Consider the following 121,896-nt stretch of genomic DNA (forward strand, 5'->3'; position numbering starts at 1 on the left):
AAATTTACTTTTATAGCCAATTAATTATTAATATAATAAAATTATTCAATTAAAAATTAACGAAAAATATTTTCATCAATCTTTGGTATGTTAGGTAACTTCCGTTAAAAGGATTTACAAAAATTCATTTATTTGTGTCAAATTATGGTGTCCATACATGAGTGTGGTATGATCCTGAAACAAACATTTTGAAAAAGTGGTTTTTACCCAAAAGTGAGACCCAACTTCTTGCACTTACCCTAGTAAAGACTTGTAAGTTGTGGAAGATAGATAAGTGTGCATGAAAAATCTAAAAACCTTCTTAGAGGTTTAGAGGCCCTTATGACCATGAACATCCAAGAGAAGGAGAAAAGTATTTCAAGATTAATTTGTGGTTTGATAAGGTTGATGAGGTGTCCCATTTTGAGGCTAGAGATTAGGTGTGTCTAATGTCTTTTGGGATTAGGATCTTCCAAGAACTAGAGAAGGATTTTTATAGGTTGAAAGGCTCTATAAGGGCTTCTATTGTTGAGGGGTTGGGATCTTATCTTATCTTAGCAGGTTTTACCACTTCATCATAAAAGTGACCTTCCTTAGGACACCCAATTGTATGTAAACAAGCACTATTACAAAGACACAATAAACATAGCATCCAATAATATCATTACAAAGAAGTATTTGGAGGTCCGCTGATATCTTATCATTAATATCCTATTCAATTTTGAGCTGCAAATTAACTCCTACATTTGCTAGTTTGTTCACCACATGGTTTCCCCCATGATACAGATGAGAGATATTGTCAAACACTTGCAACAATCATGATAAAACCACAAAAATGTTTGCTTGCAATTTTTTTTTTTTTAAATCTAAGTAGTTAGGAGATATATTTTCAAACACTTGCAAAAATCATAATAAGACTATGAAGTGCACATATATAATAAAAAAACTATGGAAAATATTTATATTTGAACTCTTTTCATTATAAAATTTAAGCATAAACTATAATGCTAAGAACTATGGATAAAATGATACTTGTTAAAAAACATAAATCCTAAAGGTGGCTTATGAATTCTTTTACCTTGTGAACAAAATGTTGTGAAATATTTTTTAGCTCATCCTTACATTGTTGATTTCTGTAGAAACTTTTCTACTCATTTTTGCACATTGATAGAAAATTCAACATGAGTTGAATGTTTCATAAGAAGAACTTGTAAGATTTTGGCTTAGGCCAAAATTCACCCAAGAACTAAAGAACTCAACACAAGCACACAGTAGACCAAAATAGACAGAGTATGATCAAAATGATAATATTCATTCAATAACTAGATGAGAGTACACTAGGAGTGCCTGAATATAAAGGCCTCAGGAGAGCTTCTAGAATGCATAGAAGTTATCATCATGATATGTCATACAGTAAGGCACATGTCCACCAGATATGGATTATCCTCCATTAAGCATGAGATTAAGTGCAATGATGTGAGGATAAGCCTACAATGGTGTAGCACACAAATCAGTGGTGTAGACAACATGTGCTAAATGAGGAGTGTGGATAGCTATGTTGTCAACATGACAACTCAATGAATGATGCATACTCCTATGTTGTAGACACCATGTTCATATTTAGAGTTGTGTAACTCAATGAGGGTACACAAACTCCTAAGTGTCTCACCTAAAATAATAATAAAATAATGCAAAATAATTAAATAATGCATTAACCTAAGTAAAACTTAAGTAAGTGTAATAAGTAAATACTTATTTACACCAACACCCCCCCTTAAGTGCAACTTAGGGGAATGCCCTTAAGCTCATGAAATCTAGAATGCATTGCAAGATGGGTCCTGGCTACTAGGCCATGTAAGGTACCCATGTACATAATGATATGCAATCTCCCATAAAGTTGGGAAAGAGGGAAAACCTCATGGGAAAAACCCTCCCCCAAAAAGAGAGATAAAGGAGGATGCATGGATGGATGGAGTAATCAAGACCCCCCTATTACGACATACATCCAGTATATACATAAGAGAATGATGAGAAGAGGAAGAGAGACACGATAGCCCCCCCCTCCCCAAAGAAGAATGCCAAATAGTGACTGCTTTGATGAAGAAGCTGATCCACAACTACATAATAGTGTTCCTCCCCTTAGGAAGAAAAAATCCAAGGGTACAAATGAGATGCTTTCACTGTGTGTGGAAAGAATCCAATGGATGAGTGATGTCTTTGAAACTTGCTCAACTAGCTGAAGAACCTATCCCAAAGAATTGTCTGTCTCTGCAACTAATGAAGAATCCTATTGTAACTACTGATCATAAGTATCCACACTCACTTCAACCTGGGAGGATTGATCATGTAGAGAATGAACAAGAGAGTCTGGAACCCTTGTGACAATTGAAGAAGGTAATTCTACATCAAGAAGAAGAGGAAAATCATGAAGATTGTCCCCCAAATATGTAACTAAATCTGTATTTGGAAGACTAGATGTACCTTGTTGTTTTGGACCTATCACTGTGGCGATGTATGCATGTGGACTGAAGTGATGAAGTGACCTCTCATTGTATCTATCGATAGAACCCCACATGTCTGAATATGTTGAAGCACTATCACTGAAATCACTATCAATATCAACACTGTAAGATGTGTGAAGAGGAGTAGAGGAAAAGCTTGGTGAACTTTCCTCAAAATGTACATCCTTCTCCAGAAATAGCTGATGTGTCTCTGGATCTAGAAGTCTATATGCCTTCACACCTTCTTCATAACCAATGAAGGTACAAGTTTGAGATGACTGTGCCTTGCATCCCTTGGAAGATCTCTTTGCCCATGTAGGACAACCGAAGACTCTGAAGTGTGTCACAATAGGTTTTCTGTCGTACCATGCCTCAAAAGGATTTTTTCCATCTAAGGCTAGATGAGAAGAACGATTAAGAATGTGAGTGGGACTTGAGATTTCTTTGACTTCTAATGATGGATTGAGAGACTTGGCATGAATCATGCAACTTGCCATAGATTTGAGAGTTCGGATCCTCAAAGCTACAACATTTTTCTTATGTGGACTGAATGCTAAAGGATTTTGGAGATCAATGCCCTCATGTCTACAAAAGTCCTTAAGTCTTCTATTCACATCCATGTTTCCATTATCCATGTGGAGTACTTTGATGGCCTTTCTGTATTTTCATTCTACATGAGCCTTTAAGGCTAGAAACTTGTCCAACACTTCATTCTTGTTATGTAGAAAGTAGACCCAAGTGAACCTTGAAAAGTCATCAACAAAAGTGAGTATGTAGCGACCTTGTCTGAATGCAAAAGGATCTACTAATACCATGTGAACCATCTGACGAACACCAGTTTCTCTTGAAGACTTCCCTCTTTGTAACTTCCCCTCTAGATGCATATCCACTAAATCTATTGAACATTCGCCCTTATAAAAGTTGATTTGAGGTAGACCTTTCACCATGTGGTATGTGCAAAGTTGCTAAAGATAGTGGTAGTCAAGATGACTGTCATGCCCAAACTACGAGGGAAAAAACACACACAATTTTTTTTTTAAGTTAATAATAAGAGTGCTCAAAGTTTGATAAGATTAAATTACATTTCAAGAAAGGATTCACTACATTACAACTTAAGTTACATATCTTGAGAAGGAATAATCGATTAAACTGAAGCTCTCATTATTAAAAAAATATTAACATTTATTTTGTTTCATATTAATCTTATAACAAAAGATTTAAATTTCCACTATAACATTATAATTAAAGATAGATTTAACATTTATTACATAACATCTTTTATCTCATATAAAGTTAACATTATAAGAAAGAAATTTTAATCAAGTTCAACTAGATCAAGTTCAAATACAAATCTCATAAACCATTATCGATTTACAATTTAATCGATATTGAAAATTCGCTAAGAAAAACAATTAGCTAGGATTGAAACATATTATATATATAATTTATTAACTTAAAATATTTCGACTACTCTAACACAATAACTAACTATCAAAATCCTACTAAAAAAAAAATCAATTAACAACTAACTAAATCTAAATTTGATCTAATCATAAGCAGAATAAGTGACTAAATTTTAAATAAGACTTAACTTTAAAACTTAATTAAAATTAAGACTAACTAACTAAAGCATAAAACTATCTAACTACCCTTTAGATTAAACTAAATAATATTAAAAACAAGCTAAAATAACTTAATGTAAAATTAACTACATTAACATTACAAAACTATATATTACATTAATATAAATTGAAAATAAACTAACTTAATTCTAAAACTAACTAAATAAAAAAAATGTTAATAACCTACACTACTAAAATATAATAAATCTGAAACAAAGCTTAGACAAATAGCAAAATTAATAACACTTAAAAAAAACTATAACTAAACTATACTTTAAACTAACCTAACAAAATAACATATAAAGCTAACACTAAAATCTAACATACAACATACTAACTTACCTACTAATAAGCACCTCACCCAAACTAACCCTACCTTGACCTCCCCTACACCCCCTACACCCTATGCCAAGTGGCGTGTCAGGGGGGCCTCTTTCCAATGGCTGCGCGCACTGCCCAAAGGCCTGCGCATACAGACCTACCCCCTTCCCCATATCTCACACAGGAAGTCACGTAGAGGGGAAAGGTGGAATGAAGTGGGGGAAAAGAATTAGAGGTTTACTATGAAAACAAAACTCATCTCCAAACTAGACACTCAGCACTTTGGAAAAGAATTTGACCACTGCCCAATGCTGAGATAGTGACAGGGTGACGTCACCCTCCTAAACAATAATAACTTTACTTAAAAAAAAATTTGCTAAAACCTTTTTTAAAAGCATTTCAAATCTGACGTCTACCAAGGGGGAGGAAAAAGCATTGATGACATAAAGTTTTGTGGGTAGCACAAATAGATATTTATTTTTCAATTGATTTAATCAAAATATATTATTCTTTCTCTTTGTTTTGTCTTATTTATTTATTTTAATCAAAAGCATAATTAAAAGAATCTTTAAAGATTCTCTGTCTTCAAAAGCAAAATTTTAATTTCCTCATACAAAATCCAGAGGATAGAATTGCCTAGGAGATGCCCTCTTTTTTTCTAAGTCATTTTGTTTTTGGCTAAGTGTAGATTTTCTTTTGCAAAAATTTCTAAGTGTGAATTTTCTTTTTTAACATATCTATTTGTTTTAAGAGGTTCTAAAATCTTAATATCAATATATACATATCTTCTTTAAAAAAAAATGGAGAATACATATTAATCTATTTATCCGTTATTCTACTTGTAAAAATTTTGCTTAATTAATCCATCATTATAACATCTTATTTTAAAAATTTTGATAGAATCACATGATAAACAATATTACTCAACCATCATTTTTATTGGGAAACCTGATTCAAAAGCTCAGTCGAGAAAGAATCAATAAGAAAACTCAGCTTCGTTGCCAATCCAACAAAGTTTGAAATACCAATTTACATAGGATATCAATCCCAAAATTTCAACAATATAATTGAATTTTCTTCATGACCCTCATCAAGGGATTTATAATGTTTTCTGCAACTCATTATTCGAACCATGGATGGAATAGAATTGTGATCAAGTAACAACAAGCATGACCAAGAACAATTTAACCATGCATATTCACATGAGGTTATCACTATAAGATTCACAATGAATCAACACTAGGGAAAGGTGGATTCTTCCAACTAGGAGAAGTCAAGCACAACACCAACAGATGCCCAATCAGGGCTATAAACCAAGAACTTTCGTTCTTCCATTTAAACATACCATAATTGTACAAGGTTTTTGCTGACAAGTAGGGGCCCATAACATCCTACCCTTTCTCCCTCTTCTCATCCTGATAAGAGACTCTACACTGGTTGGAGTTCGACTAAACAGACCTTTCCAAAATTGGTCACTTCTGCCCTATCCAAGGGTGAGTAATACCAAAACACCCATGCAAGAAAATCTCAAAAATTTCAAACATAAACATGAAAAGAAAACCTCCAAAATAACATGGTTCTCAAATCTTCCCAACATACCCACAAACATACAAACATTGAAACAACAACAAGGTAGCATAAGCATGAAACAACAATAAAATCTGAATAAGGGAGATGAGAAATCCAACCTTCACAAAGAGGTAATGGCAATGAACAAGTTTGAGTAGAGTTTCTTTCTCCTTGCTTCAACCTTCAAGAACTCCTCTCTAAATGTAGAGATTGGGTAACAACCTCAACTAGTCTAATGAAGGTCTCTAAATAAGCCTCCAACTCAACCACCCAAAAGGAGCAATAACTACTTCCACCCACTAGCAATTCTAGAAACTCCTAACTCAACCTACACTATGGTTAAACCCTAAGTGGAGATGAGGTGAGGTAACTCAACATAACCATGGTCAATTTTCGCACAAAGGCAAAAAGAGACTTTTTGAGTGACCTCAAAAGTCAATAAAAGGGGCTTAGGGGTTGGAAAAGACCCCTAACCCATACCCATACCCTTTGGGTATAATCATTTCATGTTTTGAAGCCTTAGGAATAGGTTTAGAGCCAAACAAAGGCTAGGAAATAATTTGGACCAAACTAACAACTCTAAAATGCAGATAAGCACTAAGCCAGATTAAGGGTGACTAAACTCGATTAAGAACCAAATTAGCAAAATAACACTAACTTAAACCAACTTGGGTCCAAGGTTAAACAACTAACCCTAATCAGTGCACTTAAGAACATAAACAATTTACGAGTGTCAAGCGACACTAAAAGAACATACTTACGAACATTAACATTTACTGATCACATAAGGATACATACATACATCTCACAATACAATACTTGAATTACGAACAACAAGGTTTCCAAAATTAACACATAGAGATCAGTTCTATTCCTCCATCGGTTTCCTCAACTAAAATATCTGCACACTCATTGCACACATCGGTAGTCCCAAAAATCACATGTACATATATACGTATTTGAAATTCACATAATTTGAAACATACATAAATCAGGGTTTCTTTCATCTTACAAAATTCTTAATCATAAAGATTCCAAAATCAATGTGTTAATCCTACATTTTACTTAATTCATCAACATACATATACATAAAGCATTAAATGACGGACATCAACTATCTGAAAATAATATCACACAACATGAAATAATATGATATGTTCGAGTATCTAATAATGTCTTGACATCTCGAGTCGTGAGTATCAAAAAGATAAAGTAACAACTAAGGCCATGAAGGGTCGGGGAGAGGCCTCACATCCTCCCCCACTAGGCATGAACTTCCTCCCAAAGTTCACCAAAAGATAAGGGTATCAAGATTGCATACGTGTTGCATCCTCCCAAGAAATCATGAACTCATCATAACATTCCCGCTAGACCCTAACTTGGTCCAGTTCTCGACCTCAAGGAGCTAGGGTCTGTCGAGCAATAATATGGATAGTCTCTAGCACTAACTGGCTGACCAAATCCACCTATAGCCTTAATATCTATAGCTTGATGCCCTATCTAGTGGTTGTCAACCGTTGTAAAAAATCTGTGGGACCTGCCCATGTCTCCAACTGTCGGCTCTAAAAAAGCCCCTCTCTAACCACTGGATGACTGTCCCTGTAAACACTCTCTAGCTATGTGACCCATGCCACCACAAGTGTAGCATGGTCCTTGGGCATAAGATCATTGTGATCCTGGCTGATGTGGGCCTCCTGACCTACTAGACCCACTGTATCCACTCTTGGAAGACTGCTGAGTCTGCACTGCCTGAGACTGTGGGGTATGTACTTTCTGATCCTACTGTAACTGCCACTGCCTGGGCTCGGAGCCCTGGTAACCCTGTGAGAGTTCCTACTACTGCTGTTGAGACTGTTGGCCTTTAGAGGACCTTGGTGTATAGTTCTGATTCCCTTTCCAAGGGGGTTTTTGTCGGGTAGAGTTTTGGTTCTGAGACCGATCTCGTGATTCCTGTCTACGCCAAGTATCCTCTACCACTAGTGCTATCTCCACTACCTATCTAAAGGTGGTAGGGAAGGCCATCCGAACTAGACCCTGAATTGAGAAATTCAAACCCATGATAAAATGATGTACCCATAGTTTCTCGTCCTTCATGTATTCCACATAAGGAAGGAGCTCAAGAAACCTACTCTCATACTATGCCACTGTAAGACCTCTCTGATAAAGAGAATGGAACTCCTCTATCTGTTTCTGTCAGAAATACTCTGACAAGTACCTCTCTCAAAATCTTTCTAGGAATGATTCCCATGTGAGGGTATCCATCCTCACTCCACCTATGATCTCCTCCTGATGCCACCAATTGGAGGAATCCCCTCTCAACTGATGAACTACTAGGCATGCCTTTAGATTACTCCCATAGGGTCATAATCCAAAGCACCGATGTAGGCTCTTCAACCATGCCTCTGCTACTGTTCCCTTAGTGGAACTCGTAAATAATGGTGGCCCAAGTCGAATCAATTCCCTGATATCATCTCCTACATGTCTAGGAGGTCTGTCAAGTGGGGGTCTTCTCTAGTGTATTAATTCACCTTCATGCTCATCTTGCCCCTCTAACTATCTCGGTGGGGGACTCCTAGTCCTCTCTCTGCCTCTAGGCCCACCTCCTCCGAGTCCCTCTGCTTCCACTACTGGGATCTGCTGAACTGGCTGAACTATAGGTACTACTCTCTGTTGAACTACACCAATCAAAGTCTAGAGTGCATCTATAATGTCCTTGTTTGGGTTCGGTGGTGGTGGAGGTGGAGGTGGTGGTGGTGGAGGTGGTCCATCCCCTTGTCTCGCTCTACCACCTCTCACCCTGTGGCCTCTGCCTCGTGGGTTGCTTCGAGTAACAGGAAGCATCCTACACAATTTAATATTTCATTTTAAGTTTTAGAAGCGTAAGGGTTTAAGGTTCCTAGTATTGAAACATGGGCTCTGATACCAAAATTTCATGCCCAAACTACGAGGGCAAAAACACACACAATTTTTTTTTAAAGTTAATAATAAGAGTACTCAAAGTTTGATAAGGTTAAATTACATTTCAAGAAAGGATTCACTACATTACAACTTAAGTTACATATCTTGCGAAGGAATAATCGATTAAACTAAAGCTCTCGTTATTAAAAAAAAATCGACATTTATTTCGTTTCATATTAATCTTAAAAAAAAAGATTTAAATTTCCACTATAACATTATAATTAAAGATAGATTTAACATTTATTACATAACATCTTTTATCTCATATAAAGTTAACATTATAAGAAAGAAATTTTAATCAAGTTCAACTAGATCAAGTTCAAATACAAATCTCATAAACCATTATCGATTTACAATTTAATCGATATTGAAAAGTCACTAAGAAAAACAATTAGCTAGGATTGAAACATATTATATATATATATATATAATTTATTAACTTAAAATATTTCGACTACTCTAACACAATAACTAACTATCAAAACCCTACTAAAAAAAAATCAATTAACAACTAACTAAATCTAAATTTGATCTAATCATAAGCAAAATAAGTGACTAAATTTTAAATAAGACTTAACTTTAAAACTTAATTAAAATTAAGACTAACTAACTAAAGCATAAAACTATCTAACTACCCTTTAGATTAAACTAAATAATATTAAAAACAAGCTAAAATAACTTAATGTAAAATTAACTACATTAACATTACAAAACTATATATTACATTAATATAAATTGAAAATAAACTAACTTAATTCTAAAACTAACTAAATAAAAAAAATGTTAATAACCTACACTACTAAAATATAATAAATCTGAAACAAAGCTTAGACAAATAGCAAAATTAATAACACTTAAAAAAAACTATAACTAAACTATACTTTAAACTAACCTAACAAAATAACATATAAAGCTAACACTAAAATCTAACATACAACATACTAACTTACCTACTAATAAGCACCTAACCCAAACTAACCCTACCTTAACCTCCCCTACACCCCCTACACCCTATGCCAAGTGGCGTGTCAGGGGGGCCCTCTTTCCAATGGCCACGTGTGCTACCCAAAGGCCTACACACGTAGACCTACCCCCTTCCCCATATCTCATGCAGGAAGTCACGTAGAGGGGAAAGGTGGAATGAAGTGGGGGAGAAGAATTAGAGGTTTACTATGAAAACAAAACTCATCTCCAAACTAGACACTTAGCACTTTGGCAAAGAATTCGACCACTGCCCAATGCTGAGATAGTGACAGGGTGACGTCACCCTCCTAAACAATAATGAATTTGCTTAAAACAAAATTTGCTAAAACCTTTTTTAAAAGCATTTCAAATCTGACGTCTACCAAGGGGGAGGAAAAAGCATTGATGACATAAAGTTTTGTGGGTAGCACAAATAGATCTTTATTTTTAAATTGGTTTAATCAAAATATATTATTCTTTCTCTTTGTTTTGTCTTATTTATTTATTTTAATCAAAAGCATAATTAAAAGAATCTTTAAAGGTTCTCTGTCTTCAAAAGCAAAATTGTATTTCCTCATACAAAATCCAGAGGATAGAATTGCCTAGGAGATGCCCTCTTTTTTTCTAAGTCATTTTGTTTTTGGCTAAGTGTAGATTTTCTTTTGCAAAAATTTCTAAGTGTGAATTTTCTTTTTTAACATATCTATTTGTTTTAAGAGGTTCTAAAATCTTAATATCAATATATACATATCTTCTTTTTAAAAAAAAATGGAGAATACATATTAATCTATTTATCCATTATTCTACTTGTAAAAATTTTGCTTAATTAATCCATCATTATAACATCTTATTAAAAAAAATTCGATAGAATCACATGATAAACAATATTACTCAACCATCATTTTTATTGGGAAACCTGATTCAAGCTCAGCCAGGAAAGAATTAGGAAGAAAACCCGGCTTCGTTGCCAATCCAACAAAGTTTGAAATACCAATTTATATAGGATATCAATCCCAAAATTTCAACAATATAATTGAATTTTCTTCATGACCCTCATCAAGGGATTTATAATGTTTTCTACAACTCATTATTTGAACCATGGATGGAATAGAATTCTAATCAGGTAACAACAAGAATGACCAAGAACAATTTAACCATGCATATTCACACGAGGTTATCACTATAAGATTCACAATGAATCAACACTAGGGAAAGGTGGATTCTTCCAACCAGGAGAAGTCAAGCACAACACCAACAGATGCCCAATCGGGGCTTTAAACCAAGAACTTATGTTCTTCCATTTCAACATACCATGATCGTACAAGGTTTGTGCTGATAGGTAGGGGCCCATAACACCCTACCCTTTCTCCCTCTTCTCATCCTGATAAGAGACTCTACACTGGTTGGAGTCCGACTAAATAGACCTTTCCCAAAATTGGTCACTTCTGCCCTATCCAAGGGTGAGTAATACCAAAACACCCATGCAAGAAAATCTCAAAAATTTCAAACATAAACATGAAAAGAAAACCTCCAAAATAATATGGTTCTCAAATCTTCCCAACATACCCACAAACATACAAACATTGAAACAACAACAAGGTAGCATAAGCATGAAACAACAATAAAATCTAAACAAGGGAGATGAGAAATCCAACCTTCACAAAGAGGTAATGGAAATGAACAAGTTTGAGTAGAGTTTCCTTCTCCTTGCTTCAACCTTCAAGAACTCCTCTCTAAATGTAGAGATTGGGTAACAACCTCAACTAGTCTAATGAAGGTCTCTAAATAAGCCTCCAACTCAACCACCCAAAAGGAGCAATAACTACTTCCACCCACTAGCAATTCTAGAAACTCCTAACTCAACCTACACTATGGTTAAACCCTAAGTGGAGATGGGGTGAGGTAACTCAAGATAACCATGGTCAATTTTTGCACAAAGGCAAAAAGAGACTTTTTAAGTGACCTCAAAAGTCAATAAAAGGGGCTTAGGGGTTGGAAAAGACCCCTAACACATACCCATACCCTTTGGGTATAATTAATTCATGTTTTTAAGCCTTAGGAATAGGTTTAGAGCCAAACAAAGGCTAGGAAATAATTTGGACCAAACTAACAACTCTAAAATGCAGATAAGCACTAAGCTAGATTAAAGGTGACTAAACTCGATTAAGAACCAAATTAGCAAACTAACACTAACTTAAACCAACTTGGGTCCAAGGTTAAACAACTAACCCCAATCAGTGCACTAAAGAACATAAAAAATTTACAAGTGTTAAGAGACACTAAAAGAACATAGTTACGAACATTAACATTTACTGATCACATAAGGATACATACATACATCTCACAATACAATACTTGAATTACGAACAACAAGGTTTCCAAAATTAACACATAGAGATCAGTTTTGTTCCTCCGTCGATTTCCTCGACTAAAATATCTACACACTCATTGCACACATCAGTAGTCCCATAAATCACATGTACATATATACGTATCAGAAATTCACACAAATTGAAACATACATAAATCAGGGTTTCTTTCATCCTACAAAATTCTTAATCATAAAGATTCCAAAATCAATGTGTTAATCCTACATTTTACTTAATTCATGTGAACATACATATACATAAAGCATTAAATGATGGACATCAACTATCTAAAAATAACATCACACAACATGAAATAATAAGATATGTTCGAGTATCTAATAATGTCTCGACATCTCGATTCGTGAGTATCAAAAAGATAAAGTAACAACTAAGGCCACGAAGGGTCAGGGCAAGGCCTCACAATGACCATAATGCTCATGCCATAATTGCATGCTTGAATTGGATTGAGATAACAAGGCCTTTGAAGAAGACTTGGGTACAAAATGAGAGAAAGAGTACAACCTCTTGTGATCATTCACTTTCCCCACTACAACCAAGGAATCATTTTTAAGACTGTGCACCTAAACTGAGTCTAGAAGGAACTCAACTCTATGTCCATCTCCAAGGTGAGTGATTTGGTAGATTGAAAGGATATTTGAACTTAGGTTTGGAACATAGAAAACCTCTTGAAACTCTCCATTTTCCATCTCCATGTTTCCTTTTCCTTCAACTTCAATTTTGCTATCATTTCCCCTGAAGGTGTGTGGTACCTTTGAGTGATTCAATGAAGAAAAATCCTCATTTGAAGAACCCATATGATATGAGGCACCTGAGTCAAATATCCATTCCTTTGAAGAGTTTGAATTAGCCATGAGTTCTTGCCCTTTGCCCTTGGAATTTGAAGATGACCCTTTATCCTTATAAGCATTAGGCAATGGAACATTATGTTTCTTCATGATGTTAGTCAACTCATCAATATTTTTAAGATAACACTCATGCTCTTCATGACCTAATTTCTTACAATAAGCACACTTCTTCTTCTCCTTATTATTGTCCCCTTTCTTTTTCAAGTTTGAGGACTTGCCTTGTTGATTGGATTGTGGTGTTGCCTTTTTTGCATCCTCAAATTTATCCTTCTTCCACTTTTTCTTACCCTTTCCTTTGTTTGAAGATTGTGCAACTAAATTTTGAGAACCTTCATTGGCCACCAGTGCTTTAGACAAAGGTGATTTGAGAATCCCCATTGATTTCAACTTCTTTTCTTCATCATCCAACAATTTAGCATATTCATCAAAAGTTACTTTCTTGTAGGTAGACCCTAAGGTAGTCTTTGAGGTGTTAAAAGAAGATACAAATGTGAAATATTCAGATGGCAGCTTGTTATGGATGAGATAGATCAGTCTATCATCTTTGATAGAACTCCCATAATCAGTAAGCTTTGTCCTTAGTTCATTCACCTTGATGATGAAATCCTAGATTGAGTCATATGACTCAGGATCTAAGGATACAAGCTCATCTTCTATTTTGAACACATCCTTTTTAGACACTTTACCATAAAGGATTTCGAGGGTATCCCAAGCTTCCTTGGATGTAGTACATTTCTTGATTTAATACATGATCTTATCATCTACCCCCAAACATATATCACCTAGGACTTCCCTATCAATGGCTACCCAATCTAAAATTTCACTTGTTGATACATTATAACCTACTGGTTTAGAAAGAGTACCATCTACATATTGTGAAACTGCATTATGCATTAAGTGATACAACATTTTGATTGACCACGAAGCATAGTTATGAGGAGTTAATTTAGGAAACTTGAAGTTGCCCATAATGCAAAAAATGAAAGAAATATGCTGAAAAGAGAGAACAAAACACCAAGAACATCCCCCCTTTTCACTAAATCAAGAAACCCCCCCAAAATAGATGCTTTGGGCACTTTATCAGTTGCGATTACAATGGGCCACTAGCCAATTTTGGCCTTTGTGGACTTCTAATTTTTCTTGTTACAACTTCTTAATGGAGTAAAAATCTAAAACTTTACAATGTGCTACAATTCTAAAGCATTACAAAGTAAAGAAAGGCCCTATCCCTGAAAGTGACACTTTTGTCCACACAACACTATAATCTGATGCCAGATCTAGAAAGTAAACAAAAAAATATGCACTTTCAAAAAAATAGAAGCTATTTTTGACTCCATATGTGCCCATACGGAGCGTTTGAATTTGTAAAATGCAAGATTATCCAAGTACAATTGCCAAAAAATGTAAATTATGAACAATCCGCGAACCAAAACTAGAAAATAGTTGCACTATTAAAAAATTTAGAAAATTCTACCCAATTTCAAAAAAAATTGCACCTGATTTGGAGTCCGGATGTCTAAGTTATGGCCTCTTGAATTCAAACTAAAAAATTGAAAATGAATTTGGAGAGGGGGTTGCATTAGCGAATCAAGGGATTAAATTTTGTGGTCATAATGCCATCGCAGTAGTAATAATTCCTCCTAAAATGACATCCAAATAGGTGTCAAATTTAGGATAGAAAATTGATGACATCAGCATCCCTTTGGCCCACTAGATGACATGGCAGCTTGTCTGGAAAAATTGTATTGGACAAAATTGTATGGAAAATTTAGATGTGTTTCATTGACGGGGCACTGACTAGACTGTTGTCTTGGCTTGCTATGTCAACTATCGATATGGAAAATTGACTGTGTCAACAGGTATACTGATGTGTGTGATGATTGGACAATACATGGTGGCAGGTGATTCGTTGCGGACGTCTGCACAAGTGAATGAATAGTCACCATGTGGAGAGGTCTATGAGCAAGCAGGGCGGATAGCTAGCTATGTGGAATTGGTCCACATGATGCCAGATTTTGTATTGGGCTTATCAGAATTCTCTTCGATTAGTCCCACATGTGTGGTGACTACAGTCTGTGCATTGTATAAAAAGAATGCCACAAACTTTTTAAACAAATAACTCTGCCCTGAGATGGGTGTGGTTGACAGGTTCAAGAAGTGAAGCCAAAAATTGTTGCCACCGATAGGATGCTCTACCAAATTTAGTTGAGGCCAAATTTGGTAGGTTTTCATGGATTTAGCAGGAGGTACAGCCCTCAGATTTAAACCCTGCAAAAATAATATATCCACCAAATTTGCAGGCCAGAGGTTGGTAGCCTGGTTCTGCCAAAAAATTTGTTTGACCACAAAAATAATTTTGAAAAATACCTAAAAAATGGTAGAGAAAAAATAATAATAATAATTTAGATCTGAAAATTCAATAAGATAGATCCGAAAATGACCATACCCGAATTGCAAATTGGGGCCTCCGGGTTTCGATTTGCAAAAAAAATTTGCCTCACGATCAACTTTCACCCAATATAGGAAAATTTATAGTTAATCTTCACCAAATCAATGCTCTGGACACAACGGTGGTTAGAATTGGCTCTAGATGCTCCCAATTTCTATGGATCCTCTGAATTTGTGTCGAGGTGCTGAAGCATGAATGGTCTCGAATGGCTACGTGATGAGAATCCTTCTTGGCTTTGATACCATGTAAGAATTTGGCTTAGGCTAGAATTCACCCAAGAACTAAAGAACTCAACACAAGTACACAGTAGACCAAAATAGACAGAGTATGATCAGAATGATGATATTCATTCAATAACTGGATGAGATTACAATAGGAGTGCCTGAATATAAAGGCCTCATGAGAGCTTCTAGAATGCATAGAAGACAGCATCATGATATGTAATACAACTAGGCACATGTCCACAAGATATGGGTTATCCTCCATTAAGCACGGGATTAAGTGCAATGATGTGAGGATAAGCCTACAATGGTGTAGCATGCAAATCAATGGTGTAGACAACATGTGCTAAATGAGGAGTGCGGATAACCGTGTTGTCAACATGACAACTCATTGAATGATGCATACTCTTGTGTTGTAGACACCATGTGCATAATTAGAGTTGCATGACTCAATGAGAGTACACAAACTCCTAAGTGTCTCACCTAAAATAATAATTAAATAATGCAAAATAATTAAATAATGCATTAACCTAAGTAAAACTTAAGTAAGTGTAATAAGTAAATACTTATTTACACCAACAGAACTGATAAAAAAATCAATTAAAGAAGTGCTCAGAAAACTCATGTTTGATATCACTGCATGATAAGAAGAGCCACATTTTCTTAGGCAAATTTATGAAACATGACAATAGCACATCTTAAACTAAATGGACAAACCATCAACATCTTATAGAGAAACTAGCAGTTAGCAAGTCACATGCATTTTCCACAAGTCTATAATGATACAAGATGATGAAGGATATTTTTTGTTTGGAATGTAACTATTCTATAACTTTAATTGTTGGAAATGACATCATTAAGCCCTTGAAATTTTTAACTTTCAAAAGTTAAGAAATAAAAGGGATAGGAAAATGCAATAATTTTTTTATCTTAATCAAAGAAAAATGGAACGAGATGGGAGATTTCTAGATGGAACACAACTATTTCTAATCATCTAGCACAATTTTCCTCTTCTCTACTCAATGAAGAGTGACAAGTCCATAGATATTCATACAATTCCATGAGAAATGCCCCAATACCTTATTCCATTCCATTAGAACATCAATGTAAAAATGGTATAAAATGAAACTTCGAACACACAAGCTATTAGAATATCCAAAATCATTAGGACATGTATGACAAAATTCATGGCCCCCAAGGATAGGATAGATTAATATAACTTTTTTCATTAGGGTTTTAGTTCATATTAAACATTGATGGAAAAAAATATTGACTAATACAATCCATGGAATATTTTTTCAACCAAGATGTTTGTTAATGAATAGAATGGACCATAGGAATCATGCATGCACATTAAAAGATCCACATGGCATCCATAGACCTCCCTCCTTAGGGCCCATTGTACACTTTATTTCTTGTTATGCCTATTGAAATGGATAATTCCTTAACAAAATAATTACAAACTTCATAAAATTTTGAAACCAATAAGTAGTATCTTCTTTTTGAACAAAATGGGGGGACTAGAGTAATAGTTATATTTCTCCAGATTTTATCATACCTCTAACAGAAGAGATTTAAAAATAAATCACCTCTCTTCTTATAACCCCTATATTTTACAACTGCTCCAAGAGCATATACACTAATCTTCCAACACAGAAAGGTCACATTTCTACAACATAACACTTCTAAATTAGTACTAAGAAAATAGATATCAGACTAATAGATACATTGAATCAACCACAATGGATAGATTGTTATGAGTAGTAGAACAAACAACTATGAGGGAATCTCCACCACATTCAACCTAAAATGTGAAAAAGTGGGAGGCTCTCAGTTCATAGATTAATGACTTGTGGTAGTGGAGATGATGTCTCTTTTGGAATTAAAGACTAAAGCCCTTCCAAAATTTTATAGAATTAGATACACAGTTGGTAACAAGACAAGCCATCTAGTATAAAAGAAAATTAAAGATTTTCATTTATTTTATTTGGTAATTAGAACAAAGAATAGCTGATAGATATTTTCCATACGTCACAATCATTATCATATCACGAAATGATAGGATTGTATTTCACAATCATGTATTCATGTCAATAGTCCTAATATCCACCATCAATCTATTTACTTATTTCACCTAGTGGTCCTCAGTAAAGGAACACATATCAACCTAACTTAAAATATAATGAAACAATTCAAACACAATAAGTATCAAGCCAATATTGTTGCTACGATGATAGGTTAAAAGATGCATGGTCTTGTACTTATTAAGTATTCATATATATGAACAATTAAACATTTATACTTGGACTTCAATGCCAATAAATGCATAAGAAATGGAAGATTAGATTGTGAAGCTTGTAGAAGATATTGCAAGATTATTTATCTTTGATTATCGGTGATGGAATTACACATCATAGAACACCTTCCTAATGTGCATATTGATCTTGCCAAGAGCAAAAATAGATATTTCAAAACATAGTTGAAAAAATTTAACTTGGCAACAACTCAACAAACCCAAATTTTAAGGATTTGGGTAAACACATTAAAGCATATATTAGTAAAAATGTTAAGCATATTATTGATTTCCATCTTATATGAGTCAAAATTGAGTTTGACAAATATCATGAGGTCCAAAAAATGAGTTCATAATGTCAATGATTCCTTATCTAAAGAGATTTTGGAAAATTAGAATGCCTAAGTTAGCACAGTCAAAATTTATATCCCAAGCAAGTTCATTATTTGATGAGTGATCCCAATAATTAATGGCAATTTGGTAATGGAGACCTTGATGGGATTGAAATGTAGTGCCCCTGATAGGATTTTAGGGATAAAGTCCTTGGCAAGGTCAAGGGGCAACACCTCTCACTGTCATTAGTGGGATCAAGAGGCAGTTCCCTTGTCACGATACCAGGTGGGGTTGAGGGCTCAAAACCTCATGAAAAAGCCCAAATTCAAGCCTTTCAAACCACATAAATTTTCATCACCAATTTCCATGTCACTATTGAGGAATATAAACATTTTTTAAGTTTGTTAAGCCAATCAAAAATTTATAATCTAACTATAGGCCCAAATTTAGTTTCAATAAATTTAATAATTTATGCATGTTAGAAATCCATAAATAGCTATTAGCATTACATGCATCAAAAGAAAATTTTCAGGAGATTATTAACTATATTACAGAAATGAGAAAACAACTTTCATGATCAACCATGTTCAAGAAATGAGGAAATAGTATCTCTAGTAAAATAAAATCTTGAGTACCATATATCAACAATTCAAAGAACTGAGAAAATGAGAAATAACCACCTTACCTTGTAGGACTCTAAGTAGAACTCACTTGAGAAAATGAAGGAAATGTTCGTAAATAAGATGGTGAATTAAGACTATCAAAAAAGACTTTAAATATTAATAAAGATAAAATGAATCATGTACAAATCACATTGTCATGACAAAGTAGCTCACATGTGCATTGTATTGCCAATTTTATCTATAATTTGGTGGCATTGAACTATATGGGCTTGATGGGGAATATCTTTGACTACTTTGAGAATATGTTGGTGAAGTCAAAGTGTTCTTTGTAGAGGCTAGATTATAACTCCAAAATATGAGAAAAATAGATGTACACCTACCATTTCAAAAAAAAAAAAAAATTCATAAATAAGGTCAATGATAGCATAAACTCAAACAAGAGAATTGTATTTTTCTTGAATATTTACATATCATATATCACCTCTCCCATTTGACTTTTGTAAGTCATCCCGATGGATACAACCTTGTTGATCTCTCCTTGAGAAGGGATAATGATTGTGACCATGAGTGGTCTACATCCTTGAGGTGATTGGATTTATGTTATTGTATTATTTACTTTGTTTATGCTTATAGCTGATTTCTAAGATTATGATGTGATTTATGGTTCACTGAGGTTTTTGCAAGTGGTTACCAGGATCGATGTGGTATCCTGATGTTGTTATGTGATTACCCTAAGATGTGTGCAGAGATTGCACTGTGTACTATTATCGTGCTACACTAGACTAGGTTCCTATAGCAATGGTTGGTCATGTTTATGACTATGTTTACTTATGTGTTTTAAGTGTCTTTTCATGTTGTGTAATCAACCATTATTAAATGCTTAAATAATTAGAAAAGGATTGTCCATGTTGGATTCATTGGTTTTGTGTTGCATATATTTACCTTGCTATGTTTTACATTTGAGATGACCTGAGGGTCAGATGTTATACTTTGACTTTAATATCGTAGATGTTAGACTACTATGATGCTGAGTTGATCATATTGCATGATGATGCCATTTTGACATGATAGTGTGTTTTATGATGATATTTAGTTATCTAGTAGTTGGACATATCCTTGATTATGTTATGTGATGGATTTAATGCTATGGTTATTTACTTCATTCTTGCTTCTTTATGCTATATGTGAATGTGAGTGATGTAAATGGACTATTTTTGTATAATTGAATAAATGGTTAAATTAGTCATTTAATACATTTATTGCTTCATCTATGTTATTATATGCAATCGCACTTGATCGTGTTGTCTAGTGTGCAAGATTTATATCCCTAACACTGGCACATGGAGTTAGTGATTTAGCCATTCATATTAAACATATTATTTTGGTAATTATTAAATCCAAACTCATTTGCATTATGTGATTAGACCAGTGAGCGTGTCTATGCATTTAGAGGTTTGCATCGTCACAAAAGTGGTTAAGGAAATTTTTGTGTTTTGGGTTTACGAGATTTAAATTTTATTGAATTTAATTTTTGGTAGCTTTGCCATAGATGAATTCCTATTACTAGGAATAACCTATTTTTGTTTGGGTCAATTCTAGGTTTAACTAGGTTGGTTGGTTATTTTTCCTAATCAATTATTCACTCGAAAAGTGAATAGGTATTGAAAAAGGAATTTAATTCCTCAGTTCTCACTTTTGAATTAGAAAGTTTGAGAGTAAAATCCAAAATCCTCTGCATGAGGATTTACTATTTTGTTCCTTGTGGGAGCTATGGCCATGGGATCATCACGAGGTTAATCTCATTGGATCTAGCTCGAGAAGACCTTGGATTGCTGCGATTTTTGGCTACTTCTGCAAGGTTTTTATTTTATGCTTCAAATTCCTATTTTGCCCCTTTTGGCTATGAGGTAGGGCTCTCCCAATTTTTTTTTTTTTTCTCCATTTTAGCTTCTAGTTTTGGTATCTATTTATTAGGAGGCTGAGAACTAGTGTTTCCCTCTGTTTCTATATGCTAGCTCTACCCGATTGGGCGGGTGTGAGCATTTCCCTATTTTTCAGGATGAGGGTTTGGGATTTCATGTCATTATGCTGGCCATTTTTGCACACAATGTCCAAAACTCAAATTTTATTTTATTTTTGGGGTTTTTGTGCCCAAAGAGAAAATGGGTTTTAATTTTGAAGTTTTCTAGTTTTTGGGGGTTTTACCTTGTTTTGCATGCCACGCTATTTTCTCAAGTTTTCTTGGCGTGATGTTGGTCATGGACATGGATCATCCATAGGTTGTCACTCATACCATTATTACACTTTTATTTTTGCATTGGGATGCATGCTACATTCATACTCCTAACATTTGTGTTCGATTGAGTGATTTTATACTTGGTGTTACTTTTTCTTTTGGACATTTGTTATTATTTTGTGGACACTAGGATTCATGTAGAATCCATACTCCCAGATTGAGACCAGTTGAGTGAGTTCATGATGTTTGGTCTTATTGCATCATTGGGATTTTTGTAGAATCCATACTCTTGAATTGAGGCCATTTGAGTGAGTTCATGATGTATGGTTTTATTGTTCTTTGGGATTTATGTAGAATTCATCCTCCTGAGTTATTTTTGGTTGAGTGATTTTTTCTTGTGTTATCATCTAGTCCTTGTGTTATGATCTTCATGATAGTGGTGTGCCACACATGAGTATGTGTGTGTACATTTGTCAAGTGACTTGCGAGGCTCGATCTTCCATGGTACTTTTAGAAGTTATGATCATTAGGGTTGGGTTGAGAATATGCATGCCTACAGGCACTCATCATTAGATGAACATGGGTAGGGTAGGGTATCATATGGACGGGGCTTCTATCTCCCATCCTAGTGACCTTGTCCCATTGAGTTGGTAGAGGAAGTTTTAATCAAGTGATAACTAAAGAAAATGTGTGAGTGGTAATAAAACTTAAGATAATAAAATGTGTGTGTGGGGCCCTCTGTTGAGGAGTTGAAATTCATGATCTGAGCTTGGGCTTTTCAATGCCAAGTGACTCTCCATGATGTTAGCCCCTACTTAGTAGCCCATTGAGTGTCTGACCAGGACCTATAATTTATGCATTTGTCTTTGTCTTAGTTTCATTCATCATACTATCTGGCGTGAGTGTTAGCCATGGAAGTTGTACTTTATGTTTGTTTGTGGTTGGATCATTATCTCAATCAGCATGGTGGGAGTAGACCTACAAGTTCCACATGGTTCAGAGGCTTAGCTACCTATACCATTGCTAGGGACTAGTGTACAAAGATGGTCTTTCATCCTAGTGTGAACGTTGTTGGGTGTTTTCACTTGATACTTCAGGTTTTAGTATGCTTTCTTGTGATTTATGCTTTCATTTGAATGCTTGGATATCATGTTTAGATTATGCTAGTTTATTTGATGAATTCCTATATTATGATGTTTAGCATATGATTAGATGATGTGAATTATTTCATTGATGTATCTATTTTTGTGGTTTAGCATGTTAGATTTCTTACTCGTATGATGTTTAGCATATGATAGATGATGTGGTTGATTTATTGGATTATCTTATGCTTTACTTCTAGCATGTTAGATTTCCTTATTCTTATGTTGTAGCATGTTGTTGTAGTGACGTCCTCATAAGATAGCTCTGACAATTGGGTCAGTGGTTTGGGATGTTATGTGTGGGGATGGCTATGACCCATGATGCTCTGATGACCTTATTGAAATTTGGGAGGAACCGCATACTTATTTTGGTTGTTTAGTTATTGAGATTTTATTTCTGTACATTACGATGTTGCTTATGTACACTACAATTTTGCTTTCAGTACATTCTTTACTGCTATGGTTTAGATGGATAGATGTTCCTCTTTCTTGTTTCATGGCATCTTATTTTTTATGCACTTGAGTGTTCATTCCTCGATCTATGTGGATCTGGTACTCCACAGTGTGGAGGTGCAAAACTCTATTTTTTCTCTTTATTTTATCCTTGGAGCATTTTATGTGTTTCCTAGGCGACCATGTGTCAACAGGGGTGATACTATAAAGTGTTGCATGCCCAAAGGAGTTTTATCGTGCGATACTAGAAATTATTGCACCTCTTAGGAAGAAATATCGTGCAAGAAAGTATCACACCCCTTTTTAAAGAAGTGTCATACAATACTAGTAAAGTATCGCATGCCCTCTTGAGATGTGTCACCCAAACCATAAAAGTGTCACACCCCTTCTTGAGAAAGGTTGCACAATACTAGAAAGTATTATACATTGTTAATTTAAAGTATCACATGATTTTTGTAAAATCCTATCCAGGCAGACAAAAAGCACTTTTTAGTTTGATTCAAACTTTTTGGGAAGTGTTTCAGCTACTCTCTTAGGTGTTCTTCAATCCTTTGGCATTGTGTTTTGAATTTAGGATGCATTGATTCAAATTTGGTTGTGTGTCTTCAGTAATTTGTCATTTTTGTTTGGTAGTGGCATTTGGAGACTCGTTGGTTGCTCGGATTGTTGATGGTCTTTCATTGTGATCTTTGTGATCCCTATATGATGTTGTCATGTGCATTCATACTTGTAAAAAAAGGAAAATATCTTGGCTTGAATTGAATCCTTGTTCCAAGGATCTTTGAGCAGGGCATTACATATCAAATATTCTCCAATAATTTTGTATTGCAGTAGATAAAACTATGAGCTGGGACAAAAAGTATTTGTAATATACGAATTTTTTGAGAACCTCATTGGAAGAATAAAATAGGAACCAATATCAACCTTACAATTCCTCTACACCAAAATAATTGGTAACATCAATTTCACCTAGTGTCAAAGTCAAATATTTTTCCATAAAGTATTACACTATTTAACTTTAAATTTGGTTGTAATTAGGAAGTAAAGTTTAAAATAGAAAGGTCTAGTTGAGTTTGGACACTACAAAAAGAATATGTTCATAGTTTTGTGAATGCTTAGGAAGCTTAATTTATTACAATGTGTATGTTCAAATGAATCTAAAGTTGGGGAAAATAATTGAACTAAATTACACCTAATAAAAATCATTGAACTAAAGTTTACCTAATTGAAAAATATGATTATAGATCTAGGTTTATATATATAATGTTTATTTCTCCCATATATGAATATTATCATGAGCCATTCCAATTACTAATATATAGTAAACCAATTAACATTTAATTCATGTTAAAGGATAGGAAAAATAAATAATACAAAGAAAAAAATTCTTTTGAAAGTATTAACAAAAGACTCTTCTCTCCTCCATTTATGACAGTTGTACCATCCTTCCTCATTCAAAAGATATTCCATTTATATAGTGAGAGCGTTGAAAAAATCAATAACTTTTATCAACTTTAAGAGAGCTAAAAGTGGTCATACAACATGAAATAAAGAACCAAATATTGCATTTGTGGAAACATTGTGATTTTACTGTAGAATTGCAAACAACTACAGTCAAAGAAATTAAATGATAACAACATAGAGGAACAAAAATAAGAACTCTATTTTCAAATAGAGAATGCTCTGTTTTGGAGCAAAAAGCATGTCTTTTTATTATAGCATCTCTATATATTATTTTTATGATTAAATTTTTTTTTGTTGTTGTTTTTAAATCTACACTTGGAATTGGAGTTGTGGTTGTATAAAAAATTTATGTTTTCTTGTGTGAAATTTGTTTCCTTGGATCAAGTGGAATAAGTGTTTCTTATACAGAATTAAAGAAGTCTATCTCAAGAAGAAAACTAGAAGCACTCCTAGGGATTTTATAATATTGAAATTAGTTAAATCAGAGGAGAAACTCAAACAAGAGATCCACATTTTTTTTGAAGATTTACAAATAAATTAGTACCCAAGAATTCTATGCATTCTTCTACTATTTAAGAGATACAATATAGTGGTATTATTGTAGGTAAATCTATATGAGTATAGAACAAAAGGTAATCATAGTATATGAAAGGGGAAATTTAAAATAACAGATTATAATTGATAAGATCTAGAATAAGAAAACCCTAGATTTTGAAAACACCTAATCTATTAGTAAAAAAATATTAAACCAAGGAGAAGTAGCAGATTTACCTTCTACACATCATTGGGTCTATGTTTGAGTAGGAAAATTGTAAGGAACCATGCTATTTACACCACAACTTAAATATGGTACTTTTTTATTCAATCTCTTCAACCCAACTCTCCTACCATTTAAGTTGTTTGGGCATGATTTTTTGTGTAGGTGCAATTTGCATCATCCACATCAAAGAAAGTTATGAATCTAATGTCATTGTGGTTGATATGTTTCCATAATATGTTGTCCCTACTTTTATTTCCATAGAAATAAGAAAAATGACCACCATTGTGTCTATTTGATAGTATCTATCTTATCAAAATAATTAAAATTGAAAAAATAAATCTACATACCATATTATAGGAATTTTTCATCCAAAAGGTATTTTGATATGGTTTTATTTCCATTGAATGGTCTTTCTATTGATGATCTATCTTCTATTGGCAAGGACCTAGAATAACTTAAACTAGTGATGCAGTCAAGCCATATCATCCTCGGAATGGGGGCTTCCAGGTGAGGCTAAGTATAGTTTGAATTTTTATATTTCCTAGCCATATTATAGTTGCCTCCAATGGTATTTCCATTTCATATCATATAAAATGTATTCCTTTCCACACAATAGTTATTTGCCTTCTTGAGATCAACATATGTATTCATTCCTGCATGTCTAGCTAGAGCTAAGTTTGCACAGACTAGCTTGTGGGATGAATGTTTGATTACTTTCATAGGTTTTGGATAGATATTTCTAAAACTCTCCATGGCCATATTCTTGCATCGATGATTTTACTTTCCTACTCCCTTCCTAGAATGGTTTTTCCGTATCACTCCTTTCTGGGGGAAAAAACTTTCTCACTTCAACTTTTTTTTGCTAACTTATAACTATGTTTTTAAAGACTAAAAAAATAAAATAGAATTTTTTTGATAAATAAAAAGTAAAAGAAAAGAACACTTTTAGACAATAACAAATTATTGTCTCAAGAAATTTTCTTTAAACAACTTATCTTGTAGTAGTGTGATGAATGGCCTCCTACATATAATGATCCAATACTGATGAAGAATCCACGTAGGACTTGTTAGATATGAGAAATTTCTAAGCAATTTGTATACAATGAATCTATGAAAAATATTAACCTCGTACCCTTAATGTTCATCACACAATATGATGACGCTATGCTAATGTGCTATTTGTGCGAACATAAATATATATCGAGGTTAGAAAAATGGTAATTGCAAAAGTTTTTTGCATTATCCTTATTTGTCTATACCATCTAAAAATAATATTACATTATTGTTTGCACTATGCTTGTTATATATTTTTATTGGAACAAACATATCAGCGAATACAAAATTGAAATCAACATCTTCCAAACTTAGTGAAAAACATAAAATGGAAACGATGGATAGGAATTTTCAAAATGTGAAGGTTTGTCATAGTATAGGACTAAAGAGAACTCTACATTCATTAAATCTTCTTTGGCCATCAAAACATCACTCTTCTAATACTGAGGTGTGTAGAGGAACATAGAGTGTAGGCATTGCATCCTATAAGTAACAAAGACATGGGATCCAATGAAGATAACATTGAAGGAATAAATTGGTATTAAACATAATTTATTAAATTATATGGTATTTAAATATTGTTTAAAATATATTTTTCCACCAAAAGAAGTAGAGGGTATGAAGGTAGATGCAATATAAGTGGAAGGAAGTATGGAGTCTACCCAGGATTATGCGCAAAGATGAAAATTGATATTCATACTTATATAATCAATTTTGTTATAACATCAGCAATTAAAAGTTGTGTATAACACTACCAAGAATGAAGGGGTCACCAATACTTATGGGCACCATTTTAATCAATAGAGTACTTATACGATTTACCACAATTATTGGTTGTCAACATATACAATCAAATAATAAGTGAAAAGTAATGGCAAAAATATCATCATATGCACCTATCCACCTTAAAGGGAGGAAATTATTGGAGGCATGACACAATAAACTCTAAAAGGAGAATATGGAGTGCATAATATGAGAACTAATTTAATATTGGAACTCGATAACTAAGGATCCAATGTCCTTATAAAATGGTGATGCAATTAATTAGAAATACAAAGCTTCAGCCTTATTATTACTAATGAAGTGGGAAGACTAACATCATTTCCTTTATTACATAGGAAACTACTCAGCACAAGGTTTCTAATATAAACCATAATGTATTAATTCTAATGTTATATAAGCATCATGTGAATCATTTAGAACATATACAAATTCTTTAGCCAAAGGTGGTTCAAATGTAGAAGCTCCTTTAATGGTGTAGAGTATCAAGTGTTTCTTTAGGAAGATCAAGGACATTCTAGCAAAGACAAGATATTATAGTGACAGTATTTGGCTTAAAGCCAACATCTAATAATGAGTTAACAAAGAGAACTCATAAACTTGCAAGATTTGGCTAGGTTCAATCATTAGTCTATAAAAGATAACCATGTTGGTATCTCTGACTATTATTTTCTATTAGTGTCAAACACTTAGTCATTTATAGGGGAGAGTTAGATAGTCATCACTAAGACGATGCTATTCTATATAGGTCAATTCATGTACATAATTAAGTATGTACCAAGATCTATAGGAGCCAAGTAAATGTATGGTCACCGAGTATTTTATATACAAGCCAAACTCAAACATTGACCGTGTATTTTAAGGCATACAAGTGTCAAGTTCCATGGTATGTGTCAAGCACAATGAAAATTGAGAAACAACAATGTCAAGTATCATAAAATAGTAAAGGCCAAGAAATGTAGACTTTACATGAAAATTAGGAATGGAAAAAATCTTGAGGTAAATCATTTTCAAGCTAACATGGAAGAAATATTTAATATTTGTAGAGGTTTTTATAGAGATTTTAACATGTTAATGATGTGGATTATAAATACCTATATTTTGTGATCAATTATTTAGATGGAGAGACTAATTATGGAAGCATCTAGAAAACTCTTTAGATAGAGAAGATCTTAACCTAGATCATATGGAAAGAGATGAGATGAGAAGAGAAGAGTGTGTATATAAACAAGGAGTAACATATGAATATTGAAGTGAAAGATTGAGATTCGATCATAAGTTAGTGAAATTATTATGTTATTTTTTAACAAAGAAAGTAACCTAATCAGAGAAATGAAGGGGAAGAAAAGTATTATCAGATCAGAGGAAATGATTAGTTAGCAAGGAGAAGACTTGAAATTAGCTTATAGATCATACCTAGAGTCAGGTACTGAATCAGCTCTAACCAACTTGAATTAGAGTAAATCTCTTAATAGAGTGGTCTTAACAGATCTTTTGTAAATATCCTAATAGAGTCCTTACTTTATTGTAAGTGTTAAATCCTCTAACAAGGTGAGACCTTGCAGTCTCAAACATTTTTAATAGGAAAAACCCCTCACAAGGTAGTGTATATGAGCAATGTTAGCATGCTAATAGAAACCAAATTTAAATAAAGCTTCTACAAACTAAACAAAATTCATAAAATTCAAGATAGACTAAGATGAGCTCTCAATTGAGAATATGAGCCATTAATGGGCTCTCTCAATAAGAAGCTCTCTTGTTTGGTGGCTTTGTCTAAATAGATAGGATGTATGCTCAAGCTTATGCTTCAAAAAGGGCTTCAAATGGAGTTGGAATTTGGGTGTGAGTGTATGGTTTTGATGTAAAATGGCTTCTCAAAATGGCATTATGACTTTACTTCATGGATTGTGTTATTTTGCAAAGGGGAAGGATCCAATTTATAGGCAAGAGGCTTGAGGGATTGAGGGCTAAGATGCAAGGATGGGAAAGAGCTTATGGAGGGCTGAGATTGCATGAGAGGAGAGCACATGGATTGTGCTTCCTTATAGCCAGTCAAGGAGTGACACATGTCACATGGTGAGAGGATGGAGGAAAGGGGAAGGATGAGTCAACAAAGGAGGCTCAAGGGATAAAATCTTCATAAAGACCCTCATAATGACTTGTAAGAGCAATAAAAGGGTTTGTAAGAGTCATTTATGACCTAGTGGACTTCATAAAGTTTTATGGTTGAGATATTTTGAGGGTGATGAGAGAAAATTCGACTTGGACTTGATTAGGAAGGTTTTAAGCTTGTTTAGGCTTGTGCAAATGATTAGAAGATGGATTAGGATGGTTTAGGATTAGCTTAGGGATAGGCAAGTGGATGGCATTCAATGAGGGTGGGTGAAGGAGGAGATATTTGTTAACTTTGGCTTGGGTTAGGAAGTTTTAACCCATGTTTAGGGAATGTGACAAGGTTAGGAAGGGATTAGGATTAGGTTTAAAGACATCTTCTAGAAGAGTCTAGACTTTGGATGAGGATAAAGACTTTCTAGAATAGTCTAGAATTTCCTAGGATGAGGATGAAGACTTTCTAGAAGAGTCTAGAACCTCTTAGGATAAGATTTTATGAAATAAATAAAGTTTTATTTATTTCAAGGGTTTGGGTTGAGGAGATATTTATTAAAATATTTTTAATAAACATGAGGATTAATATTTAATCTTGATTAAATATTTTGAGTTGGGGTTAGGGGTAGGAAATGATGAGATTAGCCTTTAATCGAAATTAAAGAAGGATTAGAAGATTTTGGAAGAGGTTATTGGTCATAAGGAAATTGGCCAAGTTTTGGGCAAAAAATAAATTTTTTATTTATTTTAGGATTTTTGGTCAATTTACTAATTAAATAATTAATAAATAAGGAAATAATGTTTAAATAAGATTTAAACATTTTTGGGAGGGATTCCTTAATTAAATATTTTTAATTAAGATGAAGGGATTTAATGGCATAAAAATTAATTAATTAATAAATGATGATGTCATCAGGACTTTTTCAGAAAATAAAAATACTTTATTTTCTAAAGGTTTTTTAGGTGTCTACATTTTGCCCCTCTTTGATGTGATGCTGCAAGTGGCATGGCATCAAAGATAAGAAAATAAGATGCCCAAGGCTAGAGCAGAAGAGGAGAGAATGGACTGCAAGTTGCCCCCTCAAGAAGGCGGTGGGGAGAGAAAGCGAGGCTCAATGGCTTCTTGAAAAGTATAAGAATCTCGGATGAGCAAGGAAACTCAGATTGGCAAAGAGAAGGGGCTGAATTAGCTCAAACTCTCACTATGAGAGAATGATAAAGGAGAATCAGATGCACAAGAGGAAGCAAGCTTAAGACTTTAGGGAAGGTGGAGGATGAAGGAGCAGAGCACTATAAAAAGGAATCCAGGATAGGGAGATGGATGAGGGGATTATAAAGCTGATGCAACAAGATTTCAAAGAGTCAGATTGGTGGAAGATGGGTTTCAGAGATCCCTAGGACTAGGATTGTGGATCTCGAAAGATGAGGCTTGGTGGATTTATTTGGATTGGTGGATCCCTAAGACTAGGATTGTGGATCCCTAAAGCTAAGAGTGATGAGTGATTCAAAGAGATACTGATGCATAAGCTGGGGTAGGAGAGATGGATGCTAGATATGGATGGGGGATAATGGAGATGAAGGAAAACCATTGAAGCTTTTTGAGCGGGGGGATACTTCAAAGAGAAGTACCACCATGTAGTTGAGCACTAGATTTGCTATAGGACTATTGGTTAATTGCCAAGGTTACCAAGAACATCAAGGCCTGTTCACCAACTGTCCAGAGGATTGACAAACTAACTCAAAACAAACACGCAAGGATTGCCCCAACATCACACATGAATCCCAGAGGAAGCAGTGTGGAAATGACACTGGGTAACCCACAAGCAAAAAAGAAAACAAGCAAAAGACATGATCAAGACCTTACGCTCTGATTGCCCCATTCACAGTATACCATGATATGGAAGATCGTGGAAACCTTGAGGAGGGAACAAGGAGATTGCTTGGAAAAGATATTTCAAGACCCAATAGGGAAGAGTCCAAATCAAAAGAAAGCGAAAATCCAAAAGAGAACCAGTTGCCAATGAGATGGGTAGGATGAGGTACTAACAGACCAAGATCAGACATGAGGAAAGCTATATCCTGCAAGGACCTATCAGAGAGCACCTAAGCTGGTGGATTTGGATGAGTGATGCGTTTGGCAAGCTGAACTAAGAAAGATAACACTTTGGTGATAGGAAATCTAGCTAAAGGATGAATTGGAATAGCTAACCAAGAGTTGTGCGATGTGTGCAAGATGTTGATCAAGGATGAACTGACACGAACGTTGGATAGATACAATGGTACTAAGCTAAAGAGGATGTACAAGCTGACAAACCAAGATATTTACAAGCTGAAGCTGACCAAGATATGGTACAAGCTAACAGACCAATGATAGGTATGATACAGATGGATAAAAAGCTCAGGATGAGAGGATAGCGGGATGGTTCGATGTTGTGCAAGATGTGAAAGCTAAGGGTGGGGTGATAGCGAAAGATATGGATTTGGCAGGATGCATCCAATGATGATGAGAGATTTTGTGACCAAGGATAGCTAGAGGAGCAGGATGAGATGGCTAGATAGGATGGTAGATAGCTAAGATTATGATGGATATAAAGAGATAACATTAGGTTTTCATGAGGATAGCCTAGAGCTAGATACCAATGACAAGGGAGGATGGACAAGACAAGATCTCCAAGGAATATAGTGCCCCCAATCAGAAGATAACATGTGGAAGGAGGTCTTATGATGGATGTGATAGGATTAAAGCTAGGATGGAAAAAGCTGAAGGGGCTAGGGAGATGGATGATAGCTGGGATGGTTGGCTGAAGCTACAGGAGATAAGTGGATGGTGTGAGATGGAAGATGGAGGGTGGAGGATAGGTGGATAGATTGGAAGATGGAGTTGGATGTCAAGAGATGACCAAAAGTATGAGGGTGATAGGCTAAGCTGGGGATGGCAGGATTACGCATGACGCTTGTTTGCCAAGTTTTCATCATGGTACTTGTCCAAGGCGCTTGAATTGCCAAGTTTTCACCAGTGGATGCTTTATTTTTCTTTTCTTTTTTAACTTTTTGACTTTGGACTTAGCTGGAATGATTTTGGCTTTCTTCAGCTATTTTTTTTTTTTGGGATTTTTCACTGGCTGTTGGAATGTTCAATTTTTTTGCTAGCTGTTGGTACACCGGATGTGTGATTTATGCAATAGATTGGATTAGATGGGATTGATGGTAGGAGATGGAGGGATGAAAAGGTTGGAAAGGAGCATGAGATGGGGATGCTTGCAAGAGCAACATTGGCACATGTTGGAATGGGTGTGAAAAGAGCATACGGGGGATAGATGGTAGATGCGGGCATGATGGAGGATTTGTGGAAGCATGCTTGGGGATATAGGCACCCAAGATGGAGTTAGGAGATGGGGGACATGAGTCACTAGATGGGGGATTAGCAATGGTGGATGCCATTATGCATTGGGTTTCAACTTTTTTCTTGGGGATCCACATGGTTTTGGATTTTCTTTTCATAGGCTTTTGCATTGTTTTGCATTCTTTGATTGGATTTTGCCTTTTTGGAGTATGTCTTTTAGAATAGACATATGATTGCCTAGGATGTGGATTTTTAGCTTTATGCATTTTGAAGTTGGCATTTACATTATTGTGGTAAGCTTTGGGAAGATGGTTAGGAGAAGCTTTGTGAGATGGAGAAGATATGAAAGAGCATGTAGGGGGATGATGATGGATGATGTGCCCTGATATGTGCCTTTGTTGATCTTGCATAGAAATGGATGGAATAGGATTTTTATGATGGCTGATAGGAGGATGGAGGATGGAAGATTTTGGGACATAGGGACCCAAAATGGATTTAGCGGATGAAGGGGGGATATGGTAGGTTGTTTTGGGTTGCAAAGATGGTGGAGGGGGGATGACATAAGATTTCTTGAAGGAGTGATGGGAGGCTAGCATGGTGGGCTTGGAGATAGGCTTGGTTTGGGGGTGTGGTGTACCAACACCTTTAGATGGTGAGCCTTTGGATACATATCCAAGACCATGAAATCCTAGATTTTTTTGTGCAATAATAGGCTCTCTGATTCCTTGCTCTTGTGGTCCTAAACCTTGACCTTGATAATGCCATCGATTGAGCATTTGAACAAGCTGAGGAAACTTTTTGCTTGCAAAAAATGGTAGAAGTGATTTATTAGGTGTATTGCAATGGGGAGATACTGTTCTTAATTCTTCTGCTGAGAGAGGGCCACCATGGATGAATGTAAGTGAACCAAGAGGGTAGATTATAGATGGTGGAATAGCTTGGATAGGTGGTAAGATGGAAGCATGGAGTGGGGGAGATGGAAGGATAGGATCTTGATGTAGCTGGTGGGATGACAAGATATCTTGTAGTGGAGGAGATATGGTTTGAGGTTTTGGAGATGGAGGAGATGGTGACTGCACTATGGATGGAAGACATGGTACGATGATATCTTCATTTATGCTTTGGGGGATGTCAACATGCTTTTGGGTAGGATCTTGATAGGATTGGTTTGGAGTGGATGGTGCGATAGGAGGTGAAGGGATGGATTCTTCAAAGGCAGCGGATGGATAGATGGAGGATTCAGTAGTGGAGATGGGTGAGTAGAAGATGGATGCATAAGGGTCATTACGAGAGATTTGGGAAATGCTTGGAGGCGATGTGGATAGGATTTGGAGGGATTTGATAGGTGGTGGGATTTTGATGCTTGTGGGAAGTGAAAGGATTTTAAGCAATTTGATGGATGGTATGGGGATGATAGCTATGGGAGATGGAGGTGATATTATAAATGGGGAAGCTTCATCACTGACTACTTCACATGGTTGGATTAGATGACATGGCTTATCGACTGTTGGAGGCAAATTTTCTTGTATTTCCTCTAGGAGATTCCTTAGAGACTCGTGTGTCGAAGGTGGAGGTGGATTGACAGGAATAGCTAGTGTGATGGGGGTGGAAGATTGGAAGCTTGGTTGATGGGGTGATGGAGGGGAAGCTGGAATATCGGATGTCATGACTAGATAGTTTGGAATAACTCTTGGATTTTGGGGGATGCTTGGGGGAATGTTTCTAAGGCTTTCAATATACCCATCATAGTCAACAATATTTTCATCATCATTGGAATAGGAGGTGGCGGGAGCAAGGACAATGCGACCAAACACATCATGATAGGATTGGTACTTCATGCTTTGATGATGAGTTTGATGGGGATGGGGTCTTGCATATGGATGAACACGAAAGCTCATGGTTGGATTTGGATGAAGCACAGATTTTGGATTGGCTGATGAAAGATTTCCTAGGGAGAGTCAAAGCTGTATGACAGACCTAAGGAGGATTGGCTGGAGATTTTTGGCTTTCTTGTGGGTGGAAGACTTCAAGGGTATGCTATCAAAAAGTGAGAGTTTTGCTTTCCTATGTGTAGGATTCGTGGTGATTGTGTCAACTTAAGGATAGACTAATGATCCTATGGGCATGACACAAGATTGACCACTTGTGGATCCCAACCTTTAGCTCAAGGTGATGAGGGATACAAGTGACAAAGCTGGATTACCCTAGACAATGCTATGTCAAAGGGATAACCTTGGTGAGATTGGTTGATTGGTAGGATTGATTGGATAGCAAAATCTAGCAAAGTGACAACAACTCTTTAAAGGCTTGGGTGATTTTGGATTGGGTTGCTAGCTGGCTGGGGGGATGATTTGGAGAGACTTTGGATTTGGGATTGTTCGAAAGCAAGGAACTAGATAGATTTGGTTGCAGCGGGGGTGCTTGGATGATTTTTTGATAAGGCAGTGACTACGCTAAGTATGCCTTGAGCTGGGAGATTTCTACTTTTTTGGGATTTCGACCAAAATTGGCAAACATTCATTCAAAAGCTATGAACAAACAGGCAGACAAAATTTTGGAGCAAGCACGTCAAACACACCAACATCCTAGGAAGCTTTCTACAAGGATGAAATTTGGTTTAGCTAGGGAGTCCTCGATATACGCAAGGTATGTGAGGCCCAAATTCGTAGATGAAACCAAAAAGATATCACACAGCCGAGAGGAGCGGTAACCCACTTCTCCTCTTTCACTTCTCAAGGGTATAAAGTTCCTTGAAGCTTAGCCCGAGTGACAAAATCTTGATTCCAAGAGAGGTGTCTTTCGATTCACCTCCTGATTTTTATACTCCGCCGGAACACTGGAGTTGAGGTCGTCCCAAGGGGTGATGAAATCCCCAAGCAGGCCTCCTAAAAATCTAAGACAAGATTTTGGATCCTAATCTTATGCACCCAAGATGGCCTCGAAAGACGACAAGGGGAGAGAAGACTTGGATGATCTTGGGCTAAAAAACACGCTTGTTCTTTTACCAACTGACGCTTAAGTTTTCTGATCTAGACTTTGCAAGCACTCATTTTTAAGATACAATGTTTATTCCAACTTGAAGTTTTAACAAAAGTAAAATCGATCGAAGAATGAATACAAGAAGAAGAGTTAGGGTCAACAAAAAAGTAAACCCGCGCGCCCGGAGGCCCTCCACATCAAGTATCGATTAATTTTTCTTTAAGGCATTCAAGATTGAGTGTGAGTTTATTTTAAGCCCAAAACAAAGGTGTGTGAGATTCAATTTCAAGCGCGCACCCGGAGGCCCTCCACGTCAATAGTTGTTCAATTTTAGTACCCAAATGAAGTGTGATCGATTTAATCTAGATTTTTGGTCATTTAAGAATTTTGATAAAGTTAAAGCAAATGTTCAAAGACCAAGTGAGTGAGTTAGATTGTGGAACATTTAACACCTTTTTCAAGTAGACCCATCCCCATGAATGGCGCTGAGATTGCAACCAATGGTTAATATTTGATGGGTGATTAGAAAAGAGGTGAGTCCAAGGAACTACTCAAATTAATTTTTGCAAATTTGTGTTTAACTTAACGAAGTTTCTTAAATGTCCAAAAATCAAACTTTGCCTAAATTGCATGTGGAAAAGAGATTTGTTTTGTTCAATTTTAAAAGTTCCAAATGAAGTGTTTGATATTGCAATGGTTAATTGATCCTTGGAATTTAAGATTGGATTTGTTATTTCAATCATGCATTCAAGGAAAATTTGATTTTAATCCATAGCATTCAAGAGTGTGTTTAGCAACATGCATTCAAAGACAAGTGATTAAACATTCAAATTTTTTCCTTTGAGCATTCAAGATTGAGATTGTGTGTGTTGTTTTAAGAACTTTGAAGTGCTTTGTTTTAACCTTAGATCATTCAAGATTGTTTTTGGACTCAAAAATGAAAATGACTCTTTGGACTTTGCTTTTCATTCAAGATTTTGTGTTCTAGTTTGCATGTTTTAAGCCCAAAAATGATATTCCTAGATTGTTTTGATGCATGAAAAACCTAAGAAACATTCAAGATTTTGCAACAAAACATTTGTTTGGAACAAATAACAAAAATTTTAGGACAATTTTTGGCAACCATTTAGGACTCTTAGTTTTCATGAGATTTTTAAAAGAACTTTAAAATATTTGCAAATGAGGCTCATTTTATCCTTGATTGATGCTTTGAGTTTGATTTAGATTTTAGTGTGCACTTAGTGTTGATTTTGAACCTTTTGAAATGGAAACTTGAAGTTCTTTTTAAATTCCCAAAAATGAAGTGTTCCTAACTTTGCATGAATGCATCTAAAACCTTGATGTTGCAAGGATGCAAATGATTAGATTGGTTTAGTTTCACTTGTTAAAAGATTTTTTGTTTTTTGCAAATTTTTAATTTTTCAATGGATTTAAGTATGATTTGGGGGTTCATTTTAAGCACTAAAAAGAAGTGTGTATGATTTTGCTTCCTTAAAAAAAAAAAATGGCCAAGATCTCCCACAAGAAGAAGAAGAAGAAGTAGATGGAATAAGAAGAATATAGACAAGAAGAGGAAGAAGAATTTCAAGTTCTTTGTCCACCTATAAGCTTGAAAAATCTGCAAACACTATGAGATAGATTATGAGTTCCTTTGTCTTCTTCATGCTCATGTGGACCTACAAAACCAATTTATACAATCCTACCAATCACAAAAACAAGAAAAATTAGCCAAAATCAGCAAATAACATACAAAACTTTGACTAAAAAAGCTAATGAAGATGACCCATGCGGGGTCCCACCGGGCGTGCCAAAATGTATATGAGAAATGTTAGCATGCTAATAGAAACCAAATTTAAATAAAGCTTCTACAAACTAAACAAAATTCATAAAATTCAAGATAGACTAAGATGAGCTCTCAATTGAGAATATGAGCCATTAATGGGCTCTCTCAATAAGAAGCTCTCTTGTTGAGTGGCTTTGTCTAAATAGATAGGATGTATGCTCAAGCTTATGCTTCAAAAAGGGCTTCAAATGGAGTTGGAATTTGGGTGTGAGTGTATGGTTTTGATGTAAAATGGCTTCTCAAAATAGCATTATGACTTTACTTCATGGATTGTGCTATTTTGCAAAGGGGAAGGATCCAATTTATAGGCAAGAGGCTTGAGGGATTGAGGGCTAAGATGCAAGGATGGGAAAGAGCTTATGGAGGGCTCAGATTGCATGAGAGGAGAGCACATGGATTGTGCTTCCTTATAGCCAGTCAAGGAGTGACACATGTCACATGGTGAGAGGATGGAGGAAAGGAGAAGGATGAGAGCAAATTCGACTTGGACTTGATTAGAAAGGTTTTAAGCTTGTTTAGGCTTGTGCAAATGATTAGAGGATGGATTAGGATGGTTTAGGATTAGCTTAGGGATAGGCAAGTGGATGGCATTCAATGAGGGTGGGTGAAGGAGGAGATATTTGTTAACTTTGGCTTGGGTTAGGAAGTTTTAACCCATGTTTAGGGAATGTGACAAGGTTAGGAAGGGATTAGGATTAGGTTTAAAGACATCTTCTAGAAGAGTCTAGACTTTGGATGAGGATAAAGACTTTCTAGAATAGTCTAGAATTTCCTAGGATGAGGATGAAGACTTTCTAGAAGAGTCTAGAACCTCTTAGGATAAGATTTTATGAAATAAATAAAGTTTTATTTATTTCAAGGGTTTGGGTTGAGGAGATATTTATTAAAATATTTTTAATAAACATGAGGATTAATATTTAATCTTGATTAAATATTTTGAGTTGGGGTTAGGGGTAGGAAATGATGAGATTAGCCTTTAATCGAAATTAAAGAAGGATTAGAAGATTTTGGAAGAGGTTATTGGTCATAAGGAAATTGGCCAAGTTTTGGGCAAAAAATAAATTTTTTATTTATTTTAGGATTTTTGGTCAATTTACTAATTAAATAATTAATAAATAAGGAAATAATGTTTAAATAAGATTTAAACATTTTTGGGAGGGATTCCTTAATTAAATATTTTTAATAAAGATAAAGGGATTTAATGGAATAAAAATTAATTAATTAATAAATGATGATGTCATCAGGACTTTTTCAGAAAATAAAAATACTTTATTTTCTAAAGGTTTTTTAGGTGTCTACAGGTAGATCATATTTTATGGTTAAATATTGTAACCCTAACAATTTAACTTTATTACTGTAGTTGTGAAGATTTGTGGGTGTCATCCCCACCCTAGTTTTACCTTCATCTTGGAGGGTTTATAAGTAACCAATATTTTGTTAAGTGTTAAATTTTCATGCATGTGATAAATCAGACTTACATGTTACGACAAGTTTATTATTACAAGTTTTACATGCATAAGTTAACTGGTGAATGTGTGAATGAATTGGTGAAAGTAAACATGCTTAAAATTATGATTCACCACCCCACCTCCTCTCAGTATCTTGTTATCCTATTTATACTTTTATCAATCAACAATTGGTATCAGATCATCAGTTCTCTGAGAGAAGCTTAATCACTTAAAGATTATATCTTGGAGATGGAGGCTTTTAAACTAGACAAGGTTATTGGCAATCGAGTGATTGACATCCAACTTATACTACAAAAACTTGAGAAATCAAGACAAGATCTAAAGAAATCCTTGAAAAGAAGGAAGGAATTGGCTATCTAGGATAAACAATTTTCCTATGAAGAAGTTGAGACTGAAGGACTGTTTGAATCAATCAATCCAAATGACAAAGCATCTGTAGATCTACTTCAAAAGACCAAACTCTTGAACAAAAAAATAAGAGGACTAAAAAGAGAACGTGAAATTTAATCAATAAGATTATGTGAAGTAACTAAACAAATGAAGAAAGATGAAGAAGATAGGACTATGGGTAAGGAAGGCAAAAGAGTAATGGCTACCAGAGATGAAGAAAGAATATCAGATGTATAGAATCTCACAAGCACACAACTAGACATAATGAATCAAATGATTCTTTCTAATTAGGAATTAAATCACAAAGATGTGGAAATTGCAAAACTCAAATTAGAGAAGGACATACTAAAGAATGAACTAAAACTGAGAAAGAATCTATTGAGAGATTCAACAAACCTAAAGAGGCAACAAAGTACTTTGAAGAACTTATGAAGTCATCTAGTAGTACTGATCAATCAAATCATTCATGCACTAAGCAAGGAGAATCATCTAGGAATGGAGAGCTGAGGAATCCAAAGTCAAAGGACAAACCAACATGTTATCATTGTAGAAAACTTGGTCATATTACAAAAAATTGTTGAAGAAAACATGGTATGCAAAATCCTAAGCCTAAGTTTACTTGTTACTATTTTTATTGCAAGAAGCAAGGACATCAAATACGTGAGTGTAGGTCAAGAATGAGGAATGCATCTACTACACCTAGACTAAAAGGACATTGTTATAACTGTCAAAAGTATGGGCATAGAGCATATGAATGTAGATCTTAGACAAAAACTTACTAGAAAAATCAAAGGAAGAGATATGCACCTAACAATGCATGTTCTAAATGTCACAAGTTTGGACATCTAAGAAAGAATTACAAGACTCAAGTACATTCAAAAAATCAAACAAAAGACAAAGGAAAAAAAAAATAGACATTGAGAAAATTAAGAAAGAGATGAATCAAAAATGGAAAAAGAAAACAAAAGATGGAAATAGTGGAGAAAATGGAGCTAAGGTCACCCAATCCAATGGAGAAGGTGATCATGTCATCTCAAACTAAGCAACCAAGGTATGTATGGAACTCTATATTTAATTGATATATCATATATCAATTCCTTACATGAAATGTGTCAAAGTTTATATCTGCATATATAAAGATGCATAAGAATAGATTGATGAAAGGTTTCCAAATGTTAGTAAAATTTTCTATATTGATTGAGCATTATAACATAGACTAAGCACTTCATAAGTAAAATGGTAGAGACCGAGTGATAGGAAGAGGCCAAGTTATAAAGAAAAGACCTAGTTCAAAGGCACCAAAGTCAATCGAGATAGCTGGCTTCCACATACCTAAATATAGAGCATTAATGGAGACCCTATAAATCGATCAAAAGAAGGTATATATCAAATTTTGGAGACATTATCTCACATCTTGCGTAAAATTTCAAGAGCACAAAGCGATTTGGATGAGAATCCTAAACAAGTGAAGATCTAAACTGTGTCGAGTAATTCAGAAGAGGAAGAAAAGAATTCAATCCTAAGAGAGAGTATGGAAGCTTCATCTACCACTAGAATGAGCCAAGATCTTAGTATAATTCAATTGGTGAAGAGTGACGCATGTCCTCCAGCAAAGTTTCATATTATTCTAGAAACTTCAATGAAAGGAGATTCAATGGGTGTGTTATCCTCAATACTGCCCAAATTTATTATGATCCATGATGTTAGGAGATTTTATATGTCTAAGATTAGAGAAGTGGGAGACTATAAGATCAGAGAAGCATATGAGAAGTTATGCAATGAAGGAATCCTAAAGGGTTAATTTAAATTTTTTGACAGAAAAGGGTTAAGTTCTCCTGACCTAGAATTTTTGAAGAATTTCAAGATTGAATGGATTAAAATTGCTTTGAGAAGAATCCATGATATAAAGTATTGGTTATAGAATGGACCCATGGAAATCAAGAAGAAGATGATTCATAGAGTCACAGGCTATCTAACCCTAGAAAAGAAGAAACCATGTGATGCCTGAGTTGAGAAGAAGTCAAGGAAAATGTCAGTGTTGACTAGAATGGATGAGGTTTGTCTATTAAAAACATTTTTGATCCACTAATAGAATTTTTTGTGAGAGTTATAGTTCACAAATTTTATCAGTCAAGCAGATTGAACAATGTGTTATGTATGGTAGTGGATCAAGCATGGAAGATAGTGATGAAAGATCATGAATATGATATTGTCAAGATAAAAAGATTGCAAGTAGTAGAGAATCTATCATTTATAAGAAAAGAAAAGAATTCAATATCTAAGTTTGGATCTCTCATTGTATGTATTTTCTTTTATATCTATAAGTATTTTCCTAGTGTTGGTGATGTTGTTTGGGAATGGAATAAACTAGTGACTAGACAGATAAACGAATACATTACTCAATTAGGAGAAAATTTTGAGAATGTCATGGATGCTTACTTTGAGGAATTTAAGAAAAGAATGAAAATGAGGATGAGGATACTTGAAGACTTTCTAACAAGGTATTATAATGACATGTTTTATTGTAGATACACACAACACATTTGTGCAGGTAGTTGAAATGTCCCTTTTCTGATTTTTTTATGATATTTCCAACCTTTAATCAGATCTTTAAGATCAAATAACTAATATCACAAAGATCCTCCAAATTTCTCAAGAAACCCCAAATCGGGTATGCCAGAAATTGTGCCAAAAGCTTCACAGCTTCACCTATTATTAATAAATCTGAAAGTGGACATTTTTACAGATTTTTCAGCAGAATAACAGCCTACAAAATGATATTTCTAGATCTATATAGCCTTTACACAACAGCTCACAAATGTAGGACAAAAACTATGCTCATCGGGCTCCCGAAATTAACACAAAAATGCCCGAAAACACCACAAAAACACTAATAAACTATCTCAAAAGTTTAATCACGTCCCAATACATATATTCAGATCTATTTTAACAGCTTAAAGTCTGAAATACAGCAGCAACCAAAACTGATATGAAATGCTCAACTGAAAACACCAAACTCATGCAAAAAACACACCCAAAAACCCACAAATCTACACTATTCAGCACAAAGGCAAACTCTGTATGAGCATGCACATGGAATGGCTTCAAACTCCCATCCTTAGCCTTCCTATAAACCTACAAACTCCCATTCTTGGGTCTCCCTAGAAACCTGCAAACTCCCGTTCTTGGGCCTCCTTCTCCACAGGTTTGGCAACCTCTGAAGAATAACAAAGAATGAGCAAAAAATCAAGTTCTATAATCTGCCCAAAATGCCTCCAAACCCCTTAAAAGAGGGCATAACTGTAACTCACATCCAAGAGAGGTTAATGAAACATATTTTAACAATAATTTTCATTTATTAGTCCAATGGTTTCCAAAGATTAACCCCCTTTTTCTGAAACTTCACTTTCTTGGGCCTGCCTGCCTTAGCAAAGATTATTATTTTTTATTTATGTGAAAAGGGGACATGACAAGTCCTCCCCTCCCAAAAATTGCTTGTCCTCAAGAAATGGCTGAACAATAAACCAATCAATCCACCTGGATCCCAAATGTAGTCATGAACTATACTACTACCAATTAACACAAGCTCCTGCAATATCCTCTGCAATATGACCAAGAGGAATCCATAATCAAACTGACAATTATAGCTCAACCAAACTCCAAAATTACCACCATCATAGTCAAAAACCCATGAGAAACAAACTCTTAAAATATCAGAACCCAAGTAAAGTGGACAAATCAAACTGCCAACACCGTAAATACCATCAACGCATCCCACTAGCCTATACGAAATGCACAATCCAACTCTGGAACAATGGTGAATGCTCTTGAATGAAACTGTACCAAGTATGGAGAATCCACACACTGTACAACTCCTGCAGTCAACACAACTTTGCAAATCACTGGCCACTATCTCATAACCATAACTACCATGCACCCCTGATGGTGAAAAGCCATCACAAGATAAATAGCAAGAATTGGAACCCAAACCAAATCTTCCTGCCATCAACTCCTCAACACAAGGATCAAATGCTAACTAATGTACATACCTTGCAATATAATGTTGATAAAAAAAACCAACCTTAGTCAACAACTCACCATGAACAAGTGATACAACCCACTGTGACTGATCACCAGCTAAGTCAGGAGATGTCATAGCCAAAGGAGTAGAATCAATAACAACACCCACTGAAGCATCACTCTGAAACTCCTGCTCTAAGTCATGTATTATCAAGTTGTCAACTGTAGAACCTATCGCCATGTCATGCCCATCACAACTCTCATCTTGAGGCATCAAATTGTCCCATAACTGATGATAAGCACTAGGAACCAAAGTACATCTCTGTATCATTATCTCATCAACATGGTCATCAAAGGTAAATTGATGAGCATACCTCATAGTGTAATGCCGATAGAATGCACCAATCTCAGTCAGTGGCTTAGACTGTAATCTAGATGAAACTAACTCCAATTGATCATTAACCATGTTGGAACTAACTACTACCTCCGAAGATATCACCAAGGGAGTAGTGTTACTAGTAGGAACCATGCCAACTGCTGACTCACCAACATCACACATGATCTTTGATACATCTCTAGTCTCTGTGCCATCAATACTAGAGGCCACCACTATGTCAGGCATACAACAATCTGCTACAACACCCAACTCAACTGAACCTAACTCTAGTGGGAATGAACCTGATATTTCAATGTTAGTATCAAGAATGGATGCATCCCCATCTCCACTGTCTCTGACAATCTCGGCCATGGACATCCTCGGATCACCAAAAACCACAGCTTGTGACTGTATAGAATCAAGTGAAGAATGTAGTCGCTCTAACTCCATGGTCACCTTAGCCAAATGAAACTGTGACTCCTTGAAAGCCAATTATGTACTCTCAAGAATCTCAGAAGTCACCTCAAGCTGCTCAGTAAGCTCACTCACCTCATCTTCCTTGGCCAACAATGCATCATATGATGTACTGCCCCACTTCATAAGATAATCTCTGTCGGCTACCAATTGCATATAATCCTATCTCAGAATCTGGATAGCCTCCCATAAAGAGTGGAACTTTGTCAAGGAAAGATAACTGCCTCCCTGCTCATCACTAGTAGGAGAACCCCATCCATAAACTACTAACAACTGACGAACAGCATCGAAATGCTGGCAAGTGATAGCAATGTCTTGGTCACTAACTCTCAACTGATTAGACACATGATGGCACTGGCTTGACTGTCTCCTACAAACCTCCTCTGATGCACTGTCTAAAGGAGTATCCTCAAAGTTACTAGTCTCTAGAGTATTACCATCCATATCCTGTGAATCAAATCTAAAACTCATATCAACATACGGAGTATCAAAAACATTAGCATTGCTTTCCAACTCCTCTATACCCAAGGAAACTAAGTCTTCAAAATTTCCCACTGCATCCTCCTGGATGTCATCAATGCCAATATGATCCTGGGACTCATCTATACACACTACCAAATATGAAATATCATCAACACATTCTAGCAAGTATGGCCGAATGGATATATGAAAAAAGCCCAACATCGGTGTATAAAAACTAATACCAACATTGGACAAGCTGCTAGCACAAGAAAAGACAACACCGTGCAATCTGCTAATCAAATCCATGATAGCACCCAAACAAACACTGCTACCAAAAAGTGTTAAAGATCTCATGTCAACTGAATCCCAAATGCCAATATAACAATCTTGAGTCCATATCTGTAAACTAGAATCAGCTGCTAACTCAAGCAAAATCCTCACTTGAGTAATATGACCAATACCAACTAACTCCACATACCTATCATGATGAGATAATGAAGTCAAAATACTATCTTCACTCACCTTCAGCTGGCGGGATAAATCATGTGAAGTACTACCTGCCTCAACCTCATGTGATGAAGCATCTAACTGTGCCTGGTACTCTTTCTCAGCAAAGTCATGAATGCTCAATGTTTGCTCATCTCTACCAGGTATCTCACCATCCTGCACAACAACATCCTCATAATCATCATCTGAACCCACTACACTGTAGTCACTGCCTGTTGTAACTATACCATCTTGAATACCTGTGGCATCACCCTTTGACAACCTGTAAACAATTGTCTCAATTTGAGTATCAAGTTGACCGTTACTATCAATCTGTGTAATATCCTTTCCCACCACCTCCTATGGCAGAGTAGAATCTGAGACCTCTACCTAGCTATCAGCTAGTTTCTCAAACTCCTCATGCAAGTTCTTGGGAATTGTGTCATCTATCCTGTGAGAAAATCTGCCAAATAGAAATCTAGTCAACTTATCCACCTTAGCTAGGTCAGATAACATGTCATTCATTATACGGTGGTGCTCAACCAACTGTTTAGACATGTCATGGCTTATTTTCATAAGTTTATCTCGAATGTCTAAATAACCATCCTTTCTACTGTTTTGACTCTAGCTATCAATTGTCCAAGATCGTGTCCTCTGAGACTCTGTACTATACCTGTCCATTCTGGATAAAGTAGAGTGTAACCCCAATAGGATATAACTTCTTCAAACACCAAGAACTAACATGCAAATGATTAGAAGTAGCATGAAACCATAGATTTGGACATGCAACTAATTAGAAGCAACATGCAACCACCAAATTATGACATGCAAGATCTGGGTAGTTGTCAAAACTGACATGCAAGATCTGGGTAGTTGTCAAAACTAACATGCAAGATCTGGGTAGTTGTCAAAACTAACATGCAAACTTCTACAACCACCAAATTCACCAAGAACTAACATGAAAATGATTAGAAGTAGCATTCAACCATAGATTTTGACATGCAACTGATTAGAAGCAACATCTAACCACCAAATTATGACATGCAAGATCTGGGTAGTTGTCAAAATTGACATGCAAACTTCTACAACCACCAAATTCACCAAAAACTAACATGAAAATGATTAGAAGTAGCATGAAACCATATATTTGGACATGCAACTGATTAGAAGCAACATGCAACCACCAAATTATGACATGCAAGATCTGGGTAGTTGTCAAAATTGACATGCAAGATCTGGGTACTTGTCAAAACTGAAATGCAAACTTCTACAACCACCAAATTCACCAAGAACTAACATGAAAATTATTAGAAGTAGAATGAAACCATAAATTTTGACATGCATCTGATTAGAAGCAACATGCAATCATAAATTATGACATGCAAGATTTGGCTAGTTCTCAAAACTGAAATGCAAGATCTGGGTAGTTGTCAAAACTGACCTGCAAACTTCTACAAACCCTCAGGCTGGCAAGATCATGGCTCTGATACCACTGAAATTTCCCTTTTGTGATTTTTTTATGATATTTCCAACCTTTAATCAGATCTTTAAGATCAAATAACTAATATCACAAAGATCCTCCAAATTTCTCAAGAAACCCCAAATCGGGTATGCCAGAAATTGTGCCAAAAGCTTCACAGCTTCACCTATTATTAATAAATCTGAAAGTGGACATTTTTACAGATTTTTCAGCAGCATAACAGCCTACAAAATGACATTTCTAGATCTATATAGCCTTTACACAATAGCTCACAAATGTAGGACAAAAACTATGCTCATCGGGCTCCCGAAATTAACACAAAAATGCCCGGAAACACCACAAAAACACTAATAAACTATCTCAAAAGTTTAATCATGTCCCAATACATATATTCAGCTCTATTTTAACAGCTTAAAGTCTGAAATACAGCAGCAACCAAAACTGATATGAAATGCTCAACTGAAAACACCAAACTCATGCAAAAAACACACCCAAAAACCCACAAATCTACACTATTCAGCACAAAGGCAAACTCTGTATGAGCATGCACATGGAATGGCTTCAAAATCCCATCCTTAGCCTTCCTAGAAACCTGCAAACTCCCATTCTTGGGTCTCCTTCTCCACAGGTTTGGCAGCCTCTGAAGAATAACAAAGAATGAGCAAAAATCAAGTTCTATAATCTGCCCAAAATGCCTCCAAACCCCTTAAAAGAGAGCATAACTATAACTCATGTCCGAAAGAGGTTAATGAAACATATTTTAATAATAATTTTCATTTATTATTCCAACGGTTTCCAAAGATTAACCCCCTTTTTCTGAAACTTCACTTTCTTGGGCCTGCCTGCCTTAGCAAAAATTATTATTTTTTATTTATTTGAAAAGGGGACATGACAGTAGTGAAGCTGAGGAAGGCTTGGCTACAAAGTTTTTATTATGAAATTGATAGTGATTTAGTGAGTGTAAACATTGTTGCACTACTGAGAGAAGAAATAGACACTAAGAGTGAATCTTTTGGAAAATATGAGGAAGCTAAGGCTAGAATAATTGTAAATATCAAGATAGTTTCTAAGGAGAAGAAAAGGAAAAGAATGATTGAAGACCTAGAGGCAAAATTGAATACCATAGGGAATGGAAAAGAACCATTGCAAATAATACAAGGTCTTGGAGAGGATGAAGAAAAAGAAAGCAGTAGTGAGGAAGAGGAACAAGAAAAAGGTGACAAGGGAAAAGACCTATTTGTTGTCACTCCATCAAGAAAGATGGCTCAAGGAATTGAGAAGAATCCAATAGTGACACCCCTCTCTCCTTGACCACCAAATAAACCAAGAACTAAGGTAGTTGCTAGTGTCAAGAAGACTGTAAAGCAGAGAGTAGCAGAGACTACTGAGCCCAATGCTTGTAAACCCAAGAGAAGGAGATTGGTTAGAGGACCACCCAAAGTGAAATCTAAGTCTATTGAAGAGGTATGTGCAAATCTAAGAAGATATTTAGGATTCTCTAGGTTTAGCTTTGTAAAATATGATACACTAGATAATATTGACAGAACCATAATTGAGGAGGCTATGATGGATATGATTTCTAATCATAAGCTAGCCCCTAGTGAAATTGAGAAGAATATACCTAAATATTTATATGATAGACTAGACAAAAGTTTACACCGGGCAGAAGAAGAAGAGAAAAGATAAGAACTAACAGCTTAGTCAAAGTAATGCCTAATCTACCCTAGGATCAACAGGAAACATTTTTGGTAAAGTATAGGAGCAAATTTGTTCCTAAGTATAGAATTCTTTTTATTTTACAAAATAAAATGGAAGTTGTAGCATAGCAAGATGAATTGGTTTGGAAAAGCATTTTTGGATTATCAACCAAGGGCACAGATACAAAGAAAGAAAATTATAATTGTAAACATTGAAGATGATTACAGTAGTGGAGAAATTTTAGGTGTGCCAAGTTCACAAGGAAGCATGTCACCAACATATGTCAACACCCCTAACACTCTAAAGGTTGGGCAATCAAGGATCATGATACAGAGGCAAAAACTAAGGTGCAAAACAAAAGTTTAGATAGTCAAACTATTTCAGAACCTCATATTGAGGAAACTAAAGAAATAAGTAGAGTTGAACCGAGTGCGACCATTGTTATCTCAAGTACTAAAATACTAGCATGACCAAGTGGTGATACTCCCCCACCCACTCCCAAAGTAGTGTCGGGCAGTAGTACTCCTTCACCAAGTAGAAGCAAAAAATCAATAAAGGACAAGTCACTAGATATTGAAGTCAGTCTAGATGAAATAATTGAGATGCCACAATTATACTTGGAAAATCTCACCTTGGAACAAATAATTTTTTTACAAGAGATTTTGGTGGAAAAGAAATGACAAGAAGAGTTAAGGAGAGAGCATAAGAAAAAGTAGGTACTTTATGATGTGAAAAATATTTTTGTTGATTCTTTTGATAGTCAATTTTTTGATGAAGAGGCCCCAATCATTACCCAACTTGTAAATATTGTTGAACAAGTCAATGTTGGTAATATGGAATCAAACGAGAAATTGATGGATTGGTCAACTACAAGATTCAAGAATAATATTGTGGACAAAGTTTCCATAATCATTGTAGAGTAGAAAGTGCAATTGCAAGATTGAATACATGTTATGACAAAACTTATACAGAAGGTACAATATTTTTTTAGACATGCCAAGATTCAAAAATGATATTCAGGCACAAATAAATAAACCAAATTCAAGTTGAGATGAAGAGATGAAATAATATTCTTTCACAATCAACAGGACCTAATATTGATCATTACAATAATTTACTGAATGCTCAAGGCACATTGGTCAAGCTTTAGATAGCTGACAGCAACATGAGATCTAAATTGATCTCTATTGAAGCAATGTTGGTACCTCATTTGGAGATCATGCAAAGGGAGATGCAATTAGCCTAGGATCTTATCAAAGAAGATCACAATATTTAAGTAGTTGACAGCTTAATTGATTTAGTTGCAAGATTACAATTGCATAATCACATTTTGGAGGCAGCAATAACCACATGGGATCATGCATTGTCCATGATCACTCGATTTCATAAGACATTTATTGATAAATATGGTTTTCTTCCACCTCTTCAACCCCAACAGTCATGATATCAGTGTTCAAAAACAAGGGGGAAATGGATTTGTTAAAGGGGGAAATGATTGTGTGATATTGCTATTAGGATTTAACTATTTCAATTTGTTATCATATTCAATTTACATTGTTTATTCATTATTCATTTTTGGCATAAGTCATAAGACATAGGGGGAGAGCATATATCAGATTGTATTTGTAACAACGTAAATATGACAAAGTCTTTTTTCCACTAATTTCAAAGGGTGAGATTGTTGGTATCTCTAACTATTTTTGTCTATTAGTGTCAAACACTTAGTCATTTATAAGGTAGAGTCAAATGATCATCATTAAGACTACACTACTCTATATAAGCCAAGTCATGTACATAAGAAAGTATGTATCGAGCTCTATACGAGCCAAGTAAATGTATGGTCACTGAGTATTTTCTATACAAGATGAGTTCAAACATTGATCAAGCAATTTCAAGAATACAAGTCTCGAGTTACATAGTATGTTCTGAGCACAATATAGACTGAGAAACAACAATATCAAGTATTAGAAAATAGTAAAGGTTGACTAATGCAAAGTTTACATGAAAGTCGGGAATGGAACAAATTTTTAGGTAAATTGCTTTCAATCTGACATGGAAGAAATATTTAATATTTTTAGAGATTTTTATGCATTAATGATGTCGATTACATATCTCTATGTTTTGTGCGCAATGATTCAGATGGAGAGGCTAATTATGGAAGCATCTAGAAAAATCTTTACGAAACTCTTTAAATAGAGAAGATCTTAACCTAGATCATATGGATGGAGGTGAGATGAGAGGAGAAGAGTTTGTATGTGAGCAAGGAGTAACATGCAAATAGTGAAGTGAAAGATCACTCAATACTTTCAAAAGAGTTTCTTTCTTTGATCAGATTAGAAGTCAATAAAAGTATATTGTTATCTCTTAACAGAGAAAGTGACCTAATCAAAGCATTGAAGGGGAAGAAAAGTATTATCAGGTTAGAGGAAAAGATCAGTTAGCAAGGAGAAGACTCAAAATCATCTTACAAAGAATACCAAGAGAGAGGTATTGAATCAGTTCTAACCAACTTGAATCAGGGTAAATCTCTTAACAAAATGGTCTTAACAAATCTTTTGTAAATCTCTTAACATTTATTGTAAGTGTTAAATCCTATAACAAGGTGAGACCTAGCAATCTCAAACATTTTTAATAGGGAAGACTTGTCACAAGGTAGATCATATTTTATGATCAAACATTGTAACCCTAATAGGTTAACTTTATTACTGAAGTAGTGAAGATTTGTGGGTGTCATCACCACCCCAGTTTTACCTTCATCTTGGAGGGTTTCTAGGTAACAAATATTTTGTTATGTGTTAAATTTTCTTGCATGTGATAGATCAAATTTACATGCTACAGCAAGTTTATTATTATAATTTTTACATGCATAAGTTAACTGGTAAATGTGTGAATGAATTGGTAAAAAGTAAAAGTGCTTAAGATTCAAATTCACACTCCCCTCCCCCCAGTATCTTGTTATCTTGTTTATACTTCCATCAATCAACAAATCGAGTATATTCTATCTAAGTTGATCAATATATGTTGATATCCTTATTAAATATGTCATTCTAGAAATATCATACTGAGGTGATATCTCTTCATATACTTGAGAGCATAATGTGTTCTATAAAAATCATCCCTAGGTATGAGGGGGTGTTATTGTAGCTTTAGTTGGATTGATTCAATCATGAGATACATTATTGATGGTAAATCATCATTTAGATAAATATTCTTTTATACACACACACGCACACACACACACACACACACACACACACATATAGTTATTTATATTATTGTTAATATATTGTTATTATCTAATGATAATTAATCATCCCTTCATGAGGCATGTCTCCTCTCATATTTATAAGTCTTCAAATCTGCATTTGGAACACACAAATAACAATGGCATTGTTATTACATTTGTAGAAATAATCCATGTTGCCCAACAATTTTTAGGGCCTCTTTACACATTTAAATGAGCATTTTTTGAAAAATGCACTATGATAGGACCCCTCTCACTTCAAAGTGTTGCATTGTATGATTTTTTCCTTCATGTGGCTAAGGTTTCACAATGTGCAAGTCCTTCCTTTTAGGTATAGCTTCAAAGTGACTTGTCTTGGCAAGATCATTGTTAGCAAAATCTCAATATTTTATTAAGAGAAGAGATGTTACTCTAAATGCTTTTTGGGATAAGTTTCAAGTAATTTTTTAAATTAAATTAAATTAAATTTTATTAACAAATATTTTATTCTATTTTTAGTGTTATTCTTTGCTAATTTTCTATAAATATTTTATAATTATTAATAAAAGATTTAGGATTATATATAAAAAAATTTAAATTTAAATTTTCTATCTTATTTCTTGATGTTTTCCATCTAGAATATTTCTTTAAGCCTTTTTTCATTATTTCCATAGAATCTTACAGTCTAATATAGTTAGATTCTTAAGTCTATTAACTAAGAAAGCTTTAAAGTGTATTTCCTTCTATAGTTTTAAGAGTTGAATGGACTAAATCTCTATGAAATAATGATTTTTTATAATTAATTCATAGGTTTTCTCATGCTTGCAATCTTTCTCATAAAATTATGTTGATATAGAATTTCCAAATTAGATTAATATTACACTTTCTTCGTGTAATTTACTAGACATGATATTTCTTAGTTTTATTGTTTTACTTATTTATTTCCTTTATTGATTCAATAAATAGTTGACTATGTGAGGTATTGGAATATTGTTGAATTCCTATCTAATATATGAAGTCAGCTATATTGTGAAGATTAGGTTCTTATTTATAATTGAAGGTCCTAAAATTTATGACTTATGTCCCACGTTTAACTATGCCACTTTAGATTTATTCATTTTTTATTACCTTCATATTCATTCTGATGCCAAAGTATTTTTCTTTGTACTTTTTATCCTTTTCATTGTGTTGGAACATTAAAATTTTGAAAAAAATTAGTGTTCGTCACCAAATCCAGGAAGTATAATTTCTCTATTAAATCATATGCTCTCATAGATTCAATTCTAGATACATATGCTATGTGGTCAATTCCTAGGTATGTGTTCCCCAAAATCAGAATAGTTCAGGTATGCACTAGATTGAGCTCTGATTTCTTTACATTGAGAATATATATTATAATTTTTAATTCTAAGTGCTCTTATTATCATTTATTACCTAATATAAGTCATTTCTATAGCATTTATTTTACAAAATATAAGTGTTTAATTTATTACTAATATGTTAAAGAAAAATTGCTCTGTTACATCCCAATTTTTCACCTAGTTTGAAATATAACACTAAGGTTCACATGAAGTCAATTAGCAGTTTAATTTGATATAGTCTAGCAAAATGGTAAGATAGTTAGTCGTTATGATTTCAAGTTAAGATGACATGTTAGTTGATCGTTAATCGCAAATTCAGGGAATTAAGATGAAAGGTTAACTATTATGATTATTTATGATTATATAATTTATAATTTAATTATAGAGAAAATTCTTGCAGGGAGCATGTCGAAGGGGTGGAAGCATTGTCAGAAAAGAATTAGGCAGGGTATCTCCATCACTGGGCAGACAGATAGAGTACCTAGCGACTTGGAACAGAATATATCTATGGAATCGCATGAGTTATTCTAATAAATAGTTTAATTATAATGATTGAGTTTTTTAATAAATATTTTAATAATTTTTTATAAATATTCATTTAAATATAACCATGATCACCATTATCATTTAATAATTTAAAATTTGTATTTTATAATAATGTTTGGATTATAATAATTATATTATTATAATCTTTGAATTTTAATTTTCTATTTCTATTCTCTTCTTTATTATTCTTGCTTTCAACCGATTATTGTTTGGCATGTTTAATAATATTTATGTTTTTTAAATTCATTTAGACTTTGGAAAATTTGAAATGAATCTTGTAACTATAGGAAGACATAGAGGCATGCTTATTCTTATTTATTTATTTAATAGTTTTCCTTATTTTTTGTCGGCATCCATTCTTTCTCCTACGGCAATCATACTCCTTTTGGTAATCAAATTTCTTGTGTAAGAGATCCTTTTTGAATTGCAATTTTTTCCTGACTTCATACTATGTTGCATCATCTAAGTGAGTCTCTGTGTCGGTTGGCGGATTATCTCTAGATGCAAGGCTCATTATCAAATTTTTGGGCAAATTCATGTAGAGATATCGAAGCGTTTCCTTGAGAATAACATAACAAATATTTAATATGAAAGTTTTTCCTTTTCCTTGTTAAGATTGTCATCATCTTAGTAGAACCAGCTGTCTACCATCATTGATTTTGTTATGCATTATTTTATCCATATAAGTCTGACATTTTTGTTTTAATTATGTGTTCATATCGTTGATTGACCCTAAACTGTCTCAAATGATGAATGGAAAAGCTATGAAGTTTAGAGTTTAAATTTTTCTATTAGGAATGAATAAGAAATTGTAAAAAAATCCAACATTCTGGAATCATTACAACCATAGACTAAATCATATTGGTTGGTAATAGATTTCGAGTTAATGGAGACTACTCTTTATCATAGATGTTTCTTAATTCTTAAGAGTGTATCAAACCGTGTATACAAGAAATTGAAAAGCAATGAAAGCTGTGAGCAATTAAATTTAGTTTAGGAATCTACTAGGCAGAGATGTCAGTATGTGGTGAAGAAGTTGTAAAGTATCTTTGTGATCTTTAATCTGAATACACCTGAGAATCATCGGCATGGAGGCCTGAATAGGGTGAGGAGGTGAAAAGGTTGACATCAGTATTCATATAGTGATACATAAAATATTTCTATAGCTTTTGCATGATTCACTCAGTTAGAATGTTGTCAATTTTGAGATCTTTAAAGAACATAGTCACAAAATGTGAAATAATAATTGTATGTAATCTTCTTGAATAAATGATAAGTCGTCTATTCTGAGGATTCTGGATACTTGGGACTCACCCAGCTGTGTAGCCGAGAAGATGGGTGACGAGTTGTGAGAAAGGAATCATCATTAATATGAAGCAGTATCAGTTGTGACATTTCAATATTTATCATTTAATATGAAATAATTAATAGCTCATGCATATTCCTATTATGATGATCTCCTACTGCCAAGTTGTATGGCATGTTTATATCTTGAAGTTCAGTGGATGGTAAGATGTTCCCCTGTCAATTCCGGGTAGGGAGGGCCTTTCTCGTTAGAGATCGTGTGGGAATAAGATTTGGTTCAAGGTTGGGTGTTTAAGCCCCTAACAATGTTTCATCTCTCTCAAGATGTCAGATATGCATTAGACAGAGATAATCTATGCATTGAACTGTTATCGAAAATAGGTATTATCATTTGCATATAAGAGGAGGTAAGATTAAATTGAGTTAGTTTGTTGTTACCATTATTTTACACCTACATACAAGTTATAGAATCATGAATTATTTCTCATTTATAGGAATAACGAATATAAGTATAATTCTAATCTTGAGTTACTATCATGGTTAAGTTATTGGAAGGAAAAGAAATTTGAAGCCCTAATTAATTGTATGATAGCTGAAACCTTAAATGATACAGTGGTAATGGAAGCCCTAATTGAATCCGTCATTGCAAAAGCCCTAAATTGAATCCGTGGTTGTGGAAGCCCTAAGTGGTAAAGCAGTATCGAGAGCCCTAAATGAACCAGTAGTAATTGATACCCTAATTGGTATAATGATATGTGATGCCCTAATTTAAATTATAGTGGTATTTAGTTGTAATCATCAAATGATTTTTGAGATAGTAGTTTTTAGATGATAGTCGACTTGTGAAATTGTTATAGTGTATTTGTGGACTAATCCAAGTGGTTGCAGAAGCATCCTTAGTTGATTTTTAGACTTAGTTTTTCGAGTATGTGATTTCAATTTCTGAGGTAATTTCATTTAATGGTATTTCAAGTATTTAGTTAAGAAATTTTATTTAACTGAGATAAATCTTATTCACAAAACGATGATATAACTGTCTTCTTATGAAACGAAATGTTAATTTAGACTCAAAAAATCTGGATGTTACATGCTCCCCAGACAATATTTGTGCAAATGATTTAAGCTGCATAATTACATTTATCATTTTGCAAGTCAGTAAGGTTACATATTCAATCTATGCTTATTTTGACTTATAAATGCATAAATAAATGACATTCTTTACTTGAGAAATAAATTGTGCATTTTTTTTTATAAATAAATGACGGGGTTTCAAATATCACAGTGCATTCTAAAGTAATGTATTATTAACATATCCCTAGAGATTTTAATATTTGTCAAAAGAGAATGTATTTGTCGTGCATTAATATAATGTCAATGTAGTCGATCGGAAATTCTCTAGAAATTGGGTGCATTGTCTATTCGAATTCTCTTAAAGAATGACTGCAAAACTAATAATAGTAAGAGAGAATGCCTTTTGATCAAATATATGACTTTATAATGCACTTGTCTTTTGATAATATATGCCTCCAAGAATTTATCATAGTCTGACCTGGATCTATTATTATGTCTGCACATCGGATGATTTTGCCAAATCGCAGTGGCTCCAAGAAGAGATATCTGGTTTGGCAAATTAGGGTTCATAATGTGGAGTGCATCGCACGGGTATCACCAATGGATCAAAGAAAGATAAACAATACCATTCTCATATTTAAAGAGATGGTAGCGTAAATTACTAAGTCCCAGTCATACTTGATGCGCAAAAACTAATGCAATCGAGCATCCCAAGATAATTGGTAATTGATTGATCAACCTTCAGTATTCATACGTGATTTGAATCTTCCAATATGAGTAGCAACATATGCTCAGCTATATGATGATTGAAGCACGTCATATATTCATTTACATTGGATTCTCCATCAAAGTGCAGAAAACCAACCCTAACCCTAAATTTGAAGGCACCAAGTCAAAGGTTTGTGAAATCGTGGTATCACGAGGGCAGATATTTTCAATTTTCGATTATGCCAAATAGCTCGGGAAAGATCTTGTTTCAAATATTAAATCATTTTCAAGAGATCTTTTGGTAAATCTCAGAGAGCAACTTTATTTCATTTTCTGACATTGCGAGTGGTAAGTTATACAGAGGTAAGTATGATTGATTTAATTTAATCCAAAGGGAGCCTTATTTCGATAAGTTATAATATCAAAGATTGTAAAGCTTTATATTTAAGGATGATATAAGTATTACCAATCTTTGTTTCAAAATATTATTTTGGCCATGTATTTTCCAATATGAAAATATTCTAATGTTCCTCTTAAGTATTTCGTTAAAGAGGCATGTGTGGAATGGACTTTGAAATCGTGATATCAGGAGGTAAGTTTAATTGCCCCTGTCAAATAGCGATCAGGGGTAAGTAAAGGTGAGTAAACTTTAAAGGTGCAAGGGGTACGCCGATAGGTTTTTAAGTGAAGAAAAATTTAAGAAATGTAAAATTAAAAAAAGATTTCAAATTGGTAACATAGAAGTATTTTTTTTAATAGAGTAAAGACATACACACATCACTAACCTCTTAGAGTTTCAGACATTGTACAACTTTAATATTTTCCTTTTTGTTACCTTTAGAATCTTAGATGTGATTAATCGTGATTTAAGTAAAAAAATCTGTAAGTCCAATACTCTTCCTATTTTAGAATTAATTTTCTAATTCAAAGTTTGTTTAGTCCTTAGTTCTTACTGGATTGGGGATGATTTGTGAATCTCTTAATTTTTTTAATTTCTTAATTCTTAGATCTTTCAAATCATCAATCCTTCAATTGATGCAACTATTTGTGTGATATTTTTGTAGCTTTACCTACGGGCTTTGAGATCCTTGCACGCACATTGTCATCCCAATTATACACTATGCTTCCTATTCTTGCAACACCATAGACTACCTCTAGAAATCACTTCAAAGTTTAATTTATAACAACCCTACTGAAGGTGTTTCAAATTGATCTGTTTCTTTCCTACTCTTTGACCCACCGAGAAGGATTTGTAATCCATGTCATTCCTTCCTAATTTTATAAACTTGTTTTCTATTTACCTTTTGCTTCCAAGGCTATTATTTATTGAGAAGGGAAATTGTTTCCATGTTCTTTCCTTGAAATAACATTTTGTTCCTTTCTTTCAAGATCTCTTAAAGTAAGATTAGAGGTAGTTATATGATTCAACTTATTTTTCTACTCTTTATTTATTATTATTTAATATTATTATTCTAATAATTTTGTTAAAATAATAAAATGGTTCTTAAATTTAAAAAATTCTTAATAAAGATAATACAAAGAAAATAAATAAAAGATTTTAAATATTTTTGAATTGGTAGATTTTTTACTATCTAATTTTTAAAATATATTATTTATAAATTAATAAAATACATTTAAAATAATTGATTTATTTTATGAGCTCTTCACATTAAGACTCAAAGCAGAACTTAACATTTAAATCTTAATCTTTCCAAGTCCAAATCTTTCAATAAACACTTTTGAGACCTCTTTCTTCCATGAAAAGAGTTCTATTTTTATTATAAATACATCCTTCATAAGAAACATAAATGCAAAAATTGGATAAACTAACTAGATATTATCCATCATATGCAACATCTATGCCAAGGTTAAGCTAGGGAGAAGAATTTTCTAAACAATAAAAGAAAATACAGAAAAACCTTGAATTTCTTTAGAGAAAATAATAAAAATAGACTTAGCAGAAATGCTAAAGAACCTATAACATCAAATCTTGAGAATGTACTAATGTTTTGAATCTGGATAAACCAATTAAAGACATATATACATATCTCTTAGTCATAATCTCTAGGCTAAAAATTCACTCTATGAACATATTGTTATTATATTCAGAAGTTAATCAAGTCAAATAGTATGCTAATGACTTGCACAATGTTTGTCTTCATGGCCTCAAAGACCTTCAATTAAACATGTTGACATGTTGACATAGGCTCCACCTAAAGTCACTCAACAGGTCCACCTCAAGTCACTCAACCCTAACATGTATAATTGTGTAGAACATGCTAAAGACAACACTAAAATCCCCACAAGGGATGCTACCTTAGCCTCCAATCAATATAAAGTTAGAACCACCATTGAGTTTGGTAAATCTTGTAATTATATTGTTAATATCTTCAATACTTTTATCTTTATAAGCTTTTAATTTAAAATTTAGTTTTTTTTTTTTCATGAATTTCTGGGCCCCCTTTCTGAAATATGTAACTTTAATATTAATTAATAAGAATACTATCAATATATAATAGCCTACAACACAATAGTAAATTGTGAGCCTCTTATCGAAGAGGTCTTGTGTTCAAATCTACTCGCACTTACTAAATAATAATAATGATTAAACACAACACATAATAATTAATCTAATTAATCTTAGATTTGGCCTCTTAATAGAGAATACTATTCATCAAAAAAACCAAAATTTAATTTTCTTTTGAAAATTTTTTTATTAAATACAATATTTATTGTTTCTTATAAAGTATCAAAAGTGAACATTTATGTTGGTTATAGTAGGTTGAAATTGGGATATTTTTATTTGGTTAAAATAATTAATATATTAAGTTATATAAATAGTAATTAAAATTTCAATTAAATTAATAGTAAAATTATATAGTTTAAATTAAATTTATATTTCAACCATTAGAATATTTGTATTGCTCAAATAAAAAATTAAATTAGATGATAAGATTTTTATTTTAAATATTGAAAAGTGTTAAACATTTCTCTTGACTAATAGTCATTGTTTTTTATTCTAGATTTTAATTTTATATGTAAAGTTAAGATTTTAAATTTTGTATAATTTCTTTAAAATATTATTATAATTTAATCAAAGTCTAAATTAATTCATTTTTACACATTATTGATAGAAATGATTAAAATTAAAATTTATTTGAATTTAATATTATAATTTTATCAATATCCTCAAAAAAATCTGTTTTGGAACCAGAGAACTCAAATTCTAGCTTTCTCGTCTTTCACTAACATTTGGTTGATGGAATAGGAATAGAAAAATTGGAATATTATTTTTATTTTTTGTTTGGTTTATGGAATGGAATAGGGAATAGGAATACGTATTTACATTTTGCCTCTAAAATGAGCTTATACTCATTCCAAAAAATTGTTTTTATTGGAATAGCCATTCCTATTCCCAATATTACATGCATATTCTCCATTCTTATGCTCGTGGCCAAACGGGCCCTAAGTGGATGCAAAATTGAGGGGGAAATTGTTGATTGGTTAGCCACCCAAATTGATCAGAATTATCGATTTGAGCATTATAAGTTGATTGAGCGAATTCCTTTATGGCTTACGAGATTGATCAATATGCACAATCTCAATATGGCGAATTCCATTATGGCTTCGGGGTAACAATCTGAGTGGTCCCTTGCTTCTAGCCATGTTCCATTCTCATGGACTTAGCATATGAATAAATTCATAGCTTATCTATGGAGAGAGCTTCTAGTGAAGCTCAATTAGAATGAGATCCAACTCAAGTATAAAGAAGCTTGGGTAACCATCTAAGAGGAAAATGCTTCCCAATTATGGATCGCCAAAAAAACACTCATTCAAGAGTTAAAAGAAGCGGCTTGAAAAGGAGGAAGAAGAAGGCAAATTGTGCAATGAATTAATAGCATTTCTTACTGATAAATCTTCATGAGGTTTTAGCGGCCAAAGATATTTAATATAACAAAACTTCAGATATAACACGGTGGTACTTAATTCAGTTATTATAAACATGATAGGCTTTGTTATCTACCTCTTCAGAGAAGCACTGTAGAGGCAGTAGACTTCTTGGCCATGGGCAAACACTACCAAAAAACAATCCAGATAATCTCCATCTAGAAAGTCATTGGGAATTATTGAAATTACAAAATAGTCACATATATATAGTCATTGTTCTACTAGAAACCTATTGCCACTGTTAAACGGTGTCCAACTCAAAACAAGATAGAAAACATCACATTACAACATCAAGAATCGATCTGATCCCCAAATAGTAATTATAAACTTTAGATACGCACTCTGCCTAAATCACATACAATCAACCTAAGTAGCTTAGCGAGTTTTTTCCCTAATGTTGGTGATTAATTCAAACTAACAGCTCATTACATATGTTGGTGATTAATTCAAACTAACAGTGCATATTCCTCTAAATCTTACCTTCTAGTTTGGATGGTGAAACTGAACTATTTCCATACTGTATTATGTTAGTTGGAGATAAAACTTACATGTGTCAGTTATTGCTGGGTATTTGACCATGATTTCTTATTCTATGGAGTGATTGGTTTTGCATAAATGATCACATTTTGTAATTGATACACAATGAATGAATAATAGAATTTCATCATTAACTAGCTCTGTTTTTTTTTCTTTTTCTATAATTTTCTGCTTTTATCTTTCAACAAGATTATTCTTTAAATTTCAGAGTTGGTATGAGTAGAAAATTCTACAATGTTCTCAATCCCTATCTCAAAGGCATCTGTTGCTTGGACTTCACACTGGACCCCATCAAGTTCTCTCCTGAACCTATCCTTAGAGCTTGCATAAAGCATCTTGTTATGGACCTTAGAAGTATCAGGAGACTTGCCACATATGAAAACAAGCATAGATTATCAGTGAATACTTAAAACTATCATGAGCACTATATAGATTAGCTGTATACATTCATTTTGTCATTGATAATAACTCGCCATGCAATAAAAAATATTTTTCTCATCTGACAATTTTCCTCGGTTACAAAGTCAAAATCATAAACTGCATATCTGCACTCTTTTTCAGGAAGAGCAGCAGTAAAATCATCATAAGTCTAACCAGGGTTACTGAGCTTGTCGACTGTAATCATGTTTAGCTTGTCATCAATCTTGAATGTGATAAAATGATGAGTTCTCTTGCTTTTCAGCTCCAGAAACTTGAGCTTGCATTCACTATCCACCGCAATTCCAGATGATGCATTGGCCTATGATCATGAATAATGCCATTGACAGCTTCTTAATAAATCAAGATCCAATTGAATGGGATGATAATTAAAACAATATCATAGAACATCATTCTTCTAGTTTTAATATACAATTGACTGTGGTGATCATAGTTCAAAAAACCCAGGCTCCACAAGAACTCAGAAAGCCAAATAAAATTAAAAAAACTCAAATTAGACAAAAGTTTTTTATCACAAATTCGTAGATCAATTTTAGATTAAAAAAAGAACTCAATTCACATCATAGTATCATATGATTATAAATTAATTATGTCATGATATTTTACATCTCGGTAATAAATGACCCCAAAACATTTTTTTGCTATAATAATCCAGAGCATGCCCCATTAAGATGGTTGTCCCCAGTTGGTTCATGGTGTTGGAATATTTAATGCATAACAGACGACGAGCAGAACAGACAGAAAACATAAATTTGGTAGGTGAGATTTTGAATTTGAACATTAAGGGGGAAAATGGAATGTGACAAAAGGAATGTTCATTCATTCATTCATTCAAGAGAGTTTGCAGATCAAGCAGATCAAAGAGAAGTTGCAGAGCTTAGCAGAGAAGGAAGAAGGAAAGGAGTTTGTGCCTGCAATTGCACGTGTTTCCCTTGTTCACTCTGTAAGTTTGTTGTTGTTTGGATGTGTCCTATTGAAGCAGTGATTGCTCCAGGCACCATTATATGCAGCCATTAGAGTTGCAGGTTTAAAAGTTTATTAAAGTTTGAAGTATTATCAATTTAGGGTTGTTTTAGGGTTTTCTAGTTGAAGCCGAATGCTCCCAGATTTTTGTAATAGTTTAATGAAAGATTGAATAGAAAGCAAGCAACATACTTAATCTATTGTTCTTCATCTTCTATTCATTGCATTTGACAAGTTTGGTTGAAAGGTTAAAGCTTTGGTTTTCTAGTTTTAATGGTGAAAGCATTCACGTTGAAATATTTCCTAAGTTATAATTTTTAAGTTTGAAACAGAAAACTCGGCATCCTCTTTCTCAGTTGGTGCCGAGCATTTCCTATGTGTGTGCTGAGATTTTCTTGTGCCGAGCATTTTTCTTCAAGTGTTGAGCTCCTCTTTGTGTCAAGCTCACTTGGCACCTGCTGCCTATCACTCGGCATCTGTTGGTGTTGAGCAAAATTTCCACTCGGCACATTCACGTGCCGAGAAAAATTGGCACTCGGCAATTGTGAGTGCTGAGTAAAATTTTTAGGTTTAGGTTTGAGTTGTGAGTTAAATTTAATTTGTATTTCTCACATGGTATCAGAGCTTTGAGGCCCCACATCCACAGTGAGTTAGGGCATTTTTTTTCTTGGGGTATTTGACATGGCAGCAGCTAGCATCCTTTAATGGACAAAATTATGATATATGGGCAAAGAAGATGAAAACCATAATGGTTGCAAATGATTTGTGGGAGTTTGTGGTCAATGGATTCAATGATGTGACTAATCCAACTCAGTATGTTGCCCTCACAAATGCACAAAAGACTCATTTGAAAGAGTCAAGGAGGAAAGATGCTAAGGCATTAAGCCTTATTGAAGCAGCAATGACAAAGACGGTATTCCCAAATATTGCAGCAGCAAATTATGCAAAGGAAGCATGGGATATTCTTGAGATGAACTTCAAGGGGACTGATAAAGTTCGTATAGTAAAGCTATAGAACATCAGGAGGGAATTTGAGAACCTTCAGATGAAGGAAAATGAATCAATTGCAGACTTCAGTTCAAGGACCTCCAATGTGATTAACCAACTGAAGTCAAATGGAGAAGACTATCAAGAGCAGAGGATAGTGGAAAAGATATTAAGGAGTTTACCTCATAAATATGACAATTTGGTCATGACCATAGAAGAGGCAAAAGACCTCACTATTTTGACAATGGATGAGTTGATGGGTTCTCTTCAAACCCATGAGCATAGGATCAATAGATCTACATCTTCCACTTCCCAAGAGAAAGCACTCAAGGCTCAATCAAATCCAAGAGGAAGGGGGAGAGGAAGAAATGGCTCAGGCAGAAACTCCAAAGGTAGAGGCTGAGGTAATGGAGGACAAAGGAATGCTACAGCGGAAAGCTCAGGAAGAGCAGATGGAGCAAGTAGCTCAAAAAATACTTCAAGAGGAGGTAAGAAAAACTACAACTCAAATAAGAGTAATGTAGAATGCTACTACTATCATAAATCTAGGAATTATGCAAATGAATGTTGGAAGAAGCAGAATGATCAGTCCGGACAAGAAAATGTGCCTGATGTGAACATGGGAAGTGGACCCAATGTTGCTACCTTCATCATGTGTAATGTTGGTGAAGAAGGAAGCCCTGAGGTTTGGTACCTTGACAGTGGATGTAGCAACCACATGAGTGGCAATGAAACCTTGTTTTCATTTATTGACAAGAGTTTCAAATCAGAAATTAAGATGGGTAACAATGGAACCCTACCAGTTGTGGGAAAAGGATCTATTATGGTCTGCACCAAGAAAGGTGAGAAGTGGGAAATACAAAATGTGTATTTCACCCCCGGTATGAAGCACAATTTGATGAGCATTGGTCAACTCATTCAAAATGGATACAAAGTGCTGATGGAGAATGACACCTGTGTCATTCATGAAAAGGATGGAAGCAAGAACTTACTTGCAGCAGTTCAAATGACAAAGAAAAAAATGTTTCCCTTGAGGATAGAGACATGTTTCTCATCTCAAGTTTGTGTTGCACCTCACACACAATCAGCTCTAAGGAGTGTGATTGAAGACCCTTCACAGTTGCGGCATCTTAGGTATGGTCATCTTGGCTATGCTAGTTTAAATTTATTATCAAATAAAAGAATGGTAGATGGTTTGCCACGTATAGGAAATTCATGTGACAAGTGTGAGACTTATATTTTGGGTAAGCAACATAGGCTTCCCTTTAATTCTAGAAATTCTAGGAGGGCTAGATTTCCATTAGAGTTAGTGCATACCGACTTAGTCGGTCCTATGCAAGTTACTTCCATTGGGGGGAGTACTTATTTTATGACATTCATTGATGATTTCAGTCGTAGGACATGGGTGTATTTCTTAAAGAATAAATCTAAAGCATTTGATAAATTTGTAGAATTTAAAGCCCAAGCTAAAAGAGAATGTGGACACTATATCAAGGTCCTAAGATCAAATAGAGGAGGGGAGTATACCTCCAATTCTTTTGTAATTTTTTGCAGGAAACATGGCATAAAGAAAGATCTCACAGCCAGCTATACACCACAGCAGAATGGAGTGGCTGAAAGAAAGAACAGGACCATTGTTGAAATGACAAGGAGCATGATGAAAGAGAAAGCTCTCCCAATTAAATTTTGGGGAGAGGCTATGGCAACAGCAGTTTACCTAATTAATAGGTGTCCTACAAAGGTAGTCCGTGACAAAATTCCAATGGAAGCATGGTCACAAAGAAGATGGACAGCTGAACACCTAAGAGTGTTTGGATGTGTTGCATATGCACATGTGCCTAAAGAGCAAAGGCAAAAATTTAATGATAAAGGTGTGAAGTGCATCTTCATAGGGTATAGCCCAGAAACAAAGGCATACAGATTGTATGACCCATTGAACAACAAGATGATGCTTTCAAGAGATGTGGAATTTCTTAAAAATCATTCTTGGTATGGTTCAATTGATGAGTCACCAAGCACTTCTAGTAAAGTGTCAATTATGAGTGAAGAGGATGCTAATGAACAGCAAGAAGAAGGATAAAATAGAAGAAAAAGCAAGCAGGTTTAGTCATTGCCAAGTTTCTCTAGGCATGATCGAGTGTCAGTGCCGAGTACCAGTGAAGACCGAGCTAGTCGACAATGCAGTAGTAGTGAAGATTCTAATCCCGCACTCTCCTCCCTATTACCAAGAAAGACCAAGAGTCTTAGGGAGATATACCAAGATGAAAGGTATGAAGATTATGATGAGAGTGTTAATTTTGTATTATTTTCTCATAGTGATCCAATATATTTTGAAGAAGCAATCAAAGAGAAGAAATGGTGTAAAGCCATGGATGAGGAAATAGATGCCATAGAAATAAATGAGACATGGGAGCTAACTGAATTTCCTCCCAAGAAGCAAGTGATTGGAGTGAAATGGGTCTATAAGACCAAATGCAATGCTGAAGGCAAGATTGATAGGCATAAGGCAAGGCTGGTAGTCAAGGGCTACAAAAAGAACTATGGAAGAGACTATGATGAGACATATGCCCCTATTGCAAGAATGGAAACCGTGCGTGTTGTCATAGCAATTGCAGCTCAACACAAGTGGAAGGTATTTCAAATGGATGTGAAGTCCACCTTCCTAAATAATGTATTGAAAGAAGAAGTTTATGTGGAGCAGCCACCTGGTTATGAAGTTGTAGGTGAAGAGAAAAAAGTATATAGGTTGAAGAGAGCTCTTTATGGGCTCAAGCAAGCTCCATGGGCATGGTACAGTAGGATTGACTCATATTTGATGAGCAATGGATTTAGCAAAAGCAATGGTGAGCCCACTCTTTACATCAAGGCAGCAAATGGTAATGTATTGATTGTTGTCTTGTATGTAGATGACTTGATTTTTACTGGTAATGATAAGGCTCTAATTGGTGAGTTCAAAGAGGCCATGAAAAGTGAATTTGAAATGACAGACCTAGGTCTCTTGAAATACTTTCTAGGCATAGAAGTAAAACAAATGCATGATGGCATTTTCATCTCTCAAGAAAAATATGCAGGCCAGATCTTGGAGAGATTTAAAATGTAGAATAGTAAGGTAGCCCCCACACCAACAGCAATAGGTCTAAAATTGAGCAAGGAAGACTCTAGCAAGAGAGTGGATCCAACACTATACAAGAGTATGGTTGGAAGTTTAATGTACTTGACTGCAACTCAGCCAGACCTAATGTATGGAGTAAGTCTGATTTCTAGATTTATGAAAACCCCAAAGGATTCCCACTGGCAAGCGGGAAAGAGGATCCTAAGGTATGTGAAAGGTACCAAGGGATTTGGAATTTTATATACTACAAATGATGATTTCAAGTTGGTTGGTTACACTGATAGTGATTGGGCTGAAAGTTTAGATGATAGGAAGAGCACTTCCAGATACATGTTTCATATGGGATCGGGTGCAATTTCATGGTCATCCAAGAAGCAACCTATTGTTGCTCAATCTACAGCAAAGGTTGAATACATTGCAGCAAATGCAGCAGCATGTCAAGCTATTTGGTTGAGGAGGATCTTGACAGATTTGAATGAAAGGCAAGAGGATGGAACCACAATTTATCGTGACAACATCTCATCAATTGCATTGTCCAAAAATTCAGTCTTCCATGGGAGAAGCAAGCATATTGAGATCAGATATCACTTCATCAGAGAGTTGGTGGAGAATGGGGATATCAAGATGAATTTTTGCAAGTCAGAGTAGCAGCTAGAAGACATTTTCACAAAGCCATTAGGCATTGGATCTTTTGTACACCTAAGAGAGTGTCTTGGTGTAGTTGATTTGGATCAGTTGTGATCCTTGTTTATTTGGCTCAGGACAAAGGGGGGAGTGTTGGAATATTTAATGCAGCGTTGATGTTTACCCCTAGAGCCAAACGCCCACCTACTACCTGACGACCAGCAAAACAGACAGAAAACATAAATTTGGTAGGTGATATTTTGAATTTGAACATTAAGGGGGAAAATGGAATGTGACAAAAAGAATGTTCATTCATTCATTCATTCAAGAGAGTTTGCAGATCAAGCAGATCATAGAGAAGTTGCAGAGCTGAGCTGAGAAGGAAAAAGGAAAGAAGTTTGTGCCTGCAGTTGCACATGTTTCCCTTGTTCACTCTATAATTTTGTTGTTTTTTGGATGTGTCCTATTGAAGCAGTGATTGCTCCAGGCACCATTGTATGCAGCCATTAGAGTTGCAGGTTTAAAAGTTTATTAAAGTTTGAAGTATTATCAATTTAGGGTTGTTTTAGGGTTTTCTGGTTGAAGCCGAATGCTCCAAGATTTTTGTAATAGTTTAATGAAAGATTGAATAGAAAGCAAGCAGCATACTTAATCTATTGTTCTTCATCTTCTATTCATTGCATTTGACAAGTTTGGTTGAAAGGTTAAAGCTTTGGCTTTCCAGTTTTAATGGTGAAAGCATTCACGTTGAAATATTTCCTAAGTTATAATTTTTAAGTTTGAAATAGAACACTCAGCATCCTCTTTCTCAGTTGGTGTTGAGCATTTCCTGTGTATGTGTCAAGATTTTCTTGTGCCGAGCATTTTTCTTCAAGTGTCGAGCTCCTCTTTGTGCCGAGCTCACTTAGCACCTGCTGCCTGTCACTCTGCATCTATTGGTGCCGAGAAAATTTCCACTCGGCACATTCACATGCTGAGCAAAACTGGCACTCGGCAATTGTGAGTGTCGAGTAAAATTTTTAGGTTTAGGTTTGAGTTGTGAGTTAAATTTAATTTGTATTTCTCACACATGGGGCAGCCCCCTGGCAGTGACCAGGCCTTCCAAAACCATACAAATCCTCATTGTACATGCTTGAATGTGCAAAAAAAAAATAGCTAAGACACTCAAAAATGTGGTTGTATTAAAATAATTAAATCACTCTAAAGGGGGGCAAAAAAAAATTTTAATCAATGGCTAACAAAATTGAATTTGGCCACATGAGTTATTGATAAGTTCTTAAATTCTCAGTAGATTTAGCCACAAAAAAATCTCCATTAACTCATAGTCAAATTTGTCCACGAGTTATTCTGAAGGAGAGTTATTCTACAAAGATACTCACAGGCACTGCAAGTAACTCGCAGATCAATAGGATGTGAAATTTTGTATTTTTTTAAATCCATATAGAGAACTCTATAAACCAGGCAGAGTAATCCATTAAACTATAAATAAACCAAAATTTTAAAAATGCAAACACTGTAGATATAAAACAAAATATAAAAGATTTTTATTTCTATTTCCTATTTAGATTGGATTCGAGAAATAAGTAATTCTAGCCTACTTGACACTCAAATAAGTCAGCATGATGTAGATTCGTTTAATTAGAAAATCATACACAATGCAAACTATAATTTCATTAACATCATTTTTATTTAGTACTATGATCAACCAGAAAATTAATCATGCATTTTGGCAGGGCCATCAAAATCCATTCCCATATAAGTTACATATATATCACAACTTCTAGTACATTGAGCCAAAAATAGAAATCCCAAATGAGATAGGGAAAACTCAGAATCCTGGTCAAACATATGTGAACTAAGTTTGTTCATTGAAATTAAAATAGAGTGAAATATCACAAAGTCCACACATATGTGAAACTTCGAGTATTCATTCAAATTAAAAGACAAATCAAATCGAGGAAGATAATAAATAAATAAAGATCATGTTTGGGATAACATCAGATGTATCACTAAATATCAAATACACTAGCAATTCAAAGTGATAAAATCCAACAATAGTGAAAAAGGGAAGATGATTAAAAGCTATGATATCCATAAATCCAACTAGTCATATCATCAGAGAAAAAAGCACCACGCATTGTTAGCAGGAAAGATATTAAATGTTGAATTGAAGTACCAACCTGGAATTGATAAACATGTGTGCTTGACTAAGCAATTCTGGTGACAACTCTCTGAAAGCCGCCAAAGATGCAGTAGAAAATATGTCTGGTTTAGGAATATCTGGTTTCTACTATGTCAGTTTAAAATTGAAAAAGTGGTGGTTTAACCATGAGACAGGTTTTGAATCCTCTGTACGCTTGAGCTTTAGAGACATGTTTTCATGCTTGGCACAAGTCACGGATCCTCACTTACCCAGTTGTTCATTGGTTTCTCATCCGTCTCTGCACTTTGTGGCTTGAACCAAAAAAAATTTAATGACAAACCATTTATTGGCAATTGGAAACCATTTATCGGCAAGGATTATGCAGCGTGAGACAAATTCTGACTGGAGGTAACTCTAGAAGGAAAGCCTATCGGCTAAAAAATTTTAATATTAATGTCTTATTTTTACTTCTTGTGGGAATGATTTAAAATTTGATTAATTATTTAAATCTTCCAAAATATTTTAGTCCAAGTTATGAGAGGAAAAAGCTTAATTCATATTTAAGATGTTCTAAAAATAAATTACTTGCTTCTTACCTTAAAATGTTATATTAGCAAGTTATGTTTCCTAATTGTGTTTTAAAGTTGGAAAAGATTGTAAATTTGGTATACATTGATAAAAGCTATAAGTATGTGATTTTTATTGTATTTTCCAACTTAGTGTTTGGAATTCTTATTTTAGAGGTACACTCTGGCCTAACATTATGAAAGCTTTATAATAAATATTTTTGTCAATATTCTAATATTTTAAGGAGTATTATGTTTGGCGAATATATGATTTGCAAGGAATTATTATTTGGGAGGGCTTAATATTTTCCTTTTTAATAAAAGTTTTCTTCAATACTAATTTATATATTCAAATCCTAATAGTCTCAATCATCTATAGGGATATTAGCCATTAATTACAAAGCTATGAACGATTACAGGTGAGAATATATTTTTGAAGGACATCTAATTATGTTATTTCATGTGCAGGATGTGTGATTAACCTAAAAGTTCACATGGTAAGAAGAATTATTCATCAAACAACTAATGGGCATCAATGTACTCAAATAAAAACATTTGAGAATAAAGCCAAGTGAGATTAAAGAAGTATTATCAAAGATCTATTTCATGCCAAAGGACACAATCATTCAAGATAGTATCGGACAATAATTATGTGATCGGTTGCATTTTAGGTTTTAGTTAGGAAGCATTGTGATGATTTGAAGCTTGTTTGTATCCTTTGGATTTCAATAAAGGATACCAAGATCATTCTCATTGGAGAGATTCACATAGAGCTAAATATTAAAAATTAAAGATACTGGATGGATGCTTATAGCATTTTGAACAAATCTCAATTGTAATTCTTTTTTGAATCAATCAAATGATGTAGTTTCTTGTCCAAAATTGGAAATTGATTTTATTGAAAATAGCATGCTATATTGTCCTCTTGGATAGAGAACTATTGTTTGAAGGATTGAACTTCATGAATGCTCTTGATATCATGTATTTTCATAGTGTGTTATGGTATCTGTCTAATTGGTCTCCTTTAGTTGCAGTTATATTCATTTAGATTTAAACTAATTGGTCTCTACCCAATAGTTGATGGTCCAGCCAGCCATCTCCATAAGTGTCTGATGATAATTTCTTGCAGTATTAACTCCATTTGCCCAATCCGATCTAGGGACTTGTCTTCATTGATTCATTTAAAATTGTAGTTGCATGCTAATGTGGTTCTTTACTTTTCTCATCTGCATATCATTCCTCCATTTTCATCCTCATCTCCAATCAATATTTAAAATAATTTCCTAAACATTCAAGGCATTCAATTTTACATTTGATTTCTCCTTGAGAAAGTTCTTGCCCACTCAAAAGTATCAATTTCAAGTCTTCATTAGTGATTTTATCCTCTATAAGAGTAGAGATAAAAGGTACAACCACCTAGGTCTGGAAAATCCTAAAGTGCAGAGGTTGAGTAATTGCAATTCAACCTTCTTTGTTGACCAAAATAGTGTTGATTTCTCAACATCAAGCAGACAAGGCTTGCAGGTTTTCACCCAACAATTTTGTGCACCAACACATTGTTTTGTTCTCTTTTATGTTTAATATATTTGGTGGTGTAAAATGAGTTTCTAAAAAATTTATTAGTCTTAATGCATTTAAGAACCCCAAAAACATGCATAGACTAGATTTAATACATTTGAACTTAGCTCCAGCAGTAATACATTTAATATAATAAGCACCATATTGAATTACAAATTCCTAATTTAGAAAACTAATAAAAAACCATTGGGCCAAAGCTATCAAATTCAAGCAAATTTACCAGATAACCATTAATTTTGGTCATGATACTATAAAATTTGAGCCTTTATTATGGAAATTGTATTACATTTGTAATGACTAGTTCAAAATTGGCATCTCGATATAATAATATTATGCATTACACTTATGAGCTTGATGACTGTGTACCTATAAAAAGAGGAACTATATATCCACTAGGCTCAAAATTTGAGGAAGGAGCTACCTAGCATAGGGTTCCTAGAGAAAGAAAACTTTGACCTGGATATCAATTGTATATACATAGAGGAAGAGATATATATACAAACCATACTTTGAGAACTAGGAAATCTAAGTGTAGGTGCTAAGATTGCTAATTTACAGAGGTTATAAAGAGTACAACCAGAACATATTAGTGTCTATAGATTTAAGAGATAATCCTCAAACTAAAACCATATTTTATCATAAGAGCTTTAGATGTACTAGATAACAGCAAAAATACAAAGGCCCTTACTGGTGATTCAGTTTGTTGACGATGATGTCCTCATTGAATTCTGAATCTTTATCTATAATATACTACCATGTCGCTTCCCTGCTGTTGGTCTAATTTTTCGCATGACGAAATTTCCCTTGCCTAGGTGCAAAAATCAAATTGAATCCATCATTGGTGGATAGAGCTTCTAGTTTGGTCTTCCAAATTTTTGTTTGCCTTTTTGAAAATTTTGTAAACCTTGTGTCTCATTCCTTTTGAAAGCTTGGGTGTGAAGTCCTTTTCAACTTTCATGAATATTTTGTTTTCATAAAAGAATTCCCACACCCCTAAGCTATTGTCTCTCACCATCTGATTCTGAAAAAATCTATGGCTATTGCTACTTTGCTATGATGGGTTGTGCATTTCTTTATGTATAGTGAGGTAGTGAACGATGAGAAACTAAAGAACGGTGCCAAAAAATGAAATGCAGTAGTCAAAAAATATGCTGCGGCCGGATTTTTAGTCACATGTGTTTTTGTCAAAATGGTCAGAACAAGAAAAGAAACCCAGTAAAAAGGTGGGCACAAGATAGCACAAGAATATTATTTTTTCCAATGATTTGCCACTTAGCTAATCAACAAAACTAAGCATCTCACTGTTAGCGATATAGTGAGTGGCTGAAGAATGTATTACACGGTGATTGTCAAATTTCCTGATGGTCATTAAGAGTTCCAAGTGGCATAATAAATGATGATATCATTGCTCTATCAAGATCACGAAGTGGCTAATTGTAGTGTGACATGCTTGTACTTTCTAGCGTCAAGTTTGGTTAAATCACTAGAGCTCGCTACTTTTCTAATCAAAAAATATAGGCATCTCGCCATTAGCAATATAGCGAGTAGTCGTGAAATGAGCATATGGTGAAACCCAAGCAATGTGGAGAGATGACTGGGATTAAAATATTATTTTTCTTTCGCCAGTTGTGCAGAATTTATCACGTCATCAATCTTCTAGACCCACCTCCCATTCATAAAATGCAGGAGGAATTTTGATCGTCAGATCAAGCTAAGATCAACGATTCTCGCTATCTCACATAAAAAAGATGTGCATGGTTTACTCCATGCGAGATAGCGAATATGGGACCCACCTCATCTTAAGATGTTCGTGTAGTTTCTTTACCCTTGGATTGATCTCAAATCAACGACTATCACTATCTCTTTATGAAGAGTTGCTCACAGGATATGTACAATGAGATAGCAAATATGGGCCCCACCAATGTTCTTCTAAGCAATCTAGTTGCATGTCATCCACATGATCAAGATCAAATCAACGACTGTCGCTACTTCACAATCAGCAAGGTGCTTTTTCTTTATGTATAGCAAGGTAGCAACCTGTCAACATGTGTCCTCAGTTGCCAATGGATCAAGACAAGGATGCCATCAGGGAAGGAGCTCTATACGTGGTTAGTTCTCATTGGATTGATAGGCCAACTTGTCAAATGGAATGCCAGTCATGTTTTCTTCACATCCCTTGATCATAGGATTTTTAAAAGATCTATGACATAGATTTAAACGAAGAAGGTGTTGCCACTATGTATATTAATTAGACATGAAGGCTTCACATGTGAGAAAAATAGAGTATAACACAGAAGATTTCCTTATTTTCACCTTACACGAATAAAGATTTTGAGCCTTTTCTAAGAAGAAGCAATTATTGAGAACATCATGCTAAAGTTGGTGAGATTGTGAAGCAGCTTGTTCATAGAGAAATTGCAGAAGTACAGAAAGGAACAAGAATGAAATTCAAATAAGTAATTACACTGTTATCTCTGTAGGTGTTTTTAGTTCTGCAAATCATAAGCAAGGATGCCTCCAAAGAAGGAATTTTCAAGTCAGGAAAATTATTTGGATAGAAATGTACATGATGATTTTCTTGAATTGCTTCTTGAGTATACTGTTGAGATAGCACAGGTTAAGAAATTGACCTCATTAAACCCTAGGTTGAGGATAGCAGATGGATTGTTTGATAAAGGAAACTAGGTTTGGGATGCTCATACCTCACAAACTAGTTTAAGTTTGTTCAAGAAATGCTTTTTAGAAAGAAAATTGTTTGCCCCACATGCCAATATATAGAATTTTGATCTAGGAAAGCTAGTGGTCCCCAGTGTTTTTATGGATTATGATCTCCTTGAAGCCATGGAAAAAAGCTATGATCAAGCCACTAGGGTAGTAAGGAGAACAAATCATGAAATTCTAATCACCATCCACCCAGAAGAGATTAGAGAACTTTTTCATTTGGGACCTCTCACTAGGTATCATGTGCCTATTAATCTAAATGATTGAAAAAAGGAATATGTGTCTAAGAAGGACGTAGTTAGACAAGGTGCACTAAAGGACCATATTGGAAAAATTGGAACCCTACCAGCAATAACATTATCATTAATGAACCTTTTAAGAAAGCATACTTCAATGCCAGGGCAGTCGAGATATATAGGACCCTATGTAGAGTTTTTAGAGAGGATGAAGAAGACTTTATGCCTATGAGTTTCATGTTAATGATTATTGAAATCTTTTCTTTTGATGTAGAAATAATATTCGATTTTGCTTCTTACTTAGCCATTGAGATTCATAATGGATTGGTTGGGATTGCTAAGGGCAAGGTGGAGAAGGTTTGGGGCCACTACTCTCTGTTGATACACATGTTTCTATTTAAAGAGGTGACATCCTTTGTTAAAGAAATGGTTTTGAATAGAAAACAAGAAGGGGAAGCATTTCCCATTCAATTGTGGAGTGCAAACATGACTAGTGAAGCAGAAAATGCCAATTTTGTTAGATTTGATAGGTATTTTGCCTCCAAGCTAAGATGCCTTGTATTGATTGATAATCCAAGGATTCCTAAGGCACTGATGCACCTTGTTAGGCCTATGGATAGACCCCATAATTTGAAAGTTTCACACAATTAGGGAGACATCATCCCATATTCAATTTCAACTGTTATCAAAAATTATGGGTTCAAAGGAACACTCCATGTGCTACCTTACCAGGTGCTTTTAAAAGTAGGAGTAGCTGAATTCTTGTGGTAGTTGGGAGGAGTAGAAGAAGCTTTTTTGCATAAGAGGGGGATGGGATCAATTTTTCCCACTTTCACAATAGCCCACCAGTTTGTAATAACCAAGGAAGGGTGGGCTTTCCTTTACAAGTTTTTGGATTAGTATCAGATGGTTGTCTCTCACCCTCGTTTCTGTGATATAAAGGGTTTCTACCATTTGGCTCTTAAACATAGGATCAAGCTTGGTCCATTTGAACATGAATTTTATTTTCTTGGAGACATAATAAGGAATGAGTACTCTCTCTAGGAGCAAGAGACAAAGAAAGAAAAATGGAAAGTCTACTCAAAAGTTTTGAGTTTTATTAATTTTTTTGATAAAGATTACAACCCCCTAAGTAACGCTATAACTACTACAGATAAAATTAACAAGCTTATGAATACATTCCCTAAAATAATGGAGGCAATGAATGAGAAGAAGCAATATTTCATTAATTCTGCTCCAGATAAGGCAAGAGAAATAATGAGGAGATTGGGTTTCACTCCCAATATAGGAGCAAGTCCATTATTTGTTCAAAGGAGGCTAGGATATAATGTCATTCAGAACTAGACCCTATTTTGGAATAGGCCAGTCAAAAAATTTTGTCTAATGATACTTTTGTAAAGTCTAGGGCTTTCTATCAATTTGCTTGGAGGGCAAATATGAACAATTTTGATGAGAGATGTAAGAATTTGCAAACAGAGCATCCAGAAATGGATGAAGCCTCCATTCAATCTCAAATAAAGGAACAAATGATTCAAGAGTTCCAAAATATAATCCCCGAAGAGGGGAAATAGATGGTAAAAGTTGTAAATATTTTATTATTGCCCAATGGGGACATTGCTGATGCATTAATTTTCAATTTTGTGTCAAATAATTTGGGATTGCAAGATCCAAATAAAAAAGAGTTCTTGGGAACTACATTTAGTGTCATGTGGTCACTAAGAAGAGGATCCAAGGTTGTTCCATCATAGCTTGATGATTCAGGACTAACAGGGAATATCATTGTAAGGAGATTTGCTGACACCTCGCATGTACAAGTAGCCCATATGAATGTGGATTATTCTCAATTTACCTTAGCTAATGTAGAAAGGGAGAAAAAGGAAATAATTGAGTCGTAGAGCAAGTATGAGGCAGTTGTGGATACCTATAATAAAGAGGTAAAGAGGAGAATTGAACTTGAGAACAAGTTATTGGGGAGGTCCACAAGGCAAAGAATAACATACCCTCACCCCCTAGTTGAACCTTTCAAATCCACTCCCCTCATAGAAGTACCATATACACCCCAAAGACTGGAGTACTACATAGCAGAGGATTTTGAGGAAGAGAAAAGTAAGCTATGGGCATTACATGTGGAGTTGGAGTCAAGATATGAAGATAAATTGAGGAAAGCTCTTACATACTTGGCTAATAAAATTGAGTGGCCATTATTTTATGACCAGTTGAATAGGGTAGTAAATATTTGGAATGAATTAAAAGAAAATGATGAGGTTTTAAAGCCTATTGTGAACAAATGGGGAAAGAAATAGAGGAAGAGAGAGGTGACCTTCTTGTGTTACTCTGTTATAAGGTCATCACACAATATGATTGAGAAAAGATATGATATGGTTGTTAATCTCCCAGAGCTTGATGAAAAGAGAATTCATTTACAGAAAATAATTATTGGTTATTTAGATAAATATAAAAGCCAAAAGTTTAGCCTATTCCCTCATACCCTAGATAGAAAAAATAAATTGAAAAGTAAGGATGAATGGACCAAGCAGTTAGATGATTTATTTTGTCTCAGAATGAACAAAGTTATCAATGAAAAAGGGCATGCATGGTGGGTTACAACTACTGAGGAAATGAAAAAGGTTCAACTATTTTTTGATTCTTTGAAACAAGAATTCATTAATATTGATAATAAGGCAGAGTTTGTTATCCAAAAGAAACAAGATATTCTATAGTTTGATTAGCCAGATGACTCACTATTTGACAAGTGGATGGTAGAAATAGCCCCTAATGAATAGTTCGAGGAAGTTGAAACTGATAGTGATAGGGTGCAAGGTGATGAGATCCAAATCATTGACACTGTCACTACACAAGGCCCATAGGAGGAAGAAGATAAGAATGATCAGTCAATTTCAATTGTAGGCCTAGACCCAAGGGATGCTAACACAATTGAAGAAGAGGAAAAGGAAGAAGTTACTCCCATAGTACAAGACAAAGATGGTGAAAACCCATGAGTGGAGGATAACCTACAATCATCAGAGAAAACTTCATCATTGGCTAGCTTAGCAGTTGCATATATGGAGGAATTAGAATAGTACCCAGATCAACAACATCAGAGGATGTAACAAAAAGGGACCCACCAAAAGGAATTTTGATTTAGAAATCTTTCTGTTACTCACCTTTTGTCATTTTGTGATAGGTGTATGTAAATACCTCTTGTCAAAGACACCTATCAAATCCCTTAGCCTGAAGCTTCTTACATCTCGCATTATATAAGTGAGATTCCAGGGCTGAGAAGAGGGTTGATTTCTAATGCTTTTAGTCATACTTATTTTATTTTTTATCTAAGTAATTTGAACAAGCTTTATGATGTATTTTCTCTGTAAGTTTATGGGAATACATTAATACAGAATGATCTTTGTGTTTCTTCCTATGGTCATTCTAAGTTTACTGCAAAGTGTATACAATTTTCAAAGAAAATGACTACAAATTATGAGTTGTTCCCATATCAGTTCTTTCTAAATTTTGTCTCCTTTTGGTTACTTAGTTATCTTGATGTTGTATGAGTAAAACTTGTGCAATTGAATGCAATCCTTTAGGTTGTATATCTTTTCATCACTTCTATTAGTTCAATGAATTGAGTAAATGCTTTGATGAATTTGATAAGGTTACTATAGTAATGAGAATGATGTTGTGAATGATGGATTCCAATAAGAATTACTGATAATATTTGTTGTAATGCAACAAATTAGATCTATAGATCTATAGTGGACTCTGAACCCTATTGGATTAGGCACTCATCAAATTGATTCAATTGGAAGAGAAATAGATCATAAATTGGTATCAAATGCAAAATTTACAATCAATTTTACTTTTATTTCCTAAAGATCTTCAAAGTTGGTCAATACTTATTTGCATGAAATATTCTAGCCTTAGTTAGCCACTATTGTAAAGAATACCTACAAATCTATAGATGATTTTATGACCAAATCTGTTATATGGGATCTATTATGTTTAAATGTCATAATTAGCTATATGTTTATGGATTGAGGATGAGAATCAAAATGAAACTAAGATAGTCTTCATACAGCAATAGTTAGATTGAGTCATCCCTTGGGTATACCCACCTTGGTCTTGCAAAGCCTAAAGAGAACGAAACCATTCTTGATTTTGTTAATGTTGGATCCAAATGGTTTACATGTGTAATTGAATATAGGAAATAGCTAATCCTTAGGTTGCATAAGTAAATTCCTTTTTCTATTGAGGCTCTCTATTGCTCAGTAGTTTTAAAACTCCAACAAAATGGCAACTCTGCTAGGGAGTTGTCCAACACATTTGTGAAAAGTACTGAAGTTTCTTTGGTCCTGTTGTGTACATGTGTGTTAGACTGTGTACATTTTTACTCATGGTTATAAAGGGATGTTTAGTGACAAACCTTGAGAATTTAAAAACAAAGAAAGCAAAGCCAAACTACCACACAACTACACTAATGTATCCAGCCTTTCCAAGTGTCTTATCTAACAAGCAAGAGTTGCAATCTTATAATATCTGTAATTGGTCCATTTGTGTCAGATATTTCCATTTCCATTTTTGGTTTTTTTTTCTTAAAGTCATAAATAATTATATTTGTGTATCTTCCCAAGAAAAGGGTGGTGACTCAGTCAAGGTTTTAAAGCTAGTGCTTATTCAATGAAATAGTTGACAAAAGAAAAAACACAAGAGCTTACACAAGAGCTCATCCTAATGAACCAATGTATACTGATTTTCCTAAAGGTGGTAGGAAGAACCTAAATAAGAAAAGGATAGATCCAAATCCCACCTAGAAACCCAGAGGTAGTGTATCTGTCAATTCCCAGTATCAACCAGTGATAGGGAGAGAGTCATCTTCACTTAGCTCTGAATCAAAAACCACAAGACTCTTAGGAGAGATATTTACTACCCTAGTACTAGATGAAAGAGCATATCAAGATAAGGATATGTCACCAATAGGGAATATATCCCCTAAACCAAATCTCATAGCCAAAATGCATCATAGCTTAGGACTCGAGAATTCTTTTAGAGATCCCTCTAATCCTAAAATAGTCCCATACATAGAACCAAATCTTATAGATCTGGACGACCTTGTTGATTCAAAAGCTACTTTTGTAGATCTTGTAGAAGTACAATCAGAGATAGGATTTATGAAGAAATGGGTTGTTGAGGAAGAAGCTAAGCATATTTTCCTTGAAAAAGAAAAAGAGCAAGCCACCTTGGATGTCATAATAGAAAGAGATTCTATGCTGAGAAGGATGGTTGCCTTGAAGGAATAGAATAAAAAGTTAGAAGAGAAAACTATGACTCTCCATACTAATATTTTTGGAGATGTAGACAGTTTGAAAGCTAAAGTTCAAGAACAAGAACAATGCCTAAATCAAAAGAAAGAACCAATTATTGCTCAAGTCCAAGACTATAAACCTGTACAAGTAAATCCTACAGAACCCATTGTGAAAGTTGCAGACAAAGGAAAGGGTAAAGCTATCGGAGTCCAAATAAATGAACCTCAAGCTCAACCCAACAAATCCTTAAAACCTTTCATGTCCAAATTAGATTTAGATCTAGAGAAGGTTAGAAAGGAGATAGAAGATCTTGGAAAATAGCTTGAAAAGGTGGAAAATGAAGCTCAAGCTGCAGAAACCAGGAGAAAACTTCAGTTCATTAAGACTAATTCTGCATTAGCCTCATGGCCAAATTTATCCATCCCAACTTCAGTTTTTGTACCTCCTTGTGGACTAGTAGTTTCAGTTCAAGGAATATCTCAATCTACTCCTACTTCATCATCCACCACTTATATTCAAGCCCCTGTTGTCCAACCTCAACAATCCCAAAGTGTTCCTATAAACCAAGCAAATATAGCAAGCACCTCAAATGTTCCTAGTTTTCAAAAGAAACCTGTATACATGGAAAAGTATAGATAAATATCATTTGTAGGTATTCCTAGTGCTCCACATCCCGTATCTTTTGATTTAAGAGATAAAGTGGTTAAGTTTTCTAGAAATAACATTTTCATTGGTGAAGAACATTTGAGAATTTTCATAGACATGTTAAATGATTATGAAGTTGAACATGAAGATGTGGTCATGAAGTTGTTTGTGCATTCACTAACTGAGGATGCAAGGGATTGGTTCAGAAGGCTACCTAATGACAGTATTAGCTCATGGAGTGATTTGGAGAAGTTATTCACAGAACAATATGGAGAAAGCACTAATGTTGGATTCATGTTAAATGAATTCAACAATATCAAGAAGAATCCTAATGAGTCTGCATTTGATTTCAATGTACGATTCCAGAAAGGTATGTACAAATTGTTTCAGATTATGAGATTGAATGAGGATGTTTGTCTCACAACATATTGCAATTCTTTTGATAGCAAAATGGCTTACCAATTGAGGGATAAGGATCCTAAAACTTTAAGCGATGCATACAAGGTTGCAGTAAATATTGAGAATAATAGAAAAGTATCCAAAAAATTGGGTAGGAGAGATGATCCAAAGCTTTTTAATCCCAAGAATAAGAACAAAAGAGAGGTTGATAAAACTCTTGTAGGAAGGAAGCCAGAAGAACCTACAATAGGCTAGGTGTTGGAATTGCTTAAAAAGATGAATCCCACTAGTTTCAATAAGCCAAATGTTGCTGAGAAAACCCTTGTGAATAATAGCAACTTTAATAGATAGCCTAGAATGCATAATTACCCTTATACTACCCAATGGAAGGATGGCAAGCCAATCCCTAACCAGACTCAAAATGTAAAGGATAAGGGTACACCAAACCCTCTGCAAAGAAGTTTAGTAAATATGAATGATAATGTACCATGGTGTATTATTTTTCAATCACCCCACTCAGCAGAATATTGTACAATTTCTCAGTCATTTGTTTATGATCACAATTTATAAATTGAGGAGGAGGAAGAAGAAAAGAGTCATGATGATGTAAGTTGTAATATGGTAAGCATGTGTAGTGACTGTATTGATTCTAATTTAGAAGAAATAGAAAGTGATTTGGAAAATAAGAAAATTTCTTATCAATTACATCATCAAGAAGTTTTTTCAGACAATAAAGGTTGTGACAAAGATCAAGTATGGGTTACATCTTCTGAAGTGGGTCATGTAAGTTTAAGAATGCCTTCCAAAGAAGAAATTGATAGGATCACTATAGAAATTATATCCCAAGTGCATAGCAACTATAATTTGAGAAACAAAATAGTGAACAATGAAATTGGAAAGCCTTCTAGTATATTCATAAAAGACATCACTCACAAGATGAAAGATGAAGACAAGAAGACTAATATAGAGACTGTCAAAGCTAAAGATGTTAAAACTAAGAAGTGGGAACCTAAGAAGAAAGTGCAATTCCAAGCCAATGAGACATCAAAAGCAATTGTGGAAGAGAAGGGATTAGGGTTTGATAATTCCAAGCAAATAGTAATCGCTACTACTCAAAAGGCTCCTACTCTAGGTATAATTGTTAAACCTACTATGTTTGAGCCAATTGATATGATATCCATGTTGTCCCAAATCATTGTTAAGGTACCTTTGTCTAAACTCTTTAAAATTGAAGAGCATAAGAGTAAAGCCTTGTCATGGTTGGGAGGGATAGGAAATAGCAATAACAATGTGGAACAAAGTCTTATTTAGCAGACTCCCTTAGTAATAGAGGATAGTGGTATCATGTCCCAAATTCCCCAAATGTTCTTGGATGACTCATTAGTAGCATACATAGAAGATATTGACCCATTCTTTCTCAATCTAATTATAAAAGGGAATACCCTAAAAAATTGCATCATAGACGTAGGAGCCTCTAACACCACAATGCCTTTCAAAGTAATGGAAACCTTAGGGTTGAAAGTAGACACCAAGCAGGGAAAATGTAGAGGTATGCATGCTAGGGAAGTCCCAGTCATAGGTACTATAAATGCTTTTCCATTTAAACTAGTTGCATATCCTGAGGTAGAGTTGACCATGTCAATCCCTGTAGTTGATATACCTTCACACTATGGAATGTTGTTTTCTAGAAAATGGAGTGCTACTATGGGAGGTAGCCTGTAATGTGACTTAACTTATGCAACTTTTCACATAGGTGATAAGGTTGTAAAAGTAGACAAAGAGCCAAGGGTTAATCACATCTCAGGTGAAGAAATTGACAAAGATGCTACTTGCTTTTTAGTTACTGGTGTGAATGCATTCAAAGGTGAATTGATTATCCAAGAAGTTGAGAATTTGCCTACTGTAATTGAACATGAAGTTAAGTGTTGTATAAATTCACCAAAGTTATGGACAATGTTCTTTGATGGGGCCAATTCTAAGGAAGGTGCAGGGGCAAGGGTCATTTTTGTCTCTCCTAAGAAAAACACTTTTAGATACTCTTTTACCTTAATTTTCTCATGCACCAACAATATAGCTGACTATGAAGCCTTGCTGTTAGGATTGAAAGTGGCTACCCATCATGGGATCAAGAAATTAAATGTTATAAGTGATTCTGAATTGATTATCTCACAAGGGGAACATATGCTTCTAAGAACAAAAGGTTGAAATAGTATATAAATGTTGTGTGGGATCAGATTGAATTCTTTGAAGCATTTGGTATATCATTGAGGGATAGAACTCAAAATGAGATGGCTGACTTATTAGAAAATGTAGCCATTAAACCCCACGATGTATCATTTGCAAGGATATCACAAATTGAAGCTCAAAATAGGTCATCAATACTTGAAAATGTTGAACATTGGCAATTCTTTGAAGATGACAAAGACATTGTGAATTTCTTGCTAAATGAAGACAAGTATCATGGTCAAGAGATGGATTGTAGTGATTTGGTTGAGACCATAGATGGGAAGGAAACAATTTTTGGCCAAGAATTTATACAGCTAAAGACTAAAAAAGTACCTAAAGGTTGTTAGGAATAAGGTGTCTCAACCTTAGATAATTCCTATTCTTATTATTTGTTTTGTAAAATGCATTTCTTGCAAATAATGTTGATGTGTCAACATCTTGAATTGTGTATAAGGAGATCATCACTAAAATGGTTATGACAGATTCCTATGACATGTAAGAGCTATGCTAGGAAGATTCAATGATAGGTGAAGACATGTAGCAACTGATAATTTTGAGTACTGTACACTCCACCCCAATAGTGGGGTTCGGGGCATTGCTTCGAAAAAAAATTTAGGGTTCCTATTTTCTCGGAGAATGGTAAAACCCTAATACGGTTACCTTTGGGAGTAACCCTAAAAGTGAAGTGCATGTTATAAGCATTTTTAGGGTTGCGAAGAGGAGTGATGCGAAAAAGTGTATGGTTGGTACTATGAGTTGCTACTAGAGTCTTTTGTTGTCGTTGTTGAACTTGCATTGCAAGTGTATTGTAACCTTGTGTTGAAGATAATATATTGTGCAGGTTCTAGAGGGGTGGGGTTGTTTTATCGAAAGGTTTTTCCCCACTGGAAAATATTTGTGTTATGTGTTTCTTTCTCTGTCTATTTTCTTTATGCTTGGTTGGCTGTAATAATATTGTTTACATGATATTGAATCTGTAAGTGTAAAATATTTTAATAGGATTTGCCCCATGCTTCTCTTGAGAGATTAGTGTAGGAAGCTGTTTTCACACCTGAGTTTCCTTACAAAGGTTTGGTCATCTTGGAGAATATGTTTGATAACCAGGATAGGCTAAGACATGGAACTAAGGATTGTAAACCTCAAGAGTTAGAAGAGATAAATCTGGGTACTAGTGAGGCCCCAAAGAAGGTCTATATTGGTCAAAATTTATCAACCAAAATTAGGAAGCCTTTGATTAACCTATTAAGAAATTATAGACATATTTTTGCCTAGTCATATGATGACTTGAGATCCTACAAAGAAGATCTCTTTCAACATGTTATAGGCAAAATAAAAGGCCAGTCAACCCTGCCGTATCCCCCAAAATGCAAGAGGAACTAATGAAGTTAAGGGATGGGGGAATAATCAAGCCTATTAGACATTCCACCTGGGTTTCAAACTTAGTTCCTGTTAGAAAAAAGAATGGAGATATCAGACTCTGTGTAGATTTTAGAAATCTGAACATTGCTTCCTTAAAAGATAATTATGGGTTACCAAATATGGAAGTCATGCTGCAGCAAGTAACAAGGTTTGAAATTATGTCAATGATGGATGGATTCTTTGGATATAACCAGGTCTTGGTAAAAAATGCAGAACAATTCAAGATAGCATTTACAACTCCTTAGGGGACTTATGTATATGTAAGAATGCCTTTTGGATTGATTAATGCTAATGCTACCTTCCAAAGAGCCATGGATGTGGCTTTTCATAAATATATCAATAAGTTTATGGTGGTATATCAAGATGACCTCACAGCTTATTCCAAGAAGGTTGAAGACCATTGTAGGCATTTGAAAAAGATTTTTATCAAAGCATTGGAATATGGAGTGTCATTAAACCCTAAGAAATGTACATTTGGGATAATTGAAGGTAAGTTGTTGGGACATATAGTATCAAAGGATGGGGTAAGGATAGATCCTAAAAGAGTAGTAGCCATTGATAAAGTCCCCAAGCCAAAGAATGTAAGAGGAATTCAATCTTTCTTTGGGCAAGTTAATTTTCTGAGAAGGTTTGTTACTAACTTTGTTGAAATTAGTAGGCCTATTTCAAAGATGCTGAAAAAGGGAGCTATTGTAGATTGGAATGGTGAGCCTTCACAAGCATTCCAAGATATTAAAATTGCAATAAAAAATGCTCTAGTGCTGAGAACTCTTGACTACACTAAGCCCATGCACATATTTTCTTTTGCTTCTTTTCATACTGTAGCTACAGTTTTGTTGCAAAAGAATGAGGATGGATGTGAACAACCAATTGCATTTTTCAGTACGTCACTGTAGCCAACTAAGTTGAACTATGAAATAAATGAAAAACAAGCATATGCTCTAGTGAAAGTTGTAAAGGCTTTTCAATGCTACTTGGTAGGTGCTATTGTCATTACATTTGTGTCTAGTGCTGCTGTGACAAATATATTTTCTCAACAAAAAGTTTTAGGAAGAACATGTAGGTGGATCAATAGGATTCAGTAATTTAATATTGAGATACAAATAACAAAGTTGGTAAGAGGTCAAGGTTTAGCCAAACTCATGGCTCAATCTAATTTGGATGCTAACTAGATTAATATGGTGATAGATGACCTTAGAACTAATTCATGTGATATGAATCAGTGTGAATGGTATACCAATGTTATTTACTATTTGCAACACTTGAAGGTTCCATCTCACTTAACTAAAAATGAGAAAAGAAGCACTAAATTACAGGCTATCAAGTACATAATTATCCAAGGCAATCTATGGTGGAAAAATTTTGAAGGGATATTAATGAAATGTGTTCATCAAGAAAAGGCCCAAGAAATTCTAAGTGAGATGCATACTAGAGTGTGTGGGGGACATTATATGGCTAAAACCACTGCACACAAGGTAATGAGAGTTGGATTCTAGTGGCCATCCCTATTCAAGGATGCTCAAATCATGGTTAAGAAATGTGACTCTTGTCAAAGGTTTGCTAGAAAATTGAAATTCTCAGGTAATACTCCTTTAAAGCCAGTTGAGGTGCAAGCACCATTTCAGTAGTGGGGTATAGATTTCATAGGTGAGATTTCTCCTAAATCTAGTACTAGCTATTCTTGGATTCTAGTTGCAACTGACTACTTTACAAAATGGGTAGAAGCTATCTCCACAAGAAATGCAACAAGTAAAGTTGTTAACAATTTCTTTCTTAGTAATGTTATTTCCAGATTTGGTTGCCCTCAGATAATTGTGATAGATAATGCCATGTGTTTTAGGTCTAAGGAGTTTATAAAGTTCTATGAAAAATATGGAATAACTAGATCAACATCATCCCCATATCATCAGCAAGGGAATGGACAGGCTAAATCCACAAATAAAAGCTTGTTAAAATTCATTAAGAGGACCTTGGATGATAACAAGATGGCATGGGACTCTAAGTTGCAACTTGCAATATGGGTTGACAGAGTGACTGTAAAGAAGGCCATTGGAGTAGCTCCTTTTGATCTAGTATATGGAATTTAGGCAAGGATGCCTCGGAATAACTTAGTGGGACTCTATAATTACAATAAGTTGTATGATGAAGATATTATAGATGATATGCAACAAAGATTGGATGAGCTTGTAGGGCTGGCAAAAACCAAAAAAGAAGCACCTCTTAGGAATCAAAAGCTACAACTACAAGTTAAGACGTTATATGATAAAAGGACAGTGAGTACAAGGTTTTAAAATGGAAACTTAGTCCTTATGTGGAATGCCAAAATAGAGGATAAAGGAAAACATGGTAAGTTTGATCCTATTTGGCTAGGTCCCTATTTAATTGAAAGTTAATGGGGAGAAAATTCTTACATCATCAAGGATTTATCAGACAATATTATGGAACTGCAAGTTCATGGACAATTCATGAAGAGATACTTTACTTAAAGTATTTGTTTTTCCATGAATGTTAGTTTTAGGTTTCCTTGTGTTCTTGTACATTGTGTATATATTGTAAATCCATGTGAGTGTCTCTGTGTAGTGGTTTTTCCCTTTTTTCTATGTTTTTTCTTGTGCTTTCTGAAGAAGTTGTCATTTTTGTATCAATTTTGTGGTTTGCTCTCCCAAAGATTCTAAATTCTTGCATAGACTCAGGTAGTCTATCATCCCCAGGAAGAGCCACTATTGCTCTAATTTTTTGCATGATGAAGTTACCCTTGCCTAGGCGCAAAAATCAGATTGAATTCATCATTGGTGTATAGAGCTTCTAGTTTAGTCTTCCAAATTTTTGTTTGCCTTTTTGAAAAATTTGCAAACCCTATGTCTCATTCCTTTTGAAAGCTTGGGCGCAAAGTCCTTTTGAACTTTCACAAATATTCTATTTTCATAAAAAAATTCTTGCGCCCCCAAGCTATTGTCTCTCACCATCCAATTTTGACAAAATCTACGACTATCACTACTTCACTATGGTGGGTTGTGCATTTCTTTATGTATAGCGAGGTAGTGAATGACGCAAAACTAAAGAATAGCACCAAAAAATGGAAATGTGATAGTCAAAAAATATGTTGTGGCTGGATTTTCAATCACATGTTTTTGTCAAAATGGTTAGAACAGGAAAAGAAATCCAGTAAAAGGTAGGCACAGGATATCACCAAAATATTATTTTTTTCGATGATTCGCCACTTTGCTAATCAGCAAAATTAAGCATCTCACCTTTAGCGATATAGCGAGTGACCCAAGAATGTATTACAAGGTGGACATCAAATTTCTCGATGCTCATTAAGAGTTCCAAGTGGCATAATAAATGATGATATCATTGCCCTATCAAGACCACGAAGTGGATAATTGTGGTGTGACATGCTTGTACTTTTTGACAACAAGTTTGGCTAAATCATCGAAGCTCGCTACTTTGCTAATCAAAAAATCTAGGCATCTCGTCATTGGCAATATAGCAAGTGGCTATGAAATGAGCATACAGTGGAACCCAAGCAACATGGAGAGATGACTGGGATTAAAATATTGTTTTTCTTTTGCTAGCTATGTAGAATTTATCATGTCATTAGTCTTCTGGACCCACCCCCCATTCATAAAATGCAGGAGGAATTTTGATCGTCAGATCAAGCTAAGATCAACAATTCTTGCTATCTTTCCATAAAAAAGATGTGTGTGGTTTACTCCATGCGAGATAGTGAATATGGGACCCACCTCATATTAAGACATTTGTGCAGTTTCTTTACCCTTGGATTGATCTTAGATCAATGGCCATTACTATCTCTCTATGAAGAGTTGCTCACAGGATATGTACAATGAGATAGCAAAAATGGGGCCCACCATTGTTCTTCTAAGCAATGCAGTTGTGTGTCATCCACAAGATCAAGATCAAATCAATGATTGTCGTTACTCCCCAATCAACAAGGTGCTTTTTCTTTATGTATAGCGAGGTAGTGACCTGTCGACACGTGTCCTCAATTGCCAGTGGGTCCAAAAAAGGATGCCATCAGGGAAGGAGTTGTATATGTGGTTAGTTCTTATTGGATTGACTGGCCAACTATTAGTTTGTGGTGACTGATCAGGAAAGTACTATACATACTTTACAAATTCTTTGGGGTTTGGGGCATCACCCTGAAAAAAAAATTTGGGTCGTGGCCGACATTGTGGCTGACATATGGCTGACATATGGTCGACATGTTGTAACCCTAAAGCGGCATAAAATACTCGTATAAAAGGGCTTAAGGTTAGGTATTTTTCATTATCTTGTGATGCAAAATTAGTTCTTGCAGTAGTATTGAGCTATAAGGGATTACAAATTGTAATTAGGTTGTAATCATTGGATTGTAATAATATCAAACTTGCAGTTTGGTGGACGTAACCTAGGGATTGGGTGAACCACGTTAAATCTTGGTGCCTTGTGTTCATTTCTATGTGATCTATTATTTTATATTATTGGTTATATTTGCATATAGCTTTTATTTTTGTCTGTGGTTTTAATCCTAACAAGTGGTATCAGAGCCTAGTTATTTTTTTAGTTATCCTCTGCAGGAAAGTTTCATGATTGAGTGGGAGTCTCATGGTTGAGTGGGAGCAATGGTACATGAGGGTAAGCTAAGGTTTGATAGGTTTAATGGGCAGAACTTCTAGTTATGGAAGATGCAAATGGAAGACTATCTATATCAGAAGGATTTATGGAAGCCATTGGAAGGAAAAGCCAAGAATCAAAGAAATATATCAAATGATAAATGGGATCTTTTGGATAGAAAGGCACTTAAAAGAATTCGATTATGCCTAGCACCATCGATGGCATTTATATTACAAAAGCAAAGATGATAGAAGAATTGATAAAAATCCTAGCGACACTATATGAAAAGCGCTCTGCTTCAAACAAGGTATTTCTCATGAAGCATTTATTTAATATGGGAATGGTAGAAGGTGGATCTATTGCAAATCATTTAAATAAGTTTAATACTATTACTAGTCAGTTATATTCTGTGGGTATTTGATGAAGAAATTAGGGCTCTCTTGATTTTTTCTTCTTTGCCTGAAAGTTGGAATGGCTTGGTAATGGCGGTGAATAATTTTGTTCTTGGATCTAGTACCCTAAAATATGATGATGTAATCAGTGTTGTTTAAGTGAGGAAACTCGTAGGAAAACCTTGGGTGGATTTACATTAGGAAGTGCTTTGAATGGACAAAGCAAGGGCAAAATGACTAAGAGAGGAAGTAGTTCTAGAAATCATGGGAAATCAAGAGAAAAGTCAAAGGGGAGGAGGTCTCAATTGAGAGGACTAAACGAATGCTAGTACTATGGGAAACTAGGGCACAAAAAGAAAGATTGCTAGAAATGAAAGAAAAATGAAGGAGATAAATCAAATGGAGACAAGGAGGAAAATGTGGTAAGTAACAAATCTGAAGAGGATGCTTTGCTTCTATCTTTAGAAAGTGTTGATGATTCATGGGTATTAGATTTTGGTGCTTCATTTCATGCTACACCTCATAGAGGTTATTTCATTGATTATGTCCAAGGGGATTTTGGGCTTGTTTATTTGAAGGATAATAAACCCTGTCAGATTGTTGGAAAGGGAAAAATTAAGATTAAGTTGTAGAATGGGAATCATTGGCTAGTACATGAGGTAAAACATGTTCCAAGGCTAAGTAGGAATTTAATTTCAGCAGGGCAACTCAGTGATGAGGGTTGTGTAGTTACTTTTAATGATAAAAATTGGAAGGTTTCAAAAGGTTCCCTTGTAGTAGCAAAAGGTGTGAAATAGGCATCTTATATCTTTGTATAGGTCATATTGTTCCATCTACTTTAATTTTTTCAGAGAAAAATGAATGTTCAGGAACAATTGCTGCAGTTGAGTAGGGAGAACAAAAAGCTGATGTAGATTCTGATACAACGTTGTGGCACAATAGACTTGGGCACATGAGTGAGAAAGGTATGAAAGTACTTCATTAAAAGAAAGTTTTACCAGGTCTAAAATGTGTTAACATTGATTTCTGTGAAAGTTGTGTGTATGAAAAACAAAAGAGAGTGAGTTTTGTAAAGACTGAGAAGGAAAACACAAAGGAGAAATTAGAGTTTGTGCATATAGATGTATGGGGACCGGCTCAGGTATCTTCCCTTGGTGGCTTTCATTATTATCTTACATTTATTGATGATGCAACTAGAAAAGTATGGGTTTATTTTGTTAGACAAAAATTTGATGTATTTCAAACTTTTAAGAAATGGAAATGCTTGATTGAAAATGAGACTGGTAAGAAATTCAAATGTCTCAGATCTGATAATGGTGTTGAGTATTGCAGTCATGAATTTGAAGATTATTGCTCCACTAATGGTATTTGTAGATAGAAAACTATTCCAAGGACTCCACGAGAAAATGGAGTGGCTGAACGCATGAATAGGACTATAATGGAGCGTGCAAGGAGCATTAGGTTGCATGTTGGGTTTCCCTTACACATGTGGGCAGAGGTTGTCAATACTACTATATATTTGATTAATAGAGATCCCTCTACTCCTTTGGGTTGTGTTATTCCAGAGGAGGCATGGATCGGTAAGAAGGTGAGTTATTCTTTTCTCAAGACCTTCGGTTGTGAAGCTTTTGCTCATATAGACTCTAAAAATAGAACCAAGCTAGAAGTTAAATCAAAGAAATGTGTCTTTGTTGGATATGGCATTAATGAATCTCATTATAGGCTTTGGCATTTTGAAAATCATAAAATTGTAAGAAGTTGGGATGTTATATTCAATGAGAAAGTGTTGTATAAAGATCTGTTGTAGCAACATGAGAAGAAAGCAGATGATTATGTAGTGTTGGATGATACTCCAAAAGTTGATGTTCTAGCATTTCCTCATGATGTGCAACATCTGCAACAACAAATACCACACACACCAGTGAATGTTAGATGGTCAACAAGGCAAAATAGACCTGCACAAATATTTTCTCCCTCTTTGTATTCTATTTTACTTACTAATTTTGGTGAACCTAAAAGTTATGATGAAGTTGTGCAAGTGGATACTAAGATTCTATGGGAGTCTACAATGAAAGATGAAATGGACTCTTTTCTAAACAATAAGACATGGGATTTATGCAAGTTGCACGCAGGTAAAAAGGCTTTACAAAATAATTGGGTTTACAGGTTAAAAGAAGAGGATGGAGGTAAGAAAATATTTAAAGCCAGGTTAGTTGTGAAAGGATTTACACAGAAAAAGGGAATTGATTTTGATGAGATATTTTCTCTTGTTGTTAAAATGACTTCTATCCATACTATTTTAAGTCTAGTGGCTACTGAAGATATGCATTTAGAGCAGTTGGGTGTTAAAACAACCTTCCTTCATGGTGATTTGGATGAAGAGATATATATGGCTTAGCCACAGGGATTTGTGATTAAAGGTAAGGAGAAATTAGTGTGCAAATTGAAGAAAAGTTTATATGGCTTGAAGCAAGCACCTTGGCAATGGTATCTAAAATTTGACAATTTTAAGCAAGAGCATGGTTATAGTAGGTGTCATTCAGATCATCGTGTCTACTTTAAGAGGTTGGATGATGATAGCTACATTATTTTATGTTTATATGTTTATGATATGCTTGTAGCTAGGTCTAACATGGAACACATTAAGGGGCTAAAAAGCCAATTAGCCCATGCATTTGCTATGAAGGATTTGGGGGCAGCAAAACAAATCTTTGTATGAAGATTCATAGAGATAGGAAAAATAGAACATTGATGCTATCTCAGACTTATTATGTTGAGAAGGTGTTGCAACATTTCTCTATGGAGAATGCTAAAGCTGTTAGCACACCTTTACCTAGTGATTTGAAATTGACTAAGGAGATGTGTCCTAAGACACAAGAAGAGGAGGAGAAGATTTCTAAGGTACCCTATGCTTCATTTGTAGGAAGCTTGATGTATGCTATGGTATGTACTAGGCTATATATTGCACATGTAGTGGGAGTCATTAGCAACTATATGAGTCATCCAGAAATTGAGCATTGGAATGCTATCAAATGGATTCTCAGATATTTGAGAGGAACATCTAATAAGTGTTTACACTTTGGGGGCTCTAATACTAATTTATAGGGGTATGTTGACTCAAATTTGGCAGGGTATATTGATACCAAGTGGAGTACTACAGGTTGCATCTTTACTGTTGGTGGGGCAGCCATGAGCTAGGTTTCTAGGTTACAAAAGGTTAATGCTTTATCCACTACAGAGGCAGAGTATGTAGTTGCTATAGAGGCATCTAAGGATATGATATGGCTGTAGTTCTTCTTGCAAGAATTGGGACATCCTCAAAAGTATAATTATTTTTTCATAGATAGTTAGAGTACCATTCATCTTGCAAAGAATTCAGCTCTACATTCTAAGACCAAACACATATAGTTGTGGTACCATTTCATTCAGTCAGTTTTGGAGGATGGATAGTTAAAGCTGGAGAAGATACATACAAATGACAATCTAGTAGATACGTTGACAAATATTGTAACAAGGGAGAAGTTGAACTCCTCTTCAGCTTTAGTTGGTCTTCTATATTGAACATGAATAAAGGAACAGCAGAGTCTAGGGTGGTTTGATCCAGTGGGAGCCCCATGTGGTAGCGGTATTGTTATAGAATCAGTCTCCAAGTGGGAGATTTTTGTTTAGTGTGGAGCCTGATCAGTCCCAAAGTGGGAGATTGTTAGTTTGTGGTCATTGATCAAGAAATTACTGTACATACTTCATAAATTCTTTAGGGTTCAGGGCATTTCCCAGAAAAAAAATTTGGTCATGGCCGACATATGGCCAACATGTTGTAACCCTAAAGCAGCATAAAATGCTTGTACAAAAGGGCTTAGGGTTAGGTATTTTTCATTATGTTGTGATGTAAAATTAGTTCTTGCAGTAGTCTTGAGTTGTAAGGGATTACGGATTGTAATCAGGTTGTAATCACTGGATTGTAATAATATCAAACTTGCAATTTGGTCGACGTAGCCCAAGGATTGGGTGAACCATGTTAAATATTGGTGCCTTGTGTTCATTTCTATGTGATCTATTATTTTTTGTTATTGGTTATATTTGCATGTAGTTTTTATTTATGTCTATGGTTTTAATCCTAACACCAATTTGTCAAGTGGAATGCCAGTTACCTTTTTTCGCATCCCTTGATTGTAGGATTTTTAAAATATCTACGACATAGATTTAAATGAAGAGTGGTGCCACTCTGTGTATTAATTAGACATGAAAGCTTTGCATGTGAGAAAAATAGAGTATAACACAAAAGATTTCCTCAATTTCACCTTACACGAATAAAGATTTCGAGCCTTTTCTGAGAAAAAGCAATTACTAAGAAGATCGTGCTGAAAATGGCGAGATTGTGAAGCATCTTGTTCAAAGAGAAATTGTAGAAGTACAGAAAGGAATGAGAAAGGAATTCAAGTAAGTAATTAAATTGTTATCTGTATAGGTGTTTTTGTTCTGCAAATCATAAGCAAAGATGCCTCTAAAGAAGGAATTTTTAGGTCAGGAAAATTATTTGGATAGAAATGTACATGATGATTTGCTTGAGTTGCTTCCTTAGTCTACTGTTGAGATAGAATAGGTTAAGAAATTGACCTCATTAAACCCTAGGTTGAGGATAGCAAATGGATTATTTGATAAAGGAAACTGGTTCTGGGATGCTCATACCTCGCAAACTAGTTTAAGTTTGTTCAAGAAATGGTTTGTAGAAAGGAAATTGTTTTCCCCACATACCAATATATGAAATTTTGATCTAGAAAAGCTAGTGGTCCCTATTGTTTTTATGGATTATGATCTGCTTGAAGCTGTGGTAAAATGCTATGATCAAGCCACTAGGGTAGTAAGGAGAACATATGGTGAAATTCTAATCACCGTCAACCTAGAAGAGATTAGAGAAGTTTTTCATTTGGGACCTCTCACTAGGTATCATGTGCCTATTAATTAGAATGATTTAAAAAAGGAATATATGTCTAAGAAGGACATAGTTAGACAAGGTGCACTGAAGGCCCATATTGGAAAAATTGGAACCCTACCAGCAATAACATTATCCTCTAAAGAACCTTTTAAGAAAGCATACTTCAATGCAGGGGTAGTCGAGATATACAGGATCCTATGCAAAGTTTTTAGAGAGGATGAAGTAGAATTTATGCCTATGAGTTTCATGTATATGATTACTCAAATCTTCGCTTTCAGTGTAGAAATAATATTTGATTTTGCTTCTTACTTAGCCATTGAGATTCATAATGGATTGGTTGGGCTTGCTAAGGGCAAGGTGGAGAAGGGGGCCACTACTCTCTATTGATGCACATGTTTCTGTTTAAAGGGGTGACATACTTTTCTAAAGAAATGGTTTTGAACAGAGAACAATAAGGGGAAGCATTTCCCATTCAGTTGTGGAGTGCAGACATGACCGATGAAGGAGAAAATGCCAGTTTTGTTAGATTTGATAGGTATTTTGCCTCCAAGATGAGATGCCTTGGATTGAGTGATAATCCTAAGATCCCTAAAGAACTGATGCACCTTGTTAGGCCTATGGATAGACCCCATGATTTACAAGTTTCACACAATTGGGGAGACATCATCCCATATTCAGTTTCAACTGTTATCAGAATTTATGGGTTCAAAGGAAAACACCATGTGCTACCTTACCAAGTGCCTTTAAAATTAAGAGTAGTTGAATTCTTGTGGCAGTTAGGAGGAGTAGAAGAAAAAAATTTACATAGGAGGGGGATGGGATCAATTTTTCCCACTTGCACAATAGTCCACCAGTTTGTAATAACCAAGGAAGGGTGGGTTTTCATTTACAAGTTTTTTGATCAGTATCAGATGGCTATCTCTCACCCTTGTTTCTGTGATATAGAGGGTTTCTATCATTTGGCTCTCAGGTATAGGATCAAGCTTGGTCTAGTTGAACATGAATTTTATTTTCCTGGAGACATAATAAGGAATGAGTACTCTCTCTAGGAGCAAGAGACAAAGAAAGAAAAATGGAGAGTCTACTCAAAAGTTTTGAGTTTTATTAATTGTTTTGATAAAGATTACAACCCCCTAAGTAACGTTGTAACTATTGCAGATAAAATTAACAAGCTTATGAATACATTCCCTAAAATAATGGAGGCGATGAATGAGAAGAAGCAATATTTCATTAGTTCTTCTCTAGATAAGGCCAGGGAAATAATGAGGGTTTCACTCCCAATATAGGAGCAGGTCCATTAGTTGTTCAAAGAAGGCCAAGATATAATGTCATTTAGAATCAAAGGCCCATTATAGATAAAGGAAAATAGGTAGTTGAATCTACTAGTGCTATTCTTCAAGAAAGGCCTCTTGAACCTTCTCCTAAAAGGAGAAAGATAATAAGGGAAGAATAACATCAGATTGAGGAGTACTCACCTTCCCAAACTCCCATGAGAACTAAGGAGGAGCAGCTTACTGATGAGCAAATTAAGTAAATTGAATCACAAGGGGGAGTTTGTGTTACTCAAGCAGAGATTGATGAAGGGAACCTCCAAAAGCCTCCTATGCCAAGTTTTGAATTGACTATTGCAGATTATAGAGGAAGGGAACTGGACCCTATTTTGGAATAGGCCATTCAACAATTTTATTTTGATGATAGTTTTGTAAAGTCTAGGGCTTTCCATCAATTTGCTTGGAGGGCAAATATGAACAATTTTGATGAGAGATATAAGAATTTGCAAACAAAGCATTCAAAAATGGATGAAGCCTCCATTAAAAGTCAAATAAAGGAGCAAATTATTCAAGAGATCCAAAATATAACACTTGAAAAGGGGACATAGATGGTAAAAGCCGCAAATATTTTATTATTGCCTAATGGGGACATTGTTGATGCATTAATTTTCAATTCTGTGTCAAATAATTTGGGATTGCAAGATCCAAATAAAAAAGAGTTCTTGGGAACTACATTTAGTAATGACCAAGCTACTCTTGTCATGTGGTCACTAAGAAGAGGATCCAAGGTTGTTCCATCACAGCTTGATGATTCAAGATTGACAGGGAATATCATTGTAAGGAGAGCTACTAACACCTCGCATGTACAAGCAACCCATATGAATGTGGATTATTCTCAATTTTCCTTGGCTACTACAGAAAGGGAGGAAAAGGAAATGATTGAGTTGTAGAGAAAGTATGAGGCAGTTGTGGATACCTAAAATAAAGAGGTAAAGAGGAGAATTGAACTTGAGAACAAGTTATTGGGGAGGTCCCTCGCCCCCTAATTGAACCTTTCAAATCCACTCCCCTCATAGAAGTACCATATACACCCCAAAGGCCAAAGTACTACACAATAGAGGATTTTGAGGAAGAGAAAAGTAAGTTGTGGGCATTACATGTGGAGTTGGAGTCAAGATATGAAGATAAATTGAGGAAAGCTCTTACATACTTGGCTAATAAAATTGTGTGGCCATTAGTTTATGACCAATTGGCTAGGGTGGTAAATATCTAAAATGAATTAAAAGAAATTGATGAGGTTTTAAAGCCTATTGTGAACAAATGGGGAAAGAAATAGAGGAAGAGAGAGGTGACCTTCTTGTGTTACTCTGTTATAAGGTCATCACACAATATGATTGAGAAAACATATGATATGGTTGTTGATCTCCTAGAGTTTGATGAAAAGAGAATTCATTTACAAAAAATAATTATTGGTTATTTAGATATATATAAAAGCCAAAATTTTGGCTTATTCCCTCATGCCCTAGATAGAAAAAATAATTTGAAAAGTAAGAATGAATGGACCAAGCAATTAGATGATTTATTTTGTCTCAAAATGAACAAAGTTATCAATGAAAAAGGGCATGCATGGTGTGCTACAACTACTGAAGAAATGGTAAAGGTTCAGTTATTTTTTGATTCTTTGAAACAAGAATTCATTAATATTGACAATTAGGTGGAGTTTGTTATGCAAAAGCAACAAGATATTCTATAGTTTGATTGGCCAGATGACTCATTGTTTGACAAGTGGATGGTAGAAATAGCCCCTAATGAATAGTTTGAGGAAGTTGAAACTGACAGTGATAGGGTGCAAGGTGATGAGATCCAGATCATTGACACTGCCACTACACAAGGCCCACATGAGGAAGAAGATAAGAATGATCAGTCAATTTCAGTTGTAGGCCTAGATTCAAGGGATGCTAACAGAACTGAAGAAGAGGAAAAGGCAGAAGTTACTCCCATAGTACAAGACAAAGATGGTGAAAACCCATGAGTGGAGGATAACCTGCAATCATCAAAGAAAACTTCATCATTGGCTAGCTTAGGAGTTGTATATATGGAGGAATTAGAATAGCATCCAAATCAACGATATCAGAGGATGTAACAAAAAGGGACCCAACAAAAGGAATGTATGATTTAGAAATCTTTCAGTTACTCACTTTTTGTCATTTTGTAATAGGTGTATGTAGATACCTCTTGTCAAAGACACCTGTGAAATCTCTTAGCCTGAAGCTTGTTGCATCTCACATTATATGAGTGAGATTCCAGGGCTGAGAAGAGGGCCAATTTCTAATGCTTTTCGTCATACTTAGTCTGTTTTCTATCCAAGTAATTTGAACAAGCTTTATGATGTATTTTCTCTGTAAGTTTATGGGAATACATTAATACAGAATGATCTTTGTGTTTCTTCCTATGGTCATTTTTGAGTTTACTATAAAGTGTATACAATTTTCAAAGAAAATGAATACAAATTATGAGCTATCCCCATATCAGTTCTTTCTAAATTTTGTCTCCTTTTGGTTACCTAGTTATCTTGTGTTGTATGAGTAAAACTTGTGCAATTGAATGCAATCCTTTAGGTTTTATATCTTTTCATCACTGCTATTAGTTCAATGAATCGAGTAAATTCTTTGATCAATTCGATAAGGTTACTATAGTAATGAGAAGGATGTTGTGAATGATGGATTCCAGTAGGAACTACTAATAATATTTGTTGTAATGCAACAAATTAGATCTATAGATTTGTAGTGGACCTTGAACCCTATTGGATTTGAAACTGATCAAATTGATTCAGCTGGAAGAGAAATAGATCATAAATGGGTATCAAATGCAAAATTTACAATCAATTTTACTTTTTTTTCCTGATGATCTTCAAAGTTGGTCAATACTTGTTTGCATGAAATATTCTAGCCTTAGTTAGCCACTATTGCAAAGAATACCTACAGATCTACAGAAGATTTTATGACCAAATCTGTTATATGGGATGTATTATGTTTGAATGTCACAATTAGTTGTATGTTTATGGATTGAGGATGAGAATCAGAATGAAATTAAGATAGTTTTCATATAGCAACAGTCATTTTGAGTCATCCCTTAGGTATACCCACCTTGGTCTTGTAAATCCTAAAGAGAAGGAAACCATTCTTGGTTTTATTAATGTTGGATCCAAATGGTTTGCATGTGTAATTGAATATAGGAAATAGCTAATCCTTAGTTTGCATAAGTATTATTCTTTTGGTATTGAGGCTCTATATTGCTCAATAGTTTTAAAACTCCAACACCTGGCACCTTTTTTATTGTTATGTTTGGTTGATTGATACAGATAAGGAAGTTGGACTTCATATTGTTGATAAAATTTACAATCCACAGATGGAGGAATCTCTGCCTCCATAGACTTAAAGAAAAGTTCTTCTGAGTTGCTCTTGTCTTCAATAACATTATGCCATTTGAGAAAGAAATGCAAATTCTTCTCCATGTCTAGCCACAGTTTATCAAAAGTTTCTTGGTCTTTGATGTATAAAATATGCCATTTTGGAACATTGGTGGAATTGAGACTCCCTACTAGCTAGGTCATATAGTCCTCTAGATGAGGAATTTTCAAACAATTATTGACACTCTCCACTACATTATCAAGCCCTTTCATCTAGGTCTCAAAAAAAATTGAGAGACAGATAGATTTATATGCCAAAATTTAATCTTATCTCTAAAGGCTACTACAATGAAGATACCTATTATATCCTTGTTGGTTCACCAACTCTTAAGTTTCTTAACTGCCAATCAAGAGATGTCATCTATTTTCTTGGAAATTCTCCCCCATCATTCTGGTTTGACATGTCCCACAAATGCCATGGTACATTCTTCAAATTTGTGTTACAGGGAAATAGTTGTTTCCATAAGTGAAAGGTTAAAACAATCAAAGGAAAGGTCAAGTTTAGGTTGTAGATTAAGAGTTACCAAGTTAAGATCTCAGAGATGGAAAGAGAAGAAATGAGGCAATCCACAGAGGTCAAGAAGCTTCCATGTAGAGTGGGAGGGAATGAGAAGCTAGGTGGAAAAGGTTGGAATGCCAAATCCTATTTGACTATATCTATTTTTGGGGGGAGAATAATCATGATAGAGTTTGCCCCTACCTAACTTACCTTAAGGGAATATAATCCTTTAGTATTCAATGCTTCGTCAAGGAAGCCATGATCTTCATATAACCTTGTTGCCAAAATAAGAAAACCTGATGAAAATTGATCCTAGGACCTAGACCGTGGATTAAAACTAACAAAACAAAGACGAAAGCCTAAAAGCAAAAAGGAATATTCACCAAACACAAAGGGCAAGGAACAAAAAAGGAAAAATAAGGGAGGAGAGAAGGCAAAAAGGGCTTTATTTTGATTATGTTATTTATTAATAAATAAAGAAAAAAATTGTATATTGAGAAAATATATATTTAGCTTTTAATATTAAAAAAAATTCTATTTAAATTAATTTAATAGATGTTAGTTTTTTTAATGAAAATAAATTATTTAGAAATTATTTATTTAATTTTTCGTATAAAAAATAATCTTAAATTAAATATTATTATAATTTATTTATTTTAATGTGAAGATATTGTCATTGCATTTAGATTTTTTTATTTTATTTGATGAATACATATCTTTTTACACAAAAAATATAAGTTTCCAATTTTATATAATTAATTTTATTTATTTATCTATTATTTTATACAAAATTATTATGGATAAAATTAGTCTTTGAATATATCTCAACTCCGAAGATGTCTATTCTAGTAAATAGCACCCCGATAGGTTTTTTAGTATTTCTCGAGGTCTCAGACAAGCGCACCCAATCTCTCCATTCCTCTTTATTCTAATGGAAGATGTGTTAGGAAGGTCAATTTCTTGGGCTAAAACCCAAGGGGAAATTAAAGGGATTCCAATAACTAGTGACCATGATCCTACTACTCATCAACATTTTGTAGATCTACCATGTTATATGGAGAAAGATTGGTAAATGAGGCTTTAGCTTTTAAAACTATTTTAAATAAACACACTTAGGCATCAAGGCAAATGATTAACAAAGAAAAATAGGAAATCTTCTTCTTTAATACTAATACTAACACAGAACAACTAATATGGACTAGGCTTAATTTTAAAAAGAGCACTCTATCCTATAAATACTATGCCTTCCTCTAAACTCTGACCATAATATATCAAAGCTTTGGGAGCCTCTCGTAGAGAAACTAAAATAGAGAATGGTTGGTTGGAAAGGGAAGTGGCTATCCTCAGCAGGAAGGAAGACCTTGGTTCCTTTAGTCTTGTCAAATCGGCCTATTTATCAACTCTCACGTATGGATCTTCCTAGTAGTAAACTAAGTATCATTAATGGTTTCCTTAGGTCTTTTTTTTAGGCAAGGATGTGCAGAGAAAAAAAAGCTATCCCTCCTCTCTTCGGACCAAGTCTGTAGATCTAAAGAAGTAGGAGGGGCAGGCATAAAAAATATCAATGTTCAAGGGATAGATTTGGGAGCAAGGTTAATTTGGGGAATGATCAGATTCCCCAACCTAAAATGGATAAAAATATTGACTCGTAAATACCTTTCATCCCTAGCTCTAGCTAATTATTTTAGAAAGACATGTCCTCCTAAAGGATCTAGGTTCTAGAATTTCCTATTCAAATTCAAACATATTATACAGGATAATTTTTCATGAAATCTATGTTGACAATTGGTTGATGGAGATATGTATTTTTTGTCATTTATGGAAACACATGATGTACATGCTCATAGATGGAGATTGTATACATGTTGATGATGACATATATAACCTCAAAAGTAAGTATGGATTTTACAGAACAAAGATATTCGTGTTTTAATGAAATAGGGCAGTGGAATTGAAGGAAAGGATTTTTTTTTTACATAATAATTACTTGTCCAATTAGGGCCAACATCCTAGATGTTTACTCAAAGCTAGAAAAAGTGTATTGTGGTCTTATCCTACCTAGCAGCAATTTGTGTAAAGGCATCGTATTTATGCAAAGGACATCTTGTGAATTGAAGTGTGCTATCATGTAATTATGATGTTGAGAAATTGTATGCAAACTTTTGTGAAAGCAATATATGTGAAGTTTTGTAAAAGATATTTTGTGATCCGAGATCGAGCTAAAGATCAGAGATCAATTGAGGAAGAAGTTATAGTACTTATATTCAAAAGTCTGATTACTTGTTTGGGCAGTGAGCTTTTCTTGTAATTAGAAGTGCATGATTGGGTAGTAGGCTCATCTTGCATCTATTGTACTACAATTCCTAATAGGTTTGGAACAACTCCTAACAGGGTTGGAATCTCCTAACTAGGATTCAAAGTCTCCTAACAGGGATTCCTTATACTAAATTTTCTCATTAACTCCTAATAGGGTGCATCCTCTAACAAGGAAGTTATATATCAATATATTATCTATTGGGTATCATCCCCACTGGCATTTTCCCTTGGCCAGGGTTTCCCTAGTTAACAAAATATGGTGTTATGAATTATCTATGTGCATGGTTACTATTACTATTCAGCATTACTTTATTAATTTGTTATGTATGATTTAAAGTAAGAAATAATATTCATTTGGCAACTAAAGTTTGTAGATTATTGATTCGCCCCCCCCCTTGGCCAGGGTTTCCCTAGTTAACAAAATATGGTGTTATGAATTATCTATGTGCATGGTTACTATTACTATTCAGCATTACTTTAGTAATTTGTTGTGTATGATTTAAAGTAAGAAATAATATTCATTTGGCAACTAAAGTTTGTAGATTATTGATTCTCCCCCCCACCCCCCCCAAGTACTCCCTATTTCTAACAATTGGTATTAGAGAATAGCTACTCTAAAGAGGCTTAATAGCTTGAGTAAGATCCCTATGGATATGGAACAGTTGATGAAGAACCTTGAAGAGTCACTTGAACAAATTGATCTCTTACTGAAGAAAGAGATAAGTTGAAAGACAGATATGAAGACTCCAAAGTATACATTGGATAATTGAAGGAAAAGATTAAACATCTCAAATCTAAGCCTGAATCTACTGAATCTGAAACTAGTGATGATGATTATTTGAAGCTAAAGATAGAATACAAGATCTTGAAGCATGAATTGAAGATTACGAATCTAAAGTTGACTTTGAGAAATGATCCTAGCAAAGTTGAGTCTAATTTGAAAACTGAGAATGCAGATCTAAGAACAAGTCTAGCAAAGAATAAATCTAAATTTGAAACATGAAAGAAGATCATGAAGAACTTCATAAGTACAATACTATTATGAAAGGAAAATTAACTCAATGCAAGAAATAGCTTGAGAATCTTTGTTCTAGCAGAGAAAAGCTTGATGATTCAATGTTAATACAGAGACATACTTAAGATAAAACTAGTCTTAGTTATATGTTTAACATGACTATGAGGAAACCTAAGATTAGATCTTAACCGAAAGAAATGAAAACAAATCTGATGATAAGATTGAATCTAGCCAATCTTCTAACAAACCTAAAGAAGTTGGACAAAACAAGGAAGTTGTAATTTTGGATGAACCAAAGCAAGTGGAAGAAATTAGGTATAAATTTGGAGGTAAGTATTTTTCATGTAATATAAGTCATATAAAAAGAGATGTACAAATAATTCATTTAATCATGTTTATTATCATAATTGTCATTGTATGGGTCATAAAGCAATTCATTGTAGGAAACCTAAATATGATAATGATAGAAGGAATAGTGGAATGTCTAGAAATACTAACCCTGTAGATAGAAGAAGATCAAATGAAAGGACATCAAGAGAAGGAAGACCTTATGAATATAGAAGATAGATTGTGTGTCATAAGTGTCACAACTTTGGACATATAGCTCAGAATTTTCATGCACCTAATGATCAATAGAATCCTAGAAGTAGAACACCAGCATGTCAGTTATGCAACAACTTCAAACATACATCAAAGTATTGCAGAATGGACAAAAACTTCAAACATGGAATAATTGAAGAAACTTTAGAAACAGAAGGAGTGAAGGAAGAAATGTTGGAAATGAAAAAATGAACCATGAAAGGAACTTTAGAACTAACAAAGACAATGAGAAACAAAGGAATGTAGTCAATGAACTTTGAGAACTCAATGAGGCATTTGTAAAAGGATTGGACATCTCAAAAGATAGGTTAGATGATTGTGACATAGGAAGATTGAAGTCATTTATCGAGTTTGATTCAATTAAGTTGAATTAAGCTTCTTCATAGCACTAGAATTTGAAAACTTCATTCAAAGATTGAATTAGAGGTTGCGAAGTTGGGAAAAGGTGTATCGAGATAATTTTAGATGGTATCTAAGCTTGCTTTTAATTTGGAGCTTATCTAAACAAGTTACTTGTATTAAGAGTTACTGTTATTATAGAGAAAGTTAATTATGTAGTAGAAGATGAAAACTATGTTTTTGCAGAGAATTTCGTGAAGAAAAGTCTTGTGGAGCTTTGTCATGATGGAAGGAGGCTATGGAAAACCTCGAGTGGCATCTAAACATCGGATAGATGATCTAGAGTAGTTGATTATAGAATGTAATTGATAGATTTTTCATGTTTGCAAAGTATGCAATTAATGCATGTTCAAGTTAATGGAATAAATAGAGTATAGATTTGATTTTTACTTCATTGTGAATGCATCTCAAGTAGAAAGCACTCAGAAGTGACTTGTCAAGGCGATTTCAAAGCAAACCCTATTTTTGAAAAGAGGTATTTTATAGTTTTCACAAAATTTATTTGATAAAAGCTCATATTTAATAGAATCATGGATACATCATTAGTGCACAATGTTGACAATGAGGAAAGACCTAAGTTGAAAGTTATTTTCGTGAAACTTGTAGAAGGAAACCCTAACTTAGCATTATCCATTACTCCAAACAATGTAGTATATTTGGAAGATGTAGGAAGTTATCTTAATAGTAAATTTGAATCTATTGGGAGTGAATACATGAACAAGGATATGGAATTACTTTTTCAACCACAATATGACTATGAAACCCAGATTTGAACACTTGAAGGAATTAGACCTATTCAAATATCATATCTACAGAGAATTGGACACAGATGAGTGGACACAAATCATATTGAGCAGAATACATGATGAGAAACTATAGATGCCAGATAGTTTAGTTGATATTTCTGTCGAACATATTCATGAGGTAACTAGTCTTAGTAAACAAGGCAATGTAATTATAGGTGAGAAAATGGTTAAGAAGAAAGTTGAAAGTTATACCATAGTAGTCTACAATGGAAAGGCCATGGTGATTAGCACCATTAAGCAAGATGATGTAAGATTCCTAAGTAGAATTATTGCCTACTCTATATGTGCAAGCTCGAAGATTGATGAATTGTCAGTCAAATTCATCTATGCAGCCTATAAGATATGTATTAAGAAGGAACAAGTAAACCTCAGTAAAATTCTTGGAATGCAACTACTTGAGAACCTTGAAAAGATCAAAAGGACTAAGAATGGTGTGTTTAGATTTTAGTCACTAATTAATCACATATTTTTTCATGTACCTAAAAGATTTCCATATTTATCAATCACAAAGATAATGAGCAGTGATCGATGTACAATGAAGAAAATCACAGAAGTATGCAAAAGACATCCTGTAGATAAGATATTGGATAGTGGAAACCTAATAATGAGGACATTTCAAAATGAAATGAGATAGAGATTTAGAATTGCACCTACAATTGTAGATAGATTTAAATATGAAATTTGTGTTATGGTTGATACAGATTTTACTTATATACAAGCAGTAGAACCTCAAGAAACATTTCTTGATCCCTTAGGTTATGAATTAAGTGATGATATTGCAGTTGGATATATTGATTTGTTGTTGAAATTAGAGAAGGATAAAGCAGAATACAAATTTGGAACATATGATGAGATTACCCTGTTAGCTCATCAGGCATCCTTGGAGAAGGCTTCTCACAAGAAGATAGAAACTATTATGAAGAAAGCTTTATCAGAGGCCAGTATGACTAAGAGTGAGTCTGAGGCAGTCCGAAAAACCATGAAACAAGTCATATTGAATAACCAACCCTTGTTAGCATCTATTGCAAAGACATCTTTAGAATAGAGGATTCTATATGCAGCAATGTCAGATGTGCAACCAAGTAAACTGAAGAGAAAATTTGAGAGATTAGTGGAAGCAGTGACCACAAAGACTAAGAAGGTCAAGCAACAAGCCACTGAACTAGAAAAAGACAAAAGATATTGTTGAAAATTGTCAAGTCTAGCAATGAAGAAGAACAAGAACAAGTCAAAGAAGTAGAGAAAGTAACAAAGCAATTAGTAGGAATAGCTCAAAAACCCTGGAAGCTGAAGATAGAAAAGATAAACTCAGCTATTGCTATTGAGGGTAACCTTGTTCAAATGAACAAATTTTATGATTTATATAATAATTTTGAGAAAGATCATATTGATATATCTACTATGAGATACATTATAGAAAATACTCTAAAATTGAAGGATATTGAGGGCATAGTAAACCAGAAAGTCTATAATAGAATTATTGAGAAGAAGGTACCAACAAGAGAAGAAGATTTAGAACTTCAAAAGTCTATTCTAAGAACTTTTTGCAAGATTGATGATGAAGAAGAGATTAAGATATTATTGAATAATCTTGCACCTTATCTAAGAAATAAAGTGAAACCATTTTTGTTTATGGTGGGTGAGAAAGACAAGTTAAGAAGTGAGACTACGGCAGTAATAAGTTAGATGTTGGTAGAATCTAAGGCAACATCTCCACCAACACCCAAAACCTCGGAAGTCTCAGTGAGTAGTGACACTATGCAAATAGATTAGACCAATGTTACCATTAACATTGATGATACTAATCCATTTGAAGGTTTTGAACTTAATAAACCTAATACCAAGGATATTGAAGACAAACTAAGGCAAATTGAAGAGGAAAATAGATTACTAGAAGAAGAGAAAGTAAAGTAGAAAAGTCCAAGTAGAAATTACTTGAGGATGAGAAGAAAAGAAAGGAGGAGGAGGAAAAGAAAAGAATAGTAGAAGAAGAAATAAGAAAGAAAATGAAGACAAGAAGAAGAAATTCGAAGAGGAAGAGAAGAGAGAAAATGAAAGGAAAGAGAAAAGAAAGAAGAAGAAGAGAGAAGGGTCAAAGAGGCAACCAAGAAGCAAAGAGAGGATGACACTAAACCTTCTAGTTCACCTACTCCACTTTCACTTGCCATCCTAGCAACTAATGATGATGATCAAACTAATTTAATCTCATCCCTATCAAAACTTATTTAGAAGAATAGAATGGTGAAGAGCCTGGAGAAAACCTTGATGGAGGTTACTGATAGACTACATAGTAGTTTGGCAGTGCAACAAACAAAAGAAAATCCAAAACAAAGGGCATAAGCAATGCTAAAATCATTTGATGATGAATTTATCAATTTGTTAAATGTTGCACAAGCAAAGACACAAATTTCACATAATATTAACTTGTTTAGCACCATCTATCAAAATATAACGAATGATTTGATAAGTCTTGATACTTGTATCAAGGAACTTTGGAAGTGTCAACAGGATGGTAAGATATTGTACATTAAGTGTAATCTATCATATAAACTGACTAAAGACATTGGAAGTTGGATTGGAGGAAAGATGAGTGAGCTAGACCTCTATCTAGCCATATACAACATCCATATTGTAAGATTGATGCTTTTGAAGGACAAGTGCCTAGTATTCACAATGATATCAGGTAACTGGAACTTCAAAAGGAATAGATTTTGAAGAGAATATCATATTTTAGAGATTCTATTGCTCTAAAAGTATCTTTTGTTGAGAAAAAATTGGAGGAATGTGTCAAGGCCAAGGACACTTATTCTAACTTTTTGAATTCAAAGCTTAATGCAGTTGAGATTGCATCATATGCCTCATGTGCAATTCTCACCTCTGTTGAATCAACCAAGAAGACATGGACTAAAGGTATGGATAGTCTGGAAGAAAATTTTGATGATTGCATGAAGATCCTTGATCAGTTTAAGGAAAAAGGACATCTTTTTTTGATAGCAGAAGGAGACTTTTTGAACTATTTTTGACATTTTGACCTTTGTCATTGATGTCGAAGGGGGAGAAAATGTAAGAGAAAATTGTAAATCGGGTAAAGAGGAGAAAATAATATTGTAAAGTATATTGTAAGGGTAAGCATATGTAAGATGGACAAATTGTAATAAATGTAATGTTGTTGTATTATTATTTTTGTTAAGTTTTTGATACTTAGCCAATTTTCCCTAGTTTATTGCCATCGATGCCAAAGTGGGAGATTGTTGACAAATTGCTACTAGAGATATGTAATTATTGTCATTTATGGAAATACATGATGTACATGCTCATAGGAAACCTCAAAAGTAAAGATACTTAGCTTTTGGTACTCTAAAAATTGTCTAAGTATGAGTTTGGTATACAATAGTGTATTATTTTGTTTATAACTTGTTGATGTCATATTATGACTAGAGAAGTTAGATAGAGAGTGTATACATGTTAACGATGACATATATAACCTCAAAAGTCAGTACAGACTGTATGAAACAAAGATATTTGTGTTTTAATGAAACAAGGCAGTGGAATTGAAGGAACAAATTGTTTTTTTACAAAATAATTACTTGTCCAATTAGGGCCAACATCCTAGATGTTTACTCTAAGCTCGAAAAAGTGTATTGTGGTCTTAGTCAACCTAGAAGCAATTTGTGTAAAGGCATGGTATTTGTGCAAAGGACATCTTGCAAATTGAAGTGTGTTATCATGTAATTGTGATTTTGAGCAATTATATGCGAACTTTTGTGAAAGCAATATATGTATAGTTTTGTAAAAGCTATTTTCTGATCCAACGTGCCATCATGTAATTGTGATGTTGAGCAATTGTATGCAAAATTTTGTGAAAGCAATATATGTGAAGTTTTGTAAAAGCTATTTTGTGATCTGAGATCGAGATGAAGATCAAAGATTAGTTAAGAAAGAAGTTATGGTACCTATATTCTAGAAGTCTAATTACTTGTTTGGGCAATAAGCTCTTCTTGTAATTAGAAGTACATGTTTGGGCAATGGGATCATCTTGCATCTATTATACTACAACTCCTAATGAGGTTGGCACAACTCCTAACATGGTCGGAATCTCCTAACAGGGATTCAAAGTCTCCTAATAGGGACTTCTCATACTGAATTTTCTCATTGAATCCTAACAAGGTCCATCCTCTAACAAGAAACTTATATATCAGTATATTATCTAGTGGGTATCATCCCCATCGAGGTTTTCCCTTGGCTAGGGTTTCCCTAGTTAACAAAATATGGTGTTATGAGTTATCTGTGTGCATGGTTACTGTTATTATTCAGCATTAATTTATTACTTTGTTATGTATGGTTTAAAGTAAGAAATAATATCCAGTTGGTGACTAAAGTTTGTAGACTACTGATTCAAACCCCGCCCTCAGTTATCCCTATTTCTAACAATCTAGGGGACGGTAGGGATGCTTTATTTTGGACAAACTCATGGGGAAGTTATAAGGGCCTTGATCTTTATCCTTCCCTCCATCTACCCAAATCCTATTTGAAAATAAAATGGTCTAAGGTTAGGGATTATGTGACTTTTGAGGACAACGAGATGAGCTGGAAATGGAAAGATTTTGATTTTGAGGATATTCTGCTAGAATATAAAAATCTCCTACAATCAATTCTTTGTTCGAGGAAATTTTCCTTCAAAAGAGGTAAGGATTATCTCATCTAGGCTAGAAGTAATAATCGGGAGTATACTTCTAAACTAGGTTACAAATTTTCAAAATCACATCAAGGTTTTTCTAAAAGCATTCTTCCTCTAAGATTTTGTTGGGATAAGTTTTGTCTTCCTAAGGAAAGATTATTTTCTTGGATAGTCCTCCACCAAAGGACCCTCATTTTAAAAGATTAAGGAAGCTTGGACTTTAGGGTCCAACTATATGTCCATTATCTAAAGCTAGGGAAGAAATTGCAGATCATCTCTTCCTTCATTGCCCTTATTCAACTATTTTTTGGCAATGTATTTGCTCTCAATTAGGCCTGGTGATAGCCTTCCCTAACTCCATACTCAGTATGTTGATGTCTTGACCTCTATTAAGGTCTAATAGTATCTTTTATAGGCTTTGGATAGAGGAATAGAAGAATTTTTCAAGATAGCAAGATGTCGGTTAATCAACTTATTAATAAAATAGAAATTTTACTTATATAGTTAACAAAGAATAGATTTCTTAATTGTAACATCAAACAAGCTAGGATGACTTATCAGGATGAAAAAATGTGTGGACAATGGATTGGGTTAAAAATCTCGACCTTTCTGGGAAAAGGGGTTTATGAAGTTAAATCTTCAAGAGAAGAATGTGTATTGAAAATTCCAAAAAAGGGATGGTTCAAGTTAAATCTTGATGGAGGTACAGGAGGCAACCCAGGTAAATCTGGCATGGGATGTTGCATTCACAATGGCAAAGGAGAAGAAATTTCCAATATAGCAAGGTACATTGGAGAAGGTACTAATAACTCGGCAAAGATTTCCACTTTAGTAGAAGGATTGTTGTTATGAAAACATTTGGGAATAAATAAGTTAGAAATAGAAGGAGACTTGGCCATTATTATAAATGCTCTTAAGAAAGGAGCTCTTTCTAACTAGAAGCTAGATGCAAAACTCTTGATGCCTTTAGAACTATACAAAGTCTTCAACAAAATAATAATTAACCACATTTATCAGTAAGGGAATAAGAAAGTAGACGAGCTAGCTAATATAGGTATTGATAAACAAGTTAACTTAAGTATTAATCTTCACTTCAATCCCCTATAGTAATTATTCTCTGAAATAGAATTAATGATAACTTGGCATACTTTTGATATCCTCATAAGTGTTTAAATTATTTTCCTTCTTTCATTAATTGATTCCCTTTGAAAGCTTTTCAATCACTTTCTTATGTTTAATTTGTGTTTGTTTCTATTTTTAATTGAAAATTTGTTGTTTGTTTGATGTCTATTATTTTAGGATCTCAATGTCTTTAGTAGATTTATGTCTTTTTTAGGAATCTCTAACCTCCTAACAAGTAGTATAGATTTTTGTTAGATGTTTATTTGTGTTATTTCAGATCACACAATCAGAAGGGGTAACTAAGGAATTAAGGAATCTCAAATGGTTTTGATGGGAAAGGGCAATACTAACAAACTAACGTTCATCTTTGTCCTCTCAATATCCATTAAGTGGGGTTGTATAACGATTTTTTCTTAATATATGACTTCGGCCTCTTGCTTATCAAAAATTCTATTAATGAAATTTCTATCAAGGTTTTTTTAATTAATTAAGTGCATGATGCTTATTTTTTATGAAAATAAAAATATTGAAAAAATATTTATTTATTTTTTAATAATAATAAAAAGTAATCTTAACTTTAGTAAACTAAACTTATTTAAATTAATTAAATAGATGATAATTATTTTTTATTAGAATAAAACTTTAGAGAAAGTATTATTTCTTAATATAAAAAGTAATCTTAAATTTACTATTTAAAGTTTTTAAGACATTATTAAAAAAAATTCTTTAAATGTCATCATTACATTTATATTTTCTATATTTTATTCACTCAAGAATATTATTTCTTTAAATTAATAAAAAGAAAAAATTGTAATCATTATTTAAATTAATTTTAAAAATTTACTTAATTGCTAAAAGAATAATTAAATTAAGAAGAAATAAACTTGTTATACTATAATTTATGAAAAAAAGTTAATTAATAATTATTATTTTACTCATTAAAAATAGATAAGAAGAGTTTTTTTTAATAAAATTAAAAATATATAATGTTGGACATCGCTTTCTTAACATGAACATATTTTTTGACCATCACAAAATAGTTTTACAAGTTTCTAAAGTTTGTTTTGTGACTTTTAAAGTAGTTCCACAACGTGAGACAAATTTTCTACACAAAAAGTATAAGGGCAATCCCACTACAAAAGCCTATTGGCTAAAAATGTAGATTTGAAGTAAACCCAAGACATAATAGGAGGTCTCCAGTAGTTTTCATATTACTTAAAGATTCTTTTTATTTGCATGTTGTGATGTATAGTTCATTATTTTATTAAATATTTTTTAAATTTAATCTAATTTATATTATATTAAAATATATAAATAGGGTAAGTGCACCAAGTTGTGGTGCCAAAAGGGGGGTATAAGTGGACATCTTTTTCTAAAATCAGCAATTTTTAAATTTCAACAAGAATTTGAAGATAGTTACGCTCAAAATTTTAAGATATGACAAAAACAAAAATAGTAGTCTTTTGAATCTAGTTTCTAAACTACTAATTTTTTTTCAAAATGGTTTAGTTTTAGGTCCTTAAAAAAGGAGGTCTTTGAAAGTGGTATTGTTTATTCCAAAAAAACATAACACAGTACAAAGTGTGCCCCCCCTAAAATTTTAACTTTTTTGGGAAATTCTTTAATTGCTATAGTCAAAAGTTGCCTAACACTATGTAGTTTATCCTAGATTTTTCGGGTAATTTTACAATGTGTATTTTTTTTTTTGAATTTTTTAATTAGACACATCCCAAAAATGTGAAATGTCTTTGTGCTCCCCTAGAAATGATTTGAAACTAATCTAAAATCAAAACTTCTTTTTTTCAAAGTGTGTAGAATGGAGTCTAGTTTCTAAATAACTAAGTTGTTGCAAAATTCGATGAACGAGCTAAAATCTATAGGCCAATCAGTACATGTTGGTTTTTGACAAAAAAAATGGACATACATTAAAAAGAAATTATGGATGAAAGGCTTGAAATAGTTCAAATAAAAAATAAATTATATGGTTATATAGCTAACACAGACACCTACAATATCATGTAACCTAATTTTATCGATGTTCAACCACGAGGAAACTTGAAGGAGAGCACACAAGAAAATCAATCATTTTTGTATGTTTGCAGCAAAACACGTCTCAGACTGGTTTACAAACTCCAAACCTTTGGGTTGGATCCTTAACGCAAAACCAAACCTTAGGCTTGGTAGAATGCAAACCTTTGAATAGTGTGTGTGTCCTATAGCATGTGTGTGCTATAGCGCGCATGTGCTATTTAAATTTTTTTAAATTTAAGTCAATAGTGCGTGCGCACTTTATTAAAAAAAAATGTTTTGAAAACTGCGTATGTGCTATAGTGCGTACACACTATAGCATGCATGCGCTATGGCTTGGGTATCCCAAGCCATAGTGCATGCACGCTATTGCAAGTATGCACTTTTCAAAACTAGAAAAAAAAAAAAAAGATGTCATCTTTTTGGCACCACAACTCGGTGCACTTACCCTATATATATAGGTAAGAGTCTACAACACAATGGTAATTTGAGAGTCTCTCATCTAGGAAGCCTTGGGTTCTAGTCTACTCAAGCTTGACGTATAATCATAATTATATCTAAACTTTGGCCCATTAATATTTAATATTTAAATGATAATCATATATTAATTATTGTTAAGTAAAATATGTATTTTCTATTATAAGTATAAATATGTATTCAATGAATATGTATATGATATTATGAGACATATCTCATGTACATAATTGTCTCATTAGTTATTACAAATAATATTTTCTTAATGTATTATCATGATTAAAATATGTGATAATAATTTTTACATGTATAATAATATGTGTATAATATATCTAATACACACGTGTGTGACGCACGCGCACACACTATTATTGATAATACTAAGTCTCCCATATTATAATAGCGTACGATAGATATCACATGTTTAAGGCTAATAGGCCATTCAAACATTTGATTTCATCTATTGGAATCATTTGATCAAAACTACAATCATTAACAAACCCTCTTAGCTAGGGAGGATGGTTTCTATCCAAAGAAACAATACAGTGTACACCTATTATCTTATGGTAACATCAGGAGTATGGTATGCCCAAGAATATCAACCATGTCATATATTCACCATACTCATATCTTTTCTTGGCATGCACACTGACATCACGTCTCAAGATGTCTACCAGAGAAGATATCTAACATAGATCTTCATTATTTATATGTTACCTTATGGTATCATCAAAGTATGATATATACAAGAATATCATCAAGTCATGGAAAATATCTACACATGGTGTCTCCAATACCATGTCTTATAGTATACATTGTGGTCATATCTCAGTAATGTAACTTCAAAGGTTACATAAGAGATATGTAATATCATGATCTCTATGGACATCAACCAAATGATATTAATCATATAGTAGGTTAAAAAATTGTTAAGATCATCACCTTAAAATAGTAACCACAAGTAAACTTATTGAAAGAATGTCATATCTCAAGAAGTTTTCACGAGATCATGTAATAACTCACATGACGTCCACCATGAACCATATTAGAGGATGGGTCCACCATGGATATTCCTAGAGGGTGGAACTAAGGGTTTTCACCTGAAATTTTTCTCTCACAAAGAAGGATGTATTAAGATACATCTCATGAAATCACTAATGTTGAGTTTCCCTCTCCATAAGGGGTTTGATCGATAACTCAAAGTATGTCTTCAACATTGTGCAAACTTCACTTTGGTTGAAGGCCTTGGAGAAAATATTGAGGTTGTCAAATCTTTGGTGATAATGTACTCTTACATAATAGAATTTTGGGTATTCATCTACGGTTTAGGTATTTGCATAATGGCCTTTTACTAAAGGGATCAATCAAAAAAATTGGAGGTTCAATTTTTGGAGGAATTTCCTCCTCCAAAAAAGTGTAGCCCGCTATTGCGGGTTCATCCATTTACACATGTGAAACGTCATCACATGAATCATATTCATTTGATTGTTGAAATTTCTTGATCACTAGAGAATCTATCTTGAAATGGTCTACTCCCTCTGAATCAATATGACCAAGATCCTCAAAATTCAACTCAAGAAAATCTTCTATATGCTCCCTCTATCATAGAAGCATACCTTGATTCACGATAACATGAGATAATGTACTAAATTGTGGAGTTATCCTCAAGCTTGGCAACAACAAACATTCACGATAAAGTAGTTCCCTTCTAAAACTCCATGTTCATACCAAGTTTACCTCTAATGGATGTATCCCACTCCCTCTAAATGTTATCTCCTCTTTGGAAAAAAAAAAAAAAAAAATCATTCATTAACTATGTCCCACGAATGTAAGCATCAATTTCTTTTTCATAAATGAGTTCCTAATTGTACACATGAATTTCAAATCAATTTAATTGTATGAATAAACAAATACATATGAACATTATGTAACACTTATCTTTTCTTATGTGTTTTCTCTATTTTCTGTGTGGGATAAGACAACAATTTTTCTACACCTTAAAGAAGATGCATTACAAAGGCTGACACCTTGTTAGTTGGTGTTTTGTCACCAATTTTGAACTTGAAAATACAATCTTCTTGATGGCCTTTTTTTTGGTTCTCTTGTTTTCTCCTCTGATTTATATTGGAAAGGATTTGTAAAGTTTGTTTTTTTTAAAGACTTGGGTTTAGATAAAAAACAGGCAAGTTAGCTCACCAGTTTTATAATAGTCTTGAACTAGTATGAAGTGCTTCTGAACCATGTTATACCATTTGAACAAGTTCAGAAGTTTAGAGGTTCAGTTCAAAGTTCAAGTTTGGAATGCAGTTCAGTGCTTCAAAGATTCAAGTTTATATTGACTCCTTCATTGATTAAGATCTCGAAGTTCATATGCTTAGAGGTGCACGTCATTGTTCAGTTTTTAGGTTCAAGGTTAAAGATTTTCCCGTTCAGAGGTTCAATGTAGAAGTAATGGTTTGAGGATCATCATTCAAGTTTAGATCCCAGTTGCTTTCAATTTCAGTTAAATTTCAAAAGCTTAAGGCTCAAAATTCATAGATCTAGTCATATATGGGTATGATGGATGTTCTGATTATAAAAGTTGTTCACAATTTTTCTAAGACATCGAAGATGATCATGGAAAAAATAATGCATTCCCTTCAAAATCATTGCAACAAAGAGACATCATGTAGGTTCATAGTGGAAAACTCGATCACAAATGTCATGGAGGCCAACTTGATAACACGCATGCAAAGCCTTCAAAACAAAGATGTACTTTTACATCTGGTATCTATATTATTGGCACTCTTTGGTTAATTATTGATGGGAACCGAACAGAATGTTTAGCAGGAAGAAGATCATTTCCAAGGCCTTGTTGACTTGGTCGTGTCCACCATTGCCATCATGGAAGTAGTTCCAGAACATGAAAATGCACCCTGAGGCATTATAAATTAAATGTGATGATGGGATATCAGAAACCACATTCTCAAACCCCTATTAAAAGTACTCACATAGTTACAATGGTCATCTTACATTCAAACTTGAGCATAGGATGTTTGGAGGAACCTATGGTTATGAAGAAGGGTGTGACAATCATCTCAGATCATCAAATGATAAAAGAGATACCGCCAGGCATCATGGTTGTGCAGATGTGAATACATCGAGAACCCATACAAACTTTTAAAATAATGCTTGAACCTATCACTCAAAATCCCAAATGGAGCAACTCGAGCCATCTCATGCCTACACCTACACAGGATTGTGGCTATTGGTCCATCAATAAAGGAAGGATAATTGTGATGATAAAAAACCTCACATTTGAGCAGTGGGGCAAAGATGAATATAAGTGAATCCCCAAGGCCACACCCACAAGGCTCACCTCATCTCAAGATGGCCCACATGTGTATAGTATATGTTGAATTTCTCTCTCATGGTGGTTGAAGTTAATGGTGTTGAGCCACGAATACAGATATAATGCAAAAGCACATGATCCATCTGACAGATGTCCAAAGATATGTATTCAATATAATGTTTAAAGTCCATTTTGCTAATGGTCTAGATAGCATTAAAAGGAGAGGTGGTTTTTGAGCTCAATCTAAAGAATATGTACAAACCATCGGAGTGAATGTCAATCGGACTTAGTTCACATGGCGGTCCACAGCTAGAGTGTAGATCCATATGGCATGAATTTTGGATCGAAATGGCAAAGAGAAGAAAATTCCTCCAAACCACATGGCTACAACCAAGACATGCACCCGAACTCAATATGTGGAGGAAAATTATGAAGTGTTTGACGAATTAACAACGCTATTAGAAGTGGTATGAAAGGTATAATAATATCAAGAATTCTAGTCAAGAAATCTCTATTTCCACGGAGAGTGAGGAAGAAATCGAAGATTAAAGAAGCAACACCATTCAACACTCTCGCTCTTGAAGTACATTTTTTTGTCAGAAGTTGTAGAATCATCGACAAGCTCAACCATGGGAGTCGAGTTTGAGGCCTATTTCATAGTAGAAAGGATGACATCAACATTCCAAATACTGGAATTCACTAATTTTCATGATCAGTCATCTTCTGATATCCCATTAGCACATTTAATTTCTAATGCCTCATGGTGCATTTTCATGTTCTAAAACTACTTCCATGATGGCAATCGTGGACACGACCATGTCAATGAGGCCTTGGAAATGATCTTCTTCCTACTAAACATTCTGTTAGGTTCCCACCAATAATTAACCAAAGAGTACTAACAATATAGATACCAGATGTAAAAGTACATCTTTGTTTTGAAGGTTTTGCATGCATGTGTGTTATCGAGTTGGCCTCCATGACATTTTTCATTGGGTTTTCCACTATGAACCCATATGATATCTCTCTGTTGCAATGGTTTTGAAGGGAATGCATTATTTGTTCGATGATCATCTTCGATGTCTTAGAAATATTGTCAACAAATTTTATAATCAAAACATCCATCATACCCATATATGACTGGATCTATGAATTTTGAGCCTTGATCTTTTGAACTTTAACTGAAACTAAAACCAACTGGGATCTGAACTTGAATGATGATCCTCGAACTATTACTTCTACATTGAACCTCTGAATGGGAAAATCTTTAACCTTGAACCTAAAAACTGAACAATGGTGTGCACCTCTGAGCATATGAACTTCAAGATCTTAATCAATGATGGAGTCAATATAAACCTAAATCCTTGAAGCATTGAACTACATTCCAAAATTGAACTTTGAACTGGACCTCTAAACTTTTGAACTAGTTCAAATGGTACAATGGCGTTCAGAAGCACTTCATACTAGTTCAAGATTGTTATAAAACTAGTGAGCTAACCTACCTTTTTGTCTGAACCCAAGTCTTTAAAAAAGCAAATTTTACAAAGCCTTTCCAATATAAATCAAAGGAGAAAACAAGAGAACCAAGAAAAAGGCCATCAGGAAGCTTTTATTTTCAAGTTCAAAATTGGTGTCAAAAGAACAACTAACATTGGCTCTAACTGGGGAGTATGTGCATGAAAGGGGCATAAAGAAATCAACATTTATGGTCAAAAGAATAGTGCCTTATCTGTTGGGCAATAGAGTCAAAGCACATGACAAGAAAGAGGGGTTGTTTGCGGGGAGAGCAAGGCAACTACTAAAAATGTAACTAACAACAAAACAACAACAAACTAAAACAAGGAAAGCTAAACTACGCACAACAAAAAATTGCAGAGCAAAAGCATATTTACAAACATATACATAGGAAGGAAGAGCCTATCACAACACTAGAAATATGGAGCACTTACATGAAGCCATCAACGACCTAAGAAAAATAAGAGCCTTTCTGGGTTAGCCAGTTGCATTTCAAAGCAAGATCCACATACCATATTTGTTTGGCAAGCTCTACATGACAAGAGTTCTGATTAATCATGTGCATGAATTTGAGAAAGTGATAGTCATATCCAAACAACCATGACTCATCATAAATTTCAAGCTACACTATCTCATCATTATTTTGAGTGAAGTAATTTGTATCACAAACAACTACATCTTTCTCTTGGGACAAAAAAGCAAAACCGTGGATGAGGAAGGTATTGGAAAAGAACCTCATAGAAGCATTCAAACCAAATCTTGGAGCTAGGCCTGCTGAAATCCCATCCCTTATAAGTCCATCAACAACTTTATTTTTAAAATAGAATGCCTCCAACATTTGGTGTTGAGACCACTTCTCTTGAGTTGGGGTGAGATCAAACAAGAAATCCTCATTTTAAATCTTCTCATCAAATGCACAAACTCTAAATTTTGGTTCATCAATTACCACATTATGAATAGCATTGGGCTTAATAAAGAAAGCATCATGATCATTGTATTTGGAAACTTAAGGCATCAAACTTAAGGCATCATTTACCTCAATTGTGCATAGGTTGCCATGTACCTCAATGATCCTTTGGACATCACCCACTATGCTATCTTTAGTTGTCTCAAGAAGCCATGGATTATTCATTAAGGGAGCTTCTAATTGGCTATCATGCTTTGGACTAGTCGTAGCTTCTTTGCTTTGCTAATATATGTTTATACTGTTAGAACTTCCAATATGACCTTCTTCTTCTTCATTGCTATCACATAGATCACAAGAAATTAAGAGAGGATTATCCCTAATTTCAAAGTCCTCAATGTATTCAGTAGGAGAGTAAAATGCATTCATGTTGCTCTAAATAATATCATCATCTATATTCTTTAATTAATTCAGTATTGTTGTCATATAAGCCATATTCTTGTTTTGACGTGCAAAAGAAAAATCAGAAATCATAGTTTCTTCATGCATGTTACAAATTGAACTATCCTTAGGACATATGGTCAAAAGCAATGGTTTTTCAAAACTACTTTCAATGACCATAGGATCAAACTCGGTATAAGAAACTTCCTCTTTTGAAATGAGATAAAAATCTTCATAAGGCGAAAATACAGGTTGAAAATCATGAGTCTTCACCTCTTTATTGTCACTTACCAACAATTCCTCTATGACATGAGGTTCTTCTTTAACATGTAGCTCCTCTTGTTGAGCTTGTTGATGATTCTACAACTTCTGACAAAAAACAATGTTCTTAAGGAGCTAGAGTGTTAAATGGTGTTGCTTCTTTAATCTCTAATTTTTTCCTCAAATTCTATGTAGAAATAGAGATTTTTTTACCAGAATTCTTGATATTATTATACCTTTCTTACACACTCCAACAACACAGCAAATTGTTGATCTTCTATAAGGTTTAACTTGTTCTTTTTGGCTTCACAAATGCTTCCTTTGAAAGCATCCCAAAAATTTTGGAGCACTAGCTATAAGGTTTAACTTGTTCTTTTTAGCTTCACAAATGCTTCCTTTGAAAGCATCCCAAAAATTTTGGAGCACTAGCTCTTTTTAAAAATTTATCCCCTTAGTAGTAGGTCTCTTTCAAGGTTGTTCCCTTGAGCCAATTTCTTGATCACTCATGACTGTATAGTTGCAAGAAATATAGTTAGAGGAAATCACTAGAACTTCTTCCTCCACAACTTCCAATTCTTTTTCAAGTTGTTGTACCTTCCTCTTCGATGCGTCCAAATATTTCAACTTATGGTATCTAACACAAAGATTTCTCCACAATAGAGAAGATATGTGATCATCTTCCATGCTTGTATTATTCCTAATGGCTCGAGATATGCTTTCCTTATAGCCATCCACAAACTCACGCAACAATTTATCATCCATTTGATAAAGTTCCATGAGAGACTAGGCCTTGGCCTTCTCATGACTTTCACATTCAACATGGTCTTTACACAGAGTTGCCAATCTCCTGCACACAAAGATAATCATAAAATAGAGGAAACAATTGTTAGGCACTAAATCTTCAATTTGATTCCCCAACAGAGTTGCCAAAAATTTGTTGGTAAACAGATTTGTCTTCGCACAATAAACCACTTGGTTTAACTCTTCAAACCCAAAACCAATGCAAAGACAAAACAAAACCAACAGTTGGGTCACATTGCAATGAGTTTGTGCAAGCACCCTCTAAATTTTATAGGGTACAACTCCCTGATTAGATATACAAGGAATGAGTTTAACATATGCTTTTAACTTGAATGTGAAGGTTACCCGCACTATTCTTGGATAAGGGGCAAATAACTAATACCTACTTCAAAACACTTTACAGTCAAAGTAAAGGCACCCAATCATCTACTCTATTATGAACTAAGAACATCAAAGAAATCATGAAGCCAAATCAATGATACACTTGCAGCTCCTGAACGAAATTGATAAACAAGGAAATAAAGATCTTAGAATACTCAATGATTCACACCATAACCATGAAATGAAGAATTAAAACACAGTCTCAATACCCTTCAAGATATCTTTTCAATTCAAAAATAGATATATCTCAAAATATCATGTACAATTTCATCATTTAGAGAAACCAAAAGCAACAAAAACTAATGTTTTATCTTTCCATTTCTTTTCCTTCCTAACATACAATCCAATAAAGTCAGAAAATGAAAAATGACTCCTCTTGTCATGCAACACCTCCATCTATAGAAAAGTGGAACCCTTTCTCCTACTTGCTAAGGCATATTTAATATCTATCATTCCCCTAACATTTCGGTTATTAGCATTACAGTTTCTTGGTAAGGTCTTCTTTTATCTTCTTTTCGATGGTTATATCCTTGGGGAACTTGAATACCACTTCCACATTAAAATTGGAAACCATTGACAAAATGCTCCCTTGCCCAATCAGATTTGTTTTACAATATGTGCACCTATTGGGGAACTCGATGTCTACTAATGAAAGCTAAATTTGGTGTCCATCTCATGACAATTGGTATAACTCATCATGATGTGTCAGGTCTGCATATTAGACATGTGCCCTTCATATATTGTTACCAAGACTACAAGGAATGTCTTGAGAACTAACCAATACATGTGGATCCATTAAACATGTGGCTTCAATACCTTCATATCCGACCTTTTGAAGTTTTGCAGATAAGTTGAATAGTGTGCATTTACTGCACATGGAAGCCATTGGCATTCAGTAATATATTTCACATGCACTATCTGTACTCCCAACCGCAACATTTAGTCAAGTTGCCACTATTTATATACAGCACGAGACACACTCCTCTGGCTCCTATGGATACACTGCCACCGTGAGCGCTTGTCTTATTGAAGAAAACTTGCGATGACCCCTTCGATGTTCCTGTGATGCTTTCTTCACATCAATAGCCCTTCGTCCAATCTGATGAATTCGAGTATATGTAATGTTGATTTCATCCTTTCTACTGTGAAACAGACCTTAAACTCGACTCCCATCGTACCTGAAAGCCACGACCCTATGCACCTTTCCAACTACTTCTAATAGTGTTGACAATTCGTCAAACACTTCATAGTATTCAATACAATGTCTAATGTCCATTTCAGTAATGGTGTGGATAGCATTAAAAGGAGAGGTGGTTTTCGAGCTCAATCTAAAGAATATGTGAAAACCAACGAAGTGAAGGTCAATCGGACTTAGTTCACATGGTGGTACACAGCTAAAGCATGAATCCATATGGCATGAATTTTGGATCGAAATGGCAAAGAGAAGAAAATTCCTCTGAACCACATGGCTACAACCAAGACATGCACCCGAAGCCAATATGTGAAGGA

General features: G+C 34.3%; 1 pseudogene; it reads right to left on the minus strand.

Moving 5' to 3' along the window:
* Positions 1 to 60,977: 60,977 nt before the first annotated feature.
* Positions 60,978 to 121,663, minus strand: LOC149536956 (actin-depolymerizing factor 7-like; annotated as a pseudogene).
* Between the last annotated feature and the right edge of the window lie 233 nt (positions 121,664 to 121,896).

This window comes from Cupressus sempervirens, chromosome 10 (assembly GCF_028749045.1).
Source record: "Cupressus sempervirens isolate cs-2001-9-10 chromosome 10, ASM2874904v1, whole genome shotgun sequence".
Lineage (NCBI taxonomy): Eukaryota > Viridiplantae > Streptophyta > Pinopsida > Cupressales > Cupressaceae > Cupressus > Cupressus sempervirens.